At 38.0% G+C, this 144179-nt stretch overlaps 2 protein-coding genes and 2 long non-coding RNA genes across 11 annotated transcripts; 2 read left to right on the forward strand and 2 right to left on the reverse strand.

Annotated features, from left to right (window-relative positions):
• Positions 1-13525: 13525 nt before the first annotated feature.
• Positions 13526-32801, reverse strand: LOC137471255 (Y+L amino acid transporter 2-like). Of its 5 annotated transcripts, none has more exons than XM_068185450.1 (11): positions 32111-32238; positions 27859-27961; positions 25310-25827; positions 23766-23891; positions 20998-21142; positions 19997-20120; positions 19163-19266; positions 18792-18888; positions 17621-17770; positions 15199-15382; positions 13526-14512 (listed from the first exon to the last, which is right to left on the reverse strand). In XM_068185450.1, the coding sequence occupies exons 3-11, from the start codon at positions 25809-25811 to the stop codon at positions 14421-14423; spliced, it is 1524 nt and encodes a 507-aa protein (XP_068041551.1). In that variant the 5' UTR covers positions 25812-25827; positions 27859-27961; positions 32111-32238; the 3' UTR covers positions 13526-14420. The 5 variants fall into 5 exon arrangements, with proteins under 5 accessions (XP_068041551.1, XP_068041541.1, XP_068041532.1 ...); XM_068185440.1 differs by lacking the exon at positions 27859-27961 and adding an exon at positions 31296-31335 and having other exon boundaries at positions 32111-32237; XM_068185431.1 differs by lacking the exon at positions 27859-27961 and adding an exon at positions 31296-31338 and having other exon boundaries at positions 32111-32237.
• On the forward strand, positions 30367-38159 carry LOC137471277 (uncharacterized). The gene is made up of 2 exons (XR_010997500.1): positions 30367-31404; positions 38008-38159. It is a non-coding gene; the product is annotated as an uncharacterized lncRNA (long non-coding RNA).
• RIPK2 (receptor interacting serine/threonine kinase 2) lies at positions 37035-57287 on the reverse strand. Of its 4 annotated transcripts, none has more exons than XM_068185387.1 (11): positions 56932-57287; positions 53139-53292; positions 51928-52083; positions 49528-49685; positions 46458-46507; positions 45959-46120; positions 44483-44568; positions 44197-44286; positions 43247-43352; positions 39164-39343; positions 37035-37407 (listed from the first exon to the last, which is right to left on the reverse strand). In XM_068185387.1, the coding sequence occupies exons 1-11, from the start codon at positions 57120-57122 to the stop codon at positions 37082-37084; spliced, it is 1659 nt and encodes a 552-aa protein (XP_068041488.1). In that variant the 5' UTR covers positions 57123-57287; the 3' UTR covers positions 37035-37081. The 4 variants fall into 4 exon arrangements, with proteins under 4 accessions (XP_068041488.1, XP_068041502.1, XP_068041513.1 ...); XM_068185401.1 differs by lacking the exon at positions 56932-57287 and adding an exon at positions 56772-56913; XM_068185391.1 differs by having other exon boundaries at positions 37264-37745.
• Positions 44765-46080, forward strand: LOC137471281 (uncharacterized). The gene is made up of 2 exons (XR_010997501.1): positions 44765-44806; positions 45726-46080. It is a non-coding gene; the product is annotated as an uncharacterized lncRNA (long non-coding RNA).
• Positions 57288-144179: the final 86892 nt, after the last annotated feature.

Genomic DNA, 144179 nt, shown 5'->3' on the forward strand with positions numbered 1-144179 from the left:
GTTTTGACAGCCTAAAGACATAATCAAGACAGATTTTCTCGCTGAAAGCAGTATCTTTTATTAGATCAGCTTGTATCACTGGCAAAATTAGATGAGTTTTTGGGCATGTGAGTCCTTTTTCAGGTCTGAAATAGAAGCAGAAGTCTTCAAAGCTAAGTACAAGTTGAGCACATTGTCACATTAGTTGTGCTCAGACCATCTCAAAGGGAAAGTTAAAGAAAGCAACAGTAAGAGAAAGAAGAGTCTGAGGAAGAGATACATCAAGGGGAAGGTTGGGAGGTTTTTCTCTCACAGAAGCACTGACTGTGAATTCATGGGTTTTGGTATCCAGCAGATTTGTGAAAGCACCCAAGCTTTTCTTTGGAAAATGTTGTAGGAATCCTCGAGGGTCTGGCCTAAGATATTCAAAATGCAGTGATTATCTTGTGAGACATACTCTCTCCCTGATAACTGGGGAACTTCTGTCCTTTACTTGTGAATGTTCATTCTTTCAGCTGCCCAGTAGCTGCTTAGTTTCACCTGCATAGTTACCCTGAGAGCACTCAATGCACCTGATAAAAAGCCCCCAGAATTACAGGCATCGGATTTGATTGTTCTGTGTTAAGGCATATTTGTTGTGCTGGTAGTGGAGAGATGTTGGTCAAGTTTTGTATTTGTGAAGGGCCTAAATACATTTAGTTTGTTTTGGCCACAGGCAACTTGCCTCTCCTAGTGAGTTTAGTGAGGTTGGGGCCTGTACAATTGGAAGGGAGGATTTGGAGAGCCCTATTTCAAAAGAGGATTATTTTCTAACACATCTTTCAATGCTTGTGTGTGTTCCAGCATATAAAATTGCAAATGGGAAGCATGTACAAGGGCTTGATGATCTGCTACCACTACACTATTTCAACACTGTGCATGTCCAACAGTTGGACCTCTTTTTCTACTTGTCGCAGTCTAATAAAATATAGTATTAATAATAGAAATGCATATCATTATTAATAATGTGCCCTTGCTTTTTAAAAAACGAGTCCTAACAAAAAAAAAAAAGAGCATAAATGATGTTAAGATTAGCTTTTGTACAGTCTGCATCACCATTTGTCAAGAATGTTGATTGCACTGTAGTTAAAACAACATTTATGAATCACTCTGTGGGGGAGGATTTGCTACTATTGTTACATTTCACCTTTTCCCTAAATCCTTTTATTTAGGAAGGAGTGCAACATGATGATCAGTGTGTATGAGCCTTGTTTACGTTTGTTAATCTCATATTCATCAACCTTTTTCACTTCTGGTACCAATTATCTTTCTATCTAACCAGACAACTGTGCCTCCTCTATTTGGGTAAAGATTTACAATCCACTTCTCCCTGGCTTCCCATAAAACTGTCTCATGATATCTTCTCCTTCAGCCAAATATTTTCCTCAAAGGCTTGTTTCCCGAAGCTCCAGCTGTATATTCTGTCCCTATAAAATAGAGATGTTTTGGAGTTCACTTGAGTTAAAAAAATGAATTAAGCATTTAAATTTTAGCTTGTAGAATTATGTGTTGAATTTTAACATTTTACTTAAGAAACCTCTGCCATGGTACAAGGGGCATAGAAAAATGCAAATTTCTGAAGCTTCTTGCATAAAGAACAATACTGGAGGAGACCAAGGATGCAAAGAGCCCAGATAAAGGGGCTCCTTTGTCTCCAAGCCTATCAAGACTAACAGAAGTACTCAGATAAGCACCAAAGGACCAAAAGCGCACGCGCAAAGGAGAAAAGTTCAGGAGTTCAGTCATGAGGAAGACCACAATCTTCAGCCTCAGGACCACCGACAGACCCCTGCAGGACCATCTCAGCAAACCACACATGCCCAGAAGGGCGCGGACCTATTTAGCGTGAGAGGCAAGGACAGGCGGGGCCAGGGGTTGAATATGCATGGCAAAGTTGTGTGATGTATTGCATATGGAACACCTTTGTGAATAAAGATGTGGGTCAGACTGAGGCTAGGGGCACAAGTTTTTGGAGAGATATCTTGCTTGTGCCGGGCGCTGACAATACATAACCACTTCATAAGTACACCAGGTTGTGGAGTCTATGTATTCCTACATGACCAAGTGTTCCACAAGAGGGAAGTCTCTAGAGTTTCATCAAGTACATAGTATAGGTAGGTAATTGGCTTTTGTGATGTTTGTAACATGAGTATTACAGCAAATAATATCAGCAATATTATTTAGTATTAACCATTGGAAAATATACTAAAGTGGTGCTATGAGTACTTGTAGCATGAGTACTACATGCTACAAGTAGAGATGGAGTTGACAGTGCTTTTCAGGAAAACTTCCACAAAGCATCATATTTCTTAGTGGTGCACAAGGGAAAAGAGCTTGTAATTATTTGGCAAAGGGCACTGAAAATGTTCTCACTGTGTCCCATTTGAGAAAAAGATCTGAGGAACTTGCAGTTGGGGCAGAATTTTTTCTAAGGGTTCATTGATTAAAAATAGTGGAAAGGAGGGATGACATTCAGGCAGACCATGAGTTTTGAGAAGATAAAGGTAGCACTTCTCCATGGGAATATAAACTAATAATAATAAAAAAGGAGCATGGAGCATTGTAGCAGTTCTTGATCTCCAGTGCTTCCTGAACTTGAAGTTGTTTCTCTGTCTACTTCTCAGTAGAAGCCAGACACTTCCAAAGCAATTCACACTGTGCAACTGTCTGATTTGCATCTAGAAATATATCGTTCCAAAATGTCTTTCATTTTGTTTTTTCATCCTACAAAATCACAGGAAACATGAAAAAGCCTGAGGTTTTAATAATAGCATAGTATGCTGGTGTTCTCAGCATTTAGAAGATACTAATTTAAGGATAAAGGCTCTTGTGACCTGTACTTCATAGTCTGATTTTAAAATATTGAGCGGAAACATTCTGTTTTAAAATTGTCTTCTTTCATGTCAAAACTTCCCACAGTGTTTTCTATACTTTTCAGCTGGTTTCACCAGAATTGTTTCATTCTTTCCCAGTAGAGACATATATTATGGAAAGCCATTTATAATGGTGTATGTTCAATACCAAATATAATGTGAGATAAATTCTTAGTGCTTTTTGGAAGACGAAATCTCTGAAAACAAGCAGTCCCCAAGAACATACCTGCAGAGGCTCTCCTTCCCAGGGTAACACCTTTGAGGGTCCTCTCACGCTAGTCCCCAGGCACCACTATGCTCAAAAGCCATCACCTCCCTGAGTGATATTTCTCTGCTCTATGAAATCATCATTCCAAATATGAAATCATTTTTCAGAATATATCTGGGTCATTATATCCTACAATGGGATGTAGAAAAATGGTTTCATTCCAGATGACCCCTTATAAGCTTATAATGTATTAAGATTTGTCCTCTGGAAAAGAGCTTTTTTTCCCATGTTTAGAAAACTACAGAAAGCCTGTAGTTTTGTTATTAGCTGAGAATACTATGCAATTCTCCAGTAAAGCAACTGTTAAAAATTTATTTTCCAGAGAAATGCAATTTACACTAGCATTTTGCCATTATTAATTAATAATAATTAATAATAATTCTAAAGTAGAAAATGAAGTATTAATTAGCAATGTTTGAAGAGATGTTGTACATTATAGACGTACAATATTTTAAAAATAAGGAAAGATTTCTTCCTTATTTTGTTTTTTGTGTTTGCAACTGTGGACTACACATTTCAATCAGCATGAATCTTGGCAGTTGTATTTAGTATATGTGGCTCAGAACAATCTCTTTAAAGGCAGAAATCCTGAAGTGCATTGCAGCCACAGTATACTGTGAACTGATTACCTGAAGAACAAAAGGCTGTTCAGAGCTTTAAAGACATAGTAAGCCATGGAAAACTTATTTCATCAGTGTGCTTTAGGGGAAGCTGATGACTCAGTACTTGACTTTCAACAGTGTTCATATACAGTCTTGCACACCTCTGTGTGCAAATCCTTCACTCTCCCTGTTTAACCAAGCTAGTCTGTATTACCTGCACACAACAATATTACTGCTGGCTATCTCATTCTTGGGTTTTCAGAGTGCTGTTGCAACTGGTGTGTAAACAGCTTAAGGTCTGCTGCAACACAAAGTCTTCAGGGGTCTTAGGTAGTCACCCTCTTTGTGCTTACACACTGTTCAGACTAATGTCAGTGACTGAATAAATACAACTGATACCTTTTTATCAGACACCTTGTTTTTCAGAGGTTTTTCAAATTAGCTCCTGTGTGTCTGACAAGTGGGAAGTTCTTGCCTTTGCATATACAACCTGGCGAAGAAAGTCAAACAGATCAAGTGTCTTGTCAAGGACGCACCAGAAGAGAGTGAGGTGGCTGGGAAGAGCTATTTTCTGCTATTGAGTCCATGTGCTTTAACCCCAGGATCAGACAAATGAATGCAGGCAGAAGCCTGACCTGAAAATAGCAGACTTTCAGTTAAGTTCACTAATGAGGATTTTAATTAGTTGAGTAAGCCAACATCAATACAATCAGTAAACCAAGCTCCGTGACCTAGCAGCCTACTTCTTTCTGAAGGAAACTGTACTGTAGACAAGTGGATATCAGGCCTTTCTCAGCCATTTTTTTACCATTTATTAGCACAAGTCCTGCTTCATTACTTAGTATTTTAATTAATTTTAAATAACATGGCTCTTCTTAGAGTGTAAATCCATTTTGAATGCTGTCATCTGGACTGGGATGGCCACTCATTCCAACAAGGGCTGGTATGGCTCTGTTGCTCATTTGTAGGGACCTGCTAGCCCCATGTCTCCTTCTTCCCTGGCATTTGGGCTTTTCCCCTCCCACCTTTCCAGGCTGTCATTACTTCCCTTTCATCTGGTCCCAGCAGTGGTCCTCACTGGGTTGCAAAGGGACATTTCTGGTCTGTGCCATTGGTTGTAGGAGCATTGCTCCTTTTAGGACAGCATTGCTTGTTTTAGGACATGGCTGCTCCTTAGGTAAAAACAGCTAAAATAAATTTTTCAGCAGATTTCACTCCTCACTCTGATATACTCACTGTGATATACTATCACAGCTTGAAATTAATCTAGACAATGTGTCCATAATATGTCTATAATCTGTGATAGAACAGGGTCTCTATCCTTTTAAAGTACCATGATCACCAGTGGAAACAATTTCCTTCATCAAGGTGACTTCTTATTTCCATGGTGTAAATTGATGCTTATAACAGAAGTCAGGAATGCTTTTTAGCTGAAAGTTTGCGAATACGCAAGAACATAGGGAATTTTGAATTTGCAAATAGCTTAAGAAGACTGCCTGCATTGCAACAATCACAAGTGCAATACTTTGTGCAAACCCTGAAATTCCACATCCCACAGAGCTTATAAACAAGACTGGGTGAAAGGGGAGAGGAGGGCTGAAATACAGCTGGATAGAGACTGATGTGATAGCTGACAGGCATCAGGGCAAGGAGGAATTAGAAAACCAAGATGGGAATGGTAGGAGAAACAGGTAGCTTCCTTACAAGCTCCCTGGGAAGGGAGAATAGCTGCATAGAAAAGGAAATGTGGAAGGGAGAACATAGTACTGATTTGCTAGGCTCTGCTGGATGAGTTGCAGAATGTCTCTGTTATCATTGCAGTGGGAAAGCTGTACTAGCCTGTGAATGCACTACATAAGACAGCCAAAGGGCAGAGCTAGTGCTGGTACCAAGAACTATTTCACCGGTAGGATTAAATGGCTCACACAATAGCAGTAGCTGAAATGTATTTCTACATTTTATTTATATCTCTCTTTTATAGAAACAGTATATATTTGTACTACATATCTATAGTAGTGTAGTTCTCATTTATTTTCTTTTATCATTTAATATATTTTATGCATTGCATTTTAATTTGATGAAAATGGAACAGGCTGCCCAGGGAGGTGGTGGAGTCACCATCCCTGGAGGTGGTAGAGTCACCATCCATGGAGTTATTTAAAAGATGGTAGACATTGTTCTTAGGGACAGGGTTCAGTGGTAATGCTGGATTAATAGTTGGACTTGATGATCTTAAAAATGTTTTCCAACATAAATGATTCTATGATTCTCTCATTCTAAGGAAGAAAAGCCCCATCTGAATAAAATCTGCACAGAACTAAATAAGAGAAACTTGATGCTGGAAACAATGTGTTGGCAAGGGCCATAGAATGCCTTTGCAGCTCTCCATTCCATTGACAAATCTGCATCTCCTAAGATTGAATACAGACAGAAATGTAAAACACCCTCAAGAATGAGAACGCAGAGCAAAATTTTCAGGCTAGGTCTGATAAAGAAAAAAGTTTGGAATTAAATCACATAGGTCCATAAAGATACAGATACAAAGTCAATAACATTTTAAAACCTTTAAGCTGGTATTTAAATGCTGTTGTGAATGAAAGGGCAATGCACAAGACGTACAACAAGCAATCAAAAGCAAACCCAAAAAATGTTATAAATTAAATCCTTGTGTCTTGGTTTTACATACTATTGGGTGGCCAGAGAGTAATGTCAATTTGCATTAATTTCTGCCATTTATAGCAGATGAATATGGGCTCCTATTTTTACCCAGTATCAGTGATGTGCTGGTAATTAAAAAATATCACAGCTTAAAAAAAAATTTCTAATTCAGTAACTTTTCTTCTACCCTTTTACCCAAGTTCAGAGTGAATGAAAGGAAAAAAAATCTTAAATGCTCACCAATTAAAACTTTAGCCAAATTCTGTGAAGATTTTTTGATTAATTTTTCATGTCTGACACTTTTTACAGGAGCATAATTTTTATGAAAAGGAGCGGCAATTTAAATGGTGTTTGTCAACCATCCTATTTCGACTTTCAGAGCTTTATTTCACTTTTTTTTTTCATCCTTTTCTTGCTAGACCAAACTCAGATTAATTTGTTTTGATTTTTTTTCTGCTTTGCAGGGCATGCCTACAAAATCTTTAACTCAGATGTCATACAGTTCTTTTCATTATATGGAAGACTTCAAGGAAGCTAAGTTACTGAAAGAAGGCCTGTACCACCCATCGCTCATCTTTTCAGTGAGAAGCACTAGATTTATCAATGCAACAGCAAGGTAGAGCTGCTTTTGAAAATCTATCTGGCCAAGTTTTCAGGTAACATATATCTTTTTGACCTCATAAACACTGGTTTGAGTTTTGGTCCATTTCTAATATGCTCAGAAGTATTTTTTAAATTTCAAACTGTGGTCTAATTCTTACCATACCCAGACAGTACTCAGCAGATTATCTTTTTAATAGTTAACAATATTATATGAAAGCAATTAGCACTTGAAAGACAAATATATTATTTTTTTTGTATCCTAATTATTCCTAAAATGTAACTGTCTTAGCTTCCTTGAGTGCAAAGATATAATGAAAGTTAAAAGGGAGGTAGCAGGTACCAGTTATAATAATCAGTCTGCATGGGTACCAAATCTGCAATTATAATTTACAGGTTAAGTGATCATACTAAGAAAAATCTGGGAACATAAAAAAGCCGTTTTTAAACTTAATTAGGACAAGTCATTAAAGCAAATCTTGAGGGGGAGGAGGGGGAAAATGAGGCAATGAGAAGAAATCACTGTCCTTAATACTTCTGTACAAAGTAAAATCACTCTCATGTGAATTCTAGTTATGGCAGTGAAACGGTAAGGAAAGGAAGAGTAGGGGAAAAAAAAGGGAAAGAAAATAAAAAGAAGTAAACTGTTGGTATATGAAAGGAGAAAGGAAAAAAGCAGGCATATGGCATTCTAAAATTGTTGTGGGCTTCCTGCTGGCATAGCTGTTGCAGAAAGGTTGATGCCCTTCCACACCAGTTGCTGATTTCTTCCCTTGTTCCATATCAGCTCTCTGCATTCTGCAATTGTTAATTGCATTTCTGCTTTTAACTGTTCTGTATTTGTGGTTAAACCCAAACTTGAATCTTTTGATTCTATAGTACTTTATCCTTTTAAAACCAAAAAGTAACTAATAAAAGAACAAACCTACCTGAACAAATGACCTTTCCATGCTTCATTATTGCAGTGGAAGGTTTGAAATGCAACTAAAGAATAAACGAAGAAACTAAAAGGCCTGACAGAAAAGAATTCAGCACTGCTTTATTACATCTCAGGGTTTTTTTAAGGTTAATTAACTTGTGAGCCTGAATACTAGCTGCTGTCCTTCCTTGCTCCCACAGGCACTGTCCAGCCATGCTGGCTCTCACAGAGGGAACAGCAGAAGCACATAGCTCACACCACTTAAAGGTTGACTGCCTCCAGTCTATCAGTGCAGCAGCTACTTCATTAGGATTATTTATATCCTGGTAGAGTCAGAGTGTGAATATTCCTGTTCTGGCTGAAGGATGCTGAGTGTCTGTTCCCTTTGTGCAGAAAGCTACTTGTACACCTCTTCACGTCCTCAGCAATGCTATTGCTCTGAACACCTGGCTGTCATCTTCAGCTCTTCTCAAGCCACTGTCATTTGTCCTCAAATCTTCCTGGCACCACAGGACTGCTCTGATACCTGTGCTTAGCCAGAGCACAACATTTCTCTGACAGTGCCCTAGAGTGCACTTAGGGGTGAGAAATATATATTATGTCTCTACTTCACACAGAAATCAGTCCCGGCTGATTATTTCCTAGTGCCCATGTTTGTGTTACAGCCTATTTTGTTCTACCAAAGCAATGTGGTAGAGCCACAGAGCAGCTGAAAACCAGCATGGCTTGAGCCCAGGGTGTTGAACCCATGAAGATGATTCACTGTCAAAATCTTTTGCCCTTTGTCTTGTTTCCAGGGAACTGATTTTGCAAAAGCACCCTGCTTTGAACCATTAGCAGAAATTGATTGCCTGTGCTGTATTCAGGAGACTGCACTATGCCACCCTGGCCTGTGCTGATACATCTTCCCAGTCACACAGGAAGCTGAGCTGTCAGTCCCCATCCTTTCTCTAACCTGGAACTTAATATTTTATTGCCATGGATATCAACAGGACAAAAAAATTACGGTGCAGGAACTCAGCATGCCCTCTGCTCCACTCAGCAATTTAGCCATAATGAAGATTCATAGACTCAGACTCATAGAATCATAAAATAATTTGGGTTGGAAAGGACCTTTTAAGAGTCCTACCACCCTGCCAGAGTCAGAGATCTCTTCAACTGGATCAGGTTGCCCAGAGCCCCATGCAAGCTGCTCTTGAATGTTTCCAGGATAGGACTTCCTTTGAGCTTCCTTTTCTGTCAGACACTCCTGCAGCAACCCTTTTATTTCCCTTTGCATCTTTTGCTAAGTTCAGCTTCAGCTCATCTTGGTCTTCCTGACCTTACCCATACAAAACTGGGAAGCATTCCCGTACTCTTTCCATCTCTTTACAATCTGGATTTGTAGCAAGCAGTATAACTAATACAGGTACTGCCTGAGAGTAAAGTAAGCAAAATGAATAAAAGAATATGAAATTTGCATACCCTTCCCCTCTTGCAACCTTTTGCTGCCTACCTCTTACACATATCTTGTCCACTTCGTGCCTGTTGTTTATTGCAGTTATTACTAGGAGGAGCGGATTAAGAGTACCTTCATGTATTGAGAGAATTACTGGCAGCAGATGGATATCATAAACTGAGATGGAAGGCAAGGATGGCTTGGTATTCCACTAAGTGAGCAGAGCTAGGGGATTGCTCTAGAAGGCAGTTAAAGTGGAAGTGAATTCAACAGAGTGATACAGAAAAATAACAAATATAGAACAAAGCTGTCCATGTATTGACATCACATTGGCATCAGGTCAACAGGCATCTGATATCAACATTATATTTTCCCAAGAGTGTCTTTGTAAATATTCCTTCACTACCAAATAGCAGAGAGACTTGGATATTTCTTAAGTTTTATCTGACAAAAAGATAGAGTAGAAAAAATGGGACTATAAGGATGGAATACTCAGACATTCAGACAGAATTATTTTTTTCATTTCCAAAAAATAGCTAATTTATTATCTATTAGTTATGATTAGCTTATTTATTATTTATGCTTAATGTCGAAATTCTGAAAAGGATGTCCTTGATCCTTTGCATTCATGCTGTTATATATTGAAAACAGCCAGAATGAAAAAAATCTGTCTGCTGCTAGAGACACCAAGGCAAAGGCAATATAAAGAAAAAGGAATGTTTGAACTTTAACCTCATCTTCATTGGACTTGCAGCAGGTTGTTGTACATACATATTACTCAGAATATGTAGCTGACACTTTACACTGAAGTTAAGCCTGTGTATACATCTCAAGACTTTTGCTGGGAGCAGGAATCGCTCTGGTTCTACTGCTCCAAGCAGGTCTAAAAGCACTCTTTTTCCTGAGAGCATCAGGCAGAGGAGTTCTCCCTCTTGTGGAGTCAAATGTGACTCCACTGGCAATTTAAATTCTGCTTCCATGATCACCCAGTCTCAGAGACAGACAGGACCTAAATCCTAAGATAGCAAGAGAAAGATGGATGTAAATTGCAGGATTCCTCATATGATGGCACAATATGGGCAAGAGGAAGGACTAATCAGAAATAAGGTAGTATCACTATGAAGACTGTATTTTGACCTGAACACACACTGTGCATTGCAATAGTTCTGAAATTCTTTTGCACATCAGGCATCTGTTCAGCAGCTTGTCCTTTAACTTATGACCATTACTATCAAATTTGCATTTCTTCTGTTTCTAAATGACTCTTTGCACTTCTACATAGAGGAAGGATTTATTAGTTTTAAACCAGTACATGCTCTTTTCTTTTTCTTTTTTCCCCCCACTCTGGTATCTGCATGCAAGTAAAATGTTCTCAAACATCACCAAGCATGTTTTCTTCCAGGGTAAACTCTTTTTGCCCTCCCTCCCTCCAGCAAGTGTGGCTAGCAAGAGCCTGAGAGGAGAGATGTGGGACTCCAGGCGGTTCTTCAAAATGCAGTTTATTGTATCCAAGATATTACAACAGTCCAGGGTCATGGGTGACAAAGCCTGCGTCTACAGCTGTCAGCTCCAGCTGTAGACAAGCCTGAAAGACCCTTTAGTTTTGGTTACATTGCATTATATACTTTTCTTTGCTTTCTATCTTAATACATAAGAACCAATCTATACCTTTACTTTTACCTATAGCTTATCATAACTGCTATCATTACCATATTATGGTTAATACTATCCAATCACATGAGTTAGTATGTTACAGTTTAAGCTAAAAGTTGTTTTTCAGTTTTTCATGCAGTGAAGAATTCTTTGACCTTTTTTTCTACTTGCCACATCGACATGTCTTGTTTGTGGAATCTTTCTGCTTGGTAAAAACATATTTTGTTTGTGGCCAGCTTATCTTTTGCTCTAAGTTATAAAATCTCTTTCCACATCAGCTTAACCTTTGCTTTCTTTGTTGTCCAGTAAGACTGGCTCAGCAATTGTCAATTTAGATATCTATTGTTCTTCTATATCAAAACTTGCTTCCATCTCTATTTCGTTCTCAGATTCTACATTCAGAGATCTTTCTGCCAAGCATACATATCTGTGAAACTTTCTTGTCAAACTTTCATCCTTCCCAACATCTTCTGCATTCTGATGAACAACATGCTAGAAACTGTCTTATTCATCATTCTCTGCACACATTGAAGTGCACAGGGTACCACTACTATAATTACAATTACCACCACTAAATCAATCAAGCCTACTCTACAAAGTTCCTTCAGCTAAGGTGCAAATCTCCAACCATCAAACAAACAAATGAAACAAACTGTCTAGCCAAGCTGGTTCATCTGTTGTTATTTGGTTAGCTAAACCTCTTAAAGTTTTGCAGCTGTTTATGAATAGAAGTAGAATGATCAGACAAGTTCATGCAACATATTCCTTCAAAATCTTCATAGCCATGTCCATGTGCTAGTAAAAGAAAGTCAGTGGTAGCTCTGTTTTGTAAAGTGGTATGTCTAACTGCCTCCTCATCTGTCAGCAAATCACTAATCATAGCAGAGGTGGCATTTACTGCTTTACTGAGCCAACACCCTAGTTTATTTAACTGTTTCAATGCAATTGAGGAACTTAGCTGAGGCAAAAAAATGCTTGTAACACTTGATTTTCCAGAGTTCCAAGGGTGAAAATCACTATTGCCGTTGCCCTCATAATAATGCCCCAAGGAAGATCTTATTTTTCTAGTTTTTCTTTTTGATTGCTTTTTTGACACTGGGAACAATTATTCTAAGTTGTCCCAGGGCAGAAGCTGCCACCATCTAGTTTTGAGGGAATACCTTGCCAAGTCCTGTCTCCACAGATGAGCCAAATTCCTTTAGGAAATCGAATAGGAAGTTTGTTAAAATGATCTGTGTGAGGTTCATCATATGTAAGAAGCTTAGTTTGATGACACCAAGAAGTCATGCTACTATAAACTGGGTGATAAGGAGTAACATTTAGATGAGGGCCATTTTTTCCCACAAAATGAAACAAGTAACAAGCGTCCATAGTTAATGAGCCTAAAATTTCTAATTCTTGAAGGTCAGATTTATCAACTTTAAAATTATCAAAATAAGTTTGGTGTCTTGGGCTGGGAGTTGTGGAAACTTGATGATCATCATATGGCCAATATTTATCAAAAGTGACATAATCAAAACCTTTTGGGAAAGGCACTCCAGCTAAACAAATTGAGAAAGGTTCATCAGGCGTTCATGCTGGATAAGCAGATGGTGTTGGAGCCTGCGAACTTGGCATCGGTAATTTTCTCTAAAGCCTTGCAAGCTTCAGGCGTAAGAGATCTGGGAGATGATTTTTTGGGTGCCTCAGTGCTTCTTGCTGGTGGCAGCGACCAGGTTAAAGATCTCCTCCAGTTGGGGGAAGCCCTGGGACTATTTGGAAACAAATCTGGTTGTTTTTCAGAGTTTATTGGTGTTGGATTTAAGGGATCCCCCTCATCCTCCGAGGCAGAGTAGCTTTTAGTTTGGTCTACCTCTCTTACTGCAGCCACAGTTGCTGTTTTCTTCAACCTCTTCTTCATCCCCTCACCAGTGGCTGGGGAGGCTAGCCAAGGTGGGCAGAGGGAAGTGGCAGGGTGGGTTCAGGCGGAATGGGCGGGGGTTCCCAGCAAATGTTTCTACAAGCACGTGGCAAGTGGGGAGTAAATCTGCTGTTTTGTTGCAGCGAGAAATAGCATTATATAATTTGACCCCCAGAGTCCCAAAAGTCTCTGGTAAAAACAGCTGTAGAATTGGCATTTGGGAAGTTGGTCTCAGTCCATGGTAGAAGATTTTTAAGCTCTTCTTTTGGTAATTTACTTGGACTGGATTTAATTAAAGATTTTAAATGCTGATACACATCTCTGTGATTGGCAGACTTATTCTGCCCCATTGATTCCCCGATGCTCACCTGCTGTCCTTCTTGCAGCAGATGCTGTACCTTGATCTCCGATCCAGGTACTGTCCAGCAGCACCACCTGTCCGGGCCCTGGTCACCTTCTTTTCAGGTGTTCGTCCTTGCAGGCACTTCCTTCTGAGTTCACCAGGAGGTCACTTACTGCTAAAAGTCCGAGTTTGCCTACTAAAATGTGGGCACCATTAGTAAGAGCTGGAGACGAGAGATGCAGGACTCCAGGCAGCTCTTGAAAATGCTGTTTATTGTATACAAGATTTTAAAGCAGTCTTGGGTCATGGGTGACAGAGCCATGCCTACAGCTGTCAGCTCCAGCTATAGACAAGCCTGAAGACCCTTTACTTTTGGTTACATTGCATTATATATTTTTCTTTGCTGAGCATCTTAATACATAAACAATCAATACCTTTACTATTACCTATGGCCTATCATAACTACTATCATTACCATATTATGGTTAATGCTATCCAATCATGTGAGTTAGTATGTTACAGTTTAAGCTAAAAGTTGTTTTTCAGCTTTTCTTGCAGCAGAAAATTCTTAGACCTTTTTTCTTCTTGCCACATCAGCACGCTTGTTTCCCTATGGTGTCTTTCCACTTTTCCTAAGACCTATTTCTGCTTAGTAAAAACATCTTTTTTTTGTGTTCGACATATCGTTTGCTCTAGTCATAAAACCCCTTTCCAACTCGACTTAACTTTTCCTTTCTTAGTTGTCCAGTAGTGACTGGCTCAGCAATTGTCAATTTAGACATTTATTGTTCTTCTATATCAAAACTTGCTTCCATCTCTATTTCATTCTCAGATTCTACATTCAAAGAGATATGTATGCCAAGCATACATATCTGTGAAACTTTCTTGTCAAACTGTCATCCTTTCCAACCAAGTGCTTTATAGTTTCAACATTTTACATGATAAGTCAGTATTAACAAACAGAATTAAAAAAAAAATCTGGAAAACAGAGTATTTTATAAAACCATCACAACTTAACTGACATCAAACTGATGCACAGTACAGTGGTTAGTGCTCTAGTATATCTGAACATGTGGGGAGAACTTCAGATGATAAAGATTGTTCCAGATAGGAGATGTCAAGGCACAATTCTCGATGTTGAGGCAACTCTATTTATTCTTAGCTGCTTTGGGTTCCATGTCTATGTCCAGGTCTGACAGAGCACAGTAGAAGAGCATCTGAACATACTTCGTTGTTGTAGCTGTACTGGCAAAAATGTGTGACAGAAATTTAAATATATCTTAGACATACATCTGGATTTTGAGGATTTGAAAACACTACACAGATATTAGGAAAATCTTGAAACACCTTAATCAATAAAATTATGCATAAGTTATAAATAGCTAAAGGCAAAAGAAGCCAATAATTAAACTGAAATTCTTGTTTAATCAGATTTTCATCAACATTTTCATTTAATTGATAGCTGAATTTAAAGTATAATAAATAAAAATATTAAAGATTTGCTTTTCAAGACTGACTGAATTTGAGGACTGGCAACTACCCTTCAAGCCAATAATTAATTATTTCATTGTTTCTGAAAATCTGTGCACTCCTCTGATTTGGATTGTCCCATTCCTTGGATGGAAAGTGAAGCAAAGATGTTCTGGTATTTCTGCCTTCCAGGGTATTAAAAAGATTAGGTTTAGTATTCACAATCCTACATGGCTTTTATAGAGCCAGCATTGTTATGACACCCACATATTGGAATGTTTTGTACAGGTAAGCATTGTTTTGTTTTCAGGACCATGTCATAAAGTAGATGATCTCAGACATGCCACATACCAAAGCATAGCAAAACTTCATAAAAAAAAGGATTTGCGGAAAAATTACTCTTTCCTTCTTCTGACCAAGGTTTTGACATGGTGACTGGGATATGATGTTGCTTACCAGAGAGCCAAAGTAGACATTTAGGTCGTTTTTCAACTGGCAGATAGACTCCCAAATAATATGCAGGAATGCCTGAGAGGGCAATACCAATGCCAATAAGGGAATTGATTGTGTCACTGTAGAGAGGCACTATAATCAGGAATAGGGAACACAAACAATATACTATAGGGAAGAAGAGGCTAAGCTGTGAAGACAAAAAAAAAAATACAGCATTTGTTAAAAGATGCAACAAACACGCTATTGTAAAAATTCAGGCTTTGCAGATTAAAGTTAGACATGTAAATAATAAAAGTATGTACTGAATCTTTTTGACTGCTTACAATCAGCATAATTTATTAGCTTCTGTGTACACTGCTGAGAGCCTCTTATTTGGTGCACATCTGAGCATCTGACTATTTTATTGTTTTCAGGTCTGCATAAACTCAGTTCCTTTACAATTAGTAAAAGATCAACCTTTGAAAGAAGTACTTTAAGTAATGGGTATCTTTCTCTCCAACTTCAGTTCTGAATTGTTACGTGTAGTTTTGTTTGGGAACTACCTCACTAGACTGTCAATTACCATCCTGATGTTGTAGAACTAATGGACTGATTTACAACCATTTTTGTGGGCACTTAACAAATATCATATCACAAATAAGGAAAGATGGGCCATGAAGCTGATAAGAAGACAGGAGCACTTTCCCTATGACAGCCAGCTGAGAAAGTTGGGGCTGTTCAGCCAAGAGAAGAAACGGTTTCATGGACACCTCTTAGCAGCCTTCCAGTGTCTTAAGGGGGCCTACAGGAAAGCTGGAGAGGGATACTTCATCAGGAACTGTAGTGATAGGATAAGGAATAATGGGTACAAATTGAAAGAGGAGAAATTTAGGTTAGCTATTAGGAAGAAATTCTCTACTGTGAAAGTGGTAAGACACTGGAACAGGTTACCCAGGGAGGTTGTAGATACCCCAACTCTGGCAGTAGTTCAAGGCTAGGCTGAATAAATCCTTGAGCAACTTGGTCTGGTGGAAATTGTCCCTGCCTATGGCAGGGATGGTTAGGACTAGGGGATCTTTAAGCTTCCTTCCAAACCTTGACATTTTATGGTTCTATGATTCTATGAAAGTTTCAAAAACCTCTTTATGAATTTATTTTTCACTAATATTTTTTTAACTGCCTCTTGTAGTGAGCCTTCTAAGGGTCCAGGAGTTGACATTTGAATACCAGCTGAAATTGGTGAGAGTTACTGGTATAAATAAATTTTTTCCTTATAAATGTTAAAAATGTAAGTTGATGAAAACCAACTGCTACATTTCAGAAAAGGAAATGGTGTAGGTGGAGTTGTGGTGTTGACTAAGCTGGCAAATGCTGACAGGAATTAAAACAGTCTTTGTGTAAAATCTGACTGTAATCCTTAGTAGAGTCAGAGGCAAAACTGCCAATAAGTCTTTGTCTTCCACATATTTTGTGGGAAAGATTGGAAATTGAGTCTGAACATGCTTCAGGAAAATTCTGTCTGCTGTGGAAAATTGAGAAGGTTTTAGCAGGAGGTGCTTAGGATATTTTATGCCTTTGTTTGAACTTTTAAAAAATTAATCAGGATGTTGCACAAATTGAAAGAAAATTTGTTTGTAAAAATGATGCAGTAGTTTAGGAAGAGAGATTGACAAAGAAGAAATATTTGGGGGGTATTAATTTGTAATTCTCTTGATTTTTACTGCATCACTGCAGAGCCAAAATGCAGGTCACCAAGCCAACAAACAGGAGCCAGTCGATGGTTTTGTGTGCCTGTTGTGGGTTTCCATCCTTGCTTCCTGGACAATCACCGGATTAAAACTAGAAACAGGTTTTAGGCACACTTTGTTTCTGTACAGTCTCCCTTGTCTAACTGATATTCAAATGCTCTTCTAAGTCAATCATTAAACTTGCATTTCACGGTCTATGACCACTACACAGTGGGAGGGAACATTCAAAATATATTTGATTATTTAAGCTAACTTCTGTGTGGGCAGAATTGTGGACATTTATGGGTTTTGGAGGGATTACACTGTTTTTGTTAAATCATGTAAGTTTGATCAGAGTGTTAACCTCTCTGGACCCTCCATCACCAGCTCTGCTGAGGTCTGCTATTCTTCCAGGATGGGCTAGAAACCTCAGACATTTATTTGTTCCTTATTTGTTTTGAAACAAAAATTATTATAAATCTGAATGAAAGAAGAATAAGTGGTATATATAATTTCAATCTCACAGCAAAACTACCAGAACAGATGTTCTTGTGAACTCTAATGGGTTTTGCTGCATCATCTTGTATTTTGAAAGAATTTCTATGGATAATAAATAATCTATAATATTAACTGGTACTGTTGTGGTTGTGATATTAAAGATCATATAAACACATGCATTAGCTGGCTTTTAGAGCTTTCTTCCTGTCTTTTTTACTTACTTTAACAGGCCGTGGTCTATGTGGCTGAGTATATCTCAGATATATTAGTCCAGCAATAGACAGACCCACAAAGAGCCAGTAGTTGAAGCAGTAGTAATTAATAAGGAGGAAAACATCTTCCACAAGGAGATAAAGCAAAGTCATTAAGCCCTAGAGATAATAAAAACAAAGACTTTTAATGTGAAAATAAAGACTGAGTAAAATTATAAACTGGCCTGTTTCCAACCTATTTGTATGAGCTTAGGATATCAGTCCACTCATAAATTGAGACCATTAGAGTAAATTCTGTGCCCTGCAGGTGTGCTATACTGCCTGTACAGAAAGACCTAAACCACCAGGAATTCAATGTCTATTTTAACAGATGAAGAGAAAAAACTTCCACTTTCCACATGAAAAATGTGAATGGTGGTATATAAAGAGAGTATAAATCAACTTGGTAGTGCAAACAGAGTCCCTGTGAGAAGAGTCTTCATAATGAGATTATAATTTTCAGTAAATTATTTGGTGTCAAACAGGATGAGTTTGACAATCTAATCATAAAAGATATGTAACAGAGGGCAATAGCAGACACCAAATAAAATGCATGCTCAAATACATGGATGATTTATGAAAATAATTTCCTGTAATTCTATAACTTATGATTCCACAATTGTGTGTCACAAGAGCTCATTTGTATAGTGACAGCAGAAAAAAAGTCAACAAGGCTATAGGCATCCAATGGTAGAAAATTAATTTTAAGAACTTTGTCTCTCCTGTTATAACTACAGTTGTAGAACATCAGCCTACAGCAGGGTCAAAGAGATGTTCCTGACATATTCTCCTCCAGTGACACTTTAACAGCTCACATTAAAGACTTAAACAGCTCTTGTCTATACTATTACACCTTTAGCCATTCTGTTTTCTCAGCAATGCTATTGTACTTCTCACTAATATTGTTTGGAAAGCATATGAACACAAATCAAGCCATTCTCTTTCCACTGAAAAAAATCCCTCTATCAGACAAAATAACACCAATCCCACCCCCTCAATGAGTTTTAGAAATTGTGGGCATGCAGAAGATGTCCCCAGGGCAGGAGAAGTCTGTGAGAAGTCCAGGGCAGAGCAGAGATATTTTACCCAAGGTCCAAATCCCAGCTGCCCCAGCCAGGCACGAGGCTGGGGTGTCACTTACATTGAACAGCAGAGCAGGGACTGGTGTGAAGCACTTTATGTGAATCAAGCTCAGACTGACAGGGAGGTGTCCTTCTCTGGCTCCAACATAGAAAAGCCTAAATAAAGACTAAGGAAACTCAACCATAGGAATAACTTTTTGCTTCCTGACAATGCAAAGAAATAATTTTTTATTACTCTCTTTTAAGTGCTACTCTCTTCTCAAGTGGCTTTAGTTTATCAAATGGTGTAGATGATGAGAAGACATCTGATTGTAACAATACCTCCATCATAAATGTATGACTTGACATGGCAAAAATTACCAAACAGTAGTATAGAATGCAGATTAATAATTCCTTTTTGGTTATTTAAAATAAATCTTCTATTTCATACCGAGATGCTGCAATAATTGATGAGTTTAAGCCACTATAGCAAGACATGGCCACTGCTATAGGAATTATCCACTTGGCATGACTAAGGGTTTCGCCTCCAAATGTCTGTAACAGAAAAAAAAAAAAAAAAAAAGGTGAGGCCTTCTATGTTAGGCATATGGATAATTATGAGTAACTCTCATGAAAACACGTCATCCCAAATGTCGTGTCATAGCCATGCTTTTCTATGACACCCAATAGTGACTTAGAAAACTAGAATTTGGAAAAGCTGATCAGCATAAAATAAAATTGGCAGATACATTAAAAAAGATTTAAAAAAAATCCAAGCCTAGATTAATTCAGTGATGGAAAAGAGGATATGGATTGGCTTTAAAGTATTCTGACAAATCCCAACTCTAGTAATCCATGAATTATCATTTTATTTCTGTATAAAATACTGATAAGGTTTTAAAAAACATTTCAGTGCACACTTCTGCACTGAAAATATTGCTGTGGTCGTTCAGTGTTAAACATTACGTACGGTACATTAGAATGATGACAAAAGACAATGTTTCTTCAACCACCCAGACTTTCTATAGCTCTTTGATCCTGACAAAAGCATCTTTCCTATGATGTAGTGTTAAGAGCAGGATTTAAAGAGTATACAAGACAATTTTTCAAGAGCATTTTTTTTTGGGTATATTCTTGATATGCACTTTCTAATATATTGGTACTGTTAACATGAAAAAAATGTTTTAAGCAGCCTTCAGCATGACAGTATTTCAACTGTTTGCCAAGCATGCTACCTGACATTTTCCTGTAGTGTCTTTTGTTTGGGTTGTGTTCCACAACTTACCACAGCCACCGCATCACTTGTGAGGAGAGCTGACATGTCCAACACTACATAGTATGCTATATTAGTCAATAAGTAAATAATAGCTACAAGAGGCATTGAAATTGCAATAGAAAGAGGTAGGTTCCTGCAAAAGGAAAATGGAAACATTATTCCATGTTGTTTAAATGGGAAGTACTTAAATAGAAGATTGTTCCCAGAATGGATACCTCCATCATGTCTTGTAATCCATCATTTTGAATCATGGGGTTACAAAATAACATGCAGCCATGCATGAAACAATGCCATAAAAAGCTTAGTTTGTTGCTGGTGTGTCTGTCACAGGTTTTAAAAAAAACCCTTAAAACATTCATACATGTAAATTTAATACACTGTCTGTTATATGCAGCAATCTAAGAGAGCTCTGAAACAATGAGATTTAAGTGCAGACTTAGGTATTTTCTTGATTGGGGCATTTTTTCTCTGACTCATAACCTATGCATGTCCCAAGACACGATGGACTATATCAGCTTGAGTGGCTGACTCAAGCCAACTCCCACAGGGCTGACATCCCTACAGAAGGGAGGAGATGGTATTTGCCCATAAACAATAATGCTGAAGATCACATCATAAAAGCCATAAATCTGACACAGTCTTACTCTACTGGTGACAAAAAAAATGTCTTGGAAAAATAATTCTGCCTAACTGAAAAGATGCCTAACTGAAAAGATGCAAGGAATTTTAGAGGGCTAGATGTACCTTTGCTTTTCCTTGCTTTCAGCAGGGATTTGTTCTCCTTCTTTAAAAACTGTAGTCTGAAGTGTAAGATGTAGAATACATATATACAGGTAAATGATTCATTAGTGTGATACAACCGATAAATGAGCACAATAATCAGAAAGAGTTCTCCTACTTACTCCTTCATTTGAAGAGAAGAGAAAATAATTTGACTAATCAGAAACAAACACAGAGTGGCTTGTCCTGCCATCACCTGTCAGTGGTTCAAAGGAAAAGCCTGTGTTTACCTCTCAGGATTCTGCATTTCCTCGGTGACATAGTTGAGCGTGTCCCATCCTGAGTAGGAGAAGAGGGCAGAGTAGAGAGCCAGGGCGATCATCCCTGGGTTTGTTGCTGAGCCCTCAAATGGAGCTCTCAGGTTTTCGATTTCCCCTGTACAAATGGCAGGTGCCAATTGGCTGTTACATTTCAAGGATTGCAACTTAGAAGGGCACTACACCTGAAGTGTCAGCTAACCAAAAGGAAATAACACCCCACTGCATCCAGGTTTCATTACTGTATCTAAAAATGCAAAACATACATTTTTAATTAACAAACGAGAGTTTCAGCCAGATGTTCAGACAGCTAAACTTGCACAGGGAGAAAACAGAACATTTTCATGAGTTTGTTATTTGGATGTGACTTTTGTATCCTACCAGAATTCACAGAGTCCTCTTCTGACATTACTGCTGGCCTGACCAAAGGAGGGAGCCATACCAAGGGCATGCAGTACCCTGTCAGCCAGGATGAGGTATTTGGCAAAGCCAGTTTCAGTTCCTGAATCTGACTCATATTTCTTCCTAATAGCTGTGCTTTTATTTTCACCAGATGAATTTGTGGCCACTAGAGGGGGACCTCCTTTAGGCATGGTTTTCAGTGGGATGCTCTGACCCACACGAGTGTTCCCCAAAACTAAGAGATGAGATTAAAAATCTTTCCTTTCAAAATTCTGCTTTAGTTTAGCTCCATCGGTTGAGATGACAGCCTGCAGAAGGCTGCAAAATAGGAAAAATGTTAGTGAAACTGCATAAGCCTTCACTGCCATCCTGGAAAGGGGAAGAAAGGCCTTACTGAGATTGCAGAAGGAAAGTCTACTATCTAATGAAAATGGAAGTGGGTTAAGTATTAAGAGAAGACAGAAACATGCTGAAACCTCAATTATGAAAGGAATTATTGTCTTTTTTGCAAAATGAAAGCACTTATTCAACTAAGGAGTTCATAGATACTAGAAAAGCAATTCAGTCATCAAAGAGCAGGAGACTGAACCAAAGAAGAGAAGCTATGAAATGTACACATACTTTGGAGAAGCAAATGGTTGGAAGGTAAAAGAAAGAAAAACTCAAAATGTTCAAGAAAAGTTTTTTGTTTTTTTTGCTAAAGACAGCTCATACTCAAAATCAGATATATTTACAGTCTTTTAACACAAGAAGTGCATCCAAACACATCAGAAAGAATATGGCAGGGCTAAAACATCATAACTGTTATTTTCATTAAAACAGCTGCTGAGTTTAAAAGGGTCATTGACCTGATCACAGCTTCCTCCAGAAATCTACATCATTCCTCCTCCCAGTCTTTCCTGTATTTAAGTGTTCGGTTCTGCTTAAACAAAGCAGAGATGAGACCTTTACTACCAGTAAAAGCTCTCAGCATTTTGTGTGCCTCACCATAATGTTTCCTCTATGCTTCAACCCTCCCTGAGCCCATAGAGCAATGCAGAGTGAACAAAATGGGCAGTATGTGGGACCAGAGGGAGCAGCCCCTAGATCCAACAGCACACCAGTGAGCAGGAGGGGAGGCAGTTTTGAAGGAGGCAGTTTGAAAGCAGGAGCAGTGCTGCTACAGAGGTGACGTCACAGAATCACACTTTTGCAAAACTGCAGCACTTTTATGAGGGGAACTACTCCTTCATGCAACTGTGACCTTTAAGCAATGCTTCTTCTCTGAATCTTCATGTCTGTGCCCTTAGGGCTGGGTTTGGTTGTCCAAGTGTCTTCAGACTTCAACCAGCTCGTGACAACTGACATGCAGAGGTAATGGCTTAGACAGACAAGAAAGCTTTCCTAAAGTCTAATGTAGCTTTACAGTGTAACAACTGATGCAACTGCAGCCAAGCAAAGGAGGAGGTCAGCAAACATGGAAAAGAAAGCATGCTTGTTAGGTTTTATAATCTAATTTAGCAGGAGAAAAAGAGAATTCCTAAACTGAAGAAGGGAAACCACCTTTATTTCAATGGAATAAAGGTCAAATGGCTATGAGATTTAAGAATTTCAAAGGAAATGAAAATGTAAAAACCTTAGTAATCTAGGCAGCAGAGGCAGAACTAGAAGAGAATTCACTGTGCCAGAGGCCCAAAATAAAATCAAATTTATTGCCATATGCAAAACTCTGAGGTAGCACCAGACTAAACTGCTCTCCAGCTTTTCAGTGTGTTCAGTTCAGTCCAGTTATTGCTGATAGGAGGTGGCTCATCTGCCCTGTGATGCCTTACAGTAACAGCATACCACAGTGATTCACAGAACTGCAGTTACAGTCTTTGTTTCTAGGAACAAACATGCCCTCCCACAAATCCCAGCTATGATTTACCCTCTCTGGTCCTCTTCTGGGCAGGGTTCTTTGGCTGGGGGGTGGCTGGTGGGGTGAGGTGGGGGGGAGAATGGTGGTGGGGGGAACTGTGAGGAGCAATGCAATTTCTGTTTCCCTGTTCTGTTACAGGACAGGTAGTAATGCATGAGTCAGACACCGAGGCTGACTTTAACTAGTCAGCAGTAAAGTGATGTTAATTCAGCTGCTATTTGCTATTCAGACCAAGCAGCACAGGACTTGGCCTGAATAATTAACCCCCATTGCTCTACAAGCCATAAAAAACATCTGGTCTTCCTATGGCAGACTTTTTTTTTTTTTTTTCCAGAATAAACAACCCTTCATATGTAAGTCTTAAAGATCTCCCTACATGGATTTTGAAATCATCATATATGATTAATTTCATAGAATTTAGGTAAATGAAAATGATTCTTACCTTTGCCAATTTTGTAAAGGCCAACAGATATCACCAAGATAAGAGCCATGACTTTTGCATATGTGAAAACATCTTGTACACGGGTACCCCATTTTACATTAACACAGTTAATAAATGTTAAAGAACCTGCAGAGAAAATGAATATGCATGAAAGGAGCACTGGATATTTAACATCACTTAAGTCATATTTCAAACTCATCTATCCAGATACCACTACTCTTTCAAGGAGTAAAACTGAATCAAATTTCACCACTTCAGGACCACCCAGATTTATTAAAATTAAATACCTGGTTTAAAATTTACACAACGGTTTTCTGAAGAATACTGCTTTCATGACAGTTGGTAGGACAAAACATAACAATTTTTGAACTTTAGGACTAAGTCTTTCTTCTTTTAAATAATATTTAAATTTTATTAAACTCAACAAGAGCTGTTTACATGCAAATGATAGTATTCCTTTATATCCTGTATTTCAAAAATTTCTTCATGCTGTGTTAAGCTCTAGTTTTGGTATAGAATAAGGACAACTCCACAAAAACAGTTTGCATGCTATGAGAAGATGCTGAATTGAGCCAGGCTAGCATGCTATTACTCTGTGCTCATGGCTTAGAAGTTGTGTCATTCACATTTTGGCCCTGAGTCTGAAGATTGCATACCACGCACTTACAGAGTCCTCTCAAGTCCCATTTTTTGACAGAATCTAACAAAAATACCAAACTAGTTGGTTGCAGAGTGGGTGGGATCAGTCTTCCTTTCCTCCTTTTGCCATATTCTCTGTAGTCAGGTTTGTCCCTCGGCTGGCAGCAGGTCCAGCCAGGGGCTGAGCCGTGTGCCTATCTGCTCTCACTCTAGCACACACACAGGGCAACACGGGCAACTTCTCCCTCTTGCAATCCCGTGATTCAAAATAGAGACAGATGAGGAAAGGAAAGGTCATGGCGTGCACTGGTACCAGGTACGAAGCCCAGCTGCTGGAGAAGAGCAAATGTGGCATGGTCACGCAGAGTGCTCACAAGCATGGATCAAAGTGGGCTGTTTCTTATCTAGAAGTCTTATTGGTCTTTGCTTCTGTTTCCTATAATCTAAATTTCAGTTTTGAAAGGAAAATAAGATGGTTTTGTAATGCTCAAAACAAAAATAATTTAGAAATCATCTTATATAGTAAGGACACTAGCATGCAAACACACATGGAACCTCTTGCCTTCATTTTCATAAATGGAGGAACCTCTTGCCTTCATTTTCATAAATGAATCTGTGCATGTGACAGTGTCCTAACAGCCAGTTAGGCCAGTGAACCATAGACATACATGTATCTTTAATCAGCAGTCACAATTTCTCTCTGCCAAATTGTTGTAATTCTCCTCTCTCCTCTAGTAATACCAGCCCCAAACGTAATACATCTGAATAAAAGATTATTAGTTCCTAAGAACATGCTTTAGATAGGCAATAATTATTTTCACAGAACGTAAAGAAATAGAAATTTAGAAACGCCTTCTCTGGCCACGTACAATTACAGTTCTTAATTTCTGGCAATCACTACTTACATATACACGCAGCTGCAATTAACCTGACTGCATCGTACGGTGGTTCACAGTGGGGGAAAATTGGCTGAACAATATAGTTAGCAAATGTGATTGCTATCACGGCCTGAGTTGTCGGTTCAATAATTAGCAAGGAAGACCAGAGTCTGATGAAGGCCACAAAGGCCCCAAATGCCTCCAGAATATAGGCATAACTGCCTCCAGATTTCATTATGGATGTTCCCAGTTCAACATAACACAAAGCTCCAAACAGGGAAAAAATCCCACCAAGTGCCCAGATGACCAGCGAGAGTCCATAGGAAGCACTATACATTAAAACACCTCGGGGTGATACAAATATACCAGAGCCAATCATGTTCCCTACAATTAAAGAAACTCCATTTAGTAATGAGATTTCTTTTTTCATCTGCATTTTTTCACTTGTCTCTGCCATATTGTCCATTTCAGCTTTTGCATTCTCAGTTCTGGACTTTTTATTGCAGCATATTTGCCAAGGCGTTGGCATCTTCAAATCACATTACCTGAAAACAAGAGGAGAGAACATATTTTGTAATGCATGTGGCATCAGAGATATGGATAAGATAATTAACATAAAGGCACAAATGATACAAAGAACAACTATTTTGCCTGATTTTATCTTGCAAAATTCTGTTCTGGAACAGCACACTAGTGAATTTTCTTAACTTTAACAGTTGCATACCTTTTCAACACATAAATATGAGGCCACTGTCTTTGGTTATAGATTCTGAAGGTTTTGTTAACTCTCAGTTCACTAATATTGTTTGTCTTGAATTGTAATTCTATGTTATGTTATTGAAAATATTTTAAGGAAGAAGGAGACACTGTATCCCTGGAAACACATTCTAATACAGCTGGAGTATCTTCTACAAGAAAACCTCTTCCTAAAATTTGTTCTTATCCCAGAAAGAATTTTAATTTCATTATTATTTGTTTCATCAAATGACATTCACTTGAAAACTGTTCTGCTGGAAAACACCAGAGAAAAGACATAGAAAGAGCCTCAAAACCTCTAACCTCACAAGATAAACGTTAATATGAGGGTAAAAAACCACCTTTTACTGCTGCTAGTGATGAGATTGCTGCTGCAGTGAATAATGCAGCTTGGTTAGCTATTAACCTCACTTAACTAAGAAGAAGCCACTAACATTCACAGGGATTGAGGCTGGAACACTCTGTCCCTGGAATGCTTCTGTGTAAGAGAGTCCAACAAAACCTGCCTGTAAAAGCATCTCCCTCTGGTGCTCACAGGACAAGATCCAGGTGTGCTGGGAGCTGGGAAGAACGACCTGACTGCACAGCTCCATGGATCACTCTGCCTTGTGCACACATGCACTGCTCTGGGGCTGAGGTCCCCGGGGATGAGGAACCCTGGACTGCAGTGGCTGTCCAGTTCTTGGGTCCTGCTGATGTATAAGGGTGCTTAGACCAATGGCTAATTTTTGGTGCCTGTCTCAAACGATATTTGTTTCTCCTTCCCTTCTCCCCTCCACACACACTCTAAAGCACTTCTGAAGATAATTTCCTCAAAATCCTATGACCTAGATCCAAGTTCCCTGAGTAGAACAAAGCTCACCCATGCAACACTGGCAAAACAAAACCCATTTGATTACAAATGTTTACACACTACATTTATACATTGCACATGATTCATAAATGTATGTTGTTAAAATTTGGGTCAATGGCCAGTTTAAAACAATCTGCCCTCCCCAAAGTTCCTGAAAGGTTTGCTTTCCTTTGTAAAGTATGACTGTTTTAGCAACCCTGAATATATTATAATTCTATGTATTCCTTCTCAGCTTTTTTGATGCAACTCACTTTCCTAATTGATCAAATAGCAAATGAGGTCTGATGAGTACTAAAAATTAAAAGATGCCAAATCTCTTTAAAGATTACATGCTTTTCTCATCCCAATGGCACTTTCTCTAACCACGGAACACTGTGGGAACACTGGAATAAAGTTAAATATGAACTCTTGTCTAAAGTGTCCAAGCATGACTCCCCTTTTTTTTTCTGACCTCTTCCTCAAACACACAAGTGACTCCTGTTACTTCTCACATCATTCCTCTATGAATAAAAAACATCATCCTGTTTTGCAGGGAGAAATTTCATGTATCCAATACACCATTCATTTATCTTCCTTTAAATTCCTGATGAGCCTCACCTGTTTCCTTCTGTGTAACAGAAAGGAGGAAAAAATCACCCTCCCCACCCCAAAATAGAGGCCAATACTTCCAGAACCTCCAGCCTCCATTTCTGTTCTCGATGGCTACGTGAAATATCAGCAGAAACTCCTCCCAGGATGGCAGCTGTTTGGAGAGATCATCATGATAGTAGCATGCTAAAAATCTGGGCATAATACTTGTTCTGTAGCATAGCTGGTTTTAAATGATTGCATGCTTCTTATGCTTGATGTACAATTTTTAATTTTTTTTTCAGATTTTTAAATGCGAGCTCTGGCTGTGAGCTGAGATGCACAACTGTTTCAGTCAGCACAGTTCAAAGGGTGTGGGAATTAAAAATGCAGTTGTTACTCAGGTGACGTGAATGTGGAGCTATGCAAGCAGTGATCAAACCCAGTGGCTATCACTTTTCCTGAAATGAAGTCTCACTGATAAGTAAGATACAGCTATTTTCCTGTAAAAAAGAATACATCAAGTAATTGGTAGGTACAGGTAACTTGTGTACATGGTATCAAGCCTGAACTTGGATGTCTAGTACAGATGGCCTGCTAGCTAAAGGGAATTTGATCATTTAAACTGTCAATACAATTGAAGCCTAGTAGCATTTTTACAATCTGCACCTTTCATGAGAGCACAAAGGTAAAGTTTAAATTATATTCTTAAGTAACACAATGTTTTGCATATTTTTCTCTTATCTCTTGTGCTACCAAAAGATTATTTCCGATTTCTAAAAATGTGTAACTGGAACTGTGTAGGGAAGTATTTCTTCCATAAATAAGTGACTGTGGATGAAACCATTATGAAAGGAAAAACAATCAGAAGAAACAGTTTAAAATTCAGTACTTTGAGGCATGTCACATAAGCAAAACTTTTACCGAGACCCTCAAATAAGTCCACAAATAGGTATGGCCTGAGAATCAAAGAGTAAGAGTTTCCATAACCAAGATGTGCAACTTCACTGTAAGTAATTTATATCACCTGGAAGTAGAAAATTTTGAACAAAAATTTTTAAACAGCTTCTGCCTGTCCTTCACCAAGACAACAATTTCTAGCAGCTTTGACAGTGCACTGATTTCATTCAGTGCCATCACAATGTTGGAGCAGTTACAGATTTATTTATTCAGGACTATGTCTTTCTTAAATAAACAAGATTCACTGAATCATGACCGATGCTTGTTCTCAGCAAAGTTTTCATGCTATCAAGAAAATTAGTGGGATATAGTAAATAGTCTCCAGTACAGAACTCCCTGTATAATAGCAAAAGAATAATATTTTTTGTCAACTGTAAAAAGAATATACTGCTTTTATATTCCAGGCAATGATGAAAACTATTCAAGGATATACCCAGTGTCTGTTGTCTAACTCTTTATCTCATTTATAACTTCTGCTATTTTTTTTCCTACTGAACCTGGTCAATAGTCCTGTCCTACTGTTGTCACTATCACTTCATCCTCATGCCACCATGTCCCCTTTCTGGGACCATCACTGTTGCTTCTGCCTTGAACTGTTAAAAAGCTTAAGCTGAGAAGCTTACATGTAATGTGAATGCTTCAATAGCTCTTCTCCATCATTTGGACATTTAGGTCACATTTTGAGGGTGCACATAATTCAAGTGAGAGACAGCAAAAGCTACTAACTGAGATAGCTTACTGGGGACAAACATCAGAGCTGTAAGGTGATTTCTTACAGAGGTGGCCATTTTCAGTTGTAAAATCCTGCATTATAATAGATGACAAATATTCACAGAGAATCTTCTAGCATTTAGAGTGGCTTCCCAAGACCAGAAAATTTTAATTTATGCAGTAATTAAAAAGCTGAGGTTCTTTGCATTCTGTTTTAACATGGTTGGGTATTGTGATGATAAAACTTTATGGCAGCAAAATTACCAGTACAGGTATTTTAGTAACTCTTGAATATGAAGTCTGAAGAGCAAAGTATAAAAGCTTTCTGATGCTAAGGAAGATCCTTGCTGTCTTGGTCCCACAGAGGGGACAAGCAGAAGGAGCTATTGGTTTCTGGAATCAATGTGCCAATGTGCCTCAGAGGCCACAACAGGCTGAATGACACAGCTGTCAACACTTGCCTCTGTCTTGTGTCAGCAAGTGAGCTCTGCTACACGCCTTCAGAACCCTATTTTCATTCAGGTCTTCCTTTTTCTTAGGCACTCTCTCAATAAATGGAGGGAAATCTTCCTCTCAGGGAAAACACAATGCCCTGAGAGCCCAGACAGCCATAATGGCCCTAAATCCTTTGCAGCTTCATGTTTATGTCACAGCTGTATGTGCAAAGAGCAACAGAAAAGACTTTGGAGATTGACACCTGAGAAGTTAAGGAAAACAGGACAACATACAGGTAATTCTCAATAGCTTGTTTCTTACTTAAACCACTGCCAAAAGTCATACACAAAAGTGAAGGAAGAAGGGACAAGTTGATAGTAGTTGAAAACTAGAGCTGAAATCAAAGACAGTTCTTCCATAAATTACTCTAGGGCTGGTTTGGCAGGGTAGGATTTTCTCAGAAACTTCCCATTCTTCATGGGTCTACATCTCATGAGTGATTGCTTCCTTCTTAAGGAGGTAATTCACCTTTGCCAAATGATTCAGGAAAGCTTGGTCAGGGAAGTGCTTATGTACTTCCATAGGAACTTACAGACTTGTGAAGTCTTACAAACTGCTCCATAGCCTTCCAGAGTGACTGAGGTGCCTCTATTTGTTAGAGCATTTAGCAATTCTGATCTTTTAATTCAAGAAATATTAGTAAATCAATAAAGTCTTAAAGATCAATTATTGCTGCCTTCTGCAGATTCCCTTGGAAGTCAATTTGCATTCAGTCAATTTCCCATTTAGAACGTCAACTCCTACGAAAGATGTTGGAACATGCTAGACATCGGATTTACACCTCATTTCATGATATTTTCTTTTGCTGAATTTTGTCTATCTCCACAAAATTTCTCAATAATGAAAGTGCCACCAATGAACCAGGCAAAGGCAAACCAGCTAAGAAAACTGATAAACTCCCAATATTTTCTAGTTTCAGTCAGAAATTAGTGATATTAAGAAAAACATTTAAAATTAAAATCTAGCACATTTTAATTATGTGTGTATTAGAAATCAATGTGCATGTAGAAAGCCATTGTAAAAGTCATGAGCAATCTCTTATTTTCTCCAAGTACATTCTGGGAAATTTCCTCCTGCCTGTAGAAAATTGAGCAAAAGTTGAAAAACCTCAAAATATACATTTATATTAATAGCTATTGGAACATGAAATCAGATGAGCAAGCAGTTTTCAACATGACCAAAAATGTGTAGTTCAAACTTCAAAACACTACTAATGAGTATGAGCATCAACATGTCTCATAGGGAGTATTCATAGCAGATTGTACTGTTGGACATTTCCCAATAAGGAAAGCAAACAAAACAAGATTATGCAGTATGAGGAAACAGCATAAAATAAAATACTCTAAGAAATTATAATACTAAAAACTCAAACATCAGAAACAAAAAATCCACTTTGATCTCATCTGAAGCAAGCATTTTTCACTCAATAGGAAACAAGCATATTTACTCTTGGTTTTCAAATTCTATGTTTATAAAAACATTTAATGAATTACTGCTTCACATGTTCCAAATGCATTACTATGGTCATAGACTGGCTTTCCCACAGGAGGGACTTGCTCCACCCCCAGCACTGCATTCCCACCCCAGAGCAAATCACAGAGGAGATTTGAGAGAAAATCTACTGTAGCCCAAATCTAAGGAAAGGATTAAAAAGAGAAGCCAGCAGCTTACCAGAGGGTAGGTGATATGCTTGCTTCCTTTAGCAGAAAGGCTGCTGGTATAGAACAGTGCCTCTCTTAGGCTGCTGCTCTAAATAAACACCTCTGTTTCACCAGGATGAGTAAGTTAACACCCATATGAATAGCTTCTTCTCTCGCTCTCTGTTTAGCCTGCTATTTTTATTACAGCAGCATGAATATTAAAATCAATGAGAGCTTTCAAGAAAGATCTCAGACTCTCCTGGAATGTGGTTTCCCCAAACAGCCTCAACTGAGGTCATTAGCAGGCAGAAGCAGGCAACTGCTGCTCTCTATTCCTAAGAAAGTTGTGATAGAAGTAAAACAAAAGGAAAGTTGGTAGGGGGGGGAAATCCTTCATCCATATGTCACTGAAACCATGAATAACTAATGCAGTCTAATTCCTTCTTGCTGATTTAGAAAGCCACAACGGAATTTTTACTACCACTACACAAATATGTTTATTCTGGTGGCATAACTTGCTAAATCAGAAAGTATTTCAGAGGGGTAGACTAGTAAAGAGTTGTAGTTAACTGAAATTCAGAGATATTATTTAATTTCAAACAACCAAATGTTTTTCTGGTTTTTTCCCGAATTTTCTTCTAAGTTTAATCTATGTATTGTTAAATATTAATAAACTTAATTATTTTTCTTATATTAAATATTATAGATTTGTGTCTTTTATAATAATTTATGACATGATGCATGAGACACAAAACAGGCTGATCCGGTGTTAAGATCTTACTTTAATTAAGTAAGCTTTAAAAAAAACCTCTAGGATAAAAATAAGCAAAGAAAGAAATTATTTACCCAGTGTATTCAGTTAGTCTTCTGAAATAATAGGTTGTCCTGTGACATCCCGTAGCAAAGCCAGTAAGGTATATATCTACTGAAACAAGTAAACATCCAGGAAATAAAATCTTCTTGGCAGAGCAAAAAGTTAATGAATGCAAGAGCACTAACCTGGGATTTTTGTTTTCCGTGAAGAATGATGTACTCATGTGCCAAAGGGCATCTGGAAGGAGCTGATCCAGCAGGTCAAGAGTCTTGTCACTAGAGCTGAGGCACGAGATAACAGCACTTCATCATACTGGACCACTAATCCACACAGGAAAGTAAAATATTTGAATCCAAGCACAGATATTCCTCCAACACACCTGAGCAGTCCAACCAGAAAACAAGCAGGAGCATAGAATTGTGTTGCACGTTCCATTCTGTAACCCACCGTGACCAAAAGGAATAATAAAAACTACACAAATCTTTCTTTTATAAGCCAATGCTCCTTCTGCTTCTTCATTTTAAAATAACATCTTGTAAAAACATGCTCTTTGCCATAGACTGAGATAGCTATACAGTTAATGTTTACATAGAAATGGCTGTGCTTTTTTAAAACCCTATTCAAAGCAGGTATAGGACAAATTCTTCGAATAAACATCTTTCAAGCTGTTTTATCTATGAAGGATGAGAGCTCTCTAAGTCTGTCTGAAAAAATTGCACAATTCCAGCTGCCTGCAAGTTTGTGGTTACATACATTATAATGTAGCAAGAAGCATTTTGGCAATGGGATTGTTTTGCAGGGATGTTGTTCCTTGTTGAACGAACAGAGGCTGAGCACCATGTTCCTTAATCAGGGCCTCTGTCATCTTAAATTCTTTTTCTTCTGCCAAGCAATGTTCACAAACTATAGCCTAAAGCCCAGAATGTATATTTTCAAGAATGCGCAATTACTTTCACTCTGAAATTTGAACTTGAGTTTATTCTGTTTCTGATTTGGGGCACCAAACTGGTTTTCTGATTGTGTTATACTGAGGGACTTTGCTGTCAGACCACCTTTATATTGTCCATTTATCCTGCTCCTGAGCCAGCCTCAGCCCTTTGTTTCAAGTCTGTAGAAGCTGCATTTTGGAACATGAAACAGAGTCTTTTCTTCATTAATGTCTCCCATGTTTCTATTGGTCTGAACCTCCTGGTTACACACTACTGGACATTTGCCATAGATTTATTTACAGGAACAGCACACAAATCAACACTGAGCAATCATAAAGCATGCACTGTGCACAAAAAGGATTTTTCCTGAACATTTATTCTGTAAACACAAAATCTAGTTCCTTTGCCAAGGAAGATTACATTTAATCTTGCATTTTGCGTTAGCAAGATGGATAATGTAAAGAAGTGAATGTGAATGCCTTTGTAACAAGTTTTTCTTACTCATTTTTACAGTATTTCAGGATTTGATAAGAATGTTTGCTGTGAAGCTGCTCCTGTACCAACTTACTGTTCACAGTAATTCTTCTGTGTGTCTTAGTTACATATAAACACACATTTCCTGATTGAACAGCAAAGTAAGGCATGCTTGCCTGAATAAACCTGTGGCATTTTCTGGTTTCTTGCCCACACTTCCATTACTGCTCAGGAAAGCTTTTCATACTCTGCACTGGAAACAAGACTACTTCACTTATTTCCAGAGCCCTCTTCATTCATACCATTGCTCAGCTGCAGCAAACATCTCAGTGGTGCCCCTGCCAAGTCCTCTGCTTCCTCCTGTTCCATAACTCTGCCCGCTGTGCCTCAGCCAGCACAGGGCCCTGCAGTCCTCATGCACAACAGATGCACTTACACTGAACCCTGACTGAAAACACACTACCAAACACCCTCTTACCATTAGCTGCAAGACTCTGAATGACAAACAAAGGCCACCATTTGTGTCATCTTAGTAAAATTAGATCTTTACTTATTTTGCCATGAAGTTGATGCAGGAGAGAACATAGCTCACAGACCAACAAACTGCTTCCAACCACATTAACTTCAGGTATGGGAGCAGAACACAAGAAGCAGCCATTACTAAGAGGCAAAAATACTATAGGTGCTAAAATACCATAAAAAATCTAATGCCAACACACAGAAAATAATATGTGTAATCCTATGTTTCTATTTTCCCCCATGTACATATAAAAAGACATTCCTACTTGCACATTTTGAAAGGTTTTCGGTGAGCTGTTACAACTTAGAGAAAAGCTTTTACTGTCAGTCTGAAACATCAGCAACATTTCCCCTTGGATTGAATAAGCAGAAAAATCTTTTAGGAATTGCAATGCAGAAGTGAGGAATGTGCAAAATACTGTTAAAACAACTGTAAAACAACAGAAGTATCAGACTGTGGCTCATACGGACTCTCACATCTGTCACCTCCACACACCCTTAGCTCTGTGTGGCCCCAAATCATTCTCCTTATGCCCTTGTCTGTATCTCTCAAGCCCCAGCTGTGGCTGCCCCTTCCCACCTTTCACTCAAGGAAATTTGTGTGTGCCTTACATGTTGGAGAGGGCTGGTTGATGTCACCCAGAGTGGCAGTGTCTCTCCTGAAGGTCATACTGGACAGGGCTCTGAGCAACCTGATCCAGTTGAAGATGTCCCTGACCATGGCAGAAGGGCTTGACAAGCTGACCCTTAGTAGTCACTTCTAATCTGAACTATTCCATGATTGTACTCCATCATGGAGGGAGGCTCAGGGTCCAAGGAAAGAGGAGGGAGATTGGCCCGAGTTTTTATACTGAATAGCCTCAGGGTTTCCTTGGAGACCTGAGCTTTGGCTGGAATGCTCATGGCCTTACAGACGTGGGCATATTCGGAGCTGGGGGTAGAAAATTACGTTTTCTGCAGTTGTGGCACCTCAGGGTGATGGCACATGAAGAGGAGCAGGCCACAGTGATTGCAGCAGTGTGACAGCACCATTCCTGAATGTGACTTCATAGGGCCACATTTAACATTGTAGTTAAGGGAAACCAAGCTAGTTCTGTACTGACAGGCAGGAGTCAGCAGGGAGACTTTGAAAGCTGCAGGATGCTCTTTTCCCTCACGTAGCTGTCTTACAGTGGGTCCTCAGGAAAGTTCCTACTACATGATGAATTTTGGACACACATTGAAGAAATGTTGCTTTGCCACCTTGCAAGACACAAATCTTACTTTAAGCACCAATAATAATGAACAATTGTTGCTTAAAATGTGATGTGCAGTGAAACACACAATTCTGGCACCAGCTTTCCTCAGACCTCTCCCTGCTAGACATCGTTAGGTCTGCTCTAGGAAAACCACAGCCATCCATTGTACCATAATCCTGGTTTCAGCTATCTAACTTTAATTTTACAGCTTACAGAGAGAAGCAGGATAAAAGGCAAATACCCAGTTTATGTCAAAAACTTACTTTATTAAAAACAACTTTAAACCTCTGCTATCCAATAAACTATACATTGTATTCTTGTAATTCAGTTCACAAAATCATAAAGATATTGAAAAAAGTAAGCTGTTGGCAACCAGTAATGCCCACACTAAAACTTGAATCAATGAAATGGGGCAGATCTCATATCTCCATAGGTTTTGAAACAGCCATCACTTAGGATTTCTCATTTATCTCCTCCTTTTTACATGGTAATTTAGGTATACTTCACTATTCTTGTATGTGGAGTTTGGATTTTCCCAAATTTTAGATAGCCTGAGCAGAAATTGTAATTATTTATTAGTGCTTGCAAAAATAATCTGCCTATGCTGTGTTCTGACAAATTAAAACAAGTAATTTTTTTACTAGTTTTGAAGTCATCTAGATAAAGTCACTAAGGGCTTGTGAAATTAACTGAAAAAAATACCACATACCTTTTCCTCTCAGGTAGCCCCACTTGTGCCTCAACACGTTACCTTCAGATAAAAAAGGACAGCAGAGATGTGATCTGGAGAAGGTTAAAGCAGGTGATAGCAGAAGAGAGCCCTGCACATTACTTCCAGCATGGCAAGGCAGGGCACTATTGATCTTCGTACAGACCCAACTACTTATGTAGTTTATTATGTAAAGACCAAAAATAAAATTAAGTTAGAGGTTTGATCTAGCAACATGACATGAGAAGTATTTATGGCAGATGACAAAGGTAAGGGGTGGTAAGATGGCAGGTGACAAAGGTAAGGCAGGTGATCAAGGAAATGTTAAAGAGGTATTAACTGAGGATGCCCTTATGTAAGTTTTTCCTGGATCTAATCCTACTATGATTTCAAGAATAGCTGAAGTGGTTAAAACCACACAATGTAAAATGCTATAGCTGCAGTCTTTCTGCTATATCACTTCTGAGCAGAACAAAGATGACAAGGACAATGTTTTCCTTCCCCTTTGGCTCCTCTTTGGACTACAATTCTTCTAATGCTGTGGTCTGAGGCACTTGCTCTGGCAACAATATGAGAAAAAACCCCCAAAACAAACCAATAAATAATCCTGCAAAACTGCAGTATAAACTTCCTCTCACCTACCACTCCTCTCCTGTATGCACACCAGCATGGCTTAAGGAAGGAAGTTTATTATACACACAGCAGAACAGCCCTGGAAAAGAGCACTTAGATTTCTTTCTCTCCTCTGTGAGAAAAAGCAGATGGAACAAGAAAAACAAACATGCCGTATTAAGATGAGATGTCTCAATCTTGTGAGATGAAAGGAAAGGATATGTATAAATGGCAAATATGTAAAATGTAATTTTACATATTAATCTTAATGTTTTTCTTTGTCATGTATAAACAAAATATTTTTACAAAATGAGTCAACAACTGTCAAGTGTTTGGCTTTATGATTTCACTCCAAATTATTAATTGGTCACTGACCAAATGAAGGCTAGAAGAACTCAGGGTAATTTCTGAGACTCTACAAAGGCACAGTAAAGACAAAGCTGCACATAAATAAAATACTATATAGAAACAAGAATCATGTTGTAAGAAATATTCACATGGTTTCACAAAGAAAGAATAAATTTAAAGATGCAGTCTTTGAGAATTAGATACAATATCTGGATAAGGCTGAAGTCCTAGCTGTTTATTATCTTTCAACTTCTGTACTATAATTCTGGCAAATTCCTCTCCTTGGCTGTCTGAAGTATCAAGCAGTTGTCGTACTTTTGATGTCCTTGTAGGTTTGGTGCTTATAAGTTCATAATCTTCTTTCATGAGTAAAAATCTTGACAGAAGAGCATCCAGTGATTGATTCAAACATGCTTCAGTCATCTGATCAATAATTTCTTCTCTTTTACTTTGTATCCACTGATGAGCTACATTCTGTTGTGTGGTTTCCAATACAAAATCTGAGATTGGAAAGGATTAGAAAAAAGGAAGAGATTGTAACTGTCTCAACAAATATTGCCACAGAACAAAGAACAAATTGGAAAAAGCTGTTAAAATGTTCCAATTTGACAAATTTGGTGGTTAGAGTATTTATTCTATCTGAATCACAGAATAATTTAGGTTAGAAGGCACCCTCAAGGAGGTCATCTGATGTAATGTCCTGCTCAAAGCTGGGCCAACTTCTAGGATAACTCAGGTTGCTCAGGGACTTGTCTAGCTGAATTTTGAGCATCTCCAAGTGATGGTACTTCTGCAGCCTCCATAGGCAACCTGTTCCAGTGTTCAACCAGACATGGTACTAAAAAGAGACAGGTGGTAAATTTACTTTCCAGAAGGATTTTTATTGAAGATTACTGAAAAACACCCCTGTAATTTCCTGCTATTTTTCTCAAGGTGAGGTTTCACACGGTGAAAGAGTGCTGATTCTCATATTTCCAGAGGAGGGATGATGCAATAGATCTTTATAAAGTTGCGTATTATTGTGTGGCCCCTCAAAAATATATCTGAATAATTAATCATTAAAGTTTCTTTTTGTTAACTTTTGCGCTAACTTTTAACAGTTATTTGACGCATAAGAATATAATGTAGTGGGCTCCTAACTAACACAGAGGATCATTACAGATGATATGCTGACAGTTGCTTCTTCTCTCAGCCCCACCATTACTAAATGGAAGACTGGAAAGCCTAAAAAGTGAGAAGTGACGGGCAACAAGGTGACTAAGTTTGAGCTAAGTTTTTCTCCTGTTCTGCTGGACTGTAGCACTGCTACAGCAGTAGGAAATAATGGAAATACTATGAGCAAAGGGAATGGGATAAAGAAGACCCATGGCAACAGGAATCTTCTTAAGAGGAGAGAAAAAAACCTAGAAGCTACAGGTACCTATACTTGGTCACATTTTTCACTGTTTTTGCTTACTTTCTAATATAAGTCAACAAGGACAGAATTACTTAATTTTGCATTATTAATATGCAGATGTTTTGTTTTCAATTTGTGTCGGGATCTGTGATATTTAGATGCTCCTGAGATTGTAGAAAGTCTCTGTCTTTCAGCCCCACGGCCAAAGAAGGAGTCGTAATTCGTCTGTGCTGGTTTTCAAGGTTTATTTCTTCTTATCTAAAATATTTTCTCTCTGACCTGCAGCAGGTCTGTCTTGCAGGACAGCGTGTGGGGCTCTGCCCCTCAGTGGGACGTTACAAACATTATATAGTAAAAACTACGTGTGATATATTTACAATAACGTGCCAATATCTATCACTCATGTTGAACAGTGTGTCCCCAGCCTAAACCAATAGAAAAATGCCAACACCACAGTGAAACATGGAGGGCATGAAGAAGAAGAAAAAGGACAAGGCACACTCAGTTTCCTTCATCTTGCCTCCTTTGAACCCCTTATCTAGAATCCTAAAATTCTACTTTTGCACCCATGCCACGCTAATTACTACTTATGCCAAACACTCAGAGCTTGTAATTCATCCTGTAAGATTGAAAACTCTTTTCCATGGACAGAGATCAGAGACAGTGTCTCTCGGGGCTCTGTACAGGGGGGCTCCTCACCCCCTGCCAGGGTTCCAGACCTTCCAGGGCAGCCACAGGGATGCCCTGGATTCCCACAATTTTGCTTGTGAATAACAGTTCCAGTATCCATTTCATACAGACATACATTCAATGTTAGAACACTTATTGTGGGTCTTGGTATCAAATAGTGTTTGGTGTACCTGAAGGAATTGGCGATGACTGCAGCACATGGGATGCAGAACTTGAGGCATCTGAAATTCTCTTGTCAATTGAGAGAACAGCACTGTATGGATGCACAAGGAGTCTGGCACTTTGAGTTACAGACAGATTTTCATCCATGCTCTGGCTGCTAAGAGAGTGTAGACACCCAGAATTTCCATCTTAGACAAAAAAAAGGAGAAGAAAAAGAAAAAGAACAAGCTGTATTACTTCTGTGCACAAATAAAATACACTCACTGGAGACTATTTAGAGCAATTTCACAAAAGTCATAAACCAACTACTTTTACATGATATACAACAAATTAGTCCCTATACTCAAATTCTGAGTACATTTATGGCCGTCATATTTTAGCAGGGCCTGACTATGCTTTGGGGTCCTGCTTTATTTTAAAGAAATACTGGGAGTATAAATCGGGTAGATGTGAACTTCAACAAAAAAGCTCTGTTTAAGCGAAAATTTTTGTAGGGACTAGAAGACAGAATAAATCCTTTGAGTATTTGGAGAGGTAACTAAATATCAGCAGGAAAGCAGACTAATTTATTTTCATGAAGTTTGGCATTGTAACAAAGATGAAATATTAAAATAAAGATTCAGATGGGGGAAAAGGACATGAAGAGCAGTGGGAGAGGTTAACATTCAGTGGGAGGCCAATGGAAGCTGTTTGTAGTCCATCAAACAGGATATCACTTCATGAAAGCTTCATGTAAACTTTTGCAAAGAAAAGTAAAAAGGATTTCTGTCAGAGGGGAAGTTTAACTGTTTCTACCTTTAGAATTTTTTATAGTAGAAAAAGATGACAGATATGAAAGCAGTAGTAGGAATGACACAAGGAAGAGATAACAAACAGCTGGTGAGAAACGACTACAGGACATGTGCCTAACTCTGCAAATAGCTTTGATTAGACATTCACAATGTCACTTGATAAAGACACAATAACTAAGATGTTAACTAACTGCAAGAATTCAGGTGAACATCTAAAGACACAGTGAGGTAGCCCCATGGACAACTCGAGATTACCTGTCCAATGGGGAAATCTGAAGTTGTATTCCCATCTCTTTCTTGACCTGTAGAAGAATATGTCTGTAAGTACACAGAGCAGGAATAGGAAAATGTGGAAGAAACTCCATTCTCAGTATTTTAAACTGGTGGGCTAGAACTCATAGTAACTAGTATTTTATTTCATGAACAAGGGAGAAAGTTGGGCAGAGCTATGTACTGTGAAGCAGCAGATATTACTTACTGCATGAAAAAGGGGATTAGGACACAACCACTGTGAGTGAAAGACCATTTCAGGAAAGTATTTCAAGCAGCTGTCCTGGGATAGATTGTTATACCTTTTTAGGCACACATATTTAATCTAACATAAAGACAAAAGCACTGGGATTGTACTGGTATGAGAGAATGACCTGGACCAGTGAACATAGCATAAGAAAATGCAATCATAAAATCACACAATTGTTTCTGTTGGGAGGACCCTTGAGATCATCAAGTCCAGCACTGCCAAGTCCACCACTGCCCCATGTCCTGAAGTGTCACATCTACACATCCTTTAAATACCTCCAGGGCTGGTGACCCCACCACTTCCCTGGGCAGTCTGTTCTAATGCTTGACAACTCTTTCCATGAATAAATTTTTTCTAATATCCAATCTAAACCTCCCCCAGCACAACTCGGGGCCATTTCCTCTTATCCTACTGCTTGCTGCTATTGCTTGTCATTTAAGAGGCCTCCACCAGGCCACAATCTTCTCTCAGGTAGTTGCAGAGAGCAAAAGAGCAAAATCCTCTCTGAGCCTCCTTTTCTCCATGCTAAACAACCCCAGTTCCCTCAAAAAAAAAAAATAAGCTAATGAAAGTTATTCAGATGTTATTCAGAATAAAACCAGATTGACTCAAGTTACTAAAAAAGAACGTAGGTAACCTAGAAGACTGGAGTAACAGAAATAGAAAAAGAAGGAAAAAATATGAGATCCTGACTTTCTCTTTCAAGCTGGGGCTAATGATTAGAGGTGAGATGAGGAATAAAAACAACACTTAAGAGCATTACTCTGTAATGAAGGACCTTGTGAGAAAGGAAAAATAAAATTCTAAGGTATAGTAAGTAAGGGGGATCTCGTAGACAGAAGAAGTTTGTCATGTGTCTCATAATGCTATGTAGCCTTAGTTCACTGACTTAAGTTAGAACATGCACCAGGAGGACTGGTTATGATACAAGAATAAACTTTAATTTTACCAAGGGATTTCAAAAGAGTGCATCCCATTCATCTAGCAAAACAAAGTATATTAAAGGATTACTCTCTGTATCAGAAATGAAATGGGAAGAGGGAAAAGAGCTGTTTAAAGAAATACCCAAGAAAAGCTCACTAGGGAAGGGGAAAAAAAAGTAAAGATGAAAACAAAGGCTAAAGGCTAGAAGACAAGTCTTAACTCTGAAGAAGCAATTTTCTGAAAAAGTATTCTGATTGTACTGATGCAAAAAAACCAATAATCTATAGTCATTAACTCAGCTAGACTCTGTAGTCATTAACTTTTGCCTTGGTGCCATGCCAAACCCCTCTCTTGCTAACAGCTACCTGGAATAGAATTTGCACCTGAAACAATTGCATCTGAGTTTGAAAAGCAAGATGAATGTCAATCTTGCTTCCCACTACAACACTACCTGACCCGGCTATTGGCAGAGTAATAACAAACTCTTCTGCAGTAAGGTTTTATAGGCACTATTTTCACAAGCTTTACAGTATCTATACATGAACACAGTAAAGTCTAAGCAATGGCTCTATAAAACAACCATCAGCTGACCAATCAGATTAATTGCACCAACAAATTTCCACTGATGCTCTCCACAAACAGACACAACAATTCATAACAGGAATTCATAGCAGCAAGAAAGGCTAGTATTTATCATAATCTTATGTGATTACCCTTACAGTCCATGCTCGTGCGCAAACTAATACTCTATGTTCTAAAATTCACCAAAACATACTTATTAAGCTAGGTTAATATGAGTTATTCTTTGTCTCTGAGGTTTTTATGCTGTATAGACAAATGCTTCAGTTGAAGTACAGCCAAAATACCCTGCACTTTCTTTCTGCCATTTTCTCCAGTAACTGGAAGTCCTTAAGCCTCCTGTTATTTATTTACCAAAGTTCTTCCTGTATTTATACCTTTCTAGTACACTGAGTAGAAGCTCAAAACTGTGTATGTGCTTAAACAGGAGCTGAAACAGGAACTGCCTGTGCTCTTCTACCTCTACCAGAGTACCTCTGGTTTTGCAGCAGCTCAGAATACTTTTTAATGTCCTTATTTTATAGCAGTGAAGTCAATAGTCTTGTCTGCTTTGATACTCCTGGTCCCTGCAATGCCAGAGGACACTCTATTCCTTTGAAATATGTTTACGTTCTGTCAAGGGAAGAAACTCAAATGTAGTTTTAGTTTCACGATGTATTGCTATTCCATCTGGGTTCCATTTTATGTTTTTGGCTTCTGATGTCAGCAAAACCTCAAAATTGAATTTTCTCAGGCAATTTTGCCAACTTTTATTCATAAAAGGGGACAGCTACAAAAGGTCTGTGCAGATACTTTTGCAAAGCAGTCTGTTTGAGACATTTTTAGTTATTGAATTAAAAATGATGTAGAAATTTGCACTGGAAACTTTGAGTTTACTCAGCTTCCAAAATGCCTTAAAAAGTGTAGCCTTTTTTTATATTCAGAAGTAGTTCACAAAAAAAAAAAAAAAAGAAAAAAGAAAAAAAGAAAATAAAAGACGACACAGTTAACTAATCTGCCAAATTTGCCAAGAGTCTGAAGGGACAAGAAAATATTAGCTCTGCACTCACAGCTCTGAATAGGAAAACTGAACCTGTGAGCTGCAGAGACTTCTCAGGTGATATGAACAGAAAGTCAGAGCTTAAAAACGCTAGTTTTTTACCCAGAGCACAAAGTTTACAAAAGACACTTTTTCCTGACATGAAGAGACCCAACTTTCTACTACAAATGCAGTGTCACAGCATGAATGTAAAGCTGCAATGGAAACTTAAATTTACACGAAGTCAAGAGCATCTCACCTGATGAGAGGATATTACACTGGGGAATAGACTTGAATTTTGATGTATCTGGAGAGATGCTCCGAAGGGGAAGTGCATCACACTGTATGGAGCTAGAGTATGTTGGCTGAAAGAAATCAGGTGTATATTGAACAGGCACATAAAACAAATATGAAGCTGCAATTTCTTTAAAAGAGAACCTTCCCATCACCATGTTTTCCTTGCTATCTAAATGCTCAATAGACAGCACAATTAAAATATGATAAATCAGAAGAAAGCATGTAATCCCAAAAAACTTACATATTTTCAAAGATGACAGCAATCTTGCATACAAGTTTAACTACTAGTAAGAACCAAAAGCAGCAGCATTAAGAATCAAAATGTAAGTGCAAATCTATATTACCCTATACAAGCAAGCTCCATAAAGGTGTAAGGGAGCAGTAGACAATCTCTTACTATTGGCAGGCATTATGTGCTGCATTCCTCCTTGAGGGGATCACCAACTCACAGAAAATGTGGAGTGGGAAGAGACCCACACGGATCATCAAGTCCAACTGCTGGCCCTACACAGAACCACCCCAAGATTCATTTGCCTAAGAGCATTGTGTAAGCACTTAAAACTCTGCCGGGCTTGGTGCTGTGACCAATTCCCTAGGGAGCCAGTTCCAGTGCCTGATTGCCCTCTGGGTGAAACACCTTTTCCTGATATCCAACCTAAACCTCCCCTGGACAGCTTCATGCCATAAATAGAGCTTTCCTGTATTTAGATGCCCTTCTGATTTCTGCATGCTCACCCTCTTCTATCTTCACATATATAGTTTTGCATTTGTTTCACCCTGGCTCAAGTAATGCATTTTATGCCTTTCCTGACTGCACAGGAAAGTAAAATGCAGAACAGCTCCCCTTACCAAGTTAAACTTCCTTTAATCTCTCAGGATGCTGACATACTAAATGCAACACAAAGTATTTACCTTTTCAGGATTCAGAGGTATATTTAGAGATATCTGCTCCACATTTGCTTTCTTTCCACTCTTGTAAATACTTTGTGATTCATAAAGTGACTGGAAGAGAAATATATACCTGTATTAAATTTCTGCTATAAGACAAGATGACAACACTGCACAAACACGTTTCAACCAGATACAAGATTAGACAAAGGAAACTGAGGAGAAATGACAAAGGGGTTTAGGCTTCTCTTAGCAAGTGAAAGCTGCCAACTCACTTGACCAACTCATGACTGTAACAAAAGCCACTTACCTTTGATCTCTTTAAGTGAATTACTGCTTCCAGTATGGCTATTTCATCAAACGTTCGCAGAACTGGCTCCAGGTCTATTAAGCATTCTAAACAAAGGAAGAGTACTTGGTGAATGGTTTGAAGGGGAAATCAAGTTGTCACTGTACTAAAATGTCTTTCTGACATTTACAAAAATAATTTGTCTATTGACCCGTATCAAACCACTTATGCTGCTAAAACAGAAGCTGCTTGCTTCTCTTATAACAGTTCATACCACCAAAAGAAATGTGTACCAAAAGAGATCCAGGATAATACAAGACTCACACTCATGGAATGGAGACATTGGTGAGTTTGCTGTGTTTTAAAGTAGCCCTGTCAAGCCTGATTAGCTGAATAGGATCTAAACACCATAAGACCTCAGAGTGGGCTGCTGTCTTCCCACTCCAAAAGAGGTGGTAAAGATTTATACCAGAAAAATAAACAAACACACCCCCAACACAGCAATATCCAGAATGCATGCCTAAGGCATGAGGCAGGGCCAGAGAAGATGGGATAGTCAAAGCACTGACCTATCCCATCCAGTGAAATCAAATGACACTGGCTTCAGTGTGTCTGCGTCCCTATGCTATGGTAATTGCTTAAGTTCCCCATCAGTGAGCTGGACTTCCCCTAATTTTGCAATAGTTTTGCAACTTCTTCTTTCTTTTTATGATAGTAATGTAGTGGCAAAGGCAATGAATATTTTTTTTTTCCAAAGACCATCTTACTGCACACATGGCACTAAAAAGAGAATCCAAGTTAGCTCACACTATAGTACATAGCCCATATAACTTCCCCTTCAATGTGACCACACACTTAAATTACTATTTTTTTTTTGTTAATTGGCATAGGAAAACAAGAATGCATATGGAAACATCATGATGTGTCTACTTTATTTTTTATTTTAGAAAATATTCAATTTAGATACATTTCCTTGCTTGGAAAAAAATATCCAGTTCTTGCTTGATAAAGGAGATGCAACAATTAAAGTGTCAGTGAAAGATTTACACTGAGATGCAAATACAAGCTGAAGTCACTACAACTTATGTAATGTACAATGGTTCATTGGTGTTGGTTGGGTGCTCATAAATCCCACAGTACTTGTTTTATACTTCACTTCTCCCACCCCCCACCTTTAAAAAAACCCAAATTATCTTCAACAATAAACAAAAAAAAAAAAACTCCAAACACAAGTAGTTAAACAAAACATGCTGCTTTTTTACAGGTAAATTAAGAGATGATAAATGCACAAGACTCCAACAACCAACCTGGTTTTATGGCACACACATAATTTCATTAATAAAAGTTTGTTTGCAGACATGAAGCAGCCAAGCACCTTATCATAAGCAGCAAGATCAAGCACACAGATTTCCTGACATCTTTAACACACCCCTTTCAAGACTATAGCCTTGCTCTGTAAGTACCATGTTCAACAGCAATCTGGCAAGGTAAACTCACTTAAGAATGACGGTCTTTCATCTGGGTTTTGTGCCCATCCACTTTCCATCAGTCTTATGATAAGCCCTCGATGAGGAATGTCCATTGATAAACTTCCTTCACTCAAGTCTAGTCTCTGTCCTTGTGACACGCTGTACATTATCTGCAAGGGGTTTATAACTTCTGTCAAAACAGACATTGTGAAGTCATTAGAAATATATGCAATATAAACAGCTTACTGTATAGAAGGAGTTATTCCATTTGCAGACATAGAATTTAAATAATCAAAATAAGGTTACATTTCTTGATTAAAGAAAAAATATTCTTAATTTATGAAACAACACTGTAATTAAAAAAGATACTAAAAATATAGTCAAATTTGAAAAGTATTTCAAAGTGCTCTTCAACAAGCTTAAAAGTTGAATTATTAGAAAGTAACCCCTATAATTAAATCCGCAGGTTTCATGTTTAACCTCTAGGTAAGGCAGGAAAAATAAATTAAAGGAAGACATGTCCTTACCTTCAAATGGCTGTTTCCTTGACATCACTTCCCATATGATAACTGCATAACTGTTTACAGTATAAAAAGTACACAAGATGTTATTTTAGACTGCAGACAATTAACAACACAATATGCTCAGCTTTACATTGTATTTAAAACATTTTGGTAAAATGGTCCCGCAAGCACACACGGGACTGACTACAGTGAACTAAAATCATGACATGAATATATGAAAACTAGCGGGTGACTTCATCTAGAACTAGTTAATACTATTAAGTACAGACAAGATCCATGGCATATAAACTCCTATTCCAAATCTGTATCAACTTGGCTCTGCTAATATGTTGTGAATTATGTACATGGAGTTTAAATCTCAGCACACAAATTAAAGTGAGCCCCAGAGAGCCAACTGCTCTGTCCTAAACACAATGTTCTGGCATCTTCCCACTATGGACTGACATTCCCATGGGAAGCTGGATATTAGCAGGGAGGATGGCTTTGATCCACAGCTCTATTCCAATACATCCTCACAGAGACAGGTAAGATACAAATTTGCCCTTGGGATGCCCACTCCAGCTTCTTCCCTCCCCATATATGCTTTCAACATCTGCAATCTTCTCCATAGGGAGAGATGTCACTTACACACAGCATTGACTTTCCAAAACAGACTCTTGAGAAGACTCCTCTGAGCAAATGCCATGAGATTGAACACACATGTGCTTCAGTGACCTTCTTTTCCATTCACACCAACATGAATGGCAAGTGGTTCAGTGAGTACAAACTTGCCCCATCTTTAGTAAACTAGTCCCTCTCTTCAGCCATCAGAATATATTAGAAAGAGGTAATTTTAAACAAGTTTGTAATTTAAATAAGGTTAGCTGATTTCATTTAAAAGCTGCATTGAATTCTCAGTCCTCCTTTCCAACTTTTCCTTACATACTCTACCATATCTGAATGAAGCTCTATCCCATGAAAAGCTCCTAGTATTAATCACAACACTGTATTCAAGTACCTGGTTCCAGATTTACAAGGACAATCCAGGCTAAAGCTTCAGTGCTTCCATAACTTCAGAATACACTCAAGATGCTGACAAGTGTGTATTTCCATGTTTTCAGTCCAGGTCTTTATAAGCATTGCAGCAGTGTCATTCCAGAAAATAATCATCATGACCAACTGCTGTTAAGGCTTGCTCCCCACCCTTGGTATGAATGTACTGAAGTTCCTTTCTACACCACTAAGAAGTACCAAATTTTGCATACAGGTTACATTTAACTGCCTTAGAGCACTGTACCATCCAACAGCTACCAAGTAAGAATTAAAAAAAAAAGAAGTAAAAACAAATAACTGATGCCTAAAATCAAATAATATATGAGTTTTCCTAACTATTTATTCTGCTTACATTTTAACATTCTTCAATGATAAAATTTACTCATGTAGCTTTTAATAAAAGCAGTCCTCCCTGTTAGAAAAATCTGCTTTTGATGCATTCTGGCAAATCCATGCAGGTTGATTTTTTCGGTATAGCAAATCATCCCTTTTGTAGAAGTTAAGCTGCTTTACTGTAGTTTAAATAATTTGTTTCTTTAAGAAAGATCCTTCCTCACAAATTAGCTTCAATATGCCAACAACACTCAGCTGTGATCAATTAGTTTGACATCCAAAAAATATCCAGCTATTTAATAATATCTTTTATTCAGTTTGGAATCTTTCTACAGTTAAAGATTATTTTCTCAGTTCTACAGCACTGCAGCATTCCCCTTTACACTATTCTTGTTTTCCTTTCTTATTTCTGCTTTGTAGCATCTCCTTATGATCATGAGCATGGAACATCCTGTGTGGCCTTTCTGGTGGTCCTTCACTGTCTGCACCTTCGTGTCTTCCTGCCTTGAAAATCTCTCTTTCCAATGTTGTCTCAGTCTCTCTTCTTTCTTCTCACATAATCTCTTTCCTTCCTAATTTATCTGGTTTTTATGCCCTTCTGATGTGTTCTCATATTTTCTCCTATTTGGTTGTTATTCCTCTGAGAATATTAATTTTCTTTCTAAGAAACATTTGTCTTCTTCCTCTCCACCCATTCATTAAGCTGCCAGTCACCCTTTCTTTCCCCTCAATACATCCTTTTTCCTTTTCAATGCTTTCCTTACCTATATCTTCTCAGCAAATGGTAAAGAAAGCAGGTGTACTGTCATCTGTAGTCTTTGGACAGGAATGTCAAGGAACTTCACGTGTTTCTTAAGGGTAAGGGATAATTAAGGGAAATAGTGGTTTCCCTGGAAGTCAGTAGGACCCTCTGAGACTGAGTCATCTCTCACCAAGATATAACCATGTCAGAGATCAGTGAAGGTAAAGGTGGCAGACTGTACCACAATGATGTGACAATGTGACTTTGTCACAGTGATTGGCCAGTTCATGCCTCCTCAATCTTCCTTTACACATGATAATTCCTCTCAAAATTCTTCGAGTAATCTCTGAGCTCTCCAAACCATTTTAGACCAGCCAACTGTAACTCCAATATCCTCAGAGAGATTTCCTTTTGTTATATAGGTCACCACCACTCTATTTACTATTCTACTACTTGTACTCAGGACAACACAAAACTACCACAACTTTCATAAAGTAGATTATTCCTTAATGAGATTACTGTAACTACTTTCTCCAAACCCACTACCCTGTTTTTATCTACCTCTTTTCCAAAGTTACACTTTCTTCTTTCCCCCGAGTACATTCTGAAAATTATGTTATTTGATTGCACAAATTACAAGAGTATGTGCATTGACTTGATGGTGCGAATGGCTTTCTTCTTTCCCTGCATTGTCTGTACGTGTACACTCATTTACAGAAACCAGTCCCCCACCTATTTCTGTAGTCTCAGCTTAATTTTGGAGCATTGCACTTGTCACAGCACAAAAGAAATGAGTCATTAAATCCAGCTATCACTCAATTCTCTATTTCCAAATTCATTTAGCCTACATAGCTATTATATTATCTTTGAAAATAATAAAATTGCTGAGAATATGTTAAAATCCAAGTTCAGTAAATCATATCTGAGCTCAGATTTCAAGCCCTACTAGAGAACAACAGGAGTTACCTGTAGATGTCATGTTTCACACTTGCCCGGGTTTTCTTACTGGGGTTGTAATCCTCAGGTGGCATGTAGATAATTGTCCCTCCTTCCGGCAAGGAGGATTCACTTCGGGACTGGGACATGGATACGACACGCCATTTGGACATGCCAAAATCTGCAATCTGGAAAGGTCAAATCAGTTGTTCTGAGAAGAAAAACTGGTTTTATCTGACAATTGTTAGAAATTCCTGAAATACATCCAGAAAAAGGAGTCACCCAAAGCTCTTAACCTGACACAAAAAAAGTATGTAGTTCTCCTAGCAACAGGAAACATCAACTCCAGTCCATAAAGCATTCCCAGGTCGTGACTCATGCTATCCCTATAGCACTTCCCTATCCTGTTCTTTTAAGGAAGGACTCATTTACACTATGGCTGAGGAATCTGCTATAGATAGCTGTGCCATATGAAGAAAATCACTTCCTTGTGTTAAAAAAAGCAAACAAAAAATCTTTGATTACTTGTAGCTCCCTTGTGAAGAAAGCACAAGTTTAGTATAAATCGTAGTAGTTGTACATAACTCAGCTTGCCAATATCCCAAGGCAGCTCCTCTCACAGAACAATTTTAGGGCACTTCACCTCACTCCCAAAACTATGATGTATTAATCCTGAATTAATAAATTTGATATTCTGAAATTCTGTGCTGCAAAAAGTTGCTGAGTATTTTCTTTACTGTGCACTCTGGGGCCTTGCTCCTTTCTACAGGATACAGTGCATCTACATGAAGAAGTCACTGACTTCTGTTTACATCCTCAGACATTCACGAGCCAGGGCACCAGATGTCAGATTAGGTTATGGATAAGGAGAGAAACATTTAGCAGAATGCACCTGCTGACTGAGCTGCAGTGTCTGGCATACATGGGAGATAACCAGCTCTGCACTTGTCCAGCATTTGCACAACAGCAAAAACATTTTCAACAAAGATGCCTGTGCAAGCGCTGTGGCAACTAAGGTAACAGAAACAAGCTTTCTGAAGAGCATACATCAAAATCCACAATCAAAAGTAACGTTTCTTCTCTATAACTCACTCTTATCAAGCCTTCCTCGTTATAATAATTGGTCTTAACGCGTGCTCATTCAGTAAATCAGGGACAGTTAGAAGCACTCTGTGAACGGTGTTACTCTTATACATATGCAGTGTCTCTTCTAACTGGCATGCATGATAACCTTTTCTGCATTTCCTGTAACGTGTACTATTTAGAGAATCTTGCTTCACTTAAAACCCTAAGGACACTCCTTACAGGAGGCAGGGCAGGTATGCAAGAGTTAACCTCTTCCCTTCAAGTGTCTCAGCAAAGAAACTGTTCAGATATGATCAGGCAGAGCAACAGGCCACACCAAAGCTGTTAGGGATTAGAAAGAGAGTGGATAAAAAAATGACTTGGACTAACTCCCTGATCAGGTTTATCAGGAAGCTTGAGAGATGGCAATTCCAGCACAATTGAGTGGGAGGAAGTATGACCTGCTGAGGGTGTGAGCGGAGACAAAGCCATGTGAGGAACTCTGCTGCCAAGAAAAATTTCTGTGCAATGGAGAAAGAAGAAACCAGCAGTGGATCTTTGCTCAAAGGACTCACAAGGAGACCCAACTTACAGTAGCAACTGAAACATTCACTTTTCAAGTATAAATTCAGTGCAAAGTATCTCTTATTTCCATTTACTTGAGTAAAATATTGTATCAATTGTAAAACCAGATCTTTTTAAAGTAACAAGAAACAACAAAACCAACTCTTGCAATTATGGAAGCACCTAAACATTTTGTCAGAAGTACTTTCAGTCTCTTTTCACATCATGGCAGTGGTATTTTAAAAGGCAGAAGTTTTTAACTACTGATACTTCTGCATGTGTTTGCTTGTTCTAAGGAGCTTCACAAAAGCCACCTTCCAACATAGTAAGATTTTGAAGTCCTGTTTTACACGTTCTTATACAGCACCAACAGAACAGATATGTCCATATTGCATGATAAGTATCAAATGGAGCATTAACCTTTGAATTTGACCTACTGCCTATCAGAAGTAACTTGTCAGAGCATCTCAGGCAGGAGCACTTTCTATTTTCTTCTCAGGAAAAGCCAGATGTAGCTAGCCTTGGAAGGCTGACAAACAAGAGTGTCACCACTACTGAGTATCAGCTACTGCTATAGCAGAAACAGCCTGAATTCTATCTTTCTGGTCTTTTCAGACAGATAAAATATAGAGTTTCCAAAAGAAAAACTCTGAAGTTCTGTCTGCAATGATAAAATAAAAAATCCACCATACAATTACATCCTCTCTGTATGGCCACAACCTCACCCTTCCTCCTCTACAATAATGAAAACACTTTCACTCATTCTGGATGCTGAAGAACATAAGAATTAAAAAAGCCAACCTTGACATGAAACTCATCATCCAGCAAAATGTTCTGAGTTTTTAAGTCATGGTGCAGCAATGGAGGATTCATGTTGTGCAAATAGTTTACTCCCAAAGCAATTTCATAAAGAATGCGGAATCTCAGGCACCAGGGAATGTCGGGATATACATCTTTCTGCCAAGATAAAAGCACAAAACCAGAATATAATCCTCTGTTCTAACAGCACACACAAAAACTTATTTTATAAAAAGAAGAAAGTGACTTGGGCAAACAGTAATCTTTTAAAACATACATTACACAAACTCCTTAAAAATTGTAATGGTGCATTAAGACTCATTAGCTGTTAAAAGAAACATTATCAAAAAATAATAACTATGCAGTGCTATGTTTCCATTTCCTAGCATTCACATAGGAGTTCATGACTGCTATATATCATGTTGAACATTTACTACACTTCTCATTCATATGGAAATATGAATTACAGATGAACTTCTGCATGAAACTTGTAACCCACAATTTATGAGTCCTACACAACAAATGACAAAAATCATAACTACAATTGAAATTGGGGAACAAAACAAAACTGTATTGAAACTATGCACAAAATACTACTTTTATAAATAATAATACAGCAAGAAAAATGCAGTAAAACTCAACTGAAATCTTAAAAGTTATACTGACACTAATGCCTTTATGAAAAACACAGCTGAGCTCTCTAAGCATGTGTATTGATTAAACGTAGAGAAGAGACTTTAGTTCTATTGAGACACAACTGCAGTAGCTTTGAATAATCATACCTGTTTATATTAGCAATATTTAGTTCCTATAAACAAAAGTCAAAATCTTCATTTTAAAAAAAATATTCAAATTCATGAAAAAAAATCAATTGTATTGGCAGTAATTCAGAAACCCAGACTGAAGCAAGCATAAGTATTTCAGAATCTAATTAGAGAACAACAGAGATTTTTAAAGTGACTGTATATAATAATTCAACATAAAGCTCATTACAGGTCACAACATTAAAGGAAAAAAGTTTAACAAAACATAAATCAGCTGAGTTTAGTTGTGTTTTTGAGATACAGAAGGTCTGAGCACCAAAACTACTAGGGATACTGTCTTCTAACATGAAATATTATAAATAAAACACTTTACTGTACTAATTAAGTATGAAAATTACAGTCTACTTGAAGCAGCCAGGTATCAAATTTAAAGACCATAAGTACACTTACCCCATGCAATAGCTGGTTTAATGACCCATTGGTCATGTATTCTGTTACTATCCCCAGAAATTCAGGCTCATTGCAGATTCCCAAAATTGGCAGAATGTAACTAAACCTGGCTTTGTGTAATATCTCTGCTTCTTTCAGAAGGTGGTTTCTATCGCTTAAAGAAAACAAGCAAACAAATAAAATACATTACCATACCAGTCCTACGAAACTCCAAGCAAAAGGTGGGTTCACTATATTCTCTATCAGTTATATCCACGTATGTACCACCTTTTCACCACTTGATTTCTACCATGCTGCTTTGAGAACAAGACAGTGTAAGACAAATCAGAATCTGCAAATGCAGACAAGATGGCTTCCCTGGTTTTGTTGTACCACACAAATCTATTTCCATCACACATTTCATCCATGTTTCCAATAAATAAGGATAAAGTCAGAACTTCCAGCTTCCACCATTCCTTGTAACCATAATATTAACAACCAGCTGCATTTCTCCCACTTTACTGAACACCTTCAAAACCTGAGTTTTCACTCAAGCCCAATAATTATCTCCTAGAGAGTGGAGATTTTAATACACATGACTCTCCAACCATTTAAATCTAGTGGAGTCTGATGCACACTAATATAATAGGGACTAAAGGAATGCACTTTTGACTTCTGAAGGAAAATAAGTTCCTTTCTGGAGGAAAAGGAACAACTAACTATGCTTTGTTTTCACATAAATTGTTCCCTCAAACAGCTCCTGCTTTGAATCACTCTCTGGAAAAAACATCCCCTAGACGCACAGCATGCAGGAATAGACCAGCCTCATGATGAGTGCCTTTGGATGCCTGAATCTGACTGTGTGGATTCTTAAAACTTCATAAATGTGGGTTGGATGCATCTTCACAAATTCAGGCCTTGCAGCACATGGATTTGAGAAGGTCAAGTTTTATTTAAAATTGAGTGTGATTCATCCCTGCAAACAGAAACTATTTGGTATGCCTTATATCTCAAATATTCTTGAAAAAAAATGGGTTTGTTGTCAATGAGGATAGTTGGATCACAAAGCATAATTCAGAAAAAAAAAGCTTTTAGATCTTAGTGGAGACTGGTACAGGTACAAGTACATGACTAGGATATTCAAATAAAGGGCATTTACAGCATATTGATCCTTTGGATGTGAGCCAGTCTGACTCAGAAGCAATAGGCCTGTACTGGGGCCAGGGCTATGCCCACGATGATGTGTTCAGCACAGCACTGTGTTATGTGCACAGCACAGCTCCATGGTGAGAGCTGGCTTGTGCCCACTGAGCTCAGGGCACACCCCAAAGCACTCAGAGCAATCTGGATCCATCAAGGTAGGCTTAGCACTCACAAAGAAAAGGCTGACAGGATATATGGGAAAAGAGTGAACTAAAGCCTGCAGCTCTTAGCAGCAGGAAATTTTGAATTTAGATGGATATGAAATTAAGGTCCTTTTATCTATGTGATGGAAAAGGACTTATAGGAAACTCTAGGAAATGTCAGAAGTAAAAAGGCAGCCTTTGAGACAAGCATGGGATGGAAGAGCCAACTCTACACCTTCCTCCCTGTCTCCAGAATGACTAGGTTTGAGAAAGTTTGGGGTTTTCCCAGACAGTAAGGCACATTAGCATGGGATTCAGCTGTGGCTGGGAAACAAATTGCAACATACTGCAGTCTATTCCTGTGCCTGTCAGTCACTTCACCTTTGTCTGCTCCATGCCAGAAGGGCACTGAGTAACGCCTAAATGAGCACATTCCCACAACTGCTTCCCAACTGGCTTTGCTCTTTGCCTGGTCACATACCATATTCTGGGATGCACAGCACACACTTCTCACTTGGGGAATCAATGGCACCATGAACTCATCCCTATTCCTGACAACACTTACAGGCTGGCATTTTATATTGCCTACCGTACAACCAACAAAGCACTTGCTGATGAGACTCAGGTATGATGGATTTTTTACAGCTTTGAGTTTTCTGACAGCATTTCTGGGCTTTGCATGATATATGGTGATGCCTTATTAAGGCTGCCCTAGAACAGAGGCTAGGCAGAGTTAAAGAATAAAGCAGGTATTTATGAAAAGGCCTCAATGGACACACCTTAGGCAGTACAAGAGCCCAGCCAACGCTACACCCAAGATGAAGCCAAAATGGTCACAAAATGCACAATCAGTCACGAGGTCTCACACTTTTATAAAACCTGGTCCATTAGCATATTGGAGCTAATTGTCCAATTATAACTTTAGGTTATGAAGCCTGATCCTTCTTGTATTTCTCTCTTCAGTCCATGTTGTTTATGCTCTCGGTCTGAAATTTGGGTGGTTGTCCTTGGTTCCAAGCTAGGAAAGGAATTGTTTTGCCTAGCTACTCTGTGAAGAGAGCTTACTATCCCTTAATATGAAGCTCAGAACTACATTGTAAAGCAGTACTGATCTGAGAAATATAAAAGCTAAAACCTAAGGCATCATGGTAAGTGACTGAATTAATTTGATTACCTGACTTGCCCTTCTAATCATAATTTCACGGGTTATATGTCCCACTAATCCAAATTCTTACAAGTGTAAAAATAGCCTTGGTGGTTTCTCCCAGCTGTGTTCTGAGGATAAATGCTGTATTTCCAACTAGCTGGGATTTAAGCAGACATTAAAAAAAATTCCAGAACAAAAAATCCCCCACAACACCCATCTGTCCCCTCCCTCCCTCAACTTATCAGAAAACACAACATAACTGAGATTCCATTTCTGGCAAGATTTCAGAGATAAAGCCTGTGTATACACAAACCTGGGCAATAAGAGGTGAAAGAGCTTAAAACAACTTGTCTTATATTTGAGTATATTGAGTCACAAGACTAGAAGCCTTTCTGGGTGAAGCTATCATACCTAAAGGCCTAATACTAGATCAAAGAAACCTGTGGCAAAAGCTTGAAGACTGGAAGATAAGACTCAGAGGCAGGTTTACAGTCAGGTAGGCTTCAGACAACCTAAGAAGAGGCAAATTTGCATTGATATGTTAACAAATTGGAACTGTGGGGATTGAATAAGACAGTAACAAAAAAGTACAACTTGCTGTCCTCTTACATGGAGTGACAGCTCCTGTAATAAATATGCTGCCGCTTGGGTACCTGGAAAACGAGGAACCCGATTGTTACACGGAAAATACCAGTTTTGCCCGGGGAGGTCTACAAGCCTATTATTTTAAATCAGTACTGTGAGATCTAGGGAAAAACAGTAATTTTGTGTGGTCTCAGAGAAGCTTCTTCTAGAAGCAATCTCTAGTGGATAGAACAGTATACTCCCGATATTCCGCTCTCTATGTAAACACCAAATCTACAGTAATCACTGCATTTCAATATCTGGCGAATACCTCAGCAAAATGGTTAGCAATCAACAGACCCAGCAAGAAGCCAAACTCTGTCAATCCCACCATGAGGAGGGCTCAACGCGCACAGTGCAGAAGAAAAAAACTCCAAAAGAAACAACTCAGAGTCTCAAGAGACCGAGACCGAAACCACTGCTTTACAATAATCGAAAGAGAGGAAGCTCCAGGGCCGGTCCGTGCTTTCTCTTGGCCCAAGCTGAATCATCCTCCTGGGATCCCCTTTCCCCGTGGATTAAAGGAAGGCTGCCTACGGAAACACCAGGATCTGATCCACAGACCTCAGAAACCCATGCCGGTATCTTCGACCGGCATCTCGACCTTTTCTGGGGGCTGGTTTAGGGAAAGGCGGGCTCGGCTCGGCCCTTGCCCCGGCCGTGCCCCACGCCGGCGGCCCCCTGCCCACCCCGTTACCTGTCTAGCAGCGGCCCCTGCAGGCATTTGAGGGCCACCGGGACCCTCCAGTCGGCGTGGCGGGCGGCGGACACGGTCCCGTAAGCACCCCGGCTGATAAAACGCAAGTCCGGGAGTTTGCTGGAGGGGATGGAGGGGAGGCCGTAGCTGAGGGCGCCCGCCCTGCCCCCACCGCCACCCCCGCCGCTCATGCTCGCACTCCGCCGGGCTCAGCGGGGCCCGGAGCGCCGCTCCTCCGGCCCCGCTTCCTCGCTTCCCCGCGCACCTCCCTGCTCCGCCTGTTCTCCAGTTGGCCAGCACTTCTCTCCTTCTACCCCACCGAGGAGCCACTTCCTCACGGAAAAAGCGTCCCACGCTTTGCGGGTCGGGGAAGGCGGAGCAGCCGGGATGGGAGGAGCGAGCCGGGGGAACGCGGTGCTGCCGTGCGGTGGAGCGCCGTGCTGTGCCGGGACAGCGGCCGGAGCGCTGTGGCGGGCCGCGTCCCTCGGGCCGTGGTTGGAGCATCCCCCATCCCGTCCGAAGGAGCGTCCCCTGCGCTGCACAGGAGGAGCATCGCCCTCCGTCCGAAAAATGATGCAGGATGCCAGAGCCTAGCGCAGATCGCCGCAGTGAATTGTTCTCTGCATAGAATCACAGAATGACGTGGGTTGGAAGGCACCTTAAAGATCATCTACTCGCAACTCCTCTGCCAGGATAGGACGCACCTTCCACTAAACCAGGTTGCTCAGAGCCCCATACGGTGTATACTCAATGCTCAAGCGAAGTGAGAAAAGCTTTGTCTCGTGCAGTCGCTTATCTCCTCCACGCTTGTCCTAGGAAGATTTTTCAGCCTAACAGTATTTAAAAAAGATAATTTCGAAATTTCCAGTAAGTGCAAGTTCACCCTTGCCCATGCTTATAGAGAGCTGCCTGATACACGGATGTATTTATGAGAACTTTATGTGAAGGTTGCTCAGGAAGCTTTTGTAATGCCTATTCACCAAGCCAAGTTCTCACAGACTAGCAAAGTAAATTAACTTAAAGGTATAGATTTGTAGCTTTCCACAAGGAGTGACAGTTCCACAGGATGAAATAAAGGTAAATAGAGCAACTCACTTGCCTTTCCATGTGTGTGGATCACGGGCTAAGCGCCAGTGGCTTTGCACCTCTCTTTTCTCCCACTCATGGATATGGATCAGAGAATGAGGGAAAAGACTTACTTTTTCAAGCTATAATATGTTCAATGTTTCACAGCATTCATTTTAAGACATGGCAACAACTTTTCAGTTCCGTCTAGGTCCTAGCACTTTAGCTTTATGACTTTCACAATGTCTTGTATTTTGGATGATTTATGCTTCAAGCTTAACCACTTCAGCATTATGAATGTATGAGCAACCACGTAAAGCAACCAGTGACTTACTCTACTTTCAGTTTTCAGTTAGTCCGTGTCCTCTAGACACACTAGGTGGTTTCCCAAAACTGTAATCTTGAGGCAATGTTTCCAATATGCAAGTTTTGGGTATCTGTTTATGCATATCCCTCTCTATATTAACCATGTTGGTAGTACCATTAGTCATACAATTTTAAATTGGGTGTATAAGGAAGATTTTGTTTCCAAAAGAAAATAATATGCAAAGGACAATTACCATGAGCTTGCATTATGAAACCACTGTGTAAATACATATTTACAGTCTTTGCCATTAAAATGTCCCTATACTGAAGATTTATTTGTGCATCTTGTTACTGTGTGCTGTGTTGATTTAATGTATATTTGTAGTGTTAAGTACACTGACTGAAACCCCAGGAAAATTATTGTAATTCTAAAAGTGGATGTGGAGGCAGCACTGTTGGAGCAGTGCCATGCTTCTCTTGTCATGCCTATTCCAGGTACAGTGTTCTTGGAGCTGTAGTCCTTGTGACACCCCAAACCCTAACCCCAACCCTAATGGCAGCTTGGGGCCGAGGCTGAGGTCGTAAAGTAGATTAAACTTTTGATAAAACTAAAGTTTTTGTTAAATACTGTTTCTAAATGATAGAAACAGTATTTATAGCATGTGGCAGACAAATAGCTGCCTGTGGTTTACTTCTTTGAAATTTAAACTTGTGAGATTTCTCACATAGTCTTTTTCATTTTTAAGTGTTGGATCTGAGTCGTCCTTTCACATGGAAATTTCCTGAATATCCCCACTGATAATGAGGTAAGCAAAGTCCACAGCAAAGAGGATACTTTTTCTGTGTGTGGTATTCATAGTGGTTTGATTAGTGTTGTTGTGACTGTAATTTACTTGAATTTAAACTGGAATAAAATGGTTCTGAAAGTGTGAAAGCTATGGTGAGTGGCATAGTCTTCCATCAGCTTGTGAAATCTAGGAGGGCAGCTAGCTACTATGTGATCAGTACATCATGATGCTGACTTGTAAAACACTTTCTATTCCTTGTATCTCTGTAAAAGATCAAGTAAAATAACTACTGAAATTAAACACACTTTCCAGACTGAGGTGGTATTTGCTTTTTGACATTCTTCCCTGTGGGCAGCATAGTCTGGAAAGAGCTTTTACATTTCTACTGTAAACAGGTATTCATACTGATGTTGTGAAGAGGGCATAAAATACATACCTCTCCCTGTGCATCTCCATCTGAAAACCAGGCCTCCTATACATAGTCATGTGTATAGTCATGTGTATGTTTTAAAAAGTTCACACTACCTGCATTTAAAAGACTTTTTTTCTCAGTTTGTTTCAGTCTTGTCCATCTACCAAAAAATTATAGTGCCTTCATTTTTATGGATAAGCACCACATCTAGTTGTGTTTTTTTTGCAGTTCACCAGATGGACCGTGTTTCCACAATGGCAGGAATCTCTTTGTTGTCAAGACAAGATGTTCAGATTGAAAGAAGCTATGGTTGCATGATGATGATTTTATATCTCAAACAACTTTACTGTATTTTTGCTGTTTGACTTAAACATGACAGCCCCTGTTACTTACTAAATATTCTGAAAAATTTGGGGAAATGGTGCTTTTTTTTCCCTTAGCATGTGATAGTCTCTGAATCTTATTTGTGTCTTTGGAGCTGCATAAAAGACCCTGTTTTAGAAAATGAGTTTTCATTCAGTAATCACAATGCCTTTGTCCCTGCTTTTTGTTTTGTGGATTTTTCAAGTTTTACATAAAAATACAAGGGATTTTTGGTTATAATAGCCTTTTAAAAAGGAATATTTTGCCTGAATATTTTGTACAATCCACATTGCAGGAATGAAGGACTTTGGTAGTAACTTCTTCAGTTGTGTTTGGTCTTGCTGAAACAAGTATTTTTTTTTTTTTCTGAAATAATGCATCAGGTGCTTAGATTCTGGCTGAGATCCTGTTTTGCCTGCTGTCACGCTGGCAATGTAATGATACACTTACTCAGATCTATTGGTAATGAGTACTACAACCATGGAAACCAACAGCCTTTGAAATCCTCTGTGTATTCTCCTGCCAGCCTCAACCAACCCTTCTTTATTAGCATGTGCCACACTCTAGGTGGGCTGTTCCTGAGCATCTGAGCTCTTTTGGAAGTTGTTACTTATGATTTTAGATGTCTGTTGACACAATTTTATATTAAGAGAGCTGCATGAAAGTACTTGTATCCAGCTATTACAACATGTTGACACTACCCAGCTGACTGAATCGAGGAGCAGAGCTGCTGAGAACTTTTCTGGCAGTTTGGAGGGAAGGAGGGAGGGAGGCAGTGCTTGGGGTTTGATGTTTCTGAGTCACCTGGATTTTTATTTCCATGTTGTGCTAATGTTGGTGCCCATGTGGTGGTGACACATCATGAGTGTATTACCAGGATAAACTCCAGTGCTCTTTTGAAGATAGATGATATTTCCTTTCAGCCCTAGCAGTTTAACAAAAGCCACCTCACACTTGAACCATTTCAATGTTTTTTTTTTTTTTGCTATTTTCACTGAGCTTCCTCTTTTCTCCACTTGCTTGTGGGACCTAAGCAACTTTATGAAGGTGGTCCTCTTCCTAGCCTCTGGCTTTGCATGAACCCAGTGAAGCTTTCAGTGTGGAAGTAGTGCAGAGGCAAAGTTTGGCAGAGGAGGAAGGAAAAGAGGGGGTGATTTTGAAAGATTTTCCTTAGACACAATAACACTGTGGTACTCTTCTGTACCTTTCTTAGCATGTCTTAGCATCTCTGGGGTCAGGCGAAGTCCAGGCCCACCCTAGGTGCTAAATCAAATAAAAATGTGTTTGGCCATTTTTTAGCAACAAGGATGACTAGCATAGGATGACTGTCATCCATCTGAAACAAAATCTGCATCAGAAATGCCTTTTAAGAGTAGTTTTTAGCTCTAATTCCTGAACCACAGAGATTATTGGGAGAGCAGTATTTCTCATGAGCCAAAAAAGATTATTCTAATAGAATTCTTACAGAATTATCTTCTGTTGGAAGATGAGTGCCAGGCCTAGGAGCATTCCCTGACACCTCCAAGTTTACAAGCATGGGTAGTATTAGGTATTCAGTGGTCTGCTGCATTCAGGATTAGTCTATGTGCATTTTTTATGCTGGGTATTTCCTCAAATACTTCAGCTTTCCCCTTCCCCCTACTCCTAGGTTTTAACCTTTATTTTGTATTTCAGTCTAAAATGCTGCTGTTCTTGGTGTTTCCCATAAAATTAGTTCAGCTGAGAAAAAGCTGCAAAAGTTTATTTCAGCAGTGAATTAAAACTTGTTCTAACTTGTTCTTTTTTTCCCTTTTATTTTCTCTTTCAAAATTTAAACTATTATACAAGTGTAGCAGATTTGATGCAAAGCCAAGAGGTCAGGAGAGGGGATTCTGCCCCTCAGCTCTGCTCTGCTGAGACCCACCTGGAATGCTGCATCCAACTCTGGGATCCCCAGCACAGGAAAGACATGAACCTGTTGGAGCAAGTCCAAGGGAGGCCAGCAAGATGATTGGAGGGATGGAGCACCTCTCGCACAAGGAAAGGCGAGGGAATTGGGTTTGTTTATCCTGGAAAAAAAGAAGGCTTTTTGCTATTTGCAGCCTTCCAGTACCTGAAAGGACTGTACCAAAAAAAAAAAATGGAGAGGAACTTTTTATAAAAGCATGTCATTACAGGGGAAATAAAATCAAATAGAAAGAGAGTAGGCTTAGATTAGATATCAGAAAAAATTCTTTACTGTGAGGATGGTGTTGAGGCACTGGAACAGGTTGCCCAGAGAAGTTGTGGATGCCTCATCCCGGAAAGTGTTCAAGTCCAGGTTGGATGGAGTTTGAGCAAGCTAATCTAGTGGAGATGTCCCTGCCTATGGCAGAGAGGTTGGAACTAGATGATCTTTAAGGTCACTTCCAACCCAAACCATTCTATGATTCTATGATTCAAGGCACCTCCTGGAGTGTTACAAATCGGCTAGGTCTGAAATTTCAGTTCCCAGAAATACATAATGTGTTGGAGCTCTGTCCTCTAGCTTGTATAGCTACAATTCTTTCCAAATAGCTGTCAAGCTGTCAGTCATGACAGAGTCATAAAGGAGAACAACATTCCTCTCTTAACTACAAGAATGCAAGGCAAAGTCTAGATAATCAAGTAGATGCACAGAACCAGGTGGGAAATGTGGGAGTTAGAAATGTTATACATTTACTTTTTTTTTTTTTTTGTGATTTGTGTTGGCACTTAAATAATGGGAAAATTGACATGTTTGTTTGTGCTTTTAAATCAAATTAAGATGCAGCTTATCTGTAAATGAAATGAGGAGTTAAGTCTTGTAAGAACTTAGCATACTTAGTAGCATACAGTACTGCATTTCATAATAGGAAAAATAGCCCAAATTTCCAGCTCCAGGTTTGAAAACCTTCCAAAGTCAAATTTTGGCTAGATTCTTTGATTCTGATAGTCAAAGCCTCAGTAATTTTTTTAGTAAGTGCAATTACTTCTCATTCATTTAGGAGCAGGTATTTCCTGATGAGTATTATGTTGCTAAAAGTCAGAGGACTTTTAACAGCAGCGCTTATGCTTCGAAGGATTTATAGTAAGCCACAATGAATCAACCTGTTAATCATTTTTTCAGGCATAAACACATGGCCTTTTCTTCCTGTTTGTATAAACGATTAGCATGTGTCATCTGGGAATAACGTAAGGCATATTTTCGTCACAAATGTAACAGTTTGCAGTGGGGTAAATTCTGGAAAATAGTATATTAAAAAAAAAAAGCCCCAAATAACCCAAACCAAACCAGACCAAAAAAACAAAACAGAAATGAAGGTGGAATATTTTCTTGAACAATATATATGCAAAACCTGTATTAAGTGAGGGCTCTGTTTATACAGAGTACAACACTCTCAAGAGTTTCAATTTGTCTGAATGCCCATAGGTCATTAACATGACCCTATCACAAGTGTTTATAGAGTGGAGCAGATGGACCTCTTATGTGGCTGTCTTCCATGAACATATTGACACTTGGTCAATATAGGAAATTCTTGTAAAGAGTTAACTGGCCTGGGGTTACCACAGCTCACCTTCGTACAGGGTAAAATAACCCAGAAGGGCTGAGATTATAGTTGGGCTGGAGCAGAAAGATCGAGTTTGGAACGCATTTGAAGTGATCTGAGGAATGAAGGTGTTCCTCTGGAGTGCAATTCAGAAAACTGGACACATCCACATGATTCAATTCTTGCTGGCAATGGCAAAAATGTAGTATTATCATCTTGGGTAAAGCATGTGAGAAGCAGATACCCCAACAATCACTTCTAACAGTTAACACTGTTGGATCTTTGGTGTCCTTTAGGCATCCCAATGGCATCTCCTGAATCTGCTGAATTTAGAAGTATGTGAGATAAGTGAAAAACTTTTTATTGTACTCAGACATCAGTGTGAACAGGCTCAGAACTTCCATGGAGAAGCAAAACAGTACCAGATTCCATAAGTTTTCATTTTAAAATAAAGTTTCATGCTTAAGAAAACCTAATAACTTTTCACTAAAATGAAGATTTAGCACACCACAGCTGAATGCATGATGATCATCTGGTTCTTATGGCTAAATGGAAATCCTGGAAGAAATTTGCTGGAGTTAACTCTGATGATTCTGGGTAGCGAGATCCGCTGTCTGTTAGAATGCCTTAACATACTTTTATGTTAAAAAGAATAATCCCTTCTTGTTAATAAAAGACTTGCATATCTTGTTCCTTTTCCAATGCAAAGAGCTTGGACTGAAAAAGGCAAGCTCCTACAAAAGACTTAGCCTGTTTTTAAAACTGTGTGAGTATTCATGTTGTGGTCATCTGATAGAGCTGCATACCACTTTTCTGCTGTAGTCTTTCAAGTATGTTGTTGATGTTATTGTATGTTTCACATGCCACCTTGTGGTCTTCAAGGAAAAAAAGGGAATTGTGTATGATTTGGCAAACTGGAAATACATTTCTGTGAAAATATTTTCAATAAGTGAAAAACTCTAGTATAGATTAATATCTCAGTAAATTTATTGAAGCCAAATTTTCAAGAGTTTTATAAAGAGTATATTTTAATACAAATACAAAAATTATAAAAATACAAAATATACAATATTTTGTATATTTTGTATGTTTTTGTAAAATATATAAAAATAGCATAAAATACAAATTAGTTTAGTACACGACCTTCAAGATGAAGGTATTTATATTGTAGACATTGTGCTGTACACATGGGCAAATTAAAAGAGGAAATATACAGGATGTGAATCCTTTTCAGCTCTAGCATAGAAGCATAGGCAAGGAAACAACTGTGATTTAGTTAGGAGTACTGACTTTTCAGAAACTGTTGTCATGAGAAATTGATTTGGGAAAATCTATCAAGTTGTTATGATTATAGAAGATTTTCACTACCTAAAAAAGGGTTGGATTTTCAAATTGGAAAACACTGCAGTTTTAAAACAATTGAGAAGTTTGTTTTCCTGTTGCACCTTGAGTGTCAAAATGGGAAGTTAACCTCATTTATGTTTCAGGTAAATGAGAACCTCTGAGAGAAGTTGAGATTGGAAATTTTAGTCTAACCTGTTTCTGTAAGGCTAGAAGGGTTTAAAGTTCTTTAAGCTGGAAATAATATTTTTTTTATTCATTATTTCTTTAGGATTCAAAGGCTTAAATTTGGGTTAGAAATATTTGTACTTCAAATAACACAAACAACCCAGAAGATATATTCAGTTTTCTTAAATAGTGTCTAAATTGATCAAAGATAATTGACAAATACAAGGGATAGATGGGAAAGAGGGAGAAAATAACAAGACGCAAGACAGGTAAGATGAGTTTTGTGCATCTGATATTAAAAAAAAAAAATCTTCCAGTGTCCTAATTATTAATTTATTATGCAACTGTTAGTTGTCCAATTCTTTTTAATAAGACCTTCAGCTTGGATGACGGGAAGGAGATAATAGCTTTAGGTTGGCTTATGTAAGATGTTAAACTCACTAAAAACTTCTGTGCTCGAGAATGTATATCAACATACGTTGCTCTTCTAAAAGTGTTTGCTTTTTATGTGCTATGTCTGCCTGACAATTAAAAAGGAATTATCAGCCTTTTCTGATATCTGAGTGCCTCATACTTCTTTGAAAACCATGGTCATTTTACATTTTGGAGTACAAATTGAGATTTTATTTTTATCCTGTTATAGAGTAGATGCCTGCTTCTAAGCTTTTGGATACCTTTGCAGCAGTCTATTTTGGTATCAGACAAATAATACACATGATTAATTGCTTTATTGACGGAAATGGCCAGGAGACCTAGAAAGACACATATAGAATATATTGGGCTGTAATTGGGCTGTGACCTTTCAGAAGTACTTTTGTGTAATGTTCTCACAGGGAAGGGCTGGCTAGAAAGAGCAGATTTTGTGCTGTATAAAGTAGTGATGGGATGACCTTGACTGTCTGCAGGTGCCCATCCAGCTGCTCTATCACTGCACTCCTCAGCAGGGCCCAGGGGAGGAATGTAGGATGAAGAACTCATATGCTGAGATGAAGGCAGTTTAATAAAGAAAAAGGAAAGGCTGCACAAAGAAGCAAAGGGAAACAAAAAGATCTGTTCTCTACTTCCCATCAGCAGGTGACATCCAGCCAATGTCTGGGAAACGGGGCTTTGGTATACATAGTGGATTCTCTGGAAAATAAACATCTAAATAACAAATGCCCCTCTTCCTTCTTCTTTCTCTTAGTTTTGTTGCTGAGTACAATATTATTTGGTATGGAATGTCTCCTTGGTCAGCTTGAGTCAGCTGTCCTGGCTTTGTCATCTCCCAGCCTCTTGCCCACCCCCAGGCTACTGGCCTTTAGGGGTGTGGGGGGATGTTGGAGATACAGCCTTGATACTGTGGGAGCAGTGCTCAGGAGCAGCCAAAACACTTGTGTGTGACACTGACAGCTTTCTAGCTACAGGTACAAAGCACAGCACTGTGCTATGGGAAGGTTGACTCCATCCCAACCACACTCCACACAATCTCCATGCCTTATTCCATACCATTTGCATCATGTTTATGTCCCACATAATTTAATACAATTATACATCTTCTAACCATCCTTTTGTGTTTAAATCTCATTACTGAAATCTCCTCTTAGCAACACAGCTTATGCTACATTATTTAAATGATCTTTATACTCAATGTACAGATTTATACATTCTCATTAAGTATTATCCTGGGTCACTTAACAGATACTTATTATTCTCCCATTCCATGGGCCTCCTCCACTCCTTCGAATGTTTGTAAATACAGGCTATGTTTTGGGGCCAGCTGCCATCTGTGGCAGCAGCTCTCTGACCACAGAGAGCAGGCACAGACTTTCCCAGGCATTTTCCTGGGGAAGGCTGTGAGAAGATCATGTGAGAGACAGTCCAAAGTGTCCTTCATTTGCCTCACAACCGTTGCAAGGACCCTGAAGACCCCTGACAGGAGTTCTGGCCTGGCCGAGCTGGATGCGGATGCTTGCCCAGTGACTGTTAGGAGGTGCACTTGCTGTGCTCCTACAGAACGCTGCGTTCAAACAGGTTGTGACAAGCGGTGGCTTGTACCTGCATGCCTGCACCTGCTTCACAGACCAAGGGGCTCTTCACAATGGCCCATCAATCTTCCCACCTTCTGGCCAGATGCCACTCGCTCTGGATAAAGACTATATCAACTGTAACTTTTTGGAAAGACTTTGGTGCGCCCCCACAGACGATGGTGAATCTATGTGGCTGGACCATTGAGGATCTTGTCTCGGACGATGGTAGCTATATTCCCCTTCCCCTCTTTTCTCTCTATTCTTTATTTCCCTTTTCTGTCCCCTCTATCGCATTTGCTGTTGGTACCTAAATAAAGGTGCATTTGTTGTGATTAAACTGATGGTCCCCTGCTGTTTGCCTTTTTGCACTTTTGGGATCGGTTAATGAACCATCATGACACCCCGCATGAACGGATCTTGACAGATCAGAGAAAGAATGAGAAACAATTCTTATCTCCACTTGTTACGCCTGTTGTTGTACGCTGTGTCATAAAGATTTGTTTACCAAAAGGTAATTTCTTAATTAGACACTAGATAGTGTTTAGATTGATGAACCAATTAAGTCAAAGCTGTATCGCACTAACTAAAAGGGTTACTAAGTTTCTTAATAAGTATAATATAATATAATATAATATGATATAATATAATAATATAACAATTGATCAGCCTTCTGCAATCATAGAGTCAATGCTAATTATTACTTGGCTAGGCGCCTACAGCAACAGCCATCCTTTTACATCTTTGTACATTCTTTGGGAGCTTGAGAGACATCTCTCTTGCCTCCTGTGCTGGTTATCTCTATTACTGCAATGAGGTGCTCCAGGAAGGGCACTTCTGCAGGTCTGTGCTGGAATAATCTCTGTTGCAGAAAGTTTTTTGATACTTCAGCCTCCTGTGTACACACCAAAGTCTGCTATATTTTTCATCTGCTTAAGCCCCATTTAAAATATTCCTTATTTTAGTAGCCTCAATTAGTTTTCTTACAGAAATGCTTTTCCAATGTAGCATATCAGGCAATAGTGACTTGGGAACATCAGAACAAGAAAACAATAAGCAAATGAAACAGGATGTTTTGTGTTTTGAATTTGAGAAGGGAGTTGCTTATCCATATGGGCTGTTATTACAATGATAAAAAGGTTTTCCTTTTCTGCATTATCCTTGAGCTCGTCTAAAATCTCACACCATGTGCAGAAGCTGCTACACGTCATACAGACTAAAGACCACTCCCTCCCTGAAATCTGAAGATTAAAGTTTTTGCATTGGACTCTTAGCACATTCCCTCAGTATAGCTCTAGATACTGATGAGAACTTTCTGATGAAGGCACAGCCTGCAGATGCAGGGCATGATATGGAAGTGTGTTTGAGGAGAGAATGTGTTATTGAGATGTGCTCTGAATGAGAGCCATGTTTGCACTCAAACTTGTGAAGAGTTCTAGTGATTTCTGAAGTTTGTCACTGATGGAAGGTGTCTGCCCTCACAGCTAAGGCTACATACAGCCTTAATGTGTGAGCAGCATTTTAAAATGTAGAAATGAAACACACTAATGAAGAAATAGAGAAGTAAAAAGGATGGGGAATTTTTAGTATAAATCCTGTCTCACTGTGGCAATGGGCACTGGGAAGGGAATGAAGAAAGAATCAACATATTAGGAACATGATTTAGGGAGCACCAAAACCACGAGTGGTTCATTGAATCACTGACAACTGTGATCTCCCTCTCCTGCTGCCCAAGAGAGCAAACAGTGAAGTTAAACTGCACGCTGACAATCTGTAATGAATCCTCTGCAGCTGCTGTACAAGCAGTGTGAGCTGACCTAGCGCTGTGTGCCACTCACATTGTCTACACATTGGCATTGCCACCGCAGCAGGGGTTTTGTGCCAGAACACAGCAGGGCTTAACAGTGACCGCTCGATGTCACTGTTGTCATTCAATTCTGTACTTGAAAAGACTTCAGCTGTGTCTTGATATTCGTGAGGATGTGAATGTGGCATTTCAGATGAGCGGCTTGACGGATCTTTTCAAATTGCTGTTTAAGTAATCAGCTTTATTAAACACACTCAAGGACAGATTTTTCTTCTGTGTGTTCCTCAAGTACTTGTAGAATATAAGTATAAAAATGTTATGATCTACATTTCTTATTTTTTGTAGAATCCCTTTTAAAATATACACAAGCAAATTTAAGGTGCCATCTGTATTACAAATCTATGGGTAGAAGCTTTTACATGTCAGTATATTTTTAGTGACTATCCTTCATACACAAGCACATTTCAAGAGATCTTTCAGTATTTTAATTTTTTATAGAGGAGTTTATTTGATGCAGTTTTAAGTATTCATGTACATTTTGTAGTGCTAGAGAAGATACATGACTTTTTGGTAGAAGAGCTGGAGAAAATTATTATCATCTTTGGTGACTATTTGCCATAAATTGCTATTAATTATTGAATTAGAGTTAGAAGATATGAAAAATATTGTAAAATAATCGCTCAGATATTATTTCTCTCCTGGTATATTGTATAATTTGCATTTGAAAGGAAAATCAAAATAAATGCTGATCAGCTTTTGCATTAGTTGCTTGAATTCTGTGTTTCTTAACTTCAGGACAGCACAGAAGGTTTAAGAGGGCAAGAAAGAGATTAAAGAGAAGTCTCTTTCAGTGTACTCATGAATTTCAGCCTGGGGAGGAAGTGCCAGAAAGACAGAGCCATTTAGGTATGATTGTCTAAATCCCTGAAGAACTTTACAGAGAGTGAAGAAATTTCAGACCTAGATACATTTCTCTGAGTCAGGTATTTATTTTATGGCCTCTACAGAAAATGCATGATGTCTTGAAGACTAGACACTTGTTGACACATATTATTCACTCTTAGCATAGCTTGAGCCCCTGGGAACCTTATTTAGCTGTGGAAAAAATGGCTTTGTCCTTCCCCTTAGTGCCAAAGCTTGTATGAGAGAGTTTGTGCTGCCTTTGCCAAAGAAGCTCTATCCTGAAGAGGGGGATATTTTAATGTATGTTTTCTGTCTTACTTGATCACTGGCAGAACAGCTTGGAAGCCACAGAGTCTTGCAAAACAAGGATAACCACCAAGGGAAAGGTGCTAGGTACTGTGGCAGCTTGATGAAACACATCTCTTGAAGGATATCTTGGAAATAAATTTTTAGTTGTATTCCTTAAAAAAATTATTAAGAGAACACACTGAACTTCTTAGATATCTCAGAGTGTGCATTTAAGGCAAGTGTTCAAAATATGAATGTGCTGCTCTATTTTTTCTCAGTAACATAAGTTTTAATACTGTTGATAAATGCTTTGAAAAATAAGATTTGAAATTCCTTCCATACCTTTTGTTTGCAGAGATGGAAAAACGGAGTACAATTTGGAAGTACATGACTTGAGACATCTCATTTGAATTATTGAAAATAAAATTAAAACAAAAACCTTACCAAAAAGCCAATACTTCCCCACTGAAATGTGCCTGTTCCCTCTGTAGCAGTCATAAAGATTTAAGTTAAAGGACATCAAAACAGGTAAATACAAAATAAACATCCTTGAGGGTGGTGAACCTCACCTCTTTGTCATTGGTTTATCTTATTTTTTCACAGTTTAAACTCTAGGAGGTGTTTCTAAAAGAATGTATTTTATTTTGCCATACTATGAAAATCTAACCTTTTAAGGCCAAGAAGATAGCTTTTCATAACTTCTCTTATCTAGATGAGTATTCAGTTTAATTAAGGTACTCATTCTTTTGGAAAAAAATAGAAAAAAATTGTGTGGCCTTATATCTGAAATATCTTTTCTTTTAATGATTTTTGATAAAAGCATTGTTTAATAAAGATCACAAAGAAGTTTTCAATATCCTGTGCCCTACCTGTGCTGAAAGAAGATTTTTTTTTTTTTTGGAGGGACTTAATTAATGAAGCAAACTGCTGAACCTCCTGCATCAAAAAACATTACAGGTGAGGGTATTCTACAAATAAAATTTCACTACCATAAGTTGACAGCTAATACAGTATTTGGTTTGGTGGTAATTTTCTGTCAGTCATTCTTCATGTGCTTGTATTAGACTTTTCATGTGCTTGCAATTGCATCAATTGGATAAAATGTTATTTTTTTAAGCTTGGCTAACATTGGAAGTGCTGCCTGCAGCACCACCACCTGAGCCTTGACAGCTGATAGAAGCAATAAAACAGCTGGACGAGCAGGAAGAGGACATGTTGCATGAACTTGGGCATTACTCAAGAGACATGACTTGTGTACTTGTCACTGACGGGTGTTTCAGAGCATTTATGAAGCTCGTTGGCCCAGAAGAGGTCAGTTAATGTTGCTCTGTAAAGCCATTCTAGCTGGGTGTATTCACAATGTCTCTATGTGTTTGTGTTTTCTCAGTGTTTCTGTGCTCTTTCCAGGAGGTTTATCTTCGTTTTTAGGACTGTATTGTTCTGATCTTCCAAAGAACAGGAAGTGAGTTTTGCTTTTCTTTCAGTTGACTCCTTAAGGGTGTCAAATGTCTGTTATTTGAGTATTCATTGAAAGCCCTGTGTTCCTTCTAAAAAGTCTTTAAAACTTCAGAATATTTCAGATGGAAGTGATTTAGAAGGATCATCTAGTTCAAGTGCCAGTGACAACAAATGCCAGCACAGTTTGCCCATAGAAAGGCTTGGAAATGTAGGCATGTCACAGCACTGAAAAGCAGGGAGATCTCTTTCTTTATAACCTGTACCTATATGCTGTTTTAATAAAGCCTAAAGCTCTTTAATTGACTGTCAATAGTTCCTGTGAGAACAGCAGTAGAAGCAGCAGTTTGTCAAATAAATTATCAGATTATATTCTCCATTTTATCTGGGCTTTCCTCAGTATAAGATCAACCATAAGGGCCGTGTGTGTGGTGGGTTTTTTGGGTTTGTTTTGGATTTTGTTTGTTTGCTTTTGATTTTTTGTTTTTTCTTTTTGTTTGTTTGGTTTTTTTTGGCTCCTATAATGCTTCTCATTCAATGTACCACATAAGTCTAAGCAAGGGGCACATCAAAGTTACCTGCAGTTTTAAGACTTTTGCTTTTCAGCAAAGTCTCATTCTCTTAAGTATCCACTGATTTTCTTTTTTTGTAGAGTCTGATATGTGAATAACCTAAACAAACATAGATGTGTCTTCATCTAAACAAGTTAAATTCCTTTTTGGTCTCATTAGAGAAATCACCACCTCTGAATCCAGTTATCTCATTCTAAAGTAGATATCTAGGACACGTGCTTCAAAAGTGCAATTTCTGCATTTTCGTGCTACCTGTACAATGGTACACTCAATCTGTTGTTAACCAATGCCAATTAAAATAATTTATGGAAGGGAGATTTAGTTTGTGAAATAATTCCACCTGCAATGGACTGTAACTGTTGTTTCCACAGCCAGTGCAAACTGCTGCTCTTGCTTTTAGTAAACTAAATTTTTGGGAACTGGATTATCTTCCTAATTATTAATGTAGAAGGGCTGGCTAAATTTTAAAATAGCCCACTGACAACCTGCTTGTACTGTTGATTCTTAATGTCTTAGGAGTAGATAGAAGATCTGTAGCCTGGTTTCCAAAGACACATTTTCCAGAGCCCTGTATTGCATTTCCACTGAAATGCAGCAGTGGCTTTGCAGTGGCAGCTACTCTATGAAAAAGGGGATTGTGTTGGTCCCTGCTGTTCTGGAACCAATTGATTAGCAATTATGATTGCTGATGTCCTTGACTGATGAATAAGAAAAATATTGTTTGAAATTTAAACTTTCCTTTTCTCTGAACTATGAATAAACAACTCATTTCTCCAGTTAAATCTTGTGAGACATTTAAACGGTTGCCTGAAATGCCACTTCTATTTAACAATATAAGACTGTAGGAAGGATGTATCTGGCACTAATCGGAGCCATAGTTTCCATTCTGTCTCAGGATACTTTGTGACAACTCTACCACTAATGCACTTTGCCATCAGGAAAGTGCTGAGTAAGCTCATGCTGCATCAGTCTCCTATTGTTATGCACTATTCCACATCTGTCAGGCAGAGGGACATAACTAAGCTACTGACAGAATGCTCAGGCAAGCAGCTTTTTACAAGTGAAGCACTCATGATGATTTAGTGAGTTATATTCCTTGCTTTGAAACTCTATCTCTGCACATAAAAATCATATTTAAATTATGCCATACTCCTCCAGGCGAACATCAGAATACCCCTTTGGAACCAATTTTTAAATGAGATCTCAATTTTTTTCTTTGCCCTGTATGTCAATAAAGCAGCAGAATTCCCTGAATATTAAAGGTGAAAGCTATTGTGAGTTTAAATGCTGAATCAACCATTTTGGAAACTGTGTCTGACCTGATTTTGAAGATATTCTTAATAGATGAAAGTTTTGTATTGTTGATAAAAAATTACAATGTGGGGGGAACTTCCCTTACTATATAATTTTATTAGGTAACAGATTTTCCAAGAAGCTGTGAAAGGTTTGATCATGAAAATCAGTTAAACTTTCTTTCACTGCAAAGGAAATGTCTCTATTCATAACAGAGACTCTCTTCCAGTGATTTCATAGCACCAAGAACATTAATGCACTGGCATTATGCCCTCAAAAGTACTCTGTGAAATGGTTCTTTTGAGAATCATGTCTATGCTAATTGTATAATAAATTTAGGAGTATTTTGAGGAGTTGCTATCACAAGCAGTTATTGCCATGACAGCATGTTCTTAAATATTTTTAAAATTTACAGATTTTAAAATTATTAATGATTTCTTGTTATCTCTTCGGCAGCCAAATGCTCTTAAGAGGCTAAACTGGTATATAGCATATGTGTATGTAATAAACGCCAATCATTTATTTTAAAAATTTATAAAAGTTTAATAAAAATAAAATGGAAAAAAAATTAATACAAGTATAGTAATAAAGATTAAACAATTAGAGTTAGGACAATTAAAGAGACAATAACAGCAAAAAAAATTACAGCCCGGGCTGGGTACCTCTTTCTGGACCAAAAGTGAGCCAGGAGAAGGACCCCGATAAAAAAGAATTCCCTCTTTAAGAGGGGTAACCTGTTGCATACACAAAGCACTTCATGAATATGCATATTTTTCATTTAAAACAAGAAATTCGTCCGGTACTTGTTGAGGAATTCCTGTTTATCCCAGGCGCCTTGAAGTCTAAGTCGGGTTTGGAGAAGTTCGGCTTTTTGTTGATAAGGAAAGCCATAAATTCCTCTCCTCTGGAAGATTTAGGGGTTTCTGTAATTGTTATCTCTGTGTGAAGAATTTCTTGATTATCTTCTCCTTCTCTTGAGCAAAAAGAACACCACACACACATATTTTCTATTTTAACTACTAAAGCTTAATTTCAATTACAAAACTACATTTACTATATTATTAAAATGTTACTACAGCATAACTTTCCAACCTAGCATAATACATATAGTAAATATCTGCGTAGAGCCATATAATATGCATTTTTCACATGTAGAATCTGGAGATGTAGATTTTTCAGTTCAGAAGCTGTGGACTGAAAGCAATCAACTAATTCTTCTGTTTGCATGCAAAATAATTTTAAAGCAAGATAGATACTCATAAATCACAGAACATGAGTTAGAAGGGACCCACAAGGACCATCAAATCCAACTCTTAAGTGAATGGCCCATATTTAAGATAATGCTTTGGCAAAGTGTATCATGTAACCTGAGCTACTTGAAGGCAGAAAACATTCATGTGATAAAACTAAAGAAATGAAAGGCTGGGAAGGCTGGGGAAGACTTTTTTTTTTTTTTTTTTTTTTTTCCCAAGAATATGAGGGCAGGTCTTACGGGAAGGGAGATGGTGGCGCTTGTCTACTTGCCAGTTTCAGAGCAGGGCAAGGCTGCCGCGCTGGGGCGCTGGGCGCAGCGCTGTGCCGGAGCCCTGGCAGGGCCGGGCCGGGGCAGGGGAGCCGGGCGCTCGGCCCAGCCCGCTCCCCGCTCTGGCACGGCCCCGCTGCCGGCTGCCAGCTCATCCCTATCCATCAGCAAAGCAGCTGAGCAAGCACTCAATACCCCAGCGCCGAGCCTGTCAGCAGCGAGGAGAGGCGTGTTCCTGGCCCGGCGGGCTGTGGCTGCTGCAGCGGGAGGCAGCGCTGGAGCGCTCAGCTTGCCCTGGCGAGCCTCGGCCCATCAGCTGTCCCTCCGCGGGGACCGTCCCCAGACGCAGCCTCTCACTGCGGCGCTCGGGCTGCGGCGAGCTCGGTCAGTCCGCAAAGCTGCAGGGCCCAGAGTGACACTTCTGGAGTGCAGGCACCCGCAGGAGGGGGAAAGGCAATAAAGAGGTTTTTGTGACAGCCAAGAGCTCCATTATAAAGTAAACTTTGTAGGTAATGGAATTAAAAATACAGATTCACTCTTTTGCTAGCACTCTTTTGCTAGCATGTAGTATCTACATCATAGATACTGCTACATTGTAATGAGACAAACGTTACATATATCCTGCCAAAAATTTTTATGTGATTCATTAAAGCTGGTATACCTAGCTTTACAGATAACATCTTTTATTAAAATAAAATTTAGCAATTACAGCTTCAAGTTATAAGAGTTCATTACAGAAAAAATAATGTAAGCAAACATACAGACACAGATCTGCATACATATTCCTTCTCAGAAAATACTGCAGTAAGTCCATGTAAACTATAAATTCTTTCAGATAACATTTTAATCAACATTGAAATACATGTACTTCCATAAAAAGATTAGAAAGGGAACTTTTTCTGCCTTTGCCTTGTCACTGAGTAACACCGTGGAGGGTCACAGATACAGGTATCTCCTGCACATGAACCTGACCATTTGCCACCAGGTGAGCCCATGAAGTGATCCTGGGCTAACTGGAAATACAGCACTGCTTATACTGTCCTTTTGAGAAAACCTGGTCTGTTAAAACAGAAACTTCTTCATCCTACCAGCTCCTATTTTGTTTTGGCTTTGAAGAAAATATTGCCTTACAGTTCAATTTTAAATGCTAACATCATCTGTACCTCAAATAAATTGGGACAATACATAGTCTCTCAATATTTTTGTGAAATACTTTGAGCTCTTTATCACTAATTATTTTTTTCCATGGGCTTTGCATTTTTACTCACATCTCCATGCTTTAAGAACAGTCCTTTGGAATTTTTCATTAACTCATCAAATATTACAATTTATTGCAAGGTTTTAACACTGCGCAGTATTTCTTCTGATTTATATTTTGTTGATTGAGCTGCATATGCTACATTTCAGACATATTTTTAAATTGTTGTTCTGAACCATGGATACCTAGGATAGCTGATCACATGAACTTTCATAATTTAGTGTCTCTTTCAAGGTATTTACACTTTGGTTTAAATCCAGAGTTTCATAAATGTGTTTTTCTTATTTATATCAAACTTCGGTTCAAATGGCTTGTATCCAGATGAACATGTTTTTGGTCAGAAGTATCACAAGACCACTAAAATTGCAAAAAGCTAATGAATAAAACCCTCTCGCTTTGGTGGCTTGTTTTATAGCATTGTATTCAAAAGAAGCATAAGCATTTAGGCACACTCTGAAGAAGGAAAAGGATCACTTAATTCTATGGGGCTCTTTTATTGAGGGATTCTGGTATCCCAAAAGAAAATTTGGTTGTATTGCTTTACATGCATGAAAATGTGGGCAAAAAAGGATTTGTGCTTTGAGAAGTACAACTGCTCTAGCAATTAATTTAAAAAATCTGTGTAGACTCTGTGTGCTTTTCTCACATGTATTTTCTACAGTTGATTCTAGAGGAAAATGCAACCTAAATTATAATTCTTTCTAACTTTAAAAATCAGTTTAGATACACATACACAAATTGAGTGGTAAAGTTAAAAATGCAACAGTCCATGAAAGATATTGTCAAAAAAATAAAAAATAAAAGCAAAAAAAATTAAGCTAATAGATGTTGGGAATGCTGGGGCCTTTTGCTTTGCTATTATACATTTCTCCACAATACATCACGGCAGAGAAAATGCAGTATGTAGTCAGAGCGACTGTGCAAGGAATGAAGGCCTTGCCATGCTTTTTCTGAAAATTATAAGATTTCTGCCTGACTGGTAGTCAAGCTGTGAAGCTTAATTAAAGTTTATGAAGCACATCAAGATCTTTGGATAAGAGGCATGGTACTATGAACTTGGTAATTTGTTCTAGCAATAAGGAGTGGAAGACTAAAATACCAATGTTTTAATCTTGACATGCCACCTTTGGTTTGGTTAGAATTAATTCTGCATATGGATTTAACCACAAGAAAATACAAAGGGGCTTGTAATTTTTGGCTTTATTACCATGTAAGAGTATTTGTAGTGGTCTGAAGTATCGTAGTAACCTTTTCTCTGAGTTTAAAATATTAATAGTTTTCTTACCCCCTTCAAAGGTTATCCTTGAAATAAATAATCAGTATAATTATACAAACAAAATTCTTATTATACTAAAGCAATTTCTCAAATGTAGTTCTACAATAATTTTAAATATTGCCATTTTTTTCTACATATATTTTCAAAGGCTTGTGCTGCAGGAAAGTTGTAAGAATTGCACATGGCTGTGTTTGTTCATATATTTATTAACAAATTATACATCTCAGAGTGTAAGCAAGTAGTCCCAAGTACATTACTCTGGCTGTGCAATCTCAGCAGATGACAAAAAGTTTTATGTGTTCAAGAATCCTGTGGCTGAGCATTAATTTTATATGACTCATTCCTTATGCAAACTTGTAAATTCTTCGTCTTGGAAATCACCCTCTTCAACGAAGCTCATGTTTCATTATTGGTTTTGTGGGGAAAAAATCATGTGATTAAGGCAACCTGGATAGGGCTGAAATCAATGCAATTTGATATTTACATGCACCTCTTAAGCAAATATGGATAATTATTTTTTAAGTAAAAGGTAAATCAGTGCAAAAGATAATCTCCTAGAATGTGCTAGTTTGACAAATTTTATAAAATTCAGTAAAATAAAGTTGAATTTTCAGTAATCTCTTGATCTATTATACCTGATGCCATCATTATATTAGAGTCCATGATCACGGAAATACAACCTACAAACTTATCTTGGTGATATATTGACTCAGGAAGAAATTATATTAGTGAAAATCAAGCAAAAAACAATAAATATTAGGAAGTTGAATTATCATTGTAGTCTTCTTTCTTGTAGTTTTCTTACTTATTTAACTATTATAATTTTAGTGTTTGTCTTGGTGAGAGTTTTACTGTTTTATCCACTTTTATCTTTGTAGTGATGTAAGTCAACCTTCTACCTTTTTCTTAAGTCCTCCAATATTTCATGTTCACATATTAGTTTCATACTAGTCAGGTTTTCCATGAATGTGTTGGTGTAGCTACTTCCAAGCCTTTTCAGTTTTGCTGTATCTTCCCTTGATTACACCTAAAGCCAGCGCATAGAGTGTCCAGTCAAGTGGGACTCAGAACAGATGCCTGATGAAGCTGCCTTAGGTTAGGCAAAGTAAATAGTACTCTTAATTACAAATCTATTTCCTTCCTAGACCTTGCTCTGCTAGCAGATCTCACCCTCAGAACTTCTCTCCCAGTGACAGATCCTCAAGGTGAGTTCCTAAGTAATATAAATTAGAAGTTCATCTAACTACATTCATGCATCTCAGCTGAGGCTGTGGCCTTCAATATTTATTTTCATGGTCTCTTCTTTTTTTTCCCTTTAAAATCAGTAAATGAGCTTGGAGAAATTTCTGCTTTGCTTAGCAAGTGTACTTTCTGTAAGTCGTTAAGACTAATCAAGGTGTAAATCAAAATCTCAATGACCACATTAAAACAATGGCCACAGATCTTAAAAAAATTTCCACAGTCCTGGAAACAGTACCAGAGTGTACATTCATGTGCCTGGAAATAGAGTATACTGAAGTTACACCACCACCACCACCATCATCACAACAGCAACAAAGGAAAAAAGGAACAAAGAGCTCATCAGTGACAAATCTGATGCTTCTGATCAAGCCTCTAAGTCAATCTTTTGATCTCTTATTTTGTACTGTGCCTTAATTTAACACCTTCCCTAAAGCTTTGCTTGTTTCAGTGTTTTTGTCTTAACCTTTCAAGAATCCTTAGGATCAATGCCATTAGTTCTACATTTGTTTTCATTCTCTTATTTTATTGTGTCTTCTTCCCAACATTTGTCTTCTTGTATTATTTGCCATTTCCAGCACCTGCATTATTTTACTATCTGTCACTTGTTAGGCAGCTCATATTTCCAGTACTTGTCATTTCCCTTTGCATTTAATTTCAATATTTGTGACATGACTTTTTTTTCTTCCCGTGACTCATAACTCATTTGCTCCCAGTGCTTCTCCAAATGGCTGCAGGATAGAGGCATAGATAATGTGGAAGCTTGGGAAGTTCAGAGAGGTGGCTCTCATAAATGTATGTCTTCTTCATTTTCACTGAAGGGCAGAAGAGAACAGGATAATTTAATACATTAGACAAGACAGCTTTCTTACTTTGACTGGAATTAAATTATTGGCATTGGACAATATTTATTGATACATTTCTCAGTCATGTCAGAAATATCTAGTAAGAATTTGAGATCTAAATATGCTCAGTACTGATTTTCAAAATTATTAAAGATAGGACACATTTGTAAATACTTTCTTCATTGTGCATATTTCCACATAGAGTTCAGCTAAAGTATAACAGATTTTCTGTTTGTTTGAGAAAGAAAAAGGGGAGATCCTTATGTATCCTGTATAGCTTTTGAGGGTATTACTCTACGTGGTGTTGCTTCAAAAGCATGTTTGACGATGCCTTATGAATGTAGTATGTTCTACTTATGAATTTGCCGTTAAACCCCAAAATAAAAAACATATCAGGAGAGAATTTACTATGAAAAATAGCTAAATTAGTATCTTACAAAAATCCTTACCTCTAGTATAGTATAGTATAGTACAGTATAGTATGGTATAGTATAGTACCCACTATCTATTTGAGAGGTAGAGGCATAACAAGGACTGTGTTAGTGAGGAGAAGGAAGGTGTAGCCACCAACTCCAGTGTTGTTGAGGATGCAATACCCTGGAGGGTACATGCAGTAATCAACTGTGCACCACTCAAACAAAGCAGGAGATGGGGTTTGGATGCTTGAGGGTGGTCTGTGCAGGATTTCAGCTCCTCAGCTAACCACTGTTCTGGTTTAACTTTAATGGTGTTTGATTTTAATCTCAGGGAGGAGATGTCTGACAGTTCAAGCCATTAGCCCACTGCTACATCTGCCAGCACTATGGACTGCTTCTACAGACCGCTCAACATTCTTGAATTCTTTTCCCTGTTGCAGTCTTTTCCTTTCTTTTGTTCACTTTGGAATAGAAAGTGAGCAGCGATCCCCTCCTCCTGCATCAGGTGATCCATCAGGTTCCACTGCCTTTTAAAACACTTGGCATTTGCTCTCTCTCCATTTGAACCATGTATTCTGACATCAAGACACATGAACAAGCCTGCAGTCCTTGTGAGAATATATACTTGAACTGTGGAAAATCTGCTTTTTGCTGTCTTTCCTTAGATGTAAAAATGTCAAGCTGCTGGGCCCTATGCTTAGTTTCATTTTGCTTTTTCTCTTCATGTCCGGAAAATTTTCTGGATACCAGTAGATGTCACTGCAATCAAAAGAAACTCATCAGGGGGTTGTCATTATGAAAAAAAAAATTGCTTTCTTAACAAAATACAAAATACAAACGATAAAACATTGTTATTTCTAGTACTACTTCTAGTACTACTCCAATTAACTCCAATTCAGGATTTAGGTCCAGGTTATTAACTTATTTTGAAAGTCAAGTGGTTAGAAATTTCTCAGCAAAATGTGTTTTCATTGGAAAGAAAAAAAGAAAGTGATTCCTTGAAATAGTTTGTTGAAGTGTGATGCTCTAATGAAAAAGTTGTAAAAAAATCCATCATGATTTCTCTAGTGTACAGTAGAGATTATTCAACATTGGGATAGGAGATCCAAGGCCAAAATACTTCAAACTGCTTTGTTTATGGATACACTTTATAATACAGAGTACTGGATGATCTATGTAATTCTCTTTTTCCTCCCAGACAGCACTTGAACCCCTTTGGTAGAACAGGAGAAAAGGACAAAACTCAGGATAGATGAGGTGAAAGAGCATCTTTCCCTTCAACTCTAACTGGGATACCTTCAGAAGGAAGAACAATTTTTAGTAAAGAGTAATGTCATAGGTAAGGCCGAGATCAATATATTTATGTTACTTTTGCAGTTCTGTCAATGAATATTTATTTAGTATGGAGAACTACTCATCTTGATACTAAGTTTTTTCTCAAAATGAGTATAATACCTACATCAAGGAATCCATTAACTCCTTAAAAATGAATATGAGTTCTCAAAGGATCACACAAGTGCAAAGCAGTACTCATTTTCCCACTCCTGTGGTACAGACAGTTGTGATAAACTCCATAAAAAATATTTTCCATCTTCCATGGTGATTTTTTTTGGTGAGATTTGATGTTTGGAGGTGTGTGTAGATATTATACATTGAGATGGCATTAGGATATTTCAAAGTTCCCAGTAAAAAAGACAATCCATATTATGTAATATCTCAACAACTAGCAACTAGCACCCTAGGAATCTAGAGCTCTGTTGAAGTCTCTGTTCTGTCCAAGTATGTCAGAGGACTGAATCTCTCTCCTTTTCTTTCTCTTTCTTTCTTTCTTTCTTTCTTTCTTTCTTTCTTTCTTTCTTTCTTTCTTTCTTTCTTTCTTTCTTTCTTTCTTTCTTTCTTTCTTTCTCTCTTTCTCTCTTTCTCTCTTTCTCTCTTTCTCTCTTTCTCTCTTTCTCTCTTTCTCTCTTTCTCTCTTTCTCTCTTTCTCTTTCTCTCTTTCTCTCTTTCTCTCTTTCTCTCTTTCTCTCTTTCTCTCTTTCTCTCTTTCTTTCTCTCTTTCTCTCTTTCTCTCTTTCTCTCTTTCCTTCTTTCCTTCTTTCCTTCTTTCCTTCTTTCCTTCTTTCCTTCTTTCCTTCTTTCCTTCGCCTGAATCATGGTTCTGTGGTTAAGATGACCCCAAGATCGTAAAAAGTCTTTTCCTCCCAGCCCCACAGTCAAAGAAGAAATCCAGATGCATTGGTTTTGCTTCTCAAGTTTGTTTATTTTCTCTAATCTATAACATTCTTTCTCTGACCTGCTGAGCTCTGTCTAGCAAGTCGGATTGTGGCATTCTGTCTGCCCTCTAGGGCGGTGTTTACATTTTATACTATGAACTACATGTACTTTATTTACGATTAATTCCCAATACCTATCACCTATGTTAGACAGTGTGTCTCTAAACCAATAAAAAGTGCCACCATCACAGTGAAAGATGGAGGACAAGAAGAAGGAGAAGAAGAACAAGACACACCCAAATTCCCCCATCTTGCCGCCTGAACCCCACTCTAAAAAACCCCAAAATTCTACTTTTTCACCCTGTGTTACATTAACTCAAACTCTTGTGACCTGTAAATCTTCACACAAAACTGACAGTTTTTTCCACAGGCTAAAATCGAAGCCACAGGTGTTTTTGACTTCGTGCCAAGGTCTCCGAGCCCCCTGCCAGGGTCTCGAGACAGCCAGGGCAACCAGAGGGATATCCTGGGTTCCCACAGTTCTGAGTAAATCTCTGTACCTCAGTAATTCCTGTGGGAGACACTACACTTCACATGTATAACTTCATTGTCTGTTTGGAGAGAGCATATGGGAAGATGACTTAATAGTCCAGAAAACAGAAAACCTGCTGAGTTTGTGGGTGTGTGAGTTTCAGATCCATGAACTGATATACCAAGGCAAGACCGTCATAGTTGGATTTTATCCCCGAGTGCCTGCCTAAAACTCTTTTAAGGTCAGTGAACATCTGTCTTCCGTCTGAATTGGAGCAGTCCAGCTTTGTCCTTTAGAAGTAGAGGGAGTACTTCTCAGTAATACCTTTCTGTTTGGACACATCAATAGTTTCTTACAAACAATTATTTAATCACAAAATTATCTGCCAGCTTTACTTCAAACAAACCTAATTTTGCAATAAAAATGTTCATTGGTAGAACATATAAGGAGTGACTTGCTGAATGGAAAGCACATTTGTTTAACTGATTCTCTCTGTTGCCCAGTATCATCTAGGTTAAAAGTTCCTGCTGTGTGGGCTGAGGGTCATCATGGAATCACATTAGAAATTAAAACCAAAGCATGCATCACTTTTGCCTGACAGTGTACTTTCATGTGCAGCAGGCACTTTACTCAAGGGACCTGCTTTTCAGTTAGAGGAAATGAACCATACCCATTGCAGCAGAGAAATTGCTGAGTGAAAAGGGATATGTTCCCTAGACAGAGATGTGGCTTTGCTGGCAGTACTTTACTGTGGTACATGCCTCATGATGCAATGGTGTAAGAATATAGTCACAGAGGGAAGAAGAGCATTACACAGACCAACATGAAGCATGGAGCAGTTTTTGGTTTCATACAACTGAATATTTTTAAAATGTAAATAGTTTTTGTAGTAGTTGTGAAATTACACTATTGTCAAGCCTTGGGCCACTAGAGGAAAAGAGCAATAAAAAATACACCCAGTCATGGCAAAAGTGAAAAAAAAAAAGATGTTACTGGGTGGATATTCTCAGTTCAGGAAGAGAGAAAAAGAGGTTTTCTAAACAGGCAAGAGCCTGGGAGACAGTTAGGAAAGAATATAAATAATTCTCTAATCTATCTTGTTGTTCACATTGTTTATAAATATATTCTACCACTGTGCGTCATTCACTGCACACCAATGGTGTGAGATGTTTTTACTCTAAGACCAATGAAATTAGTCCGCACGATGTTCTCTATAAATAGAGCGGTGCATTTGAAGTAAATCGGAGTTCATTCTCTAGCCTTTGATTTAGAGTCATTCTCGTTACCATCCTGCTCTACAGCGACATTACTGCAGAGAGCGGTAGATGTAAAAAACTAATACAGTGCTTAAGGTCAGATTTTGCTGCAACAGCTGCCAAGGTGTTGGTGTTGGAAAGTGTTGGAAAAGTGCTGGAACTACAGAAACTGTAGTTGGCTCTGTACCATCTCCTGTCTTCTCAGCAGAAGGAATCTCTGCTCCTGCCAATACAAAATAAGTCCTGCACTGATTCTGAGACAAAGCAGCACTACTGAATAACAATTAAATTAACTTAAAAACCCAGCTCAAAGCAACTGAGTGAGCATTTTACCTGGAAGCTGTTCCACAATTGCTTGAAGTCATCAGAAAGGCTTCCACACAAGCTCAGCAGGTGTTCAATCAGTTCCTTAGCAGAATGGAAGATATGGCTCTATTTTATGCGCTACCATAAAATCGGAGCCAAAGAATGTAGGAGCTATTGGGTCATAATACCTTATTAATAGTATATATGTAATTGAAGGAGGCTGAGAATGTAGTCTCACAAATGTGAGTTCCCTAAAGATACAGCTGGGTAGACACTACAGATATAAGGCAGACACATCTATAGACTTTATGTCTAGGTGTTCTAGTTTGGATAAGGAGCAAGAGTGTGAATTCCGTTGCTGACCTTAGAGGAATGAGCAGGATCAGACTAGGCCTGGTTTTCAGGAAAACATTAATAATTAAATGTGGACACAACATCCTTGTCACCAACAATGTGGACATCTCATCTTTGTCATCTACCTCCCATACTCTCTTCTTTTGAAATGCATTAGAGTTCAGGTTAGCTTATATGGCTAAAATTCAGTAACTTGGCTCTGATCCAAGAGATCTGACTGGAACACCTATGCATGAATTAAGGTCTGTGAGATGTCAGCTTTCATTCTAACCTAACTTTCCCTGTTGCATTTTATACCTGGTCTTTATTTGTGGCATGTGGAAGCAAACATCTTTATCACTTTTTTTTTTTCTCTGTGCTTACTTTTATTGTAATAAATGCACACTCTATGCTTTTATAGAATGAGAAGTGGATGCTGCTCCAATCTAGAATACTGTGTTTTCTGTAGTGTCATGCACTGCATGAGTACATCCAGCCACTTTCCTCACTGTCTGGTGAATACTGCTTTTGCTTGTGGGATTCATTCACTAAGAACAATTTAATGGCTAACACCTACTACCTTCAGTGGTTTGTCATCGGTTGTCCCCAGTAACTTTGCCTTCCAGAAGCCAGGCTTTTATATATAAGGCTGATTCATTCAACCATCAGCTGGTAAAAAAGTATGGCCAGGGATGTAGGTCTGAGGAAAGCGGTATCATAAAATAAAAATTAAAGTAGAAGAAAATTGTGTCATTTAAGAAAATAGGGCTTCTGAGATGATACTTGTATAATTAACCTGCTACTCATTGTTTTACCAAATGGAATAAGAAATTCCTATTTTTTTTCTTTTAAAATCATGATTGATTGCATTTTTTTTAAGGGACAAAATGCATTTGTGATGTATGATGGCTAATATGACTATAAATATATTTAATTGCAAGGAGTTAATTCAAGAGTAAAAATTCATTTAAGTTTCAAAGATGTTTTGCTTTGCGTTTGATCCCCCTTTTGTTTTACACAGTGTTATCAGGTCCTGAATTACAGCTTGTTTTCTTTCCCTGTTTCCAAATTCAAGTTATAAAACTCCAACTTCACCAGTACAGAGAGAAGACCATGCAAGTTGTTTTACTGCTTTTGTTGATACAGAAAAAACAATATGAACCATACTGTGCCCTTTTTTCATATAAGACTTTAATGGTTATCCTTCTGAATGGTCCCATGGTTGTAGGATAGTAATAATGATATAAGCACTACTTTGGGGTTGACAGGCTAAACCTCCTTGGAAAATGAGAGAAGAAAAAAAATCATGTTGTGGAGAAAACAGAATGAACTAACTGATAGAGCAGGACAGGAACAAAGATCATACATGTGATCTGATTCCTACTTTCCCAGACATGAGAAAAGAGGAACACCTCCAGGAATTCAAGTCTGTTTCTATTTCTGGCCTGTGTTTATTGAACTCTGTTGTTTGTTTCTGTATTCCTAAAAGGGATGGGAATTATTCTGTTGGACCTCTTTTCAACAGAATGTGATGCAAAGAAGCACCTGATAGCATTGCTTTGGTGAACTGAATGCATAAATATGCCAATTAATTTGATTTTGGAATTAGATATGGTTTTCTTAATCTTTTACATTCTCAGAACATACAAAGTTCTTTTTTTCTGGAGAATCTCTATAATAAGAAAAAGCTCTAATTAGAGTTGGAAGCAATGCAAAAGACAAGCTCCTTTAAAATTGATGTCACTATCATGAAGAAAACAGAAGAACATGTCACCAATTTCCTTGAGAAGGTACTGAAGCCTTCATTCACATATAGAATGAATCCAAAAAAAAAAAAAACAGTTGTTGGCATTTTTAGCAGAAATTTTACCAGTCTTTTGCTAAGACAAAATTAAAAGGACTTCTGAAATAAAGTATATAATCTTTCCACTCCTACCACTGTCTGATGTCAATGAGACTTTAGAAAAGGTTACTTGCCTGGAATTGAATCCAGTTGTGCTTACATATTTAAAAGAGATTTTGGATATCAGATGCCTGTTTGCTAGGCTGGGATTGCTTCAGGAAGCTTGAAAAATGTTCTCTACCTGCTGTTCTGCTCTTGGGAGCTCTGAGCACGGAGAGCATTTTCAAGATTCTGTTCACAGTAACACTGCATTACATAGGAAAACAGAAATAAAATGACCCACAGTCTATACACAACCATCATCCTACACAAAGTTCAGCACTGTCCAGCTCTTAGGCAAAAACAATTGCCTCCTTCAGACTTCCTCTGCCCTGCCTCTCTAGCAGAGGAAGTTGCCATAGTTTCATGACTCAACCTTAGCTCTGAGTTCAGTCATCAGTGTTCCTGCTAACATGCTAAATTTGTATCTGGGTTTGGCATGTCAATGACTGGAAAGACCAGACTTATGGATTCAGTCAGGATCTCCATCTCAGCTCAGCACCAGAAGGCAAGAGCCTGAGGCCTTAGCAACCTTAATGTGCACTTCTAGCTCATTTCAGGTCCAGGTCAAGAGAGCTTTTTACTACACCTGAGAGTGGCTTAAAACACATCAGAGCAGAAAGAGAATTCTGTCCCCTCAATTCAAAAAGGACACTGAGGGCCTGGAACGTGTCCAGAGAAGGGCAATAGAGCTTGGTGAAGGGTCTGGAGCACAGCTCCTATGAGGAGCAGCTGAGGGAGCTGGAGGTGTTTAGTCTGGAGAAGAGGAGGCTCAGGGGACCCTTATTGTTCTCTATGAGTGCCTGAAAGGAGGCTGTAGTGAGGTGGGGGTCAGTGTCTTCTCCCAGGCAACCAGTGACAGGACAAGAAGATATAGTATTAATGTCCATCAGGGGAGGTTTGGGTTGGACATTAGGAGGAATTTCTTCACAGAAAGGTTGATTAGACATTGGAATGGACTCCCCAGTGAGGTGTGGAATCACTGTAACAGGAGGTATTTAAGGAAAGACTGGACATGGCATTTACTTCCAGGGTCTAGTTGACATGGTGGTTGGTCAGTGGTTGGATCTCAATGATCTCAGAGGTATTTTTCAACCTAATTTTTTCTTTGATTCAGTGATTCTGTAGTCTGTATCTGTGTACACTGGTTTCAACTCCAGCAGCCTCTATTTCTAGTGACAGGGCAAGGAACTAAAATATGAGACGTGATACCTAGTGTAATTCCTGCTTCCTTCAATGTATTCTTACATTCTGTGATTGCAAGCCAGCCTGCTGATTTTGGCCAGGAGTCAGCTACCAGGTCTCAGGTGACAGCTGTGACTAATGACTGAGATATTGGAAGGAGTAACTGTAGCTCTCTGCACCAGGATCCTGATTTGCTTCCTCATGCCCAGGCCAGGAGGGTGGTAGATCAGTGTCACAGCTTACATGCTGGCTCACTTTCCCTGGTAAACTCACAGGCATGCTAAACTTGGGCATTTCCCATGAGAATACTCTGGCTCAGCATTGCATTTCTGTGACAGCTCAGATTCTCACCCAACCCTCTCCTGAAGCAGCAGCTGTCTCAGGAGGTAATTTTGTTATTTTTCTCCCAAAACCTCTTGTAAGGCGGCGTTTAAATAGAAGGACTAAGATCTTGAGACACCATTATTTTCTTGGGAGAAAGAAAGTAAATTAAACATTTTTTCATTACTCTCCCATCTATTATGTTGAAGTTGTTTTTTTTGGTTTTTTTTTTTTTTTTTTTTTTTTTTTTTTTTTTTTTTTTTTTACAGCCACATTGTATCCCTAAATGTTTTATTTCTTCCTTTTAATTCCTACCTGGCCATTTATACTCCCTTCCTCATAACCATACAGCAGCCTCAGATAAAACTGAAAGCTCAGATGGCACATACAATGCTCACAGCTTAATATAGTATAGGTTATGTTCTCTGTGCATAATGTTATTTTATACTTACAGATGTGTGGATATTTTTAAATATGTAAATGTAGCTATGCACCTTCCTGAGAATTTTTGAAGTACACCCAATATGTATAGAGATCTTTATTATAAAAAAAAAAACCCAAAACAAAACAAACAAACAAACAAACAAACAAAACCCCAAAAAAAACCCAAACCTCTAAAAATCCATTGAGATGATTCCGGAAGAGAGCCAGACTACAGCAAAGACATTGAACATCTAAAATAAAATAGCATCTATTTATTCTGACATGTGGAAAAACATGTCCAGGAGCTAGCAAATCAATGTAAAAATACATGCTGCTAGCCTTCACAGAAAATTCAGGGCAGGATAATGCAAGTACTCCTAGAATTCAGCATTGATTTTTATGCTAATATGTCCATAAAAATAGGAGCATATGGTTGGAAGAGACAGTCTAGGTCATGATCTAGTAGACAGTCTGGATCATGTAGGTTAAAACATCCAGTGCTGTGGGCAACTGAGAAAACATCTCTAGTTCCAAAGGCTGTAGACACAAGTAACAAGTAACTAATTCCCTAGACTGCAAAGCATCTCCATCACCCTGTACTGAATTTATAGTTTTACACAGGCTAAGTGTCACAGCTTTGCCATGGGAAGCATGAGAGAGAAACTGAGAACTTCTCTCTACTAGCATAGTATATGTTAAAGAAAACTCACTCAAGGACTGACTACTTTCCTCTCTATATAGAAAGCCAAGAGAAAAAAAGTCCTTTAAACTAAAACTTGGGGGAAAACCCCCTCTCTTGATCAGTAACTTCTTTAACCCTTAGTGTCAGCTTTAAGCTGCACAATGCACTATGACCCTCAAATGTATCATGTAAACTTCCTCCCTGCAGTTATGGTGAATTCTTTTCAGTTTCAAAACTGAAAGAAAAATCTGCCTCTCTTAGAAACTAGAGTGTCCACCTGGGGAAATCCTCCCATGCCTCCATATGTGACATGTAAAATGTCTTGGGAACACGTTGTAAATTCAATACAAGCTCATAAAGTTCCAGGTACTTAGGGTATGTCTCTGCCTATGACATACGTGAAGTCTGATTGACCGTGCCCACAGCCTGACTCAGAAGCATAAAGACGGTCACCCCATGTCATTCAGGATGCTATGACTTACCTGAAAAATCTACATAGGTCTGGCAAGTACTACTCAGATCTTGTAGAAGAATTTTTCTGGACTAAGAGGTGGAGGCCAGGAATAGTGCCTGAGGATATGGCACTAGCTGCTGCTGTATAGAGGACTGAAGTGTGCCACCAATGTCCTAGTCCCAGATATTTCCTTACTCTGTTATATAGCTCTCCCTATACATCAACTGAAGTTCATCTTAAAAGAAATTTAACTTCACTTTCGCCCAGAGCCTGTGTGGATGCTCCTCAGATACTAGGAATTTCCAGAATAGACTTATTCATTTTCAATTTACAGTAATTTGATTTTATGTTAATGCATGTATTTAGCTTAATCCATTCTATTCCTCCAAAGACATATTTCTAGAGTCCTCATTTATCCTCTTCCCCTTCTTTTTTTTGCTTGGCTAAACAACCCTGGCTAAAAACCTCTGCAAGGTCTCATTGTAAGTCTTTCTCATTACTTAATAATTTCTATAGATTGTTTCTGCTTCTCTTCCAGTTCAATTTTATCTTTTTTGAACATAAATGACCAGCCCAGCACACAATATTCCAAAGGACACCTATAGCAATGGTTTGTTGCAGTGGCACTTCTGCAATTCCCTATCTCACATTAGCATTGTGCTGTGCACCTTTTAACATAAACAACCACTCAATTCTGGAAGCATTTTATAAATTCTTGGCACTTAAAAGTAATAAATCTGAGGAATAAAATGTTTAATTTGCAATTTCTGTAGAGCTAGGAAGGTTGATATAGGATTTTTGTGCAGGCAGGAAATTTTACGTGGACTGTTTCTTTTGTTCACTTCCCCATTTCCTCACATGCTGCCAAACAGATTTTCCATCAGCACTTTGTCATTTCACTCTAAACAGCCATTGGTTCTTCAGGTTCTCTGCATATCCGTGATCAAGGACACACTTTTACCCCTTTTTTTTTTGTTAGTAAGGAAGTAAGATTTATCTTCATCATGTATTTTTTATCCCTTACCTACAATCAGCATCATTTGCTGGTACATGTCTCGTGCAGTTCAATTGCCAAAAGGCACTGATGTCAAGGTCTGAGACCATTACCAGCAGACTGTTGAGAGAAAGTGCTGTCACAGTATGCCATAAACCTATGTAAATTTAAATGATGGATTCATACATGGTATGTGATTTGTGTTACAGTGTGACAGAGACAGGAATCCCAGTTTGTAAAATGTAATCAAGATTCTCACCTTACTCACAAAACCACAATGTTTCACTTCAGACTGTCAGGAAATAAAGTTTATCTTTATAAAACAAAGATGGTCATACTTAAAGGATATTATAAGAGAAATTTTAACCTTGGTTAAGATGCCTGACTAGGAGAGTAATATATACAAACTCTTTCCTGTCACTAAATGCTTATAGAATCACAACCCATCATCCGAACTGCAAAGGACTTGCTCCTCACTATCGGCATTTAGGTCCTGGAATGTTAAATGGTTCTGCATTTCAAGTTAAGTAAGCTACTTGCAGAGTGGATAAAGCAGGAATAAGTTCAAGCTAATATAAATTGGTGTCACCTATCTTTCTAAGCACACAAACATGAAGCAGAGGAAAATAGAGAGGAATGCTAAATAGGAAATGTAGGTAAAATCCTTATTATCTACCCCAACATGAATATCACTGTTGTGCAGAGAATATTGGTGGAAGTTTTTACTCTTTTCTCCTGCTTCGTTCTAGAAGTATCCACATTCCTAATGCTCCATTTAGTGCCTACAAACTCTATTAATTTTAACCTTTTCTTGGCAATACTCTTGTTCTAGCTCAGTTGTCTTATTTACTGGAACGACTCTGCAGAGTCTGTCATTACCATTTGTCACTCATTAACCTGTGTAAAACTTTCATGTGGCAAGAAAAACTGAAGAGGCTTTGGCTTCTGTGTTATCTTACCCCTCACTAACATAATATAGGAATTACATGAAGACTCCTTTTTTCTCCAAAGGTAGAGACAAAATTCCAGAAGAAGTAATATTTGTGTTGCTTGCATTACAGTAATGAACCCCAGCTTCTCTTTTAAACAGAAAGCACAAATATTCCTGTGGCAGAGAAGAATCTGCAATTCAGGCCTAGAAATGAATAAAGCCAGTACTAACAAACTCTATTGGGGTGGTGAAATAGCACATAAGCAACCTACGAATAATATATTTTTGAGGACCTGGTAATTCAGATACAGACAAAATATCTCCAGTATTTCTGTCACTTAACAATGTTCTTAGGCCTCATTCAGGTATAGACTTCATCTCCTACCGTACAAGTACAAGGGACTGCAGCATAGCTTACCCATTCCCTTAACACTTAAACACTGCTCAAACAAGCCCTTAAACACTTCTTCTGACATCCTTGTGGAGGTTCTCAAAAGCCTTCTCTTCTGTACTTGGCTGTTTTAAGGCTTGTCTGTGGATGCCTAACGTTCACCTCAACCCTTGACCTCTGTGAATTTGGCTTCCGGATGGAATCCTGGCAGACAGATCCCTGTCAGCAATTTACTGGAAGGATCCTGCCCTCATCTGTTTCAAGCTCTCTGAACAGGGCAATGAGAGGAGGGTTTTGTAATTCAAAGGACTATAGAGCTCAGGAATGGTTTTTTAAGTTGAAATTCTGGCTGCAAGAGTCATTAAATATAGTTCTGCTTCTCTTCTAGACTGTGAGATCAAATAGCTCAGGCAACAGGAGGAATATTTGCTGACTTACGGTACATGTGCAATTTTTGCAGATTGGTTGGCTTCATTCTGCAACTTACTATGAAAAGGACATAAAAATGTCATTGACATGTCTGGTTTTGTGCTGAAAAAATCCTATGCTAAAACACTTTTCCTAATCTGTTTCTGAACTTTTTCTTCATGGATATTCAAGCTCTAGAACTTGTTTTTATGGAGTCTATTGATAGGTTTTTAAAGAGACTATATGGTTTGAAAGTTATCTCAGCTTTGACTTGCTGAACAGTATTTGATTTGAAGGATCTGGTAGGAAAATCAATAATTTTTATGATAATCCAATATATTAATGGCAAAAAGAAGCCATGAAATGTTATGCATAATTTCATAATGTCCATGACCATAATCCAGAAATCTTGACTGTGCTTACTACAGAACCATAATTTTCACTAAATTCATCAGAGCATTCTCTTTCACCTCAGGGTAGAAATCACATTACAAAACAAAAACAAAACAAAAAAACAAACAAACAAAAACCCCAAAACCAAAAAATACCCAAAAGCAAACAAACAAAAAAAAGGCCCTATTAATGATTTATAAGAGGGAGCCAGTTTATATTCAGTTTATCACATTTCAGCTTCAGAAAACTGAACCCCCAAAATATGGGAGCAGGCAGCTAAGGCAGTAGAGTATCCCTAAACTGAAATTCAAGTATTTTTTTTAGGATGCGTAACCAGAAGTACATGTGCTTCTACTGTCTTCACTTTGAGTGTGTGGGCACTGCTGATTTGCTGTAGTAAGAAATGTGGAGTATTTGGATACAGTTTCATTACTTAAGCAAAAGTCTGTTAGTGGAGGTTAATGTTTTTCATCTAAAGAGTCTGTTTCACGATTACACTACTTGAAAGTGGTTGGTAGCCAAAGTGTGAGAGAGAAGATTGTTAACTAATATAAAATATCAAAAGAATTTCTGTTACTTCCTAGGAATTAAGAATGTCTCTGAATAATCAGGATCTGTAAATATTCCATTATTGCTTTTATTTTCAATAAAAAGAAACTTCCAAACCAATGGAATGCTGATGTTTTCTCCTTAAATAATTTGAAGATTAATGAGGAAATATGAAAACATGCAAGATATGCACCCTTTATGTAAAATATACCAAAAGAATCTGCAAGTTTTTGAGACATGGGACTGCAAGTGTGAAGGAAAATTTTGGAATATATCAAAATGAAGGAATCATGATAAATAGGTATGGGATCTGGTAAGAATGTGCAGAATGAGGTCATCACAGCACGAACCCCAAGAGACTGTTTACTGTACCACACAGAAAAAGACACAGGATCATAAGAATTCATCAGCACATATAGTTTGGTGAATGGGCCATTGTAAGGACCCTTGCAAGAAAGATTTGTGACACCATTTAGTTGACTGACTGTCTTGTCCTTTTTGAGAGATTTGATTTCATGTTTGAGTGCTACAATTTAGGAAGACCCTATTTGTTTTCTAAGCAACACTAAGTGTTTGTGCAACAGCTTACATGAAGGAAAAGAGGATTTAAAATCTCAGTCTAAATACTCCTAGCATAGTTATTCACCTCTTTAGGCGAAGCTGGTATTTTTGTGCCTCTTCACAAAGAAATAGAGTCATAGAAACACAGAATCATAGAATGGGTTGGGTTGGAAGGGAGCTGACACAGGCAGGAACACCTTCCACTAGATCAGGTTGCTCAAAGCGTCATCCAACCTGTCCTCGAACACTTCCATGCACTGGATATTCAAAGCTTGTCTGAGCAACTTGTTCCAGTGTCTCACCACACTCACTGGAAAGAATTTATTCCTCTTATCTCTTTATATATCCTCTTTCACTTTAATATTGTTGCCTTTTGTACTGCTACTTCAGGACCTGATAAAAAGTCTTTCTCCATCTTTTTTATAAGACTCCTTTAAATATTGAAAGGCTGTATTGAGGTCTCCCCAGAGACTTCTTTTTTCCAGGCTAAACCTGGAAGCTAGAATACCCTCTTGAAACATAAAAAAAAGTTCTGCTACTATATTTCAGCAAAGGCATGATAGAATAACATGGCTTGCTGCAATCACAGAACCATGAGATGAAGTTTGGAGGAATTGCACAGACATACCTGAACAGGAACAGCAGTTCTGACTCACTTGAAGCTCAGATGAGCCCTCAGAGAATGACTCCCTCAAGGTTAGGCAAGCTTTAGTGGAGCAATTCAAGTGAAGAGTTAAACCTCTGCCATGGAAATGTACATGTAGAAAGAAACCTTCTAAAGGGAACTGCAATATCATAGCTGGGAAGCCAAATGATTTCAGGAACTAAACATAAGAAATTCAGTACTTCTACAGTGTTAGAGTTTTCTAATAAAAATTTAGAACTTAAATCCCAAGCCTGGTTTCTGATGTTGAGCCCTCACATTCTTTAGGGCTCAAGGTCCACTTTGCCCTCAACCATTTCTGGAAGCTGAGTTTTGTCACCTCTAGGGCTTTCAAAAATGCTGAACCACCTGCTAAGGAGTAGTGGGTAGGTCTTACTGTTCTTTGTAGGCCTTTGTAACTAAGCATAGTGAAAGATCTCTTTCTGAAATTGTGTGTGGAGCAGCTGGATAGATCAGAGCTGCTACTGGAGTAGTGCTATCTATACAGAGTGAGAAAGTAGACTTGGCAAAGGGCTCTGACTGTACCAAGTGGGTTCCACTGGCAGATGAAACTTCAGCAAGCTGTCTGAGTCATCTTATTATGCATCTGCTCCTTATAGTTTATCAAGGGCATTGGTTAGTCTAACAGAGCTGTGAGATTCAAGTTAAATTACACCCCATGCCAGCACTGTCTATGCTGAAATGATAGTTTTTTTCTCCTATTATGGGATTATTATGAGATTTAAACATTAATGTTATTAGAATTTGCTTTTCAGATAATGCTTCTGTTTTTAATGGGTTCCCTGAATAGTTTTCATATACTTTCTCAGATGTCTTTATACAGCAGAAAAAATAAGAATGGCATTGATAATGAAAGCTTTGCAGTACTTACTGTTCAAAAATATTTACATTTTGAGAAAATCCTTCTAGTGAAATTTTCACAGATTTTCTTTTCTTTTTAATGTTTTTTCTGCATTTCAAAGCTTAATGGTTTTATTTTCTGAGCCAATAATCCACCTTTGCACTTGTTGTGAGGTTGTGTACTAAGCAAACCTATTTGCATTAAAGATGATGACATTTTAACAAAGTTTGGCTGTAAGATTTGTTCAGTACTTTTGCCAAGCAGCAGCATACATTGCTAGAAAAGTTCTTAAAATACTTTGCAAAATTTTACTTTTGGTGCCATGGACAACTTTCCAGCTGTTATTTCCACTGTTCTCTTGCAGAGTGAAGCCTTGATATATATTTGCAGACTTGTCTCATTTATTTAGAGAAATCAAGACACCCTTGCAGGTATAGAATGATTGCAGAAATGAGGTGTGCATGCCTTACCACTGCTACTCCTCGTACCAGCCTAATTCTTCATCAAAGCAGTTATACCCCTCCACATCAATTATAGAGCACGTGAACTCCTTCACTCCATCTAAACACTGACCTTCACTGTGGCCCCTCATACTGTGAAGCCTCTGATGCTTATCCTACCTAAATGAGCAGCTCCTGTCATTCCAGTGCCCCTCACCATATGGCTTAATGTGCTCTCCATTTTCTAGGCATCAACTCATGCATGCTGCATGGGGTCTAAAACAATCAAGGGTCAATTCACTCCTGGCTGCTCTGTATGTCGTTTTGGCTATGGCTGAGATAATTTCTGGCCTCACTGGTTCCTTGGAGTGAGAGGGATTCACCAATATGAATGTCAGTTGGAGCTGCCAAAAGAATGTTAACTGGTGTTAAAGTTATGTCAGAGAGCATGGAAATGAGCCAGGGGGGCAAGCTGGCAAGTACTGGACCCTCCACCGACAAAAAAGAAAGACTTCTGGGTATGCAAGCCCAAAAGGGGAATGCAAAGAGGTGAGGGAGACCTTTATCAAACCAGGAACAGGTGAGAATGTTCAGGAAAAATGACATCAACAAAAGGGAGCAACACTTACTACACATAAGATTTGTGTTAAAGAGGTCAGGGAGCAGCTGCTGGTTGAAAAGGAGCAAGTCACCTCCATCATAACTCTGATGCATGGCAGGCTGTGCATTCAAAGTAGTCATAGTACTATGGGTATGCAAGGGTGGTTAATATGAACTCTTTCACTGACATGACCTAAGTTAAAATGACCAATTAAAATGGTAGCAATAGCTGATTTCATGAAGATTATCAGGAAAATGGGTGAGCTGTTTGTGGCCATGACGACTTGTCCCCTTTGGGCATAGATAGGATAGATATGATAAAAAAAGATTTAATTGATGACATGAATTAATCATTGAAATTGATGAATTTTTGATAAGACATTGAAACCCTAAATTACACTAGTTTGGCACTTGAAAGATCAAGCATATCGAAAAGGAGCATTCCTAACTTTGTTAACACAAGGAGAGACATTATTTGTGAATTTCTTAGATAAGATTCAAAAATGAGTATACAACAGACCTCAGTTATGTGCCTGTGGATCCTTCTTTGAAGAGTGACATCATGAGATCTGTCCAGAACTAGCAAAGACGCCAGGCTAGATGGGGAAAATACTGTGAGGCAAGTCACCTCAGGCTAGGGCAAGTGGGCAACGCAAAGAAGCTGATGGTGGAAGATGAGCAATCTGGGTGATGGTCTGATGAATGTAATTTTTTTAGAGATTGCTGTGTTTCTCAATTACTTGTGTGGCCAGAGGTTTTCCAGATACTAAGGAAGAATTTTGGTGGCTGGCATCTGGGATGTGAATGAGCGTGTTAAGATTTGTGAAGCCAGTTGCACTGAAAAGATCGAGGACTAGCAACTGGAGGTGTGCACTCTTACTGAGTGAAAAGGACAACTTATGTTCTGAACTTCAGAGGAAATTTTATGGTAGGACTCTGGATCTCACTAGATGAATAAAAACCACAAAGAAAATTGCAGGAGTAAGCAGACACCCTACTAGGAACAGGAAGAAGTTTTATTTAGCAATGCAATTATCATTAGGAGATCAACTAGTATGGGGATAATGTGAGACATGCCAAAAGCCTTCCTGGGCCAGACTTTGTGAAGGAAATTAAACAAATAGCAAAAGGTTGTTCAGCTGTATAAATAAAAATAACACAGGAATGCATGAGTCCACTACACAATAATGGCAGAACAGAGATTAAAGACAATCTTGTTATGTCCTCAAAAATAAACTTGGGACAATTGAACACAAAGCCCTTGGAGTCTAATAAGAGCAATTTCTTCTGTAGGCTGATGTTCATTAGCTGTCATTGGTGGAAGAATCAAAAATCTGATGTTTTTGTCAATACCAAATCTTGCATGGACTCCAATGAGATGTTTATCAATCATTAGTAACTCTAATTATCAGCACGTGTTATCAATACAGGTGAAGAGCTGAGTAATATCCACATGAAAACCATCATCAGCTCTACATATAAATGGCTCAAATGTAATTTTGTGGAAAGGAGAAAAAGTAGGATTGAGGGCTATTGACTACATGTATATTGTAACTTTGGCAAAATCCTGCAAACTACAGCTATTTTAAAAATAAATGAAAAATAACCACAACAATGTACAGAATATGTACAATTTGAATTTGGACCTCTCTTATTTCTCTTATCTGACAATGTTTTTGTTGAATGGCAGAAAGAGATACAAGGTTAGAAAAAGTATTCTTGCTTACTGGGTTTACAAAATTTTCAGAAGGTGAGAGCATTGACTTTTCCAATATCCAGAGTCAAATGGGACTAAAATACTTGTATCTGTTTCACTTAGGCTTGAGTGCTTGCTAATTCTCACCTGTAGTTTTTCAGTTGCATAAATACTGAACTGAAATGACCAAATTTGCCTTCTTGTAGCACACCCTGTATAGCAGAAGATTTCCATGCTGAATCAAGTCCCTTTCATTTTCATTGTTTGAATAGAGCATTGATAAAACTGACATGGTGGTTCCTGTTACCTGGACATAGGGAAATAACCATACTGGTATAGGGAAGAAAGATAAAGAATATTTAGCAAGTGTTTTTTTCTATCTCTCCATGAAGAGGATTTACTGTTCTCAATGCAAAGCTCCTACACAGTGAATCAATAGTCAGATCTGAATGTCTCTTACACAAGAGTCTGTGTCTCAAAACCTGATCTATAAAATGCTGAAGTGAATTAGAAAATTTCTTCCATTTACAGAAACTGATTTTTGGTCTTACAAGAATTTTGAACAGGTCAAACCTATAAAGTGTGGGGGAGACAACTTCCAATTTCTAGTCCTCAGATGGAGTTGGTGGTGTTTAGGAAGTTAAGTAATTGCCTGAAGCTACACTCTTAAGTTTCTTCCCTTGAGAAGAGTTCATATCCAGTCCAGGATTCTATGTGCACAAGCACATCTATTCACTCGAGTTACATGGTGTTTTTATTCAAAATAGTTGACTCTTTAGTCAAAGAAAGACTCTAGTAATCTTTTGGAAAACAATTCCTAGAATACTTCAGCTCAATATTGTGCAAAGGTAGCTGTCATATGAGAAAGACCATACTGAAACTGGTAAACTGAATAACTGATAAATCTTCAGTAAAGATCGATGCACCTGAGAACCTGAGAATTGGACTCAGATATTCAAATATTTAAATGAAATATTTTGTCCACAGGACAAAATTTTGTCTATTTCTTTCCAGGAATGGAGAATTCTATTCTTGGATAGGAAAGGACTTATATAATAAGATGTCTAGCTAGGTGTTCACAGTAAAGCTTACACAGCTAACATTAATTTATTAAATTACCGATGCAGATTTTACATCTTAATTGCATTATACATAAAATGTTGGGTCCTAAGAGACAATGATATCCTAAACAGGATAGCAAGAAAGCATAGAAAGCAAGTTCATTCCAAATACGTCCTTTTGGAGGACATAAGGCAGTTTATGTTATTGTGAATTTTTTAGCGTGTTTTATTTTGTGGCCAGACACTTTGGTGCTGTGACTCTTCAGAACTTCTGACAATAAAGACAAAATCAAAAGCTGTGGTAAAATTATGATTGTTCTGTGATGGCCATTGTGGTGTAGGGCTTTTGACCTGTGTTCTAATACTGCTTACAGCTATTAATAATTTTGTTTGGAAAAATAGCTATTGTTGACTTGAATGAAAAACTTGTTGATTTAAGACAGTGAGATATATATTTATTTGATTAGCCTTATGTCTGTGCTTCTGAAGATACATTTTCTTCCAGTGGCATACAAATTAATTTATAATTTTTTTTCCTAGAACCAAATAGTTCTAGAAACCTTACACTTAATCTTTCTTGTATTTATGAGGTCACTTTATACTGCTTCTTAATGCAGCTTGCTCTTGCATACGTTAATGATCTCTTTCTTTTTTTCACTCATGACTTTTGGAAGGTGTGCACGACTTATGCAGCACCAAGGCCTTTTCTGCTTTTCACAGCACCCCACCAGTAAGGAGGCTGGGGGTGCACAGGGATTTTGTTGGGGACATAGCTGACCCTTGCTGATGAAAGGTGTCATGCTCAGTCTATAAAGTTTAGGAAAAAAAGGAGGGAACCTTTGAAAGGATGACTTTTGTCTTCCCAAGTAACCATTTGGCATAATGGAACCCTGCTTTCCTAGAGATGGCTGAATATCTGCCTGCCCCTCGGAAGAGGCAATTGAATTCCTTGTTTTGCTTTGCTTTACCTATTAAACTGTCTTCATTGCAATCCACAAACTTTCTCACTTTTGCTGTTTCAATTCACTCCCCCATGCCACTGCAGAGGGAGTAGCCAGTGGCTGTGCAGTGCCTAGTTACAGGCTGAGGATGAACCATGACAATCCTCTTGATGCCCAACATAGAACTTAAAGATTTTGAGATAAAAGGGGGCTTGGTTGGAATAAGCTAGATCAAATTTATAGCTGATACTGCTCTGAATTGATAGGGTTTTATACTTGCCATGGGATTTGCTTACTTGTGTAGTAGAGTCTAGTGCTTCTTAGTGACTGCTATTCTTGCTTTCACAAAATATATTTCGCTTTGAAAAAAATGAAGTCTTAAAAACGTATCTGAAACCACAAAAAGAAAACCCTACACCAAACAAACCCACAATAAAATGTTCTTTGTGTTATTGTCCTGCTTGGTTCTTTGATATGTTTACTCTCTTGTATTGTTTTTATTTGAAAGTCAAGATCATTGCAGAGACAAATATTTGTAAAAATACAGTTAGTTTGATTAAAAACTGTTGCTGCTATTTCATTTGTACAGGAATGGGGCTGCTGAAATCTGCAGCAGTGTATGGTATTGTCTACATTTCATCTTGTGCTTTTAGTGCAAAGCCAGTGGCAAAGGGAGGTTTGTGTCTGCTCCTTTTCACAGAAAACCCCATTAGAGTCTGTGTTTTCAGACAGTGAGTCATCCCTGGCCATGTGAAACCACAACTTTCTTTCTTTTTGTTAAGCACTGACCTGTTCACATTGTGACAGATGAACCACACCTACCTCATAGCTTGAGGTGTAACTTTCTGTCCTTTTTTGCCTTACTTCAGCAAATACCACACCTGTGCTTCTGTGTTGTGCTTTCTAGTCCAACATACACTGAGTGTAATGGAACTGTTATAGAAATTTAAAGTGTGAAAATTTTTAGGGAGTGGTAATGTCAGATTTTCCATTCCTTGGCAATGAATGGGAAAGGGTTGAACACAAATAGTGGTGTATAAAATAAGGCACCTGTTAGCAGCTGCTGCTCTGCCTTGAGTCTGCAGCTCTGCCATGCTGACAGATTACTGCTTTGTGTTGCTTGATGCCCATCAACTTGCTGCAACTAGCTGCAACTTCAGGCACTACGTGTGTTTACGCTGAGAAAGAAAAATATTTCAGCACCTGCATATTAGAAATATGGAGACACATTCATCTTCGTTTTGGGATGTGATTACCTTTTGTGTTAAAAAATCAAACACCTATAGCTGTGTTTCAAGGAGAGGAATTAGAAGTACCTTCCCGAAGTACAACTAACTCACATACTTATCTCGCTTTCACAATTTGCTGTCACTGTAGAGACAGGCAGTGCTTCAATCAAGTGATACACCTGCAAGAGTGTAATACTCTGTATAGTTAAAGTTTCTCTCCTAAGTTACTGTCTGTAGCTGGATTCTCAGAGTGTGGGAATATATTCAGTGGTGGGTGTTCAGTGTTCTACATTCTACCCCAACCACAGTATGGTGGCATCCCTTACCCCCTTCTGCCCACCCCTGCACATTCCTGCTTAGTCTTAGTTCCTCTCCACCACTAGCTTGACTTTTACTTGTTACTTACAGTACCGCTCAAGTGTTTCTATAGTGTAGCTTAAGGGATTTTTTGTATTTTTTTCCCATTTTTATTCTTTAGCATTTAAATTTACTTTTTTTTTTTCTAGGACTCTGTTTTTACTCACATATTTTTACAGCTATGCCATCTGGCTTAATGTCATTTTTCACCTGAGACATCAAGCTTAGTAGAAGAAAAATGCTTGGAGGAACATCAAAACTTCATCTTTGGCAAGGCTCTGTGCTAGAAATTTGAATTGATGTGCTTAGATTTTTAACTTTGCTCCATAGTCATCAAAGAAGAGCTCATTGAACTTGTGATTAGGAGTTCTGAGTTGGGTTTTCATGGCCGTTTTAGAAGTGGAGGCCTTCAGCTGTAACCAGAAGCTTCCCCCACGTTCGACAGAGTCAATGTCAGACAGCTCCAAGACGGACCTGCTGCTGATCAAGGCTGAGCCCATCAGTGACGATGGCAGCGCCCCTGGGATAACGAATGTAAGAAGGGGAAAATGACCTGCACAACTGCAGCCAAAAGGAAGCAGTGAGTATATGTGACAGCAACAACTCTGCAGACACCAAGACCAGTGAAGAAGGAGGAGGAGGATGTGCTCCAAGTGCTGGAGCGGACATTCCCCTGAAGTCTGCGGCGAGGCAGGCTGGATGATCTGCCACTGAGATATACAGTTGCAGGTGTTTCTGTAAAGAATTTTTCCATTTCCAAGCATAGTAGAATGAAGTCTTGGACCCCACCTTTGCTTGTTGTTATTAATTTCAACCCAGTATTTTAGGGCAGCCCTTCAGTAATTTTGCTTTTCAAATTCCTCATTTCAGGAATCTCACAGTTTTTGAAGGTGTAATACCAGTACCCAAAAAGAGGGATTGAGGAAATAGATGCTTACCTGAAGACAGAGGGAGAGCTGTTTATCAGAAAAGTTTTCTAAAAAGTGGTCTCCACAGCCTCACATAAGCCACATCGAAGAGTGTAGAGGACTGCAAGAGGGTCTCCTATTCCTGGAATATGTGGGATCAGGTCACAGAGCTGACTGCTCATTGTAATCTAGCACATATTCATCTACAGAAGTCTGTCTTATGGACTCTGAAGTTTGCCCACAAACTTCACAAGTAGCTCATCTTCCCTAAGATGTGATTGACAATCTGGCCCTAAAAAATAAGTCCTTTGTTAAACTAATTTCCTAGAAACATGATAGAATTTGTGGTGTCATCATTACTCTAATATGCACTAATTATATTTGGCAATTTAAGGTCAGAAAGCCGTATTCAAAAACCTGTATTTCAGGCAGAAACATTTTCATTCGTTAAGACAGTAAGGACATTTTAAGACATTTTTCCCTAGGTTGATTTAATCTTTTCCAAAGATTATTTTCTAGAAAGACACTATCTCCTTTTTTTCCGACTTTCCACTAGCAGCTGTGCTGAATTCTAAATATTCTTTGTATCCTTGAATTCCCTGAATTTTTTGATGAATCCATATATTTTCCACCTGGAAAAGAACATAGTTCTACTGCCAGCGACTTGGTGAAACTTGTATCACTCTCCAAATTGTGATGCACAGTTTACCTTGTCTTCATACACCTTTCAGCTGATTCTCTTCTAGGCCATCAGATGACCATTTTTATTTGTTTCATGATTTTCTTTGGTAATAGTACCATCCACAGTGCAAATGAAAATACAAAAACCAGTACCCTTTTAATCTTACTTGTCAAAAGATTCCTTAAATGCACGTTGGTGACATCCTGCAGAAAAAGCTGAGCCAGTAAAGTTATATTGAAGCACTGTGAGAAACAGAAGAGTAAACACACTCACTCTGAAAAAAAATTCACCACTAATTTTCAAGTAACACAGAGGTTATTTAATGTTGTAGGAAAGTGTTTGAAATATGTAATAGAACACCTACCAAAGGATTTCTTGCCAATGAATAAACAAAATAAAGACAATTAAACTTACATACTCATTCAAAATGTTATAAAATTAGGTCTTCTGGGTGTTCAACTGTGAAAATATATTTTATGACCTACTTCTCTTTAAGAATATGAAATTAGTTTAGAGAAATGCAAAAGCTATATGGATGCATGTGATCTGTTTGAACAAAATCATGGCTTGAAAGTGAAGATTATGTGCATATGTTTTGCTCCTGATTCTGGAATAGGTATGCATGTTATCCTGCCATTTGTTTTCCCATTCAATGCTTCTCAGTGCAATGACTTGCAGGAAAAAGGAGTATCCATCACATCAGATTTTGGGTTGGAGTTTCTCTTAGCCTCAACCTGTAAAGTAGGAACAATTTTCTTCCTCATTTTTTTGTCAAGATAGAATGCAATTTTTTCTAGTGATAAATTCTTGCAGATATATTTGGAATAGACTGCATTATGTAAAGTTTAAGATATGGCTTTTAAGTGCAGTTTCAGCTGTTATATTTTTTTATTTGTTTGTTGTTTGCTTGTTTTTATTTCTCCCTTGACAGATTATCCTGTCTCTAAAGAAGATCCAGATCTTCTGGTATTGTCATATACAGACAGTCAGTGAACCAAATTTTTTTTGTCTCACTTTACCAAAAGACATTTTAATCAATTTATGTACGAACATTGTTTTCATATACTTTGAGGACGGCATGATAAACAACATGACTGAAACAAAACCAGGACTTATGAACTACATAAAATTAAAAAAAATGAAAAAAGTAAAGAGATTGTGAGAAAGAGAGGAGGTGAAGGAAGATCCTGGAAGTCTTTGCACAAAAAGAGGCTCCTGCATCCAACCTAGCTGACAAAAAAAAGAGAAGCTGGAGGTGAGTCATCCAGGCTTCTCTACAATCTTGGATTCTGCACATATGTAGGCATGAGTGTGTGTTTGTGACACATGCAAAATTATCTACCTCACACCACGGGTCCAGCTATGACAGCAGTCACTGAATATGCTCCAAGACTGAACATCAGGGAAGAAATGTTATTATATCTGTTCTGTATGTCAGGCTCATAGTGACATGCTGAAATGTGTTAAACTTAATGTGAAAGCCATAAATGGCAAGTCCATCAAAACCAAAATGAGTTATAAATCTTTCAGTCAAATAGAAGTGTTTCATTTTTTATTTCTTGTGAAATCTGGGAAAGGAGTCTGCTAGTTTGAGGGAGGGATTCAATGAGACAAATGTAGTTATTAAAAATTGTATGCTTTTCTTTTGAATCATGCTTCACAAACAGGTGTACTTTATTAGTAATCTTGTATTAGAAAAATAGACCCTTAATTAGGGTCTTAAGACATTTTTTCACTGCATTTCAGCTAAAACATTAAGATTTGTGTCATTTTATGTTTTATAGCTCCTAGTTAAAAATACATATGCCACTCCCTCTAAGTGAGAAAAAGAAAGAGTCTAAAAAGTGCCTTATGACTACAAATCTTCAAATAACTGACATTCAACACTACCAAAAGAATAAGGAGGGCCAATTTCAGCTCATAGGACCACAAACTAAATTGGGAAATTCTGTCAGAGCCTGCTGTGCACAGGAGAGCCAAGGGGAGGAGGTACAAAGGCAATGCTCACCTGTGCAGAGTGCAGCACTTCAATCACCTTTCAGGTAAGATCAAATACAGTATGAATCCCTGGTACAGCCTCCTCCCCCAGGATGAGAGATCCAGTTCTTACTTCTGCACTTTCAGGTGAATGAACTGGAGAAAATAATAGGTTGTTACAGTCTTTAGGCAGTGGGAGTCTAGCACTGGTGGAATGCTTGTACTTGGTTTGTCAAGCTTGTGTGCTGAGGGATCACGAGTGAAGAGCCAGTTTGGAACTTTAAGGATGTGGTTCTGACCATTTCAGGAGGAGTTTTCCTTAGAGGCATGAAAGTTTTGTTTTCATTCCATGCTAGTCTTAAATTCCCATGCACCTCTCTGGAAAAGTACATATAAACTATGTTGCATAAACTGAAATATATCGGACTAAAAACAAACATTCACAGCAAATGCATGGACATTAGAGTAATTTGGTCCAAGAAACACTTTTAAGGTTCAATAACTTTATACCTGCCATGCTTACTGTCCTGAAATATGAAAGAACTAATCTTCATTAAAATGCTAACCATAAAATTTAACCTTAACTTTTAGGTTGTTTAGGGAAATTATTAAAAAGTGATAAAATAATAGCTATGCTAATGCTGGCCTTTTATTCATGATGCTTGATGCTGTGTACAGATAATTTCAACTTCATCTTATGCTCCTTGATTAAAAGAAGTGGTCTACTGCTACAGTAATGGACATCATTTATTTCACCTGTTGGAAGATACAAGATATTAAAATTTTGTTATCTGGAATAAGCCCTGGTTTCATTGCTACAATGTCATAATTACATGATGTTAGAAATAGAAAAGATACATTTGAAAGGAGCAACCACTGACACCAATTCCACCCTAAAAAGAATAAAAAACCCATAATTTGGTAGGCAATGAGGACTTTAGTCTTAAAACATTTATTGTTTTTCTCCTACATTTTCCCAGGGAATTTTTTTTATCTAAAGTGTATGGTCACCCTTGGAAATAGTTGGTTTCCATTTTTATTCTACATATTCCTGTTGTAACTAATGAAAGTTGGGAAAAAATGTTATCCTCCTTTTACAGGTGAAAAATTAGGGTGCAGGGAAAGTAACTGATTATCTCAAGTAACACATTTCAAAATGGTCTTAAACTCTTCTCCACCAGGTCAAAAGTCTACATACTGAATTAACTATAAAATAACTCATTTATTTAAACAAACTAAACTCATTTATTGGGATGAATAATTTATCATTCTCTTGCTAAATGGTGCCATTACATTAAAAAAGAAAGCTAATAGCTCTGGCATAAGATCCCGTGCTAAATAATTATGATTAATTTTACATTTGTACTGCTTTATCACTAGCATTTAGGTGCATATTTATTATGCAGTATTTTTTAACACATCACGGAATCTTTGGTCTGAATAGATTTTAGAAGGTTACAGAGTGTTTCTCTGGATCCAAAGCAGCATTAATTGCACTTTTTTTATCTCTAGATAAACACTCACATCAGACTTCCAGTGGTGAAAATTCCACATTTCCAGTAACCTATCCTGTTGCTTTTCTACTTTTATGTTGCAAAAGTTTTTGTAGTATCTAACCTCAACTTCCCTCACTGTCTTTTAAGATTCTTCTGTTTACTGCAGACATGAAAAATATTTAATTACGTATCTTCAAATATTTTTAGTGATTTGTATACCAGTAACTGCCATGCTTTCCTTCCAGATTCCTTTTTTTTTAGGCTGAACAACCCAAATTCTTTCAATCCTTGATGCCTAATCATTCCTGTTGATCTGCCTTGGACTTCCTGCTTTTGTCCCACATCCTTCTTAAATATAGCCCAGGAGAGATCTCAGTGGAAATAGGTAAAGAGGGAGGACTTCACTCACTGACCAAAATTAAGTGTTCAGCATAGGAAGCTATCTCTGTTCTGAATAGCTATATGCGTTAGCCATCCAAGTTAGCTATCCTTTTCCCTGTCCAATAGTTTTGTCACTTTGAAAGCTGTCCTATAAATGCTAGTGCATGACAGAAAATTTTGGGGGAAATGGGATTTTGTGATGAGAAAAACTGTCTTGTGTATAATTCACTTACAAGGCTGAGTGGGTCCTGCTCACATTTTTTATTGGCATTTAAGGCAGTGTTTGCACAAATATATCTTTGTTTCCAGGGCCTCAAGCAATTTGAAATTAGCCTCTGTGACTGCTAGCTCTGGAAACCAACCAAGAAAATGGTTGTTTTTAAAAATCTAATAATGAAATGGAATCTAGAGTGCCAGGAATATTTCATAAATGATACTATGCCCTGCAGCGTTATTTATCTTCATGGCTAGTATACACTGCTCCCAAGTTATCCCTCTCAGTGCTGCAAAGATAAATGCCTCAGCACAATAGGTATATATTCTCTCTAGGTATACATTATATAAAATAGAGATGCATTACCCAAACATTGCTGATGGAAGTGAGCAGTTGCCCATTTTTTAAGAATATGGCAAGTAGAAGTGGCAGAGGATGTTTGGTGCCAAATCTACAGGGCCAGGGCTGAAGGCCAGAAACATCTCCTGTAACTTGGCAATGGCCAAATGACCCAAAGTGGGACCCTGAGCTTCACTGGTTCCTTGAGATTTTCTTTGTTTCTGGTGTTGTGTCTTACTCTTAGGAATGGATGTTTTCCATAGTCTGATTAGAATATTTTCATTTTTAATAGAGAACAATGTCAAAGCAAGCACCATGTATGTAGCAGGATCTCTTTGATCCTCTATCACAAGCTTAAAGTGTTGGGAAAGGAGAAAATGAACAACAGGTCAGGTAGCTGCAGAGACCAGCTGACTTCTAGAAGTCAGTGTAGCTAAGTCTTTCAGTGATCTGTGGACCACATCAAGACAAAAGGTGGACCCAAGACTTGGAGAATGAGGAGCAGAAAGTGCAGCAATCAACTGTGTTTGGGACAGGAGAGCTAAAGGCTTGTCAAGGTATAAGCATATATATGCATAATCAAATGTTACTAACAAAGGTGAACAGTGCTTTTAAATTTACCTAAGAGACCCCCAGATCTCTGTTCTTGTTTTAGAAAGTAGCTATTGTCTCAATAGGCATTTTGTAAAATCTCTGATGAACCTGTATGCACATGGGAGCTTAAGTGCTTGAAATAAAGACTAAATTACCACTTAATTGGTTCATTTTTAGACAGCTGATTTTAGAGTTTCTAAATTAAGAAAAAAAGCAAGTGCTTACTCTTCAAAAATTTCTGCATATTGTAATTATTTGAGAAAAAAAATGCTGAAGTCAAAAACAGACTTTATTGTGGAGGGTGAAATGACATGAACTTAGGATTTCAAATTATGTGGAATTCTTGTTAATGATATTTTTAAAGGAAAGGGGACCTCAGTACTTCCATGGTAAACTCAATATAGCCCTGAGGATTTTATCTTCTATTAATAAAATAGTAAGTTAGAATGTCTATTAACACATATCTGATAAAAAAAAATTTCTTTAGGAAGAAACAGTGGTTTGGATTTAATAGTCTTAGTCATGTTCAGATGCCTCTGGTTTGTGTAGCCAGGATGCTGCTTTTATATGGCCAAGAGATATTTGCATCCAAGATTATTACACCCAAACTTGGTTCATCATGCAAACTTCTTACCAGAAGTACTTCTTTTAACATGGACAGTTATTTGTTCTTGTCCTCATTTGGAATCTGCATGAAGTTTGCCTTCTGGATTAGTACATTCAATTCAACATAACTTTCCACAAATAAGGAACACACTTGTATTTAACATGATACTTAGCCATACAGCAATCTGTTTTTTTTTTTTTTTTTAATTACAGCACTCTAACATCTTTTAAAAACTAAGCAGAAAATCAGGAAAAGAAAGCTCACATCAATTGTAATCACCACTATGTTGAAAATCAAGAAGACTGTTTAAAAATTACAAAATTTTGTTGTAAAAAATCTGCATATTTTATTTGAATACTTGGAATGGGAGCACAAAGAAGTTTGCATTTCTGTGAAAAATGTATTCCCTCCAAGAGATTATTAATATTTAAATAAATTTTTTAAAATGTGTTGTTGTTGTTGTGATTGTTATTGTTGTTGTTGTGATACTGTTTGATTTTTTCCTGGGGATCTCAAAATGCCTCACATAAACTAGCTGAGTGCTTTCACAACTGAGTGCTTACATAGTACAACATTCTTTTTCTTCCCAAATATGATCAAATACATTTATTTGCATCCAAGATGATTAATAGGTGAATCTTACACCAAAGGAAAATGAAAGTCGAATCCTGAACCAAGTCATATCTGTCAGATGAAAATGTTGCCAAGTATTAATGTTTGATGTTCTGTCTCTCTCTGTAGTTAGTACACAAAACCACTATGGTTTTTGAGGAAGAATTATTCCAAAGAAAGTAATAATTTCAGTAAAGGTGATAGGTTAATACAAACCTCTCCATCACAGAAATCTATTTGCCTTTCCTGATATCTTATTTGGAAGTTTTGCCAGCACATTCCAGATTAAGAAAAGAGGATTTTTTTGCTGGGTCAAAGCCCTAGAGATTATTGTGCCAGGGAAGATATCACTATTTTGCTCTCTTTCATTTCCTATTCCTTGCTATTTTTGATAGCACCTTCTAAATTAGTAAATATCTCACTTTAGGGAGCAAGCTATATGACCTGAAATGTATTAGTCTTTTCCAAAGTGAAAATGCTGAAGTATAGAAGGAGACATTTTATTTCAGTGCACTATCTCAGCTCTTATCAAAGAGTAAAACCTTCATGAAAGGTTGATATTTACAATTTATTGCCCATTTTACCAGTGATCACTTTGATGCCGTACTGTAGGTCTCCAGCAGTAGGACTGAACAGCCTGAAGAGTCAAACAGCTCTCACGGAGTGATTGCAGAACACATCAGGATCAAAACAGTTCATATGAAGTGGGAGAGAAAAAGCAATTTATCCTCATTCCCTTCAGCTTCTTTACAGTACTTGAAACACTTTCTGTTTTGAGCATCTTACTGAGCTCTTGAGCTTAGCAGCTACCAAGGGTCCAAGTAAAGTGGCTAGACATCCCCCAGACACATATATCTATTGCAGGCAATGCGTGATTAAATGTTGTATAATTGGAAATTTTTCCAATTTATTTTCTCTGCATGAATCCAACAGGTACACAGTCCTCTTTCAAAGCAAAGAAAAGCTGTGTGATGGGAACAATGTTAATGAAGATGTTAACTGCCTTTTTAAAATGTAGTTGCTGGCATTTCTGAATTTGCTTAATGAATTCTACTATGGGAAACAGTTAAAAGGGTTGAGTAGCAAAGAGAAGGGAAAAAATCTTTCTGATCACAGATTCTTAGCAATGATTGACTCCTATGAAGAATTTTATACTTTCTGGAACATTTTAAATATCTTGGATCTGACATGTTTGTCATTCTAACATCACGGTGATTTCCTCCTTAAAAAATGGGAAAGACATATTGCTTTTGTCCAAATTAGATCTGCTTAATCGTCTTTGCAGTTTTACTGCCATGTATACCCCTGATAATCCAACTTGTGAGCAGATGCAATGAACTGTTATAATAAAACTGAATAAATGTTTTCCTTCAATACCAATTAAAACCACATAATAAAAGCAACCAAAACAAAAAATATTCTTCGAGCATAGAACATCGCTCATTTTACAAGATGTTTTTCTTGCTTTCCTTGAGTACAGATTTTTTTAATTACAGCCTTACTGACCCAAAGATCAGTATAGATAATAATCTGCCTCAGAAGAGTGAATACTTGCATCCTGCTAACAACTGGGTTTTAAAGTATCTTATTATAAAGCAGGTTCAGTACTGGCCTATGTAAAAAAAAAAATCTGTTTCTGGTCTCCTCCCATAGCAGAGATGTTAATACAGACATAGTGTCAGGACAGATGACTTTCTTTGATGTTCAGGTCAATGAGTAGATTGGCAAATATGAAAATATGTCAACTTAGATAATGGTTCTATTTTTACCATTATTTATGTTTCCAGACAACAGTAACCTAGATTGGTAAAACTGAAAAAAGCGTAAAAATTAAATTTGTTTTAAACTCTTTTCTATGATTTCCCCTTAAACTATTTCAAAGTTTGTCTATTTTTTTATATCTTGTCTCTTTTTTTCAATTTTTTTCTTAGTTTGGCCACTGAAAATGGCTGTTTTTTTGTTTTGTTTTGTTTTTTGTTTTTTTTTTTCTTTTTGGATAGTAAACATAATGGAATATACAGAATTTATTGGAAATCCTGTAACATCACCTAAAACTTGTACAGTCACCACTTGCAGATATGATTAAATACCAGAATCAAAAGTGTAAAACACTTAATAGTATATTAGCATGCTCTCTGTTTCCTACACATGTATCTTATATATGATAAATGACCATTAGAATTTTGTGCAGAGAGGAGGCTGGGAGTACTGGGTGCAGATCAGTCCCTTTTGTGCTTACCTATGTCATGTGTGTTGGAACATAATTACTGGAAAAATGCAGGCCTGGGAGTAGCAAGGTAATGAGCAGAGGAGTGCACATTGTGGATTGTTCTGCTGTATACAATTCTTTACTAAAAAAAAACCCAGAACAAAGTAGATGTTCAGAATTCACATCGCTCATGAATCTTTGTAGTTTTGATGTGTTCAAAACCAACAAAACAAAAAAGAATAATGCTATGCCTTTTTAAAAATGGGATTTACTTGGCAGGGAGAAAGATGGAAAGAACAGAAAGGAGACCAGAGACTGTTTGCTGGTTACTTGAAGCAATCATGTATGAGAGTAAATCAACTGTTTTGTGTAATCTGGAAATGACCCAGAAATATTTTATTCTGGAAGGACAAGAATTAATTAAATCATTACATCAAAATCAAGAGCATTTATCTGAGATTATCAGTATTTTGAAGAATTGTCACATGACAATGCAATTTTACCATGGCAGCTTGTGCCTGAGGTTGGGAGTTATAAATGAATTATTTGTTTAAGTCAACATAATGTTGTACAAATGCCTTCATTTAAATATAATTATGGACAATATGAAAAACAGTTTTTATTGATGCAATATGGTACAAGAATAAAATATTTTCAGAAATCCAAACTTTTTTCAAACTTTTTATCTGAGATTTTGGAAGGTCATTAGATTTTTTGTCCTTTTTTCTCCTTGTCCTGGAAGGATAAGAATGTCCATTCATTCTGCAGATCAAACCGGTTTATGAAACAATTTAATAACAGCAATGGGGTCCAATACACCTCCTAATCACTGGAAAGATAACATAGTTTAGCATTTAGTGCTGAGTGTACTCTCAATTATGGGAGCACAAAAATGGCAAAAGCTGTGTGAAATATAATGATACTGAGTTATAACTGACATTTCAAAGGACTGGTGTTTGGTACATTGGTGTCAACATTTTTTTCTGGGATCAGAGCATAACCTGTTTCCCTGCAATTTGCAAAGTCTTGGAGACCAGGAGAAAATACAATGCAGGTAATTAGTAGGGGTGCAGATAAAAAAAAATGCATACAATGCATTGTTGCAAGGTCTCTTTGTTCCAGGGACCAGCTGTGCCTGGTCTTATTTACTGGAGCCTCTCAAGGCACTACAAGTTTGCAGATGACAATTTGCTTCCACAACTTCTATGCATGGGTATGGGCATCTTAGAGACATCCATACCTGAGGACTGCTGATGGAAAATGCCAACCAGCCTCTGAGGGTGAACTTGCCTTCTCTTGCCCACTTGGTGGAAAGGGCATGCTTTTCTTAGCCAGGGAACTTGCCTTCTAAGCCTGGAGAAAAGAAGGGACACTGCAGCAGCCTTGCAGTACCTCAAGAGACCTACAACAAAATCAAAGGGATTTTTTACAAGGGCATGTCGTAACAGGACAAGGGAGAAAGCCTTCAAACTGAAAGATAGTTAGCTTAGATTAAATATTAGGAAGAAATTCTTTACTGTGAGGGTGGTAAGGCACTGCAACATGTTGCCCAAAGAAGTTGTGGATGCCTCATCCCCTGGAAGAGTTTAAAGCCAAGTTTGAAGGGTCTTTGAGCAACCTCTTCTAGTGTAAAGTTTCAAGGAGTTTGGAACTAGATGATTTTTAGGGTCCTTTTAATCCCAAATGTTCTAAGATTTTATGATTTTGTTTGATAAGTAAACACTGGTAAATGAGTAATGAATTGGGCAAGGTCAAACCTCTGCATCTCAAAAATAAAAAAAACGTCAACAGGTATTCTACTAGGGATCATGTGTTTTAAATTTCTATTTTGGGATTTTCTTCTCACCTTGCAACGCTTCCTCCAAGAGCTGTATCTCCTCTCTCCCCACAGCTAGAAAAGGAAGTCCTACCCCAGCTTTCCCTGCCTACAGCTATATTTAGGGAAGAAATAAAGCATTTATCACATGCAATGAGAATCACTTTTGATGAATAAATACAATCCTGCCACTTAAGGCTGCTTTGTGACATTTATCTCCAAGAGTTTGCAAAGATTTGTTCTGAGTGGAGCAGAAGAAGCTTTTCCTTCCTCACTGCTTGCCCAAAGGGGAACATGTTTTAGCTTTCTAATAGCACCTTCCACACAGCTGAAGAGTATTTTTTCTCTTTTTTCCTTTTTTAAACATTACAACCAAAGATGGTTCATCTGTGATAATACTTTTCCTGTCATCTTTCAGCTCCATTTTCCCCTCAGCTTGCTTGTTCCTGTGATTTTATATTTTGGGACCCACTGAGTATATGGCACATTTCCCTTGTCTGTTTGTTTCATTTTCTGATGGAGGCACTGAAAAGGCAGGGAGCAGAATTCACTTCTACTTACAAACCAAGGATGAAAGCAACCTTCCCTTGTGATTTTCCTGCTGAACGGGATTCAGAAGGTTGAAATACTACTTACTAAGAACAGGAAATATTATTTTGCCAACAAGCTTGTCTAAATTAACTGCAGAAAAAAAAGTATAAAATAAAGCTTAAAATGTTTGGTTTGCCTTTAGAGAGGAGGCAAAAGCTGCATAATTTTTCATTATTACCATTTGCTCCCCCAGAGGTAAAGTTTACTCAGCATTTGCAGCTTAAACTCCTGTTTCCAGAGGTTAACGACACAGCTGTAAGGCTTCAGTCTCAGTTTAACATTTGGCCCTGTTTCTGCCTTGAAATAGTACCTCTGGTACATATACATAACACCTTCTCCCAAAGGGTGTCATAGCACTTTAACACACTGAACTTGAATGGCTTATTTCATCCATCATCAAAATGCAGCTGCTTTTGAGGTGCAATCCAGCTTCAGGATGCTGAGTTCTATACAGAATTTTAGGTAAGGAAACAATAATAATACCTGAAAAATTTAGAACATTTTGGTTTTGCTAGTATTTTAAGTGAGTAACATACTCCTTTCTCTAGGCATGCTTTTGTAGTCATAGATATAGTGCAGCAATAACAAGATTTGAGATCACATTAAAAGGGCAAAGACATTTTTATACACTTTGAAATCTTCCAAATCATTCATGCTTGCAAGACCTTTTCTTGTACCTTTCTATTCTATTAGATTACAGTCTTAGTTATCTAATGCTGCTAAAGCACAATGGAGCATTCTTTAAAGCACAATAAAATTTAAGTTTCAGATTAAGCTAATACAAATTAAACATAGCTATAATTAGCTCCGTACTTCCTACTAAAGAATCAGTATTTTGGCACTGACATGTGAAAAAAGCAGCTTATTGTCATTTTCCTACTTCTGCAGGATGAAGTTATAGTGTAATTGTCAAGAATTTGTCATGACAGACAGCAACGAACAGTTTTCAATTTTTCCAGAGGAATGGCATGCACCAGAAACAGAGCCCAGGAGGCAGCTTAGACACTGACATCCTGTTGTGGGGACAGAAAGGGAGAATTAGGGTTTGTGGATGTACCTTGTCCAAAGACTGGAGTTTGGTCCTGGCTTGTTCTGCAGCCACGTTATCGATGCAGCCCTGGGGATCTTGTGTGCTGAACTTCCAGATCTCAGTGAAACCTTAGCAAGACCAAGGTGTCAAATAATTGCAACCAAGGTAGTTCTGAGGGAAAATAAGGAAATATTTAATCCAAAGAGGAAAGCCCTAGTAACTCACAGCTCTGAACAAATTTTCTCTAGCTGCCTAAACACAGCATAAATCTTGCTTCATGCCTGTAAGTCAAAAGAGGCATATGGAGGCATAGCATGTCAAGAAAATGTTAAGAGTCATGGCAAATGAACTTTGAATTGAAGCAGGATCTCAGCACCAAACATGTTAATTTGCCTGCTACTACTAATCAATTTTTAAAGGTTGTGTCAGCAGGCTCCGAGTGCAAGCAAAATGATTTTGATTCTTGGCAAGGCACACAGGTACATACATTTACAGGTACATACATTTACAGCTACTCAGAGACTGTGTTTCTGACCTTGTTTTTAGTGGAATAAATTTCAAAAATGTAAAACTATTTTCTTGAAATGAAAATTAAGGTGATAACAGGATTAAAATACCTGGTGTATTTTTCTGCTGATTAGGCTAGTTTATAGATACCATAGATCCAAAATAAAGCTTGTGCCTTGCTGGTATTCTTTGACAGAACATTGAGGTAATAAACATAGATCTATCCACCTGAAAATGCCTTTTGTGACAGTCAATTCAAAGGATTGCAAAGGAATTTGCACGCTTTGTAGCCCTGAAACTGCCGATTCTGAGTGACAGGTAAATCAGATTTGACTTTTCTCTTGCAGCTTAATTTCACTTAGCTGGGGAAAAAATGTAAAAGGGACACAGATCAAAGAGAGCTCTAGCTGAGAAAGAGAAAAGACAGGGAAAAAGATGACCTAAATTTTCAAAGTGACTGATGATTTTTGGTATTTCCATTCTGGGGCTCCTGATTTGAGACAGCTTAAAGGATCTTGATAATCATAGTGCAGTTGCTCAGCATATTGTTTGAAACCACAAGAGTCTTATAAACATCTCTAAATCCATGTTCAAGCAGGCAGGATCTAACCAGAGATAATTTTTGTAGAATTTGTGGAATATTGCATATTCCCAGATTTTAGGAAGAGGTTGGTAGGAACTGAAGTTTCCAGAGAACCTGCAATAAAAATTTTTCCTTATGTGTGTGTGTGGTTGTGTTTTTTTTTAGTTTGTTTTGTTTTGTTTTGTATGTTTTGTTGTTTTTTTTTCCCTGGGTTTTTTTTGTGTTTTGTTTTGGTTTGATTTGGTTTTGGTTTTTGGATTTTTTGATCAGTAATCCATTTCAAAGCTCTCTAATCCACTATGCTTGAAGTTCCTTGGTCTCTAAGAGCATTTAATGTGGTTTCATTAACTAAATTCTCTCAGCATGGTATGGGCATTATCTTCTTCAGTCACAACACTGAGCTGTTTCTGCCTGGCGGCTTTTTGTTTTATATAGGTATACCACCAAGCATTCAGGTCTGTACACATAAATTACACCTTGTCTGTTCCATCCTATGCTGTAGCGGTGGAACAGAGGATTCCTCCTCCCACAAAGATCTGCCCATGTCCTCCTGAAGCCATTCAATTAGTTCCTTGATGCCAACAGCATGCCCTGTTTTCCCTTGATGCTGCCTTCTTTCCTGGGATTTCTGCCAAGACAGCACATGCCTCCAATGATTTCACTTCCCTGACAGCTGAGATGATGTCCCAGCAGCCTTGCCCTCAAGAGATGGACTGCCAGAAGGGCTTTGGCTCCAGCTCAGCATATGGAGGCTTGTTTCTACCCTGTCTGCTCAGGCTCAGACCAATAAGTCCCTGCATTTCCCTAACGAAGAACAACTCCTCTTGGCTTCCAAGGTGGGGTTGTGATTTTGCCCCATGACCCCACATTGCTTCATCCCAGCATCAGCCCACTCTCAACACTTTGCCCATCAGCAGGACTCAGGAGCATCATCCATCTGTTTGTTACTGAGATCCCTGCACACTTTTTGAGCTTTAGGTTGCCCACATACTGCACTTGGCAAAGTAAGAGAGGTTTGGAAGATACAACCATTCTGTACTGCCTTTTTTCATAATAAAAAAAGTACCTCTTTGCTAAGCTGGCACACTGGACTCCACTCCCAGGGGCATCAGAAGAGTTGTGCATCATTTGCATGTGTTTCATAAACAAAGAAAACCTGGGTGCTTTTTTTCCCCCAGTTTAACTCTTGCAAGGACAAAAAAAAAAAAAAAAAAAAACCTCAAATGATATATCTTTGAGATATGGTGTATGGTAGAAAATTGTAGAACATTCATGTGTCAAATTTTCCAATTTTCTTTGCCCCCCCAAAAAAAGATCTAATTTTTCAGAAAAATCCAGACAACAACTTGTAGTAGTAGTTGTTGTACTACAGTAGACATGTCCTGGTGATTTTTGAAATTTTCTCTTCAAAGAGATCTTTAAAGTCTAGTGGCTTGGGAGTGCATAATGTGGATTTGCTTCATACCTACAAACTCTGGAAGATTGTGATTCTTGTCATTCCTATGGTGATCCTGCAGGAAAAGGGAGCCTTGAAGGGCTTCAGTCCTTACTTGCTTATTCATCAGTGAAATGCTTGATGACTGAGATCTTGCTGCTGGAGATAATTTTTGATGAACTGTAATTTTTAATTTAGGAACTCATTCAGCAAAACATATGCAAATAATTCTGATGTCAAAGCAACAAGTGATTTTATAAAATTGTGATTGGATGAAGGCTATGGAGCTCTTTCCATTTCCCATGTGCCTTGCTTGATGCCTAAATTAAAGCTTTGTTTCTTTCATTGGAGCTTTATTTTTTTCAGATTACATTAAGCGGAGTGTTTTGTTACTTAAATCCAGATAGAACTCCCTTTCATGGATTACAAAGCATATGAACACAAGGATTATTTTATTGCTGGATCAGGGACATCCACTAATTCTGCCCTTAATATGGCCTTTTATTATGAACAATTACAGATGTCTCTGGAAACTGTATGATTCCACACAGGATACAATGAGAGGGCTTAATGAGGTGCTTTATGGACACAATTCAAAATTAACTTTGAATTTCCTGGCTTTTGTTGATTTTTGTCACAACCTTAACATTTTTCAAACATAGAATCATTGCATTAAAAAATATATCTGTATTTTAACCAAGATTTATTATACCCTAGTGAGATAAACCTTGTTTTCAGTTTTTAGTAATAACATGATTCATTTCCAAGCAGCTGAGCAGTAAAAATAAAAAAAGAGATAGATCTGAATGAAAAATAATACTTCCTAACAAGAACCCCCCAGATTTTTACAGGATTTTTAAAGAAATTTCAATGAGCCCCAAGAATGAATATATCAAATGCCTCATTCTGACAGGTTTGAATTTTTCTTATTCCTAAGTGCAAATTAAGATAAAAGCATTGGTCTGAATTACTATTTTTAAAGTTTTCTAGAAGATCAAGGATCTGATATCCCCTCATGTGTTTGGCTGCTGGATAGACTTAGAATCACTGACACTAAGTGATCAGCTACCATGAACTCCTTAGAGGGGATTGATATTATATAACTTATAACTTATTTTGCCATCTCTGGTCTTTGTGCAAAGCTACTGACAGCAAGTGTTTGGCAAGCAAGTGGTGGTATATGGCTTGTAGGGCTTTCTAACAGAGATAGATAGATAGATAGATAGATAGATAGATAGACAGATAATTTTTTTTTCCCTGAAGAGAGAGTAGGACAGTGTTCCACACAAGGGCACTAACTGGAATCTGGTTGCTCTTCAATACATCTAGATGAAGTGGGTACAAATACATAAAGCCACTCCATTCAGTAGGGGTAGCAGAGTCCCAGTTTGCAGCTGGTGGTGCCTCTGCTTGATTTGGATAGCAAATGTTTTTTGCTTCCTTAAATTTCCATTTCTACATTTCATGCTCAGGAACAAATCTGGCAAACAGTCATTTTTATCCTTGTGGAAAGAGACTGTGGTTTATCCCTTTATTGATCAATGGCTTTAAGGCTTACCCCCCTCCTTCCCTCTTGGTGAGGGTTCTGTGTCTCCCCTGAACATCATCGATTCAGCCTTCCTATTCTGCAATACTTACCCTGTGTTCATTGATTGCCATATCATACTTCTGCATGTTTTCTTGCTCTGCTTACTGACTTTATTGCTCCTCTCAGTACCCATGCCAAGACACAGAGGATCGAGACCAGAATCTTGCTTTGCTGTTGCTTTCTTCAGCCCAAAAGCTGATGTCCAGTGTTGCATATCAATAACAGGATGCTTTTTTCACATCTTTAGTTTATTTCTCCTTTTGGGGAAAGAATTTCTCTTAGATGCTTATTTGGATTGTTCTTGCCCAGCAATTATTATTTTACATCTGAATATGTCATGCTGTCTGAACCTGCACCTTTTGGGATCATGACCTCAAATTTGTTTACTTTTCTAGTGTGTTGCCAATGAGATCACCTTTTCAGACTGTCATATCTGTTGCCTTTTTACTGGTACCTATTCCTAGCATGACAGAACTCTCTGGGATTTGATCATCTTCCAGTGTAAGGCTCTGAATTTTGTGAATTCCCTCATCAGTTTTCTTATGATTCAAAGTGTGCTATAGATCTCACTATCCTGTCAGCCACAGCAGATAGTAAAATGACAATGAAATGGATTGAGGCACAGAGAGGACAAAAAATATTGACCCAGACATTTCTCTATATGTTAGTAACTTGCCCAGTGATTTTTCATGTACAAGAGATGAGATCATGTATCCACACATGATATAGGACACATCAGATGTAAGATATCTACTTGCCCAGGCTGAGTAAATTGCAAGAGATTCCAGTTAAACTTCTCCACAGGATAAAAGTTGGAGTCAGCTCCCTTAAGTGTCTGGTCTTTTTATCAAAGAAAGAGAAGACATAACAGACTTCAAATGTAGTGGGTGATCAGACCACCTAAGGAAACCTCCTACTTTTGTCCTTGAAAACCTACCTCTCCATTGGCTTTGAAGACAGTTGGAAAAGAGAAGCCTTAGTAAACCAAAATTAGCTTCCTTGAAAATCTATGGGGTCTATTCAGCATTTCCAACAGAAGGATAAATTTTTACCAAACTATAAAGATTTACATTATTTATATATAGGTTGCAATTACCTACTGGAAAAAATATTTATTATGAAATCATGGCAGAGTTTTAATGAACTTAAAAATCCATTCATGTGTTTTCAAAGAAATTTTCCTTGGATAATTACATACTTTATTAAATCAGTCTGAGAGTCAGACAAATTACTGGCAAACCAATGCATAAGAGATGACTAATTCTCATATAACAGTGTCACCTAGGCACTACTATGAATAATGCATTCCAAAGCATAAAATAGAAAGCACCTGAATTAAACCCCATGTCTGAGAGTATCTGAAGGCAAAGAGGGCTGAATGAAGAAAGGAAATGAATATGAATTTCACTGAGGCTTCTCAATCAACAGAGAGATTTAATCTGTTTGTCTACTTTGTGGAACTTTTCAGACTGCATGCTCTGAATGAATGAAGTAAACCAGAGTAAAAGAGTAAAAGCAAATAAAGGATCAAAAAAAAAAAAAAAGAATAGAAAGCAAATCAGAAGGAGCAAGAAGAGATGTATTAAATTTTTTATTCTCTTTTGAGGGTAAATGACAACTGACAGCTTTCTCTGTAGAGCATGATGGCAGATGAATATACTCCTTTTATTTTCACTGTACAAAGGTCATTTTCACTTGAAAACCAAAAGAGACTGTGCACTAGTAGCAGCTTGAACAGCCACCAGCAAAGCACAATTAATCTTCTCAGACAGAGTTACAAAGTCAGACACCAGCAACAAGAATCGTGCTGAAAGGGTCATCTTTGTCTCTTCTCTCTTCTTCCCCACCTCCCTTCCAGACATGCAGTTCTGCTGCTTATTTTGTACTGACCTTAACATGTGCCAGATCCCTCTGTGAGACACTTTCACACGCTAAAGCTGCAGAAAACAAAACTAGAAAGCTGTATATTTATTTTTTTTCTATTAATGAATTAAAGTAATCTGCAAAGGACCTGACAGATGCCAGAGCAGGTCAAAGACGGGGGTAATGCTGCAAAGCTGAGGAGAAAGGAGGATGGGATGGGATAGGTTACTATTTGCATAGGCAAGGGAGAATGGAGCTGTGAAATACAGGACCTAGAAAATGTCCCACCTCAGCATAGGGCTGAGGTGTTACCAGACAACATCACCTTTCAGGAAAGTAAATTCTTGTATCCAAAGCAATCTGCACATTCTTAACAAAAAGATTGACTGGGGTAGAAAGTTGCTCCTTATGTTTGCCAGGAAGAATCAGGAACAGAGAAGAAATCACTCCCATTTTGCTCAAACTGAGCTGTACGGGCTGCTACCTAACAACATGGATGGATGCATGTCTGTATTCTTTTTGGTTATTTTCTGGACACCCTCTGGTATCTGATGATTAGACAGAGCAAAACCCATGTAACACTGCCCACACGGTGGGTATGTGGTCCCCCATTTGTACTTTTGCATAGTTTCTCCATAAGGAAAATTCATTGCCAGGTGAATGAATCATAAACCTTATCTGTATTCTTGAACTCCCGTGCCTTCCACAGCACTTTGGTTACACATGGACTGCCTTTGGGAATGGTGTCCTGCTTATGAGAGTTTCTCTGATATGCCCAGGAATAATCTGGGAATGTGTGCTAGTTGACATAAGTCAAAGGCATGCCAAGGTCTGTTCTCAAATCAATAAAATGTCTGGCTCTTGTCTGTTTTATATGTTACAATTCTATAATTCTTCACTTAAATATTCACCTCAGGTACTTACACAATAATTATTATTCAGTTGTAATTGCTGTCATTCCTCAATAAAAGAGTAGAAAAGTAATGGAAATATTTTGGCATATTCTTTGAAAGTTTTGTGATAGAAACAGAAAAATTTACTTTGAAACAGCTCTATGGAGGTCATGTGGGCTGATTTTCTGCTTAAAGCAGAAAGATACCCAAACCTCTAGTCTGCAAAGTTGCTTTTTAGTCTTTTTCACCCAGAATTGCAGAACTACAGTCACAGTCACAGGATAACTGAGGATGGAAGGGCTTTCTGGAGTTCATCTGGTCCAGCTCCCCACTCAAGCAGGGCCACCTAAAAACAGTTGCCGGCACTGTATGTAAAATGATTTCTGTGTATCTCCAAGGATGAAGATTCCACAGCCACAGGAAAAACTACGTCAGTACTTGGCAACCCTCACTGTTAAAAAGTGTTTCCTGATGTTCAGAGGGAACCTCCTGTGCTTCAGTGTGTTCCTATTCTCTCATAAAAATTCCAATAAAGTCTAAAACCAGTCTCCTTGAAAGAAATAATACAGACTATTGGAATAGCTAGTGGGTTAAAACATGAATAACAGATTGGTCTAGATAATGTCTGGAAGTTCTTTCCAAACTCAATTATTTTATTATCCTATGATTTAAGCTAATATATGTGACTTTGCTAATGTGATAAAAACGTTCTGGGGTCATGTCTTTCTTAAGCAGTCACAAACCAGAAACTGTGATTCCTAGCTGTGTGAAATGTAATTGAAGGCATCATAAGTGTGAAATTATTGTTTTCACTGATTTCTCAAAAGGTGTTGTCTCTGTTAAACTCTTGGCTTGTCCAAAAAGCAACATTTAACTTAAATTTCATATAGCCTGTAGAATAAAAGTAAAATTTGTTTAATTATTATTAAAATAGTTTTATGATAGTGTGCTTTAAGCACAGCTGTTACATAGACATAAAGGGTCAAAGTGTCTTGAATCACTATGCAAAAAAATGAGAATGTTTCACAAAAGAAAAAAATTATTATAAATGCTTCTCTTTACTGGCAGTTCTGTTTCTTCCTATTTCTACTTCTAATAATACCATTTAATTCAGGAAAATACATTTCTCCTTGACCTTTTATTTCCAGCTATGCTGAACAATTTATCCCAATTATGTCACTACTGTATCTGGTCTCAAGAAGTGGTAACATTGAAACCATGTCATCAGTGTATTACTTAATATTTCATCCTACCTGATATATCAGCTTTTTGTTAATAATTTTGTTGTGTTGGTCTGTGATTAAACAAAAAAAATTGAATTACATTCCCAGGCATACCCCATTTGACTTCTTTGCAGTGATCCACAATTTCTAGCCTAGCAGAAGAGACCGTTTCACTTGACAAGCCTTTCTTTACACAGGTCAAACCCATTATTTACTTTCGGAGGAATAACCAAACCATGGAAACAGAGAGCTAAAGCAAATGAGCAGATCTCTTAAGCAAAGACTGGGTTTGGTTTGCTTGGTTCTCTTATGAAGGCCCTCAGTTGATAAGTCATGTCCATGTAAGTAAAGCTACCAGTTATAAACAAAGCACATAGAAAATGGACATTCCAGAGAGATGGGTCTGGTGATTTTAAGGACGAAGATGAGAGTGATGAGATGGAATGAGGAAGATGACATTACTTTACCAGTCCAAGTGCAAGGTGCTGCACCTGGTTTGGAGCAATTAGACTGGCAGAACACACTGAGAGAAATCCTATGGAGAAGTACTTGGGAGTTCTGCTGGATGAAAAGCTGGACATAAGCCAACAGTGTGTTTGCAGCCCCAAAGGCCCAACTGTATCCTGGGCTGCACCAAAAGAAGTGCCACGATTTTACCCCTCTACCCTGGCCTTTGAGACTCCACGTGGAGTACGCATCCAACTTTGGAGTCTTTAGGACAAGACAGACACAGAGCTGTTGGAGCAGATTCTGAAGAGGGCCACAAAGTCAGAAAAATGGAGCACCTCTCCTGTGACCACAGGCTGAGAGAGCTGAGAGGTTGTTCATCCTGGAGAAGAGAAGGCTCCGGGGATGCATCATGGTGGCCTTCCAGTTTATAAAGGGACTTATGAAAAAGAGGGCTTTTATGAAAAAGGCTTTTTACATGGGCAGATAGTGATAGGACAAGGAGGAACAGTTTTAAACTAAAAGAGGAGAAGGTTTGATAAGATTTTTGTAAGAAATTATTTACTTAGAAGGTAGTGAGGCACTGGCACAAGTTGCCCAGGGAATTATGGATGCCCCATCCCTGGAAAGGAAGGCCAGGTTGGATGAGGCTTTGAGCAACCTGGTTTAGTGGAAGATGTCCCTGACCATGGCAGGGGAATTGGTCTCTTCTAACCTGATTAGTTATATGATTCTATAAGTGTTATTTTATGACCTACAAATGTATAACTGGGGAAGCCAGTCTAATTGAGATTGTTACATTTGAAAAATCTTGCTCTCCAGATCTCACTCCATGAGTGTAGCTAACTCATACCTGTGTCCATGCATGCATGCATGTATGAAAATATAGGGGAAAAGAGCAGCTCTTTACTGTGCTCATGGGACAATGCTAAATGGATCAGATTTTAATTTCCATTGTTTTGGGGTCATTTTATTTCTGTCTCTGAGCATCTACAGAAAATTTTTTACACTGTGAAAAGTGTGAGTGGAATCTGACCAACAGAAGTGACAAAAAATGATGATTTGTGTTGTTAATCTGTAAATGCCTGAGGGCAGTTTGGGCTTTCTGTACATATTCTCCCTTATCACTTCTCTTCAGAGAGAGAGAGACCAGAAGTCTATAACTTACATCTGCTTTCCTCTGTCCATAAATGATTATATAAATTTTTTACACAGCGGTTGTTGTACATAAATGGCCTGAATGAAATGAGCAGACAGACCATTTGCAGTGAGTGAAACTTGTTTCTCTAAGTATTATATGTTTTATAATAAAGCCTCTAATCTTCAGTCAAGAAAAATAGAGAAAATTGCAGTTCCTGACAAAAATGTGAAATATATTCATATTCACAAAAATAAGGAACCACAGTAAGAGCTCCCTGCTATGCTAAGCCACATTTAGATAATTCTTCTGTGATATTATCATTATTTGAAGAGGTAATTCAAGACTGCCTCAAAAACCTGGAATTGTAAATACTCTGACAGAATTAATCCTAAAAGTTAATGCCCATCTCAGACCTACCAGCATTGAGTGGGATAAGATTTTACCTCAATTTCTGTATTTTGCAGAGGAAGAGATGTAAAGTGTTAAGAGATTCTCACTCTCTTTCATTTTGTGAACAGAAGGAAAAAATAAGAGCAAAAATCAACCCCGTGTGAAACATATGACTTAGGGCATAATACTAATTTTAGCATTTTTTACAAGGGAACCAGGATAAGGATAAAAGTGCAGGCAAATTTTGACCTTATCAACTCTAGAAATTTAACAATAACCAACTTATTATAATGAAAGGAGCAGTACTAATGTTGGTGAAAAGTGATACATTGATGATTCACCCTCTGCAAAACACAGAATAAAGGATGAGAGGGTAAATGAATGAAAAGAAAAAATGCTGATGAAGGCATAATTGAAAAGAAAAAAATGTGACATAGAAACATAAAAAACCCAGTATCACAAAAATTACTTAATATTATGGTCAGAGCTGACTGATTTTGAGTCAGGCTTGTAATGAAACTTATTTCTGGAGCTAAGCAAGCCCAGTATAATATAGGGATACAAATTACTGGGATGGTAACCCATACTTCAGTTTGATTGAATATTTTGACCAATATGTCTCTCCTCAATGAACCCGATGTTATGGGGAATAGGGGCAACATAGATATAGATAACAAATATCTTGTTGTCAAGAACTAAGGAAGATGAGGGTCTTAGCTCAGACACACAAAATTAGTCAATCATGAGAATGCATTTGTTCCTCCATAAATCTATCTTGGACAACCAAACTGCTTGGTTCACACCCACCTTTGTCTCCTTAAAACTTCCATCGAAGGAGGAGGAAAGTCTATCTTCTAAGGAAGATCAGGCTTATTACACTGCAAGTATGATAAAGCTGTGAATTGCCCCTTTCAGCAAAAACCTGCAGGATTAAAGAGTTCAAATTTTGAAGTTAAAAAATATTCAATGGCAAGCCACATTCTGACATAGTGATCATAAGGCAAATTTTGTGAATGGAGACTTTGCAATCACTATTATCTCACTCTCACGGTTCATCCTTTATAACATCCTAAGTTCTTTTTTTTTTATTTTTGGCCAAGCTTTGTGTTGATATTTAAACAGCAACTCTATGTGTGGTGTTGAAAAGGTAAAAGATAAGAAATGCTAGTGGAAGGTGTGAAAATGAACTATTAATGGTCGTGAAAAAAGGTTATCCTAACTTGAAACTTATGTGTGATCTTGTAAAAATAAGATTTGCCTATGAAATTAGATATTCTGGTATTTCTTGGTGGACCCATGAGAGGAGAGGAGAACATAAAAAAACATTGAATTTGAGAAACTTGCTTTCTTTTTCTGAAATTTTGATTTTTATAAAAATTTTTCCACTAGACTCTATCTAACCAGCTCTATAGACCACCATGATGCAGCTCAACTCTTGCAATTCATAAATGAAATATAAATGGTTTAAATATATGACTCCGGCAAGCAAAAGCTCATCTGCTGCCAATTTTGAAAAGGTATTTTTTCCCTTCCAATAATGTAACTGCTTCTGACCAAAACTGACAGATATCTCCCAGAAAGTGCAGCAATTTGTTCCTATTAGTAGTGTTTAGAATACGGATGAACATAACAATAAGGCATTCTCGTTTTGTAGTAGGGATTTATAATAAAATAGACTAATTAAGACTAGTATCTGCATCAAAATCCCTGGCTCCAAATGTCCTCTACCTTGTAAAAGGAACTTCACAGTCTAAATCATAAACCTCATGCTTGTCACTAATTTTACTGCACTAAAACAAAAATATCAGTGATATTTCATTTATTTTAAAGCAGTTCATTATTTTGATTTACTCTGATGATTGCATAAGAGATAATTTAGTGGGCAAAAATTTAACAGAAATTATGTGTTATTCTACAGCTTTTTCAGGAGTGGCTCTTTATGTCAGGGATTTGCTGGAAACTGGGCCTCATTTAATCCAGCCATATTGGAACTGTGGTGATCTGTGAGGATTTTGTTTAGTGTAGAATAGATAGATTAAAAACCCCAAAAAACCATCAGATTGTATTTCATTTTATTGTATCATAATGGAGTGACTGATAGAAATGGGGGCTATTTAATAATATTTTTCAAAAGAATGATCCACTTGGTACTTAGCACAAAAGAATGAAAGAAACTGCAGATTTAGTTTTAGAAATGCATAATGCCATGGAATTTATTCACATCAACGTCTTGTTCTTTCAATCAACAAAATTTGTAGGAAAAGATTGGTACTAATTTTTCAAATGTTTGAACTAACATGAGCTAAACATCACTAATGAGTCCTAAACCAGAGACTGGAGCCATGAAATGCTTTTTTGTGGACATAATGTAGATCCTTGTAATGTCATGATCTTTAATACCTTGGTTTCTACTTATTCCAGGACAATCACAGCTGTTTTTACACTGGATTGAAGCTTGCAGTTCTCCTGAGAGCCTCCATATCCCTGGCATTGCTGGCATGGTGGTTCAGCTCCAGCTGAGCTTTTTTTCCCTTGCGCAAACTGCAGTGCCTGTTTGGGATCCTTGAGATGTGGTTCATGAAAAATGCAGTCCAGGACACCTGTCTGCTGGCAGGATGGTCACATGGAGTTGGGCAGTATCTTCATTTCTCCTATAGATGGATTTAGTTGCAGACCTTGCCATGGGAAATGGGCTGAATATTAGCTAGCATCTCTTTGCTTTTACTTAGATAGCTGTAGATAAAAGAGAGACATACAACTGTCCCAATGCAGTTTTGGTATAGGAGCTGGGGAAACTTTTAGACTGAATAGGAAGGTATTTCAGGTAATGTAAGCAGACAAAAAAATGGATTATTATTGACTGGATTAACTGTATGCACCTTATAAGAGTTGTACTTGTCTATAGCCACTTCAATCAAGATCATAAGGTTTAATATATTTTAGCATTTCCTGTGGATACCTGAAATGTTGTGGATATCTTGTGGATATCAGAAATGATACCAGGGCATCATCAGAAGTGGGAACTAAAATCCATTGCTCTTCCTCTTTTCTTACCAGAAGAGTAGTTTTTCTTACTGAGATCTCTTTTTCCATTTTGTTTTCCTCCCGTTTTCTGTATATGTATTTTAAAACTCCTTTTCTTTAGCAAATCCTTTATCAAGGCAAAATATATTTTTATCCTTCAGTTCTGATCTGCTCAAGGTGACATGTACTATTATGATGATGATTGTGCAATGACATATATTGCTATGTTTTCTTCTTGGAATGAAAATGTTGAAGATTAGAGCATTTTTTCTTTTTTAATTCTACTGTTGAAAGAATAAATAAAACATAACAACTCTGTTGTTGAGTTGATTCTAGCTCATGTTCAGGTGCCCATCAAAGCTGGTCTATCCCTCGACTCCACAACTGGCTATGGGAAAGAGAGTATAACAAAATTAATACAAAATATAACAAACTATAACAAAAATTCTTCTGAGAAAAGGATGGGAAGAGCTCACTCATCAATCATGGACAAGACAGATTCAGCTTGGGCCAAAAGTTAATTTAATTCATTGCCAATCAAATCAGAGCAAGATAATGAGAAATAAATCCAAATCTTAAAATTACCTTCCCAGCACACCTGACTTTTTCCCTAAGTTCACATTCACTCCTGGGTTATCTCCCTCCTCCCCTCCAGAGAAACAGGGGGATAGGGGATTGCAGTCATTTCATCACACCTTGTTTCTGTTGCTTCCTCCTCCTGAGAGGGAAGAGTGTTCTCTCTCTTACCCTTGCTCCAGCATGGGGTTCTTCCCACAGCAGACACTCCTCTGTGAAGTTCTCCACTGTGAGTCCCTCCCACCAGGCTGCAGTTCTTTGTGAACTGCTGTAGATGGGTCCTTTCCATGGATTGCAGTCCTTCAGGAACAGCCTCCTCATCGTGGGCTTCCCACAGGATCACTGTATTTTTCAGGCATCCACCTGTTCCAGCATGGGGTCCTCCAGGGCTGCAGGTGCTCAACCATGCACCTCTGTGGGCTGCAGAGTCACAACCTGCCTCATCAATGGTCTTCACCAGGAGCTTCAGGGCAATCTCAGCTTTCATATCTGAAGCACCTCCTCCCCCTCCTTCACTGGCCTTGGTGTCTGCAGAGTTGTTGCTCTCACATATTCTCACTCTCCTCTGGTGGAAATTGCTCCTACACAGCAGCTTTTTTCCACTTCTTACATGTATTATCCTGGAGGCACTACTGCCCTTGCTGGTGAACTTGGCTTTGGCCAGTGGCACATCCATCTTGGAGCCAGCTGGCATTGGCTCTGTTTGACGTGGAGGAAGCTTCCAGTAGCTCCTCACAGAAGATAACCCAGCAGTCCCTGCTACGAAAACCTGACATGCAAACCCACTACTGTTTTTTTTTTTGAGCATATAATAAGAGGCAGCCAAGTGAATCATTTCCCTCGGCCTGAAGCTTTGATTCCTGAACTTTACATGAAAGTGCTCCATTGCATTTTTTTTCTTCAATTTGATGGCAGTGTCACTTCAGATGAACACAGTGAAGAGGAACAGGAGTTCAAAAGTACAGTGGTAGGTACAATTAATTCTGTAGTCTAAGTGCTCAAAGACTCATACAAGTAGAAAGTTTGAAGTAGATATTATTTTTGACAAAGAAATTAGATATAAAAACACCATCCTTCTGTCTTCATTAAGAGGCCTGTTACAACACTTTTTTGGTTTCAGACTGCTGCTGCCAGCTGTTACAGATGAAACCTCATTAGGATCATCATTAAACACTGGAAGTTTTATCTCCCTCTGCTGCAGTAGGTGCAGGTCTTACTGGAGAGAGGATATGAGACTGGATGAATCAACAGTTTGACTATAGTTCTAGGGCAGTGCCTACATTGCAGGCACCTTCATGTGTCTCTTGAAGGCAGAGGAGATATCTTCCCTCTTGAGGGTCCAGGGGATGCTCATTCCCATGTTTGAAAACCATAGTGTGCCTTGGTGGCATTTCAGTTATAAAAAAATATCTCTTTTGAGCTCCACTTTTGCAGTGTCATACCATAATAATTTATTATTGTGAATAGACAGGTTCAGCTTTCAGGATTTTTAAGCAGAACAGGTTCAAGTCATTGGTTTAAGGTCTCTGGTTGAAGTCATCAAGGAAGCTGGAATTTACTTTGAAGAAAACCAGGAAGAGGGTATCACAGTTTGTCACTTCAGTATAGGCCTTAAATGGCACAGAGCCTTGGGACAGCTCTTTGCCTCTGCCTGAACTGTACTTAAATCACTATAGTAAAAAAGAATAATTAAAAGCTACCTTGAAAGACAAGTCTGGGGAATGTTCTTCTCAACTAAGTATAAATCAAAAGGTAAATAATATTTTCTGATTTTTTTAAAAGTCAGCTTGTTAAGAACATTGGCTGCTTTATCACAAGAAATGACAATTTGCTTTAAGTGATGCCTAAAATAGACATGAAACTTCTTGATCTATTTGGAACCACGCGATAGTAAGGATATTAATTTTTAACTTGGACAGAAGGTCCTATCAGTATGGCTGGAGAGTTTTGTCAAGAGAATTTTCTGATAACTAGGTAGGAATTTCTGCCATTTATTACTACAGTTGTGCCAAGGATAGTAGTAAAACTTTATATTTAATATCTTCTAACAGCATAGACACATGGTGTCACAACACCCATGTTTATCACCATATTTGTATGAGAATCTTGTGGTTTATAATTTTAATTATTTAGCCTGAAACATTTGAAAGAATAGATGTAGAAAAACTGTACCTAGGTTGGAGCTGTTCCCAGTTGTGCTCCTAAAAAGCCAGTGCTTGAAGAAAATACTTGGAGTTTTGCAGTGGGTTTCTCTAGTGTTGAGGGTGGTTTTCTTACCTCTTTCATCATTGTTAGTTTAAATTTGAGCAAATCACAGTTGATGATGGTTTCTTTGGAAGGAATTATTTGGGTCAGATGACTAACAAAACTAAATTGAAATTATATCTCATTGTAAATTTTAAAGCAGAAATGGAAAATTATGTCACAACAAAAATGCTGGTTTTTTTTTTTAACATATGGAATCTGGTGTACTCATCCCCTCTTCTCTACACATTTCTCCTTTCTGCCTTTTTAGTTTTGCTTTCATTTGGAGTGAGTTACATTGCCCTGCTAACATCAGTGAAATTTAGTTAAATGCTTAAAATCTTTTTGGTCCAGATTTGATATCTGTTCAATTCTTCATTGATCATTACACACTTGCTTGATATAATGCTGTTGTTCATAAAAGAACTGCAACCCATGAGAAGGACTCACGTTGGAGAGGTTCATGGAGGTCTGTCTCCCACGGGAGGGACCCCAGGCTGGAGCAGGGGCAGAGTGTGAGGAGTCTCTCAGGTGGAAGGAACGGCAGAGACAACATGTATGGAATGGACCACAGCCCCCATTCCCCATCCTGCTGTGCTGCTGGAGGGGAGGAGGGAGAGAAAATCGTGAGTCAAGTTGAGCCTAGCAAGGGTGGGGGGAAGGTGGAAGGTGATTTTAACATTTGGTTTTATTTCTTATTATTCTGCTATGATTTGGCAATCAATTAAATTCTCTTTTGCCGCAAGTCAAGCCCATTTTGGCTGTAATGATGACTTGTGAGTGATGCCTCTCTGTCTTGACCTTGACCCATGAGCCTTTTGTTGTATTTTATGTCCCCTCTTCAGCTGTAGAGGGGAATGATAGAGTGGTATTGGTGGGCACCTTGTGTCCACCACAATGATTTATTAACACAAATTAGAACTAGATGATTTATGTTAGATAATTCTTGAATTTAAGTATATTAATTTTCAGTCACATATATCAAGACTGGTAACTGCAATGTAACAGTACACAAATGCAACCTGATCCCTGGCTAGCATGTATTACCACTAGCAGTTATTTCTGTGAGTACTGAACCAAATACACCAAATACATGGAGATCTAGCCTTCTCTAATAAGTTGAATTAACTAACATGCAGGAAATTTGTACAATATGTTTATAGTTTTAAGTGTGTCTGATTTTAAGCTGCACTTAGGTATTGACTAAGGAATTTTAGTAGGAGGTAGTGTGTGCTATAAAGTTTTAATAGGATGTAAAATGCTTCATTAAGCATTCTCTGACATGTCTAAGAAAAAATGCAGGCTAAAGATGTGGTGCCTTCAATGTTATTATAATTTCCCTGATCATCATATGTATAATTACAATCCCAAATGATTAATTTCCACAGTTAAGTGTAAGCAGAAAATGAAGATCTCAGTTTGAGTCCAGAATATAAATATATGGCAGTAGTTGGAATAATCAAGATCCTCATGTTCTGATGTATTTTCTTGCAGATGTTTGGGATCCTCTTAATTTTCCTAGGGTCCATGTGGGAGAACAGGTCTACTCAGGCAGACTGCACTGTGCTGCTGTGACTCAAATGCTGTTAAATGTGTTTGTGTTCAGAGCTTGAGGAGTGCTAGTGTCACTGTTTTATATTTCTTTGGAGGGAAGGAATAAAGCTTTTAAAGAAACTGTATTTTGAGATTTGATGGTTTTCGGGCACAAGACCAGACAACTACCGCAGACAGAAATAATGTTTTACCAATATTATTTTTCAACATTTTCACAATTTTTCTTTCTCATTGCTGGAGGCAAGTGAGTAAATGATTACACTGCCTTATAGTGATAAAGTAAGTAGACATAATGAGTTATTCAGATTCTCAGAAATATACCTGGAAGTCGTAGGGTTTTTTTCTTTGTTAATGCTTTGGCACACTGCTAAGAGATGCTTAAACAGGGACTAATCACTTTCCCTTAGAGGTACAATCTTAAATGTTTCTATCAACATTTTCTTACAATGATTACAAAACTCAGCTGTATCCATTTAAAATGTTTCTCAGATCTTTCCTGTCTTTACAATTATACAGCAGGGACCTGTGCTTGCTACTACCAGTCTATTGCATGTGAGTGGGAGATTGCTATGCATGAAAGGAGAAATGTGTGGAATTATCATAAACTCAGAGGAAAACAGCAGTAAAACCAACCTTACAACATTGATCCATTAATGTCAAGGATCACAAAAAATGTTAAAAGTATGCTTTAATCCTTACAGCAGTGGGGTTTCAAACTTGACCATTAGTTCAAATCATCTCAGTACAAGAAAATTACTGATACCTTATTTAAAAGAAAGTCTGAGCCTTTTGCTGTGTGAAGAAAGACAGATCACATGTACTCACTTCATACCCCACAAACACAACAATCTGGGTGGTCATATTGTGACACGTGATGCTAATCTATGTATCTCTTCTCCTTTCTGTTTTTCCCCAAGATATTTTTTAAAGGGAAGCAATTGCTTTGTCCTTTTTCTGCCATATTTAGTGGTATGTGTGTAGACTTTGTAGAGTATGTAGTACTCAATCTGACAATCACCTTCAGTCCTTTGGAAGATGCACAGGAAGCCAAATGTTTATAACAGATTTTGACTGAGGGATGCTGAGATGGAAGTTAAGTGAACACAAAAAATTAACTGATCCAAAGTAGACGTGGGGATGAAACTGGAAGTTGACTTAATAGATTGATAAAAGTCACATACACACTTTTGTTAAAAGTCTATCTAATGGCTAATTTTACAAATAGTGCAGATGGTCAGCTCCCAAAGAGGCCAATTGTACAGGGCTGGAGAACAGATAAGAACAGAGCCATGGAATAAAGCTGATAGCAATGAACATATGAAGAATTTTGAGATTATGGTCTTTGTTCCTACACTAAGACTGCTGGCTAATAAAGGTTCAACATGACTTTTGCTCTTTGCAAGTGTGAATATTTTTGTGTACCTAATCTTCCTGATAACTAAGATGTTACATTTCACAAAGTGAACAGATTGTTAGGAGAATTTTACCTGAAGGAGTCCTGTTTGTATTTTTGTGGGAGAAGTGTACTCCTTGAACAGGGGAAATCATCAGAGTATCTGTCCACTTCTCTGTTGGGTAAATCCAGCAGTTCTCCTCTGGATTCCTTGTGGCTTTAGAAATCCAGACAGAATCTAGTCCTGTGTCTAGACAGGAATGCAAAGTGATTTTGGCTGAACTGATCAGCATGAGTGCATTGGCTGCAAACATTGTCCAAAAATGGGTAAGAAGTAGTATCCTGGATAAAGGTGACGACAGCTAGGAGAGTGGAAATAATTTCTGTCCATTTTATTATTTTGAGGCAATTCTGAGTAAAAAGAAATAATCTGGCATAAAGTGAAACAAAAGACTCCTGTACATATTAAATTAACATACCACAGATAATTTAAAGCCAAATCTAGTTTCAGTATTTGTGACATATTTTTTATTAAAAAGAAAATTAGAGCTATAAACAAAGAAGGAGGTTCAGCAATGGCCCTTTTGAGCTGGTGATAAAGGTGAAGAAGGAAGTTTTGTGGAAGGCTGAGGAGCATGACCAAGGGGTGGCAGGTACAGATTTACGTTACTTCAGTTTTTTTGGAATAGCAGCTTGAACTCATATTCTTGTCTCAAGAGTAGAACGCAGGCACTAGCTGCAGGGTAATAGGAAATTTAGGACTGCCTCAACAGTTCTGGGTAAAATTACTCTATTCATGGAAATGTTGTCCTGGCACTCCTCAGTCAGTCACTTGCCACCCTTTAAACAGCTAACACTCAACAAACAGCAAATACTGTATCACTGGTACAATTGTATAATCTCCAGAATGAAAAGATAAAAGCAGCTTTCCCCAGGCTACCTGTTTGTTCATGAAAATGTAAGAGAACTTGGAGAACTGAATCCTTGTCTAATAGAAAAAATATGGTCTCAAGTCAGGTTCTCCACATCTGAAATGAGTAATGTGCACTGGAGGATCACTGCTGGGCCATGTGCATGGCACCCAAACTCATCTGTGAAGCTCATCCCCCAGAAGTAGGAAAATATGTGAGTATACATTTAGAAATGTATCATTTCCCTCTTCACATCCAATCTCTTCTATTTGACTCTATTCTCCAGCTTTTATGTTAGCAGTGGTAACACCATGGATGGGGCAAAATCTTAACAGCAGTGGTAACACCATGGATGGGTCACATAAGGTATTGGAAACTTTCACTGCTGTCATCAAAGTAATTCTTTACTTGTTCTTAAACTGGAAGTAGTCAATGCATTATTCTTCCCTGAACCAACTTCAGTGCTTGCTCTGTCTTCATTCACAATATATTATTAATATTTTGAATTTATGCTTCTGAAACATATCTTACATGGGTTTCTGAATTTCCTTTGGCAGAGCTGGATGCTTTCAGGCTCCTTTTAATTTATTAATAGCTGTTCAGAATCTGATACTACTAAAATACAATTGCTATTTACCTTTTTACAGTCTTTCTGGCATTTCAGCCTTGGGATAACATTAATTAATGTATTATTTTTCCCATATTTAACTGTATTCATTGTATCTGCTTTATTTCTAGTCCCTACATCCACATTATCCTTTTCCTGTACAGGAAGCAATCTTGTATTACTTTCAAAATCATGTTTCCTACGTACTTTTCCCCCACTAATATTTTCCTAGGAAATGTCTAGGCAATAGAACTCCTAACACAATCATTATACCAAGTTTGATACAGACTTCCTTCATCTGTAAAAACATTTCCTGATAATGCTTTCTCATTCTCTTCTGAAGTTCTCTGGCAAGATCCAAGGACTTTTTCCATATCTCATTCTTCATTTTACTGCAAATAGTTCCTATTGTGTCAGCCAAAATCCTGGTGTCATTTATTTCTGTTTATTCAGTATTCTCCCTGTGTGCAAATTTCTCTCTCTCTCATTACTTTTGTTTTACCTCACCCATCTGCAAACTTTATATGTTGGTAATTTTATCTCCCAGTTGATAGCTTGATTTAAGCAACTCTTTGTCATTCCAATATAATCATAATTTTCCCTCAACATATGTTTCTAATACAACAGTCTTGTTACATATGTTTCTAGCATTTGTAAAACACATTTATCCTGTTCTTTGTCTGTTCACTTTTTAAAAATGTGTAGGAAGAAATTATTTCCACACTGACTTCATTTACCAAATCAGCACCTTTTTCTCTAAACATTAAAGTCCCTATCTATTTTGCCTGTATGAACTCTGGCTGTTGAGCCATGAAAGGAAATTAGGACTTTTTCAATTACTCTTTTCATCCCAAACTGTTTCGGCAATGTCAATCCTTTTTGATCCCAGTAGGTTGTTAGTTCTTCTCTTCAAGGCCAAGAGGCCTTAAACTGTTTCTTCTCTTCATGGAATATTTCAAAACTTATTATCAGTTGTTAGTTTACAAGATCAATCTGTTGCCATCTTGATTCAAAGGTTGCCCTGGAAAAACATTTAAATGGTAGACCCACAAGATTTTTTCTTTCCTTTTCAAACAGTCACCCATGCCGTCAGTCCTCTCTGGATTTTAATGTCATCAGCCTGAAGTAAAATTACCTAGATGGAAATCAAAATATACAATATTTATCTGGGTTGCATATATCAGAGATACCATTTTTTTTTTTTTTATGAATCAACTTTATTGCTCTCTGCTTTTGACACAGTTAGGATGATGCAGAATGTTTTGGACATTTGTCAGTCTAAGCTCAATCTGATTTTGGAAATGGATTAAAAAAATCACTTACCTCTCTGTTAATGGTAGAGAGCAGCTGTCCAGCTATCCTGCAGCTGCCCATGGAAAGTAAAATTCTGGGCTCAGAGGACTGGAATAATTACAGGCTGTCCCTGTTCTGGTTTGAACCAATCTAATCTTCACTCCAGCTGCTTCTGCCTAAACACAAGGCAGCAACTTAACTATCCAAATAGCTGATTAGATTACACTCTTACCGCTTTTCCTAGTATGAGAAAGGCACATTGCACCCCCTATTCAAAAATATTTCTACTTGATAAAGGCATGAAGAAAAAGTGATTCTGCTCTAACTCAACAGATTTAGAGTCAGCCATCCTCTCCTTCTTCGTTTTCATTGTCTATGTTCTGTTCTTATCTGTTCCACTTCTGTTGCCTTATTTTACATCTACTGCTTCACACTCCTTTTGACATATAAGCCATGTCTACATCTGCACACTAACCTTCTTCTGTCTTGCTAACCAAGGATGTATTTAATTGCAGTTCTGTAGTTGCATTAGCACTTATGATTCTGCTAGCTAAACTCTGATGATGGTTGACCTAGTGCAGAGGGGGTGAAAAATTGAAATGTCTTTTCTCATCAGTAAAACACCTGCTTCTAAGCCTTCCACTAAGAGAAGGGGAAAAAGGAAAAAAAAAAGAAAAAGAAGAAAGAAAAAATCAAACCAATTAATTACAGTAAACCTGCAGAATGCAGTGAGACATTGATTTAGGTAGTTTGTGTTTATTCAGACTGGAATATGCTTTGAAGTCTGAGGATCAGGGCCATAGACTTCAAAGAGCTGAAAGGATTTATGGGCTTTATAGTTCTGAGAGTGCCATGTGAACCAGGCAGTGTGGACACAGACCCAGGAATCTTTGGCACATGGATGAACACATGAACCACAGACAACATTGGGCCTTGACTGTAGGAGATGGGCCTCTGATGAGTGAAGATAGCCAGTTTTGCTGTCTCATGTGGTGGAGCATGGGAAGGTTCAGAAGACTCTGCTACAGAGGCTAGACCTTGCTGGTCCTTAACTCTGGTGTAATCTATTTGCCACTTGGAGAACTTTCTTCTGGGGTGAGACATACCTTCCTCAGAGCTAGGTGGAACCTAATTATTTCTGGGCTAAAATAAGGATAAGCCAAGATAAAGAAGGTCCTATACCCAGATCAGCAGATCAATGAAGAAAAAGTTTATCATGATGTAGAGAGAGGAAGAAATGTACCACAGAGTGAGAATAAAGGTAAGTACAAATACAGGTGAACAAATGTATAAGAATGAACAAAATGAAAATAAATAACACTGCGTTGTTGAAATGGATTAAAGATAGAGACATAAAAGATCAGTAACAGAGTGAAAATATGATTACACCAAGAAAAATGTTTAAAAACTAGCATATGCCTCTCCTATTACTTTGACTTACATGACATCAGTGCCAAAAAATATTTTACAAACATTAACTTGTTCATTACTAAAAGAAAAGTCATGTCAATTGCTTATTTTCATGATTTTTTCATGTGTCCAAGAATTGAAATATTCTTTAGAATAGAATCTCCAAGGTAATAAATATGATGAAATTCACTTTACATCATCAAAGAAGAGGACTAGGGGCAAGCTGATATTTTTGAGAGTGTGTTCATTTTTGATATATCAGATGACTATTGATTGCATGCATTAAATGTTATATGGATCCCTTCAAACTTGATACAAGCTGATTTTAAGGAGACACATGATCTCATCTCACTCAAAAACTAAATGATCTTGCATGTGACATGATCACACATTTAGTCAAAATCTCCTGTCACCCCACTGAACTAAACGGTAACAGAGGGAGCTTAGCACCTTTTCTAAGAGCTGAGGGTTGTTAACAGAATCAAGTGAATGTGCAGGAGGTGAATCAGGAATGAAGTGTTTCCAGGAAATATCAATGGCTGTTTTTCTCATTCTGTATGAAGCATTTCAGAATAAAATTGTACAAATCAAGATGGCAATATGAGGCAAGAATTGACTTAAGGTCTGATGCTATGGCTACATGTTACCATCAGTTAGAGCTGCAAAATTTGCCTGTAGGGAGAGGTTTTGCTGTAAAGCCCTCACTTAATGATAACTCTCACACCCACTACAAAATATTAAAATGTTCTACAAACACTAGTTTAGGCATTTAGAACAAATACAGCTTTTCTTCAAAGTTCAGTTAATATTCCATATCGGCCGTTTGCCATGATGACTAATGTACTGCAACCTTGCTGTTCTGCATTAAACATCAGGAAAATGTACATCTGCACTGGATTTTTTTCTTTCCTTTGTTTCTAAAATGCTGAGTTCTGCTAAAAAAATTGGATGGAAATCAAATATGAGAAGCTTAGCCAACTTTAGTGAAATTATATCAGAGTTATATTATCCCTTAATGAAACAAGTATAGAGGGCTGATTGATTTATAGAGCAATTTTTTGCGCCATTACCTAACTTGATTGTGTACAAATAGTTTTCTATATTCACAACCATCATGTCCCTGCATTTTTTGCAGTATGTACCTTTCAAAAACATTATTTTTATACAGGACTGAAAGATCTGAAGGTTTTCAGCTGAACAGTGTTAATGTCATATGAAGCTGTTTATTGAACTTTAATACACTTCAGCACTTTTCTCTAAGGATGACAGACAAATAGATTCCTTTTTCCCACGGTGATTAATATCTCTTTGGAACAGAGGGAAATTTCTATGCTTAGGCTAAGTATGTTGTTGCACAGCTGTGATATGATATTCCCACTTATCCACAAAAGGGTTGTTTCTTCTTCTAAATAGACTGAGAGTTGTTCTGCCCAGATATATAGTTCATGTCCATCCATAAACACTGTAATCTGCAACTTCAAGAAGTTATTGTTTGAAATGGCATTTCACCCAACTCATTCTGATTCCTTCACCTCTGGTTTTAGGTCTAGACCTTTCAAAGAAATATTGCTTTTCATAGGGATTCACAGAAATGCAAGATTTATTCCTTGAGGTTGCACTGTGGGATTATGACTATGAGACCATCACTTACATAAGTGTCAGACGTTCAGGTTCTCATGCCTTGCCTGCAAAACTTGTATGTCTGGCTCTTGATTCACATCCCTGAATCAAAATTCATATCAGGAATGCTTTCTGATCTACTTTCTCTGCAGGCCCCTCTGGCAGTGCTGGATGAGGATACATGAGGAAAGTCATGGTCTTGCTCTTCATGTAGAAGAAACCCGTGCTCAGGAACATCTGAGCAGTGGCAAGCTCTTATTACTCAAACTCCTCTTTGTTCCATTACTCAGGTGACCAGCAAGCATTTTATTGATGAGTGCCTGAAACATTAGTACAGGGAAAAAGAACCCTCAGGGGTCAGAACCTGGGAACCACCATCTTCATATATGAAACCTTTGTATGCTTTAAAGTTTTAATTCTGTTTTGGATTCATAACAGATCCTGTTTTCTTGGGAGTATAATAATTTACTGCAAGGAAGCTTTTTGAGGGGAAGCCCTCCTCTGTTATGCTATGCATGACTAAATATAAAATTTCTGCTCTCAAGAAATTATTTCCAAGCCATTTAATTATGACACATCCTGTGATTTCGGTGGAGGCTTTCTAGTGCGGACAGATGTTTGAAATAATGGATTTTTCCTTTTTCTTTATTCCAAGAAATCTAATTTGGAAAAAGAGCCCCTTACCCTGGCTGATTTCCTCTCTGTGGGGGCCTAAGTGTTATTAATAGTGTACTCCAGTACAATGACAATCAGGTTGTTTTCAGCCTCAGATCTTGTATATCTAAGCAAGAGAAGGAAATATTTAAATGAGGGGGAATGGAGACTATGTTCACATAAATATTTAAATATAATATGCCAAATTAATTTCTGGGACAATTACATGGATATTACATTGGCTACATCTATAATTCAGAAATTAATCTGGTAAGTACTATTCTCAGTTGAGCTAAAACAGAAATTAACCAGTGTTAGAAAATGCCCAAGTAAACACAATCTGATTTGCATGTTAAATAACCATGAAATAGACATTTCTACTCTTAGACCAGTCTAGACACTGAGAGAAGGGTGACGAGCATACAAGGGTGATAAGCATACAAGAAGTGGGCTGCAACACCATGTGCAAATAGGAGAGTAAACCTTCACATCTGCCTATCTAAACATGGCACCTTCACAGTGTATTTCCTCTTTGCAAGTCCATTTTGATGTTAGTTACCCCATGGCAAGACCTGGTATTCTTGCCTCTGGATGCTAAGCAGTATCCTCCCAGTCTTTGTGATTTGTGAAGCCAACTCAGAGCCTCACAGAAATACAGCTGTTTGCTGTAAAAATGTAAAGCAACAATTCTGACACAACCACCAGTGGTAGGTTCACAGGAAAGCAGTCTGAAGCCCTCTCCACAGAGAAACTCTGGAACACTTGGTGTGTTGTTCTACAAGGATAGAGATAAGTGCTGTGTGTAACACAGAACCTCTTGCCACACCAACTTAATGTCCTATTTGGCATCTTTCAAACTAAAAAAATTCTGCTGACACTTTTATGTGTGGTAACAGCCAAGAAAAATATGACGAGACCTGCAGAGGTGGAAGTCTCTTATAGACTACACCCAGCAACAGGGACAACTAGGAAGATTTCCTTAGAGCACTGTTTTGAGGAGTTTCCAGGGAAAAGAGTTTGCTATGAGTGATTATCAGCAAACAAAAAGATCTGCCAGTTGAAAACGATCCAGCCATTTCCAAGTGTATCTTCCCATTGCCTTGAAGGCAGGTCTCTCAACACCTCCATAAAAGGGCTTCAATGCAGCTTTTTTTGCCAAAAATATTTGCTTCTGTAGGACCAGACACCTTTGTAATGTACACCTAGTAAAAGGTGTAGGTCATGTTTCAGACTAGCTCTTCAGTCTCCCAGCAGCTTTTGTGAGACCTGAACAGTATCAGCATCAAGGCTGATATATTCAGAAGATACTTTATGATTTTAATGTTAATAGAGTGGTGTTATGAACCTGTTGACTTAGCAGAAAGCATCTTCTGTGCTTGAGTGAAACAAAGGAATGTAGTGCTGTAAGGCAGAGCTGAGATGTGGGAACAAGGAGCCAGACCAGGACTAGGAAAACAGTGAAAGATTGAAACAAGTGTGGAAACCTTGGAAAGATATTATGGTTTTCAAGTGTTCACATATGACCAGAGCATTCTCTTAATCGAACAGAAATCCCTAGAAAGGTGTTGCTGCTTTAAGGACAAGAAGAATGGAAGCATATAGGACTGTAAATTCATCCAGACAGATTTAGGAAATCTATTTAATAAAAATTACCATAATCAATCTTGGAAGAAATAAATGTCTCACAATAGGATCTCTGCATTGATAGCATCTGTTTCTAAATAGTGATGTGATTCCTGAGATGTAATGAATGGATGCACTGCATAGTGCCTTAGAAACCAAGCAGATGCAGAGCTGACTGAAATAGTAAGTGTTCCTAAATGTGAGGAAGAGATTGTCAGTAGGAATTCTGAGGATATATGGTTAAAATTTCTTATTTTATAAAAGGTAACAGCCCAAAGATGTCATAGCTGAGAGTGAGAAGACAATGTGAAAAGATTCACGTGAAAAAAACAAGATTGCTTATGCTTTTTAGCGGTTCTTGAAACCAGGATAACATTTTGAAAGGAAAATAATGGCCTCAGAAACACACTTCAGCCATCAGAAAATAGGTTTATAGTGCCTTTTAAGAGTTTTGATTTGTCATCAAAATTATAAGACTCTGGATGGCTTTTAATTCTTGTTGGCTCTTCCACAATATTATCACATTGTTGTCTGCAGGAGTAAGGCAGTTCACACAACAGAAACTAAATAAAGCTTTTATTGTATCAGTCATGAAAATATATTTTTGGCCTTCAGGTATTTGCAACCTTTATTTTCCCAAAATCATTCTCTTTCTGCTGAGGAACCAGCAATCCCCTTTCATTTGAATTGAAATGTGATTTCATGTGGAAGGACACTTCCATCACAATTTAAGATGATTCACTGATGTTCATGTCCACAACCTATTGATTGTTTCTCAGTGTACTTTCTTAGAGACCAAAATCATTGTTCCATCTCCTATCCTAGCATTTTTTCTTGAATCTAGCAAATGGAGTAATATCATGGACGGTAAAATTTTGCTGCTTTTCTATCAAATATAAATATTTTTAAAAATAAGTTCTTTAAGAGGACTTCTCTTTTAAACAAATAAAAGTTGTTAAAAAACAACTCTTACTTTATAGCTTTTCTTTTAATGATCCTTATTTTCTTTGTCACTGAAAAATAGCTAATGTAAATGTGTAAATGCTATAATTAAGTCCCAAGTCAAAATGAACTCTCCATTACAGCAGTTCAAGCTGTTGTATAGATCATCTTGAGATGTTACAGTGTGGAAAAGTACGATGTGAACTCAAATTGTTGATACCCTTAAGGCCATCATTTATGTACTATGCTGAAGATTATCTAATTCACAGGTTGTTTTTTACCATCTTCTCACCTTTCTTTTTTTTCCCCTAGTTTTTCTTCAAAGAGCCTCTGCTATTCCAATTAAAATGTATTTACATTTTACCAAAAGTTATCACTTACTGTCTTTTAAAGCAGGGACTAATAAAAAAAAAAGGTGAGCTGGACAGGAACAAACGCAGATCCGAACCAATGTGGCTAATCATGCGTTCTCCGTTTATCGTTTACAGACTAGTTTTTATACACTTCTAGATAGTTTACAATCGTGAGCACACTCTCATTGGCGAGCAGCCATTGTTAGTTCCTGTCTTAAGGTGGCTAAAGTTTCACACTGCAGACCTATACTAATTCACACCTAGATAGCTCAGTAAATTGTGTTATACCTTAACATAATTTCTGACTGCGCCACAAACTTATTCTTAACTGCGCCACAGGCTTTCAGGCCTCCGAGGCCCACATCTGAGGCCTAGGCTGGGGTGGCTCAACCTTCACTTTAAACATATAAATCACGCACATCCAGATTGTGACCTCTTTCAGAAATTCTTCTACAGTCTTTTGTTCTTCACTTTCAGATTGCTGAACTTTTCAGATTTAGAGGTCAAGTTCTTCAAGATAAATTCCTGTTCTTAGTTAAAAATCAGGCGGGTAATTTAGGTGTGTATGAGATAATTTAATTTGCTTTATCAAGTCTTTTATCCCAGTTTATATTTTCTAAGCAATTTATGAGAAAGGAGCTGTCTGGGGCTAATAAATATATATTGGATTAATGTTGCCCCTTTATTTTCAGGCCAGTCACATTTTGACCTGTTTTGGAGACTCTCAAGTCTCTGTCATTATTTATTGGACATTTCAAGACATCCATGGCTCTGAAGCCACTGCCTGTGAATGCCACACTTCAGCAGCAGACAGAGACCATGTAAGGTGCCAGATTGGTACTGTCTATTCCTAAGGACAGACCTACACAACACTCGTGATTTTTTAAACTTCCATCTCACCGGATTGTCTGCTTGTGCAGATATTGCTTCAGATCTTCCTCATCGCCACAAATACACAGCTTTGTTGG

The sequence above is a fragment of the Anomalospiza imberbis genome, chromosome 1 (genome assembly GCF_031753505.1).
Source record: "Anomalospiza imberbis isolate Cuckoo-Finch-1a 21T00152 chromosome 1, ASM3175350v1, whole genome shotgun sequence".
Classification (NCBI taxonomy): domain Eukaryota; kingdom Metazoa; phylum Chordata; class Aves; order Passeriformes; family Viduidae; genus Anomalospiza; species Anomalospiza imberbis.

What these genes read in the sequence shown, in the direction of transcription:
- RIPK2 (XM_068185387.1), bottom strand. Translation starts at nt 57,122, where the DNA reads ATGAGCGGCGGGGGTGGCGGTGGGGGCAGGGCGGGCGCCCTCAGCTAC. An exon ending in AAGGAAACAGCCATTTGAAG is followed by an intron (nt 46,121 to 46,457) that starts GTAAGGACATGT and finishes CTGTTTTGACAG; the next exon opens with AAGTTATAAACCCCTTGCAG. An exon ending in GTGTAATATCCTCTCATCAG is followed by an intron (nt 39,344 to 43,246) that starts GTGAGATGCTCT and finishes TTTTTGTCTAAG; the next exon opens with ATGGAAATTCTGGGTGTCTA.
- LOC137471255 (XM_068185437.1), bottom strand. Translation starts at nt 25,811, where the DNA reads ATGCCAACGCCTTGGCAAATATGCTGCAATAAAAAGTCCAGAACTGAG. An exon ending in AATTGCAGCTGCGTGTATAT is followed by an intron (nt 23,892 to 25,309) that starts GTAAGTAGTGAT and finishes TTTTCTCTGCAG; the next exon opens with GTTCTTTAACATTTATTAAC. An exon ending in ATAGACCACGGCCTGTTAAA is followed by an intron (nt 15,383 to 17,620) that starts GTAAGTAAAAAA and finishes TTGTCTTCACAG; the next exon opens with CTTAGCCTCTTCTTCCCTAT.